Source organism: Aedes aegypti, chromosome 3, assembly GCF_002204515.2.
Source record: "Aedes aegypti strain LVP_AGWG chromosome 3, AaegL5.0 Primary Assembly, whole genome shotgun sequence".
Classification (NCBI taxonomy): Eukaryota; Metazoa; Arthropoda; class Insecta; order Diptera; family Culicidae; genus Aedes; species Aedes aegypti.
Genome location: NC_035109.1, coordinates 185,186,293 through 185,308,188, shown reverse-complemented (window position 1 = coordinate 185,308,188; position 121,896 = coordinate 185,186,293). Strand labels below are relative to the sequence as shown.

General features: G+C 37.7%; 4 protein-coding genes and 1 long non-coding RNA gene across 7 annotated transcripts; 3 read left to right on the top strand and 2 right to left on the bottom strand.

Annotated features, from left to right (window-relative positions):
* Window positions 1–7,656: 7,656 nt before the first annotated feature.
* Window positions 7,657–23,661, top strand: LOC5577389 (mediator of RNA polymerase II transcription subunit 28). The gene is made up of 4 exons (XM_021849023.1): window positions 7,657–7,868; window positions 7,941–8,333; window positions 22,396–22,621; window positions 22,713–23,661. The coding sequence occupies exons 1-4, from the start codon at window positions 7,809–7,811 to the stop codon at window positions 22,742–22,744; spliced, it is 711 nt and encodes a 236-aa protein (XP_021704715.1). The 5' UTR covers window positions 7,657–7,808; the 3' UTR covers window positions 22,745–23,661.
* Window positions 18,189–19,045, top strand: LOC110677746. The gene is made up of 2 exons (XR_002501163.1): window positions 18,189–18,371; window positions 18,425–19,045. It is a non-coding gene; the product is annotated as an uncharacterized LOC110677746 (long non-coding RNA).
* A 140-nt stretch (window positions 23,662–23,801) lies between the features above and the next one.
* On the bottom strand, window positions 23,802–99,654 carry LOC5577354 (E3 ubiquitin-protein ligase RFWD2). Of its 3 annotated transcripts, XM_001656380.2 has the most exons (6): window positions 99,508–99,654; window positions 99,096–99,214; window positions 32,583–32,966; window positions 32,143–32,519; window positions 31,936–32,086; window positions 23,802–24,465 (listed from the first exon to the last, which is right to left on the bottom strand). In XM_001656380.2, the coding sequence occupies exons 1-6, from the start codon at window positions 99,589–99,591 to the stop codon at window positions 24,048–24,050; spliced, it is 1,533 nt and encodes a 510-aa protein (XP_001656430.1). In that variant the 5' UTR covers window positions 99,592–99,654; the 3' UTR covers window positions 23,802–24,047. The 3 variants fall into 3 exon arrangements, with proteins under 3 accessions (XP_001656430.1, XP_021704712.1, XP_021704714.1); XM_021849020.1 differs by lacking the exons at window positions 23,802–24,465; window positions 31,936–32,086; window positions 32,143–32,519; window positions 32,583–32,966 and adding an exon at window positions 49,616–52,191; XM_021849022.1 differs by lacking the exons at window positions 23,802–24,465; window positions 31,936–32,086; window positions 32,143–32,519; ... (1 more) ...; window positions 99,096–99,214; window positions 99,508–99,654 and adding exons at window positions 49,616–52,191; window positions 70,444–70,641.
* Window positions 99,655–108,983: 9,329 nt separating this feature from the next.
* Window positions 108,984–113,027, top strand: LOC5577353 (THO complex subunit 7 homolog). The gene is made up of 4 exons (XM_001656379.2): window positions 108,984–109,069; window positions 109,127–109,219; window positions 109,279–109,399; window positions 112,278–113,027. Exons 2-4 carry the CDS (start codon window positions 109,210–109,212, stop codon window positions 112,807–112,809), a joined length of 663 nt encoding a protein of 220 aa, XP_001656429.1. The 5' UTR covers window positions 108,984–109,069; window positions 109,127–109,209; the 3' UTR covers window positions 112,810–113,027.
* A 6,072-nt stretch (window positions 113,028–119,099) lies between these two features.
* On the bottom strand, window positions 119,100–119,974 carry LOC5577352 (alpha-ketoglutarate-dependent dioxygenase alkB homolog 6). Its single transcript, XM_001656378.2, has 2 exons — window positions 119,823–119,974; window positions 119,100–119,765 (listed from the first exon to the last, which is right to left on the bottom strand). Exons 1-2 carry the CDS (start codon window positions 119,850–119,852, stop codon window positions 119,115–119,117), a joined length of 681 nt encoding a protein of 226 aa, XP_001656428.1. The 5' UTR covers window positions 119,853–119,974; the 3' UTR covers window positions 119,100–119,114.
* Between the last annotated feature and the right edge of the window lie 1,922 nt (window positions 119,975–121,896).

The following is a 121,896-nucleotide window of genomic DNA, read 5'->3' as shown; positions in this document are numbered from 1 at the left end:
AGCAGGCCTAGGTAAGGGAAAGGACAAAAACCAAAATCTAAGACATCCCCCAAAATCAAAAGTTGATGATCCGCAACATCCAAAGAAGGACGGCAAACGTCCGGAAAATGCGGAACGCCTCAGCAATGATTAAAATCCTCCAAGTGAATCTCCATCATGCTCAGTGCGCAACAGATGTGCTTTGCAGGAGATTCACAAAAGAACACCTTTCCGTGGCACTGATTCAAGAGCCATGGGTCAACAAAACTCGAATACAAGGTATTCAACTAAACTCGTGTAGGTTGGTATATGATGACAGCCAGCTCTCTCCCAGAGCAGCTATTCTAATACGCAATGATACTAAATGTTTTCCAATTACAGAATTCATCAAAAGGGACATCGTAGCGGTCAGGATGGAGGTTTCTACTGCTAGGGGCAGTACTGAGATCATTATGGTTTCGGCGTATTTCCCTGGCGACGCAGAAGACATTCCTCCTCCAGAGATGGCTGCTCTTGTCTCTTACAGTCAAAAACACAACATCCCCTTCGTCATCGGTTGTGACGCCAATGCTCATCACCTTGTATGGGGAAGCACAAACACAAATATCAGAGGTGAGCATCTTTTGCAGTTTCTTTCCTCCAAAAATATTGACATATGCAATGTCGGTGATAAGCCTACATTTGAAAACATCTTACGACAAGAAGTCCTTGATCTGACTTTATGCAGTCAATCCATCTCGGATAAAATAAAAAACTGGCATGTTTCTAATGAAATATCTATGTCAGACCATAAACATATAGTCTTCGAGTGGGAAGGGGGTCTAATGATTCAAAAGTCGTTTAAAGATCCCAAGAAAACTGATTGGGAAACCTACTCAGCTATTCTCCGTTCTGAAGACTATATAATAGAGCCGAATATTCAGACAATTATACAGTTAGAAGCAGCTTCGGATTCTATTAAAAACAAAATTCTAAATGCTTATCAAGAGAGCTGTCCGATCAAAACAGTTAGTTCGAACAGAGATGTTCCATGGTGGAACTTCAACCTTGATAAACTCAGGAAAACTGCTCGGAAGGAATTCAACCGAGCCAAACGCACTTCTGATTGGAGTCTATACCGAAAGGCTCTGACAGAGTATAACAAAGAAATGAGACGAGCAAAACGGAAATCATGGGTTCTCATGTGTGAAAGCATTGAGAAAACTCCCGTAGCTGCTCGACTTCATAAAACTCTTTCGAAGGATCACTCCAATGGTTTGGGAAGTCTTCAAAGGACTGACGGTTCACTCACTGTGGAACCTCGTGAAACACTGAGTGAAATGCTAAGAGTTCACTTTCCTGATTCAATCCCACAAACGAGTCTAAATGCTGAAGGTGCCAGACTTGACGTCTCAGTTCCACACGGGTTCCTATCAGGGGACTCAGGAGCAAAAAGGGACGCAATAAAGGTTGCCAAAGAAGCTTTTACTCGCGATAGGGTTGTTAGGGCAGTGAGATCTTTCGAGCCATTCAAATCTGCTGGCATGGATGGAATCTTCCCAGCGCTTATCCAAAAAGAGGAAGAGACACTGATTCCACACATGGTAGAGATTTTTAAGGCAAGTTTAGTTCTGGGACACATTCCAAATGATTGGCGTCAAGTTCGAGTTGTCTTTATTCCAAAAGCAGGAAAAAAGGACAAAACCAACCCTAAAGCATTCCGACCGATAAGCCTATCCTCGGTAATGCTTAAAATCATGGAGAAGGTATTATGCGAGTATATAGATTCTAAATTTATGAAAACTATGCCTCTTTCTAAATCCCAATTTGCTTATCAAAGCGGAAAATCAACGGTCTCAGCACTGCACACGCTAGTGAACAAGATCGAGAAAACCTTTAATGCAAAAGAAATCGCTCTTATAGCATTTCTTGATATTGAGGGCGCGTTCGATAACGCTTCTTACTCGTCTATAGGTTCGGCAATGTTGAGGAGAAACTTCGACCCATGCATTGCAACCTGGGTACATGCTATGCTAGCAAATCGACAGATCTCATCTGAGCTGAGTGATTCGCGCATTACTGTAATGGCTACAAGGGGATGCCCTCAAGGGGGAGTACTATCTCCCTTATTGTGGTCATTAGTGGTGGACGAACTGCTAGATTGCTTAGAAAGAAGGGGTTTTGAAGTTGTTGGATACGCAGATGACGTAGTCATTATTGTACGAGGCAAATTTGACAGCGTTATTTCATCAAGGATGCAAATTGCTCTCAATCACACACTCTCCTGGTGTCAAAAAGAGAAACTAGGAATAAACCCTTCAAAAACAACAATTGTACCGTTCACAAAAAGACGAAAGGTACAACTCCACCCTCTTTTCTTGAACCAAATACAATTAGTTTACTCAAATGAGGTCAAGTATCTTGGCATCACACTTGACGCAAAACTAAATTGGAACACCCATCTTCAAACAATCATAAATAAAGGTCTCAATTCACTCTGGGTTTGCTCAAAGACCTGTGGTAAAACATGGGGTCTAAAACCCAGTATGATCATGTGGATCTATAAAACAATCGTTCGGCCTAGAATAACCTATGCGTCCCTTGTTTGGTGGCCTAAGACAAAGGAAGCTACGGCTAGAGCTAAGCTGAACAAAATTCAACGTACTGCCTGTATTGCCATAACCGGTGCAGTTCGTAGTACCCCCTCGTTTGCCCTAGATGCTATACTCAATCTGCCCCGGCTGGATCAATTCATAAAGCTGGATTCTGAGAAAAGTGCTCTTCGGCTAAAACGATCAACAGTCCTACTGTCAGGGGACTTAACAGGTCACCTCAGTATATTAAACGAATTTTCGATAAATCCTATTGTTGAAAAATGTAGTGACTGGATGGAAAAAGTGGTAAACTATGACTCGCCATTCACGGTGGTCTTTCCTTCTCGTGAGGAATGGGAAGGAGGTGGACCCACCATTTCACCGGGATCTATTAAATTCTACACAGATGGTTCAAAAATGAATAATTTGACAGGGTCTGGAGTATACGGACCGAAAACCAAAATCTCTGTCTCTCTTGGACAGTGGCCTACAGTATTTCAAGCAGAAGTCTATGCAATCAAGGAATGTGCGCAGCTGTGTCTGAAAAGAAATTACAGACATGCCACCATATGTATTTTCTCTGATAGTCAAGCAGCGCTTCAATCTTTGAAGGCTTTCACTTGCAACTCAAAACTTGTGTGGGAATGCATTCTTGCACTGAAATCCCTAGCTGAACGCAATCGAGTTAAACTATATTGGATCCCAGGACATACGGGTCTAGAGGGTAACGAAATTGCCGATCAGCTAGCAAGGAATGGATCAACCAATATGTTCATTGGTCCAGAGCCATTCCTTGGCATTTCAAACTCTGCACTAAACACGGAATTGAACAACTGGTTGTTCGATCAAATTCAATCAAATTGGAATACAGTTTCCAATGCGAATCAGTCCAAAAGGTTCGTAACAATAAACACGACACAAACACAAAAACTTATAGGTCTCAACAAAAGGGATCTCAGAACATACATCGGTCTAATAACTGGTCACTGCCCAAGCAGATACCACTTATACAAGATCGGTGTCGTCCAAAACACAAATTGCCGTTTCTGTGACGAGACGGACAAAACCTCACAACACCTTCTCTGCTCTTGCAGTGCACACATCCATCGTAGGTTCAAAATATTTGGCAAGCACTACTTACAGCCAGCTGATATTTGGAACGCATCCCCCAGGGAGGTGGTTAGCTTTATTAGGCTGATCACGCCAGATTGGGGGAACTACAACACTGCAACCTAGGACTTCTGCCCATCAATGGCAGATGGTTCAAAGTTCAGTCAAATGCGCAAAGTATTCCGGAGGCACATTTGCTACTGGAAAACATTGTGTACATAGAGTAATAGGGTATATCACAATAGTCCTAAAAAATGGACGCAGTGATCCCACACCCGACAGAAGAAGAAGAAGAATGGTAAGGAATTTGTTAACGGATCGTTTCAGCAGTATTTGAAGCGGGCTGGTATCAGACATCAGACAACGAACGATTATACTCCAGAACAAAATGGATTGGCTGAGCGCGCAAACCGCACCATCGTTGAAAAGGCGCTCTGTATGTTATTCGATGCCAAGTTGTCGAAATCGTTCTGGGCCGAGGCTGTAGCTACTGCGGTTTACTTAGTGAATCGATCTCCAACCCGTGGACACGATTTGACACCGGATGAGGTGTGGACTGGTAGGAAACTCGATCTTTCGCACATTCGAGTGTTTGGTACGAAGGCGATGGCGCAAGTACCGAAAATAAAGCGCAGAAAGTGGGACCCGAAGTCACGTGAGTGTGTTCTTATTGGATTTGAAGAAGCAACTAAGGGCTATCGCTTGTATGACCCTCGAACAAGATGCATATTCAAGAGTCGCGAGGTGGTTTTCATCAATGAAGTCTGTCAAGACAATATTCCACAAGCATTTCCGGTAAAGAAGCCAACCGTTATTTCGCTAGGGTATACCGATGCACCAACCGTTTTGCCTGAGGTCAACCGGTCAGAAGTTCAAGGTGGTTTGCGTGAAGTCGACCGAGCAGTTGCACAAGACGTTAGGAGCAATGAATCTGAAACGGAAGATGAATATGAAGATACCAGTGATGGCAATACTTCGACTAGTACGATAAAAGAAGTGACCGTGCTCCCTCCGCGATAAAATTCAAATCCGTCTTGGTCACGGACGTTGAGGCGCAGCGGACGGGAGCACAATCTCCCTGGCAAGTATAAAGATTTTACAATTGAATGCAAAGGTCTTCCGGCTTCAAACAATTCACAGGTTGACACAGACGGTTCCAGTATTTTTGAAGGTTTTGAGGACGACGACGCTCATATGGAATTTGGTGGTGTGGCTACCACTGATGACTTCCTTCCCAGATCCTACAATGAAGCGATGTCCTCACCCGATGCGGAAAAATGGAAGGCTGCTATGGCGGAGGAGATGAATTCAATACAATCCAATCAAACATGGACTTTGGAAGATCTACCAAAAGGACGGAAAGCCGTTGGTTGTAAATGGATATTCGTAATCAAACCTGATGCAGCCGGCCGTATAATACGTTATAAAGCTCGCTTGGTGGCCCAAGGGTTTAGTCAGCAGTATGGAACTGACTATTATGAAGTGTTCGCGCCTGTGGTTCGGCAGACTACCTTCCGTACATTGATGGCTGTGGCAGCGAAGGAACAGATGATTATCCAACAGTATGATATCAAGACCGCCTTCCTCAATGGTGATCTTCAGGAGGAGATTTATATGAAGCAACCAAGTGGATTCATCTCGAAAGGCAACGAAACAAAGGTTTGTAAACTAATGAAAAGTTTGTACGGACTTAAGCAGGCAGCTAGGTCATGGAACGCCAAGTTACACCAAGAACTCATTCGACAAGGATTTGAAAGGTGTAAATCGGATCCGTGCCTATATCGGAAATGCTCACATGGTTCTTGGTGCTACGTGTTAGTATATGTGGACGATCTTATTGTGGCAAGCAAGAGTATCCAGATGCTAGAAGAAGTTCCAATATCACTTAGAAAGTCGTTCGAGATCAGCGAAATGGGAGAAATTCATCACTACCTTGGTATGGAAGTTGAAAAGAATGAAGATGGAGATTATTTCTTAAGTCAGCGAAGATACATCAATGACATTATTATTTTGAGCGGATTGAATGAAGCTAAGGAATCCAATATTCCCTTAGACCCAGGATATGTCACCAAGGAAAATGAAGGGGAAGTATTACCAGACAACAGAAATTATCAAAAATTTATAGGAAAGCTGTTGTACGTTGCAATTAACACAAGACCGGATATTGCAACTGCAGTATCAATATTGAGCAGGAATACAAGCCGACCTAATCAAGAGGACTGGATCGAATTGAAGCGAGTTATCCGGTATTTAAAGGGCACCAACAACTATCGGTTACGGTTAAGCAAGTTGACGGAACCAGAAGGAATTGTAGGTTATTCGGATGCTGATTGGGCTGAAAATAGAAGGGATCGAAAATCAAATAGTGGATACGTCTTCAAGATAAACGGAGGAACGGTAAGCTGGGCTTGTAGAAAACAGACATGCGTATCATTATCCACAGCTGAAGCAGAATTTATAGCACTATCGGAATCTGTACAAGAAGCATTGTGGCTAAAACAGCTACTGCGATAATTGAATGGAAACCCAGAAAAGCTCGTTATCTTCGAAGACAATCAAAGCTGCTTAAAAATTGTTGAAACTGAAAAATTTAGTTCAAGAACCAAACATATTGCAACTAAGATTCATTTTGTGAGAGATCAAATCAAGAAAGGGAACATAACATGCGTCTATTGCCCGTCGGAAACCATGGCTGCCGATATACTTACGAAACCACTACCCAGAATCCGGACAGCAAAACTGGCAGAACTCATTGGCCTAACCAGTGTCGTCTAGGAGGAGTGTTGAAGTTTAGACGACAGTGATCATAGTAACCTAGCTTGATCGAAGAATCTATGACTTAATCTGAGTTTGTTCATTCGTCTTAAAGCTTTCATTAAATACAGACCTATTTTAGTTTCACTGCGTGTTACTTATTACCAAGAAAACTCGGTATTTTTCTTTCTGTGTATCACCCTAATGGCTGAGAGTCAATGAGAATATATATCAAGGTGTGGAAGAAGAAGCAATGGCTATGTATTAGTAAAGAAAAAAAAACGTAAACAAAAATAACTACGTCACTAATTTACACGGCTTCTTATGGGAGCTCACTCGCTTGTAGTTGTGAAATTTTTTGCACCGTACATGGATGTCACGCACACTACACTGTAAGACCAAAGTACTCTTTAATGGGTAAAAAAGTACCCTTTATGAGAGAAACTAGTTTAACTCATAAAAAGAGTAAAGGGCCTGTACTCTTTAAAGAGTAAACGGCTTGTACGTCAGATCAACGAGTGAATTTTACCCATTATCCAAAACATATATTTTGGCAAACAGAGTAAAATTTACTCTTTTTCGAATATGAAAATTCGATTTAATTCTATTATTTTTTTTCGTATATAAAATAATCAACTAAAGAAATTTTAATATATTAATTATTTTTATTAATTTAAACAGTTACAATAAATCATTGTTTATTTGCGAAAGCATAATTGACTGATTAATTTTGATGTTACTAGGTTGGTAAACGGGGCAGCTGCTACTGGCGATTTCATGCACCGGGACATGCAAACGGGATGCATATGAAAGCAAAAGTATCCTGTAATATTTAATTGTTTTCTTATAATCAGAATACGACAGGGAAAAAAAAATTATACCTACTATTGATTCATCCGAATTATCAAATACTTATTTCAGTTATGACGGCAACAAACTGTGTGTCAAAGTGTGTCAAACACTGCTCCATTAAGAACTATTACAAATCTGCAAGATTTTTTTCACCCATTATAGAGTAAGTTCATGGATTTTAAAAAAGGGCAAAAAATGCCCTTTATTCGAAAAAATTAAGTACCCATTATTTTGACGTTTCCATACATCAGCAAATAATGGGTATTTTTTCCACATTAAAGGGTACTGCAGAGTTTACAGTGTAAATGTCTTTTCCACACCTCGGTATATATTCTTATTGGCTGAGAGTCAACGTCTTACCATGCGATGTTTTGTCGATTCGACTAAAACTAAAGTACACCCTTTTTAACGTTTTGGACTTAAAGGAAGGAAAATAATGGAGCTGCTGTGTGTTTTCTAGCATTTACAGTGAAAATTCTACCGGAATACTTGTATTTTAGCAACATATTTCGGGTAGAAATACCTCCAGTCGTAGGAAAAATGGCATCCTCTTCCAACGTCAACGGAAACCTTGTGGATGAACTGGAGGAAGCCTTCCAGGTAAGTGCGATTAAGGAAAGTATACTCCCACGCCTACATCTTGTTTTTCGTGTCTTGTTTTCGGATCGATAGTCCTGCATTCACGCCCTCACAAAGGAAGAATCCGCCACCGGCGTCGATAAGGATGAAATCAAACTGGAAGTTGATCAAACGACGCTCAAATTCATCGATCTGGCAAGGCAAATGGAGGCATTCTTCCTCCAGAAGCGATTTTTGCTGTCTGCTCTGAAACCCGATCTGCTGCTCAAGGAGGAAAACTTCGATCTGAAGCAGGAAATTGCCCGGAAGGATGAATTGATTCGGAAGCACTACGAAAAGATTGAGTCCTGGAAGAACTTGCTGTCGGATCAGCAGAACTACAACAAACCCATCCAATCGCTGCCCCCGGATATGCGTGGGAATTTGACCGGAGGGGTTCCTGGTGGCCCTGGAATGATGCCCGGCGGAATAGGAATGCCAATGCAGGTATCTATAATCGATTTCAACGATGAGGCTGCTTTTGTTTCATTTATTGGTATCATTTCTGAGTCGAATTAATAATTGGTTTAACTTTTATGCCTGTTTGTCTTCGAAGATAGTGTTGCTTAACTATCTTCAAAGACAAACAGACATAAAAGTTAAACCACTTATCAATTCGACAAATAGTAACGCGCCCAATGCTAAAAACTCTGTAATTGGTCAATCAGGACCTAGGTAGCGACAGCGCGCAAAAATCAAACTTGAGAAAAGGGATACAAGCGCCACGAGTGAGCCGTCGGCCAACTACCGAATGTTAGAATAATAATGCATTATTCGACATTGATTTGTTATTATTATGATTCACTTTACGTAACATGTTAGTAACATGCTGTAGGAAATATAATCACTATATATTGCTTGATAAACAAGAAATACCGTCAACATTCTTTAACTTTAAGGATTTGTAACCACAGACAAACAGACGTAACACTTAGAACAATTTCCTGTCACCTATGTGTACCCAACGTCTGTTTTTGACGATTTTCAAATCTTAAATCAGCTTTTAAAAAGTCATTTTCCAACCGATATTTTTAAATCAATGACATGTAATCCTGATTTGTCTCAATTTTCAAGGTCCGCAAAACGGAGTTGGTTCCGGAGTTATTCCGGATTTTGTTCATGATTTGTCAAATAATGGGAATGGTTATTAGAAAGTTTAACGACCATTTTGGATTGACTCGGCCACACCGGACATGTTCCGAATGTCCTGGCTGACGCTGAAGTGGCCAATTCCACAATCCTATGTATAAGGCTCAGTCGTCTTAAGTAGGGAAAGGGGTGGAAAATGAACAAAGATGGTAAAATAACACGTATGTAAAACAAACATCTATGATTTTTTTTATCACGCACGGACGATTTAGTGCATAAATTACAGTGAAGATAAATTAAAGTGAAAACATCGACGAAAACTAAGAGTTTAGAAAACCACGTTCAAAAATTAGAACTGATGAAATTTGTGTTCCACAAAAAGTCAATCAAACATAAAGAAAAAAACGTTTAATATTTTTTTACTGATTTTTCCTTAATTCTATGATAGTTGAGCTAGCATATGTTCAAATTTCAACAAAAATCGGAAAGATTTAGACGATTTGACAAGCGTTTGAATTAAGAATTTTCTTAACTGCGTCAAATATGGTACGTCCACGGTATGATTTTTTTTATCACGCACGGACGATTTAGTGCATAAATTACAGTGAAGATAAATTAAAGGTGGTGGTTGGTCCCTAGTGATAAATCCTACCTCCGTTCTGGTCACGATCTTCAGATTATCGTGATTCGTCAACATTCTTATTGATAAAGTGGGGGGACAGGCTTGAAATGGGGTTTGAAAGAAAAGAATGTCAGAACAGGTATCCACCGGCGACGCCAAACGGACCAACGTAATGTGGTGTAATCTGGGATTTGTGGATTGAATACTGATATTTTTTGCCAAGCATCAATATGGGTGACTTCCGAGGATAGCGAAACGTAAGAGAGGTTATGACAAGGTTGTGGGTAAATCCATCACATTGGGGTTGTGACTCTGTGTCTTGTCAGGAATAGGGTCTGATTGGTATTGTAGTATGCAATAGAGTTCGGAATTGGTAGACAGACTTTGAGGAAAGAAGTTTTGAACGTAAGGCAGCAGCACCTTGGATCTTGGAGGGCGTTGGTCTGGAGAGTTGGGCAGCTGTTTATGCTGGGTTACATTACGTAGAAAGTGGAATCTGTTTTGCTTCGCATAAATTATGGGAAGTATTTGAAAATGGTTTCTTGTTCAGATTGTGTAACGCAAGAAAGAATCTTTAGCTCGGCGTTATATTAGGAGGTTATTATAGTGCAGGGTCGAAGAGAGGATGAATAATTGATCACTTAAACTTTACGCTGCAAGATATTCGTAGTCGTTTTTCGTTTTTTTTTTTCTGATGCACAGGTATAAACAGGTATATTTAGCCTAAATAATGAACAATCATACGCGTAGAGCCTACGGGTCATGAAGTTAGGATTGAAATCAAAATAATATTGCGCATTTCTTTCACACCACAGGATTATCGCAGAAGTTTTTACATGTGCGGAGGTGCCGGTAGAGGTGCGCGATTGCGTCGAGTCGAGTCGGTGTTTTCAGCGGACTCATATTTCGCAAATCGAAGAATGAGTGCTCTGAGGGCATCAACATGATTCGATGCGGTCTCACACTTTTATTTATGCTTTTGCACTTGTCTTATTAAATAGGAATACTTTGTGTTAGGGAAAGTGGAGGAGAATAAATTATGATTTATTAGAATTTTCTAATAGAGGCAGAGTTCACATGTTACTTAGGTATTTGAAAGCAAATGAGAACCACATTAAATAATAGATAAACACTAATGCTCTTATTTTTATATTTTTATATTTTTCATTTCATCACGGTCCTCATTGCCCGAGCGGAGTCGACAAAACTCGAGGTGGATAGAATCGACGGAACTACGATACGGAAAAGAAACAGATGAGAAACTATCGATACATTTATTCAACTATAAAAATCACGTTTTAACGTAATAACTTTATTTCTTTCTTCTCGTTCCAGCAATCCAACAGCCAAACCATTTCTACTATCTTTTCATTTCCTCTTCGTTACATTTATAGTCCCTCTGGTACTGAATCGAATGGCGCATTCCGCTTTTATTAGCGCTGTCTTTGCTGTACGTTGAGCATGGTGTCGGAGGTGGTGTGCTCTGTAGAACATCTGATGTGCTACACGGCACGCCACTTCCGACATTTTGTTTGGTGTGCGGGATGGGCAGTGCTGGTGATGAGGTGGAGGGCGCTATTCGGTTTAGTGGCAGAGGGACTATATCTATTTAATGTATCTGAAACTTGTGGGACCGCTTTAATTCCGGCGCCTGCTTGTGGAAGAACCCGGTGTGCTAAACGGTATAGGACATGTTAACGGGGGAGGCTTGGTAGGTCCTCACCCAGCCCGTGTCTAGATTGGCGGATAATTGTCTGCCAGGGTGTGGATTGAGCAATTACAAATTACAGTGAAGATAAATTAAAGTGAAAACATCGACGAAAACTAAGAGTTTAGAAAACCACGTTCAAAAATTAGAACTGATGAAATTTTAGGTTCGGAAGTGTTGAGATTTTTCGATGAGGTGAACATTGTCGTTACATTATGTCCAAGGCTGGTAGCGAGTCACTTTTTAGTGACTTGGTCACTTTTTTGAGGCCAGTCACTTTAAAGTCTCTTTTTTGAAGCTATTTCAACTATAGTCACTTTTTACGTCAAAAAGTCACTTTTTTCAACTATTTTGAGCTAAATTTTCGGGAGAAAATAATGCACCGGCCTTTTTTTAATTTAGGCTAAGTTTTAAGTTAGGTCATCACCAGAACATCTTCTTTTCGGTATCAAAATAGTGGTTCATGGTTTCCATGTGAAAAAAAATTGTAAAAAAGTTAATCTTTCATTGAGTTCCACGTAACTTGTAATGCAGGTCGGACTCGAATATCCGGAGATTCGATTATTTGGTGACTCGATTATCCGGAGTATGTTTTTTACATTCTTAGTGTTCAGTTTTTATGCACATGCATTTGAGATAATTTAGTATTACAATAAACAATATGAACAGTTTAGCTGTTTTGAACGTAGGTAAAAAAGAGGGTTTTAAGAAGGTTATTTTTAGTGTATTTTTCTATTTTCTTCTCAAGACTCCTAATATTCCTACAAATAATTTCTGGCTAAGCCATTGCATCATATAAATAAAAAAAATGATTATATTTAAGTTATTTTATCGCAGATATTAATAACATATAATAATTATTTAATGTTCTATTTGAGAGTAAAAACTTATCATGCATCCTAGGATAGACTTTATTTGCAAACCATACCTTTAAAAATGGGTGGATAGATCTAAGCTAGAGCATATCCTAAGGTTTTTTTTTACGTCGGTCGACGTCCCGCGTAAAAAAACGCGTTGTTTCAAAAAACGGCGTAAAACCGAGTTGTTTTTAAAAACGACGTAAAAAAGACTCGTGTTTTTCGACTATTAATTTATCGTCAATTTATCGTTTTCATTGAATCGTTCATGAATACTTGCATGCATTCTTCAAAGAAATGTGGGGCGTCCTCTTCTTGGTTTTTTTTTTATTCACTTCGGCAGGAGGTTTTTGAAAGCCACAGAGTTTATATTTGACAATAAAATGTGCGGTATTGAAGTATTTTTTATTCCAATTCGACCAACTATAACCTCCAATGTCAAGTGAATCATGAAAGTGTCCAAGTAATTTTGATTGAAATATTAGAAGATTAGTGCTATTAACTACTTTAAAAGAATAACTCAAAAGAACAGCCTGTTAAACCTATCGTCATTATGCTAAATGTCCATTCAGCCAAACGTACCTCCCATTAAACTTACTGATGGAAAATTCCAATGCCACTTATATCAACCATTTGTTCTTTTTAAGTCGGCGTTTGAAGGACGCGGTTTTAAGTATTTCAATCATATTCGATCTTCTATCATCATTTTTATTTGAAATATTGATTAATGCCCAAGTATAACATTTTCCGTAATCTTGATCTGGTTACATAAAATATTAACCTTATTAGGTAGGAGAGTTTGGATGGAAATGTGAAACGACAAAAATTTTATTTTTTCAAATGTTCCAAATCGTTTTGAAATTTACAAAATAAAATACTTTGGTGATACTTAGACACAACATTTTGAAAAGATTGAAAATTTGCTATAAAGGGAATATTTATGTAAAAGTAAACTTTTCTGCTTGAAAAATTGTTGGGAATATCTTAAAGTTTTGGAAGTACAATAAAAATTTCCAAATATGATACTCAACTAGACTTACTACCTGCAGAAGATCATATTGAATATTCCCAATCTATTGGATATTGATCGTAAAACATATTAGAATTGAAATACTGATTTCGGTTGGATTTTCAAGTCACTTTTAGTCACTTTTTCGAGAATGGAAAGTCACTTTTTAGTCACTTTTTTCTCAAATCTGGTCACTAAAATAACTTTTTTCGGTACCAATTTTTGCTACCAGCCCTGATTATGTCAAATCAGACACTTTTAGAACTTTTTTCGAATATGTTATAATCAGTTGTAGTTGTACTTTAAGGAATGTGATAAAATTTTCAAAATAGTTTGTTTTGCTCTCGTATTTTGTATGATGTTCATTCTTATCATATTTTGGGGACGATACTTCTTCTTCTTCTTCCTGGCGTTACGTTCCAACTAGGACAAAGCCTGCTTTCTCAGATTAGTGTTCATATGAGCACTTCCACAGTTATTAACTGAGAGCTTTCTTTGCCGATTGACCATTTTTTGCATATGTATATCGTGTGGCAGGTACGAAGATACTCTATGCCCTGGGAATCGAGAAAATTTCCTTTTTACGAAAAGATCCTCGATCAGCGGGATTCGAACGCACGACCCTCAGCATGGTCATGCTAAATAGCTGCGCGTTTACCGCTACGGCTATCTGGGGACGATACAAATATGTTAAAAAATGCTATCTTAGTCTTAAATGGGCGATCCATTAATTACGTAAGGTTTTTAGGGGGGGGAGGTGGTGGCTTTGAGATTTTATACGCGCCATACAATTTATTTTTAATTTTCATACAAAAAATCTTACCATGGGTGGAGGAAGGGCCGAAAAATTCCGAAAATTGTCTTACGTAATTGGTGGACGGCCCATAATTCATGTCGCGGCGTTAACTAACATCCCTATTTATGATGTTGTGCTTGTCCAATCACGGACACAGCTCCTTCCTTTGAAGAGAGTGCTGACAGGAACAGTAGCTGACGATAGCGCGACTCAGTGATTATCTTCTAAACAACTCAGAAGCCTGGAAAAAGGCTGTTTATGTTTCGGCTGTCCAAGTAAAAGAGAACTTTTCACTTTTCAACTTAACCGATGTTTATTCTTCGATAGCGTAATAAAAACTGACTCTCTACAATTGATTTTTATTTTTTGATTAAAATCGTATTTATTTTCCTTAAGTTTTTACATTAAAATTATTCCTTCAGCTTTGATTGCAATTGGTTTTGTTTAGACTGGTTGAAATTTTGTGGTTTTTCTTGGCATTATGGGCTCTGGTGGTTTTTTAAAATTACAATTACAATTCGATAACCTGACTACTACTATCTACACTACAAAAATTTGATAACCTAGGGGGGACGAGGTCCCGGATGACCTGCTGGTCAGATTGTTGGCAACGAGCCCTGTACCTATAGATCGAGTCACCAAAGCGGTCCTGATGTGTTTTTATCCCGGCCAGACGGTGGACCTCGGTTGTCCTCATTCTCGGAGGACTGTTGAGGATGATCCGGAGGAATTTATTCTGGGTCTTCTGGAGCCTTAGATGGTGGGTTTTGGCGCAACTCTCCCAGATTGGTACGCCATATTCGATGACCGGAAGAATGACCTGTTTGTAAACAGCAAGCTTGTTCTTCATATACAAGGTTGATCAGTGGATATAGTGCTTTACGCAAGATGTTACATTTTGTGACCGTTTTGTCAACCTGCTGTCTGAAGAGAAGCTTGCTGTCTAACGTTAATCTAAGATAGTCGGCTACATCAGACCATTCCACCGTTGATCCACCGAGGGTGATTTTACAATCCTCAGCCGGGACAAGTCTGGGGGATTTGGAATAGGGGAAGAGGATGACCTGGGTTGTTTACCGCGTCGATACAGATCTTCCAGCTGTTTAAATAATCTGACAAGACATTCAGGCCTCTCTGGAGTCGAGATGTTAACGCTCTCGTGAATATACCGCTGTTAACGACAGAGGTATCGTCAGCGAACAGTGATAAAGAGCCGCTTTCAGGGAGCTGAGGGATGTCCGAGGTGAACAGGTTGAATAGTAGGGGACCTAAAATACTTCCCTGCGGAACACCTGCGGGGATGTTGAGTAGGTCTGAGTTGACTCCATTGAGGGAAACCCTGAACGTCCTGTCAAACAGATAGTTTTTGATGATTTTCATCAAATAAGTGGGAAGATTGTATCGGTGCACTTTGTACACCAGGCCGTCATGCCAGACGTTGTCGAATGCTGTCGAAAGCAACGCCATGGCGGAGGATTTGGCGAGGGACTTGTTTCGCCTGAGAATGTTGGTTACTCGAGTCAGTTGGTTCACGGTTGAACGACCGCGTCGAAAGCCAAACTGTTCCTCGAGTAAGATGTTGTTTTGATCGGCTGCCGAAAGCAGCCGTCTGTTGATGGCTTTTTCAAAAAGCTTTGATAACCCTGAGAAAAGGCTGATGGATCGATAGCTTTTGGGGGAGGATGGATCCTTCCCAGGTTTCCTGATGGGGATGACTTTTGCTGACTTCCACTACGAGAGGAAGTAGCTAAGTCGGAGGCACTGATTGAAAATCAGTGCCAGATGTTGATAGAACTGGAGACTCAATTGCTTGAGCTCCAAGTTCAGGATGTTGTCAAAACCTGGGGCCTTCATGCTTTTAGATTCGTCAGCTGTGATCTCAAACTCCACCGAGAAGTCGTTGGGAGATCGGTGTTCGGAGACAGCAGCTTCGTGTGGGCTAGGAATGTCTAGCCCTAGATTGTGTGAGCTTGATTCCCTACAAACAAACTCGTTCCCTTATATACTGTTACCTAATTTACCACCCACCTATCAGCACAAGCCTCGTCCCAGGTAACAATTTGAAGCTGCTTAAACGCTTTTATAACTAATTCAAATCAGCCTTTGTTTGAACAAAAGCTGTTCAATGCCTCCACACACTTTTATTCAGCTTTTAAACATCTAATTCTGGCAATTTTATGCAGCCTTTAGCTTAATTGAAGCTAGATGAATGGCTGAATAAAGGTCTAGCATGCCCTTATTCAAGCTTCTTTCAATAACGATACTGCCGTGCTATTGAGCAAAAATGCAAAACCCCAAAAATCGTGTCACCACACACTTAAATTATAAAAACGTTGCGAAGAAAAAGATTACATTTTTGAAGAGCCGTGACATTTTTTTTTGCTTTGAACGGTCATGGTTTGCTTTGGATTTTGATGGTCGTGTAGAAACATGTAAATGTAGAGGTGGTAAATGTTGGCTACAGTACTTCTCCCATTCCTGCCCCGCGGTTCATACACACAAAGCTTTTACGGCGAATTTCACCGTAATCTCAACAGCTGAACAGTTCGGTGAAATAAAACACCGTAACTTCGACGCTACCCAACAGAGACAACGGCAATACATGGCTATTCAACTTGGTACCTACTAATCGTTCCCGTGATGTACCTTTCAGCATTTAAAGTTTCAACAAAAGAAGGATGGAATGTACCTAAAGCTTATAAATTTTAAGTTAAAAATAATAATTAACAATGATGGGTAGAGAAATATGTTTATACCTAGTGTTAATATATAATGTAATAGTACTGAATTCGGATTTTTCATCTATCGAAATCCGGGGTATCATTGATCAGCGGGGTAACATTGATCGGAAAAAGTACGTATTATCATTTATTGATGAAACATTTCCAAATTATGATTGGAGCTTCTCTTTCTTATATTCATGAGCTAATAAAAGTGATGATTTTTGCGAAAATTCCGTTTACCTAATATGTAAATTTGGCAACTTTTTGAAATAATGATTTTAATTGTTAAGGATGACACTACCGAAGATTCATGTCTAACACAAGTTCTGCAAACGATATAAGCAAGAAAAATGTGATTCTTACTAAAAATGGCATCTCCGAAAACGATTCCGTTGTCAAAACTTTTATAAGTATGCTCAATTAGGCAACATTACCGAATTACTGTTAAGAATGTAAAAATCCCTTGGGAAAATGCCTACCTTTAGGCGTATTCCTTGGTTCGAGGTGTTTTTAATTTTAAAATAACTCAAAAAGTAAATAACTTGTAAGCGTTTGGCCTTCATATTCGGCTTCAGGGGCCATAGTTCAAGTAAGTAACGACATTTTCAGTATTACCAAACGTTGTTTACATAGGTGATCAATGTTACCCCATATCAGCTAAATTAAAAAATCGCCTAAAACATTTTTTAGCATGCTTCAATCTTTCAAAAAATAGAATGCAGTAAATAGTCTCAAGCTATGGGTGGCAGTACTTGTTTTAAAAATATAAAATTTGCAACATTTTTGCATTTTCAAACGAAATATTAAAGAAACATTCAGAAAAATGATCAATGTTACCCCGGATTACGGTACTTATAGGTATTCTACTAAACAGCTCGAAGATTTATTACCGTAACTTCATTGGAATTGAACGGATTCCATTGATTTTTTACCGAATTATGTAAAAATTTACCGTACTCCGTTAATTCATTTTACCGAATTGTTCAGCTTTTGAGATTTCACAGGAATCCGTAAAATAATTTAAGTGTGTAAGGTTTCGATAGAACATGGGACAAGTAGGCATAGAAGGGCAGAGTTCATTTATTTAGTTAACATCTAAACAGATAGCACTGAATCAACAAGTTCACGCCAAAATACTCGTTTCGTGGCCGCATCTCTCTATTCTCGCACTTGATCCGCCCACTTACAAGGGAAGGTCACGATGGTGTTACACGGGGTTTTCAACCGGACTATTTTTGTTAGATTCTACATGTCGAAATATGAAAAACCCCAAAACCTTTCGGGTGATGAACCAGTGTTGTAGCCAAGAAGGGTTCTGAAAGGGTAAATTTTGCATGAATAAAATATTATTGAATCGATTGAAAATTTGTCAAAAAGATTTTTCTCAGTATTTAGTACGATAGTAATGAACAGAACTGACATTAATGTATGTTTATCATGTATTTTTATGCCATTGGCGTAACTAACATGGAATATGGACACCAAAACAAATTTGGTTTTATTAGAATAGTATACAAGGGGTGGATCACTTTTTCACTGCACATCAAATGTACATCAAATTGCATTAAATGCATTTTTTCGATATTCACATCAGCTTAGCACTGGTCCTTTTTATCATGCCGTGCTATAGCAACGCATTATTGTTTGTTGTGAAAGGATCAACATTGTTTTACTGTCTCAGGTTTTACTCTTCCTAATAAAATAAACAATTTACTAATATTTTATTCGTTTCAGATGCTCAAGCTGTAGCTTCAGAACGAATATGTTATACAAAGCTTTCTCGAGCCCACGGCAATCCGGTTATGGATCCTTGAAACGAACAGCGTCCGATCATCCCATATTAACAAGTTTTGTTAGTACACAGTGCAGTTCATGAGTTAGAGGATGATAACTTGAAAAAAGAAATCATCGTTCCACATCCCTGTCGGAACCATCTTCCTGAGAAACGCACATACTGTGCCTTAATAATGATGACGGTGGAACAACCAACAAAAGCCTCGAAAATTATTTGTCTAAATAGCTTGTTTTATTTCTTTCAACAATAAATTCTAGACTATATGTATAAAAGCATTATCCTTCTTATTTCTACATTGCTTCCAAAAATCTTTCCTAATACAAAAATGTTCAGGTTGCTATTGAACGTATATACGGAACATATTTTTGCTGAAATAATTTCATAATATTGGCCATGAGTAACAGCAAATGAACAGATCTTTAGGTCATAAATCAAGTACCACAGCGTGTGAAAAGCTACTTCCGGATAACTACTTCTATAACAGAGCGCAAGAGAGCTACGCTTTTGATTTGATTCTATGCATTAGCAGCTTTGACGAATAAAACAACCACTAATCATTACGGATGGGTTTTCTTTTCATTTGAGCACGTCAATGGTCCATCTCCACAATATGACGATTTCAAGCTTCCCTGAAGCTAGAGTCCACCTTGTAATCAGCTTAATTTCCACAAAAAATTAACGCTTTTTGATGAAGTTGTTACTCAAATGTCGATATCCGATACTCTAATGACAAATGAATCCCGGTCCCTCAAGGCACTACAAAACAAGATTGACAATCATTTGGGTGAGGTAGAGTAGCTCTTCTTAAGTTTGTAGAAAAATGAGTTTGACACTTCAACAAGTACAACAATGAAACGTTTGAGCAAGCCATGAATTTCAAATCTATCGAGTGTGCATTTAAATGCATTTCGATTTAACAGATGCATCAGGAGTGATTCACCCCTTGATAGTATACCAATAAGAAACCCATCCCAATTGTGCCTATGGCATGGAAAAATACATTTTAAACATACATTAATGTCAATTCTGTTGTCTACCATCACAATAAATACTAAAAAAAAATATTTTTGTCAAATTTCCTATTAGCTTAATAATATAATATACGTACAAAATTGCCTCTTTTAGAGCCCCTCCTGGCTACACCACTGGTTCATCACACGAAAGGCTTTGCTTTTTTCATATTTCGACATGTAGAATCTAACATAAATAGTCCGGTTGAAAGCGAGCTCGTGGTTCATCCTTCGCCGCCACACACCGTTTTCCTGCACACCGCCAAAGATCGTCCTAAGCACCCGACGTTCGAAGATTCCAAGTGCTTGCAAGTCCTCCTCGAGCATCGTCCACGTTTCATGTCCGTAGAGGTCTATCGGCCTTATATGCGTTTTGTATATGGTACATTTCTCGCATAACTTCTGATCTCGCCCTAAAAGCCATTGGTAACAATGTATGTAGCTCGTCGTTTCTATGAATTTGAATGGAATTACACGTTGTTCAACAACACAATGGTGAAGAAAGGATCATTCTCTACCTGCCAGTAGTGTTGGTTCGGATGTTTGTGCATTCATTTTCTCAGAAACAACGAGCTACACACGTGGTTACCAATGGCTTTTAGGGCGTTATCCCAGATTATGCGAGATTTGGTGCGGGTTTAAATCTTTTTTGATCGCAGCTTCTTGTGGAGTCCATAGTAGGCCCGACTTCCACTGATGATGCGCCTCCGTATTTCATGGCTAACGTTATTCTCAGCTCGTTGTATCCCGTCTATCGTAACACTGCTATCTAGACGAGCCCTGTCGCGCTCGGCCCAACCAGCTAGCATGTACTTTGTCTTGGACGCATTCACCATCAGTCCAACTTTTGCTGTCTCGCGTTTCAGGCGGGTATACAGGTCTAGCACCTTTTCAAATGTTCGGCCGATAATGTCCATATCATCCGCGAAGCAAACAAGTGGACTGGATCTCGTAAAAATCATACCCCGTCTGTAAAACCCGGCTCTCCGCATAACACCTTCTAGCGCAATATTGAACAACAGGCACGAAATTCCATCACATTGTCGTAGTCCCCGGCGAAGTCCAAGCGAACTGGAATGTTCGCCTGAAACCTTCACACAATTTTGCACACCTTCCATCGTTGCTCTTATCAGTCTCGTAAGCTTCCCGGGAAAGCTGTTCTCGACCATGATTTTCCATAGCTTTACGCTGTTGATACTATCATATGCCGTCTCGAAATCGATGAAAAGGGTATGCGTTGGGACCTAATATTATTATATATGCCGTACAGTAAAGATCTGGTCCGTTCTATGCTTTAAACATTCCTTAGTGCGTAGCACTTTGGAATATGCTGCCCAAGCCTGGGCACCGTATCATAATGAACAGTGTCATCGCATAGAAAGCGTCCAGAAATCGTTTCTCAGATACGCGTCACATCCTCTACCGTGGTCTAATCCAAACAAATTACCGGCCTATAAAGAACGTTGCCAACTAATTGACCTAGAAAAATAAATAAATAAATAAATAAATAATTTGTTAGGAAATATTTGTTCTCTTCGTAACCGTTCTATTTTGTGGATTCCTACTCGACGTAGTTGTAGATTATTTAATGATGTTTCCGATTAATTTGATAATATATCTCAAAATTTTTTCACTAGTAGGATGAGAAATCCAGATTAAGTCACAACCTGTACAATCGTCAGTGTTGAAGATGTAGAACCAATAAATTAATCTACAATAAATCTACTTGACAGAATGTATCGGCTCCAACATTACAAAAAAGAGTACTGCTTTTGTAATTAACATCTTTCTTCAAAGCGCGTTTGACTCCTCTCTTCTCATGCAATCTAACCCTACTATGGACATTCGAATCAATATTAGGGCATTCGACAATATCTTGAGAGGAAATATGTTCATATTTGTATTGTAGTCTTTAAATGTCAACGTCTTTTGACCCTTTCTAATATAATGAGTGTAATCAATGGAAAATTCTTAGCGAAAGTTCGTTAAAAATTCTGAGTGTGTATCCTAGAAATTTCCTTTAAAAAATACCTTCTATTTAAGCCTCTTCAAAAAAGTTTGCGAAATACCTCCGTTAATTAAAATTTGTTAAGGAATTTCTCAAGTATATTTTTTCGAACATTCCTTCTCATATTGTTCTTGTAATTACTTTGTCTGTGGAATGACTTTAGGTATAACATCCTATGGCGATTTCTGTTGAAATTAATCCAGTCATTTTTTTGGAATTCCATCAGAGACTTTTTCCATGTTCGAATTCTCACTGGAGTTCTATTGAGAGCTTCGCAAAAAGTTATATTTAATTTAATATAGTTAAGTTAATTCTTATAGAGATTACAGAAACTTTCTTTCGCAAAATTATTCAAGAATTTAATAAAATGTATCTCAAGAAATATAATTTCATTTCTTACAACAAATATATACAACACAAATCGTATTGATATGTTCAGGAATTAATCATGTTATTTGCCTAGTTGATTTTTTAAAGATTATTCAAATATTCAAGCAGAGATTCTTTCATTTTTTCATTTCATTTCATTTTTATTTTCCATAAACATAAGACATAGTCTTTTCTGTTAAGCGTAGATTAATAGTATGAGATGACGCATTAAGAAGAAAACAAAGATTCAAAGATGGTTTGGGAATTATTTCAGAGATTCTCAAGTACTTTATCTTATGCTCCGTCAGGTTTTAATATCGTTCATAAGTTTTTTTTTTATAAAATATCGGTAGAACGTGGTAGTTATGCGGGGAAAATGCGAAGTTTTCGTAACTGATTATCTGTGGCATGGTGACCAGTAGTTCCAAACTTTAGTCAGCAGAAAGAATTTGTGTACGCACAGCACGAGCATACGATGCGCACTGACGAGGCCAGTTGATGTTTCAAAGCTCATGTCTTTCAGAATTCGATGCAAGTTCAACAAATGCAAGCCCAACAGCAGCAGATGCAAATGCTCCAAGCCCAGCAAATGCAGCAACAGATGCAGTCAATGCCCATAGGAGCCAACCCACAGATGTTTCCACAGCCTGGCGGAGGTCGCGGAGTTGGAGCGGGTGGCCCCGGTTTTCAGCAGAGTCCCAATCTTCAAGGGCCGTTGGCTTATCTGGAGAAGACGGCCAGCAATATAGGTGAGCCCGCAACTGTCCGTGAATCGGTCCAGCGGGATGGGGTTTTCCTTTTAAGGGCATGTAATTAATAATTTGTTTCTTCCACTTGCAGACCTTGTAGGGATGGGGGATGGTCGAAGGTGACGCGGGCGGGGCAGGGGGCGAGGCAGAGGTCGCGGGCGAGGCCGAGGCCGCGGACGTGGAAACGCTCCCGAGTTTCATAGCGGTGCGTTATCTTGAAAGAGGATCATTATCTAGCCACGTTTAGACGGCGTCATTAGTTTATATTACAATATACAAGCAACATTTACTCTCTCACACACACATACTTAAAAAAGCAGCATACATTTTAAATCCTTTTCCTGATATCTGCTGGAAAAAGTAATTCAAAATTCCTAACTTGTTTTGGCCTATCTACAAATCCTTCAAAATTCAAAACGAAGAACACATCCAAAAGAACCAAGCATCCAAACGCAGGGACGAGAAAACACAGAACAGAATCAAATAGCATCAGAAGAAAGAAGCTTGAAGAGCGAAATCTTTTACCGAGACTAATCCACCGAATCGGTTGTGTGTGTTGTAATGTAAGTCTAGTACCTTGTCCTGATCAATTTCAAAAAAAGATAATCAAACGTAACGCTGTGAGGCGATCAGAACCCGATTGAACAAAGATATTTTCCACAATTTTTCCTAACAAATTTACCAGAAGATCCTTGATCCGAACTTAAGGAAGTAATGTTTGTGTAGACGGTCCCAATTCCACTGAAGAAGCAGAAGAAGAAGGTGGTTGTAACTTGTTTTAGAGCGAGGTGAACTTACGTAATTTGTAAGCATATTTTGGTTTTTTAATAATCGTTAGAGTGAAAGCTTTTCTTCGTTTTTCGTCTATTAGTAATGGCTTCTATCTCACAAAAGTTTTAGGCCAATTGTTCGCTTTTCCTGAAATCAATTCCTTGGACAGATATTTGCTTTGTCTATGGCCATGCTGCACGAGAGTACCATATTGTCATTCTTGAAACCATTATTGAATAAATAAAGTATATACATTATAACCAGTAGAAGAATGACGTATTATGATTGATGAGAAAATCTGTGAAAACGATTTGGAACAACTGAAGACGCTCCCAGTGCACAACCCAGAGAACTGCAAATGAGAGTTAGGATTTCTTTCATTTACTAAGAACTTCTAGACCCAGAAACGTAGCATTCCTATAATTTCCAAATTTTATTGCGTGCAAAATGTTTCAACTGAAAACAATAACAAGTTTAGTTGTAAATTAAATTAATGGCTTGCATCACGAGTTCATCACTCAACATGCATTCTGTTTCTGTTAAACTTTTTTTTGTGATCTTTGGAATAATATCTAAAACCTAACGTTCACTGGGTTCAAATGCACAGGTAATGTATTGTGACGTTTTGTAGATTTTTTATCGGTATCCGTTCTATCTACGGGTTAGCCTTCGTGATGAATTCAACCAGAGTGCGCATCGGACGGCCGGTCATTCCCTTGGCTCCGGTATAGCCCTGGTCGCTACAGTCGCCCATAACGCCAGCCATATCGACATGCATCCAAGGGATGTCCTTGGGAACGAATTCGCGCAGGAAAGCGGCTGCCGTGCATGAGCCACCTCCCTTACCCTTGCCAAGATTGTTCAAATCGTACCCGCTATGGTCGCACATTTGCTCCGAATAGTGCTTGAACAGAGGCATACGCCAAACGCGGTCGCCCGACTCGGAACCGGCAGCGTGAATCTGATTCCAGAGGGCATTGTTCGTGGAGAACACTCCGGCAACGCAATCGCCCAGCGCCACCTTAATTGCTCCAGTCAACGTAGCAATGTCCAGAATGAACTTCGGATTGAATCTGTGGAGGATTAAGGGGAAATGAGTTAATGACGAGAGATCAGGATTGTTGAATTGACAGTTCAACATGAAAATATTTTTTGTTCTATATTCTATACTATAATGTCTTAACTCTCTAATACCCAAATTTATATTTTCGATCTAAAAATCATTTTCAGTTGTCTAAAATCGTTCTAAACACGTTTTGGGCAATGATAAATCTATGAATTTTGGTTATTGATTTTTATAATTTTTATTTTTGAACATCCCTATCCTTTTTTATTTTATTTTTTTGAAGCCTCTTCTAGTTACTGATTTTTGGCAATAATAAAAAATCAAGTTTTTACGATACTTAAAAAAATATTAAATTTTTATTTTTTTTTTCTGGATTTATTTCTTTTCCGTGTAATTAACGGAAAACCAGGTTTGAAATTATTTTTATACCACCAAGCTCTTCTTTTGGAATAGGTTGATCGTAGAAAAATATAAAAGGTACGATTTTTTATATTATACGTTAAATGAGCCCCGGGCATTTGTAGGTTATACAAGAATACAAATTTTCATGGGAGTAATTCGTGGGCTTCGTGGCCATGCGGTTAGCGGCGTCAGTTGTTTAGGCGTATTGCATCACGGAGTGTGGGTTCGATTCCCGCTCCGGTCGGTGGAAACTTTTCGTCAAACTAAAAATTCATCACTGGGCTACTGGGTGTTCCGTGTTGTCCGTTGCCTAATGTTAGTGATCGTTCAGTCTGTTCAACCTTTGGCTGAAGACGGTGTAAATTGTCTTTAAATATGTTCATATCAAAGGATTAGTGCGTCAACCCCCCAAAATTTCGGCTGCGTCGCTGTCAAGACGCTCCTTGAGCTGTTCAGTGAAGATTAGGCCGTCCCTTATTTTTCGAAAATGCGAAATGTTATAAGTTCGTCATTGCAAAGTGCTCGTTTTGGTAAGAAAAAAATCAGGTAAAAATTTAAAGTCCTTACGTGGACGCTAAGTGGTCCCCCAACGACCCTAAAGTATTAAGTGTAGATGACCCCCGAACGTTAAATCGAGCACGCTGCTCTAGTGTACGCAACATGAGTACGAAAAGCCGCTAGTAACAAATTGATTATCAGCATAGAATTGTAAGTAAAATAATATTTTATACTGCACGCAAAAAAATTGTGCGGTAAAAACTACCATTTTAGGGGGTTAACTTAAGCGCTCACACCGGCAATTTTCAGCAGACCAGAAATGCGCTTGATTTTACCATGTCTGTAGTTGGAATCAGATCCCCATTAAACATTTGACAGTTCAACAGCCGACTAAATTGGTTGAAAAATCGGTCGATTGTTGCACCGATGCTTATGGTATTGATGAAATACCACTAAAATTGCTAAAACTTTACTTGCTTGTACCAATAGTTGCATGCCATAGATTACTGCGATGAAATTATTTTTCTAATGAAGTCAATGGTCGTTACTTCCTGTTACAACATTAACATGTACATTAATTGCGCATCTTGAATTTGGGCGTTTAAGGCGAAGTAGGCCGTCATTGAAATTTGTACGCGTCGTTAGTGATTGTTGCTAATTCATCTTACGATTTCGAATCAAAGAAAATCAGTTGGTTTTGCACTGACACCGCTGAAAAAGTAACAGCATACTTTATGCATGTTAGCGCGTACAGTGATTCCATAGACAAACAGACGTAACACTGACGAAATTTCCATCGACCACTCATTTAACAATCATTTCAAATTCGCTATGTTACAAATCTCACACCCAGAGGCGCGCGTAGCGTTTTTCTTCGCGCTTGACGTTTCACACTACCGCCATCTGCCGGTCTTGTTGCACTAAACACCTTTTCGTGTAGCATGCTCACCAGATGATGATGGTGTAAACTGGGCGATGGAATTTGAAGAAATTTGTTTTAACTGTTACGTCTGTTTGTCTGTGGTGATTCTTTTTCAAATCAATAAACTATCAAGACTGAGTTTTATCACTTCGAAATGCATGCTGAAAAGTCATCATTGTTGCCAAAACGAATGACGGGCTACTTAGCCTTAAATGAAGTTCAATCGTGCTTAGTACCTCCACTATTGGTACATCTACCCTAAATTGGATTTCAAACTACTTCCAATTTGAAAAGTCGAAAAAATCAATTCATCACTTTAAGGGCTGGTAGCAGTTTTTTAGACACATGGTCTCTATTTTACCGCAAATCTGTAAAAAGTCTCATTTTTGATGATATTTTTTTAGAGGCCAGTCTTTTTTTTTTTACTAAAATGGTGTCTTAAGTCTTTTTTTCGTTATATTGCTTACACTGAACTCTGATGCAAAGTTTTGCAGGCTCCAGAGAAACCTTCAGAGACTGTTACTAGACTATTCAACTAATTCTTCAAGAATTTTATCTCAGATTTCTCGAGGAAAAGCTTCAGAAATTATCCTAGTGGTTTATCCAGAGATTTTATTTGGAATACTTTCAGGGACTCCCACATTGATCTATCCAGAAATTATTTTAGGAGCCTCTACCAATTATCCCAGATATTCGTCCAGCGATTTTTCAAAACATACACTACCCACCGAAAGTATTGAATCGTTGCAATACTGAATGTTGTAGCATTTTTAAGTTTAGCATCACCCGAAACCAAGTGAAAAAAGCTTATTCAACTGAAATAAAAAAAAAACTTAGTGGCTCACATTGGTCCAGTTTTGAAAAAGCATGGCAAAAATTGCGCATTCTCCATATTTCACTATTTTTAGCCATTACAAGTGTTTTGGAACATGATTTAGAGTAGTAGATTCTATTTTGGGCAAAGTCACAATTTGTTGGTTGTCATAGGGCAAAATTCTAACAAAAATGCTGGTTTTCATAAGTTTTTTGGCTCTCAACTTTTTCTAACAACTATCATTTAGGCAAGCTTAGGCAAGAAGAGTCTTCTTCAATCGATTCCTTAGTCTTGAACGCGCGTTTGAGCAAGATATCTCCGCGGGGAGTGGCGAGGAGCGATTTGTACGGTATAAAGAAGCTCTTCTTAAAATATTTGATGTACCGTCGTTGGGGGTGACAATGGGTCAAAAAGGGATGTGTACGAATTATTTATTGAATAACTATTGCAATAAACTTCAAATTGGGTGTGTATGTACTTTGATGGTACATTAACAACTGTTCAAAACATTAAAGAAAAATATTTATTCACAGCGGCACCACAAGTGAATGAAAAATGACCTAATCTCACCCCATAGAGGGGTTGACATTGGGTCACTGTAATTGAAATAAGTTGTTTTTGATAATATGGTTGCAAAACCATTCACAGCTGAAGAATATTGATGAAATACAATGCAAACAAGATGAAAAGATATCTAAGATGTTTCACAAGTATGATAAACCCACTTAAAAAAACGATTATACCAAAAAATTGAAAAGTTATGAGAAAAAATATGTAAACACAACATTCATCGTCAAGTTTACATAAATTTTCTATTTTTTTCTCTCGAATTGTCTTCAAAGTCTCATCCCCATTGCTATGGAGCCTATTGAGTTTCCCCAAAGGTGTACTGAAACAGTGATTATTTTAATTCTTCGCAAATAGTTAAATTTCGGAGCGACATTCCACGATCAATACATTTCAGGCAGATGTTGATGTCATAATCACGATATTTCAGTGTTCCAACTCATTTGTACTTCCAGGAGATGCTTCTATAATATGGAAACACTGATAAATAATTAAATAAAAAAAAACAATCCATTTGATAAAATTTTACGATGATTCTGCGCACGAAACACAGTTGCTGGATTGAGAAGTTGTCAAAATGCGTTGCATTGTTATTCAATGTACGGAATCCTCAAGTAGACTAGTTTGATGTTTCAGATATGCTGTATTTAGAAAGAATAAACACATATTAATGAAAAAGAGAACTACCGGCACCGTAAAATGTCAAAAAAGTGGACTTGCAATTTCATTTACTGTCGTTCTTGCTTGACCCAATCTCACCCCCATTTTTGATGTTTTAGATACCGTACCAAAAAAAATAAAATTTTTGTTGAAAAATCAAATACATTCCGGAAAATACGTGTGAAGAGTAATGAAAAGACTTTAAACCTTCTACTAATATAACGGTAGAGGTTAAAGTACATGCGTGATACTTTGCACAGGAGAAATTTAATGTTGTAAATTTTATCTAATTTCAACATACAAGTTTATTGATATAGTAAACAAAAACTACTATTTCTAAAAATGTATATTGTGATGAATTATGTGTAATAATATGTTCCCTAATATATGAATTATTGATTTTAGTAATATCACCGTTATTAGCTGAAATATTTCATAAATCATATTTTTCCGTTTTGACCCAATCTCACCCCCCAGACCCATTGTCACCCCCATCGACGGTACCCTCGACAATAGGGGGACACGGGGCAGTATGGACACCCTAAGGAATTTTCCTATTTTGACTGTAAATACATGAATATTATACTGTTTTTCATGTGCAGTATGCTTTTTAGAGTTCTTAAGCATTTGTAAAACATTGTTGCAAAATTTTGAAAAAAATATTTCATTTCCCAAAAGTGGTTTAAAAAAAGCTTATATTTGGTAGTCATCATCAAGCTAGCGTGGCAAAGTGGACACCCCCATGGGGCAGTATGGACACCTTAACGTTTATAGGAAAATTGTCCCGCGATCATTCCCAGAACCTCGGAAAAATCAGTACACATTCAAGAAACCATAGTGATAGTTCACTGTGCCACTGAAAACATGATTAAAACCAATTTACGATATTTTTCGTAGAGATGCTTTCAATATTGCCTCCAGATTAGTTTCAATACAGAATTGACGATTTTCAACCGATTTGTGGTTCCGCATCGTAATCGTTGCATTAGCGTTGGGCAAAATTGTCTATAACATCGATGTTACTGAATCGATTCACATTTGAACTGCTGAATCGATTCACCGATTTAATCGAATCTCTTGAATCGATGTTTTTGAATCGATTCGAATCGAATTCAAATTTAAAATATAGTTTGAAATGAGACCAAATGTAATTACATTCAATTTTAATATACCTCAATTAAATCAGTTCTGAAACTCAATAGAACAGATTTACTATTGCAAAAGGTTTATTAAAAATTTGATTTATTTTTCATCATGCCATTAAAAAATATTCATAATTTTCAACAAAATGAATCGAATCAAAAAAACCGAATAAAGAGAATCGATTCACTCGATTTCAGATGCCCCAAACATCGATTCAAAAAATCGATTAATCGGAATGAAAACATCGATTTTCGGAACATCGATTCAAAATCGCCCATCGCTACGTTGCATTAAACGCTAAATAGTTTTGGATACTTTTGTGTATGGAGTTACATTTCTTTCTTTTTAAAGTGTCAGCTTTACTTTGTCTTCAGTGTCCATATTGCCCCAACAGTATAAGAAATTTTCATATAAATTTCTTAATGTCTTATATTAGCTGAAAAAAATCTACTATATTTTTGAATTGAGCATAAATAATTGAAGATTCAGTCATGGGCTGCATTTTCGGTCACCTTGTAGTAATAATTTTCCTCTGAAATCTTATTTGGTGAGGTGTGAATGGTATAATTTTCGAACCCAATAAAATCATGCTCAATTTATTACTATAAAATCAATGTTTAAAACATTTTTTAATTTTAGTGGACAACTTACTTTTTCGACAGGTAAACTGAAATATTGTTTGCATCTAAAGTGTAAAATTATTCGCATGTGCAAAGGTACAGGAGGTGTTCATACTGAGTTATTGACCTGAAAAAAAAATATGCTGAAACCAAAATTTGCACGGGCTTTGGTGAAAATTGATTAGTTGAGTTTTCAAGCAAAAATTTGGGTTTCTGGACATGTGCAGCTATTTAACGTTTGAACATGTAGAAAAACATGTTTATTTTTAACTTTTCGTACGTATATAACTATCAGATATAGTAGATGAATTTTGACTTGGTTTTCAACTAAAACCTAAGTTTGGAAATGGGGTTTTTGTCAGCTATTTGAAAATCTGGACCAATGTGTGGCAAAGCAAAGCCATGCTGAAGGTGTCTGAGTTCCTGGTCGGTCTAGAATCTTTTCGTAAAGGAAATAACACTAAGGACACTAAGCTGAGAAGCAGGCTCTGTCCCAGTGAGGACGTTAATGGCAAGAACAAGTAGAATTGTCGTTCAGTTTTTCCATAATTTTAACCAAGAATTTAAAGGCCTTGAAAAACATTAAACATAATCCTTGAAGAAACTCGTCGAATTTATTGAGGAATTCCTGGAAGAGTTCTTCATAAATTGCTAGTAATAATCCCTATCGCTGAAAAAAAAAATTAATTCCACTGAAGAATTAGTATAGAAACTCCTTAAGGCATTCTTGTAGGGGTTCATGGGAAAATCTTGAACGTATTTGTTCAAAATCTTTGGATTAAACTCTTGTACATTTTCTCGGAAGAACTCCTGTAGGAATTTACTAGAATTGCTAAAAAAACATCTTTCGAGGAAATTCTGGAAAAGCTTTTTGGAAAATTTTCAGATAAATCTCTGTGAAAATTCCTGGTAAGGTATTTCAAATCTTCACTTTAGAGACCATTTTGGCACAAAAACTGTAGAGACCTTTCATTAACCCTTTTTTTCCAAAGCTTTAATTGGCAGTCACAAAACGACGTTTCTTGAAAAAGTGCTTGAACAAAAGTTGTTGAAAATAATCTAACTTATTGAAAATTACTTTAAAAAACAGCTGAAAATCAATAGCTAGGGTAGGTGTACCAGTTATGGACATAGTGGTTCTCTATTTCGCCATACGTAATAACTTTAATGTCTCAAATTTTGAAAATTTTTGTTTATTGTAATAGTTAGATTTAAGATATATCTTGATGTTGAAACATTCAAAAAGATTTAAAATGTAAACGTTATCAAACTTTCACATATGGCCAAATAGGGAACCACCATAACTGGTACACTTTCCCTACTTGATTATTTATCAATAGTTTTACCATAGGGTCACTTATTTAAATGTTTAGAGACTTTTTTATATATTTATTTAGATTTGAAAGGAGACCAAGACTTTTCTCAAGACGTAACACTGAAAACAAACTGAGCTATTCTAAGCTTAAACCTTCAGAATCGATTTACTGAATTCAAATGAAGAGTTAAAACAAAACAAGTCTTCGGCAAAGTGGTTGAAACTAGTTTAATTAAAACATTTAAACCTAAATAAGGACCACCCTATCAAACTTTTTTCTAAGAAGGAAAACTCAGTTACGAACAACTTAGTGATCTATTTAACAAAGTATACGTATAAAATGAATTTACGACAAAAGGACGAAGTACAAAAAAGAAGGGCCAAAGGACGAAAATCTTTTTTCGAAGAAGGAAACATTTCCCACCAAGCAAAACATTTTTGACATTTTGTACTTTTGTCGTTCGAGCTTTAGTTCATAAACCGTTTAAAATCAACTAGAGAGAGTCGATTAGGACCATTGTGTAATGATAACTTACGTGGAAGCGTAACAAAGGGCATCAGCTAGGATGAGACGTCCTTCAGCATCGGTGTTGTCCACACAAATGCTTTTGCCATTCATGGCAAAAACGACATCCCCCGGTTTGGTGGCGGTCCCACTGGGCATGTTTTCACAAAGTGGGATAAAACCTGCAAATTAATCGTTAGATTCCGTTCAAGAATAAAAGTGTTTTCAATTAACAAACCTTTCACAAAAACGGGAGCTTTCAATTGGGCCAAAGCGAAGATGGTAGCTGCAACGTTAGCAGCCCCACCCATGTCCGCTCTCATTTGATCCATGCTGGCCGATGGCTTCAAGCTGATGCCGCCAGAGTCGAAAGTGACACCCTTTCCTACTAACGCAATGCACTTATCATCGGAACCTTCGCCTTTGTAAGTGATTTCAAGAAACTTGGCCGCTTCCTTCGTTCCATTGGTAACGGACAGGAATGAGTTCATCTTTTTCTCCTTGGCCCATGCCTCGTCGTGAACCTGAACATCTACGTTTGCACAAGCCAGTTTGCTCTTTACGTTTTCGGAGAAAATAGACGGGGTCATCAGATTGGCCGGGGTTTCCATCAATCTGTTTCAATAGAAAACCATGTTACTTATCAATTATGCTCTCACTGATTCCCATAAAACTTACATTCTAGCCCAGTTTTGAGCTTGACCCAGAATCCATCCTTGTTCCCATTGTTCGCTACCATCGGCATTCTCGGCCAACGACACGGCTGGCAGTGTGGTTTGCTTGTCCTTGGCTTTGAACTCCTGGAATTTATAGTTAGCTAGCAGGGCGCCCTCGGCCGCTGCCTTGGCGTCTTCCAGGTCCTCCACCTCGATTCGGCCGATTTTGCATGCAGTTAAGGCCTTCACGCCGGAGGACGCGGCAATGCGTACATTCTCCTTGGCACCGTTGATTTCGTCCAGCTCATCCCACTTGGACGCATCGCCGAGGCCGGCGACAGCCACGGCAGGATAGGTTCCCAGGTCCCAGTAGATGCGTGCTTGGCCACATTTTATTGGACCACAGCTGGAAATTGGAATAAGCGGAGATAGCGACCATCATTATTGAAATTGTTGAAAAACTATGGTACGTGGCAAGCCACGAGTCAAAATAATTTTAATGTGGAAACTATGTACAGTATTGGACAAAACATTTGCAACTTTTTCGATTTTCCATACAAAATGGCCCACTTTGGTAAGCTATATCTCAGCTATTTATGGATCGATTTGAATGAAATTTTGGCAGAACATCAGACATAACTTGAATTTTAACATATATTTTTGAGTGATTTTTCCAATCACAAGGTCAAAAGCAGTAACGGTTTGACTAAACTGAATTTTTTGTCGACTTTTCATAAATGACATAACTAAACATTTTGAAGGAATAGCTTCATGGTATCTTCAGCAAAGTTGTAGCTGTTAACGAGATGAACAAGTTTGCTGAAGACAATTTTTGTGTGAAGCTATCAAATTTTGAGATAAATTATTTTTAATTTTTCGTCGAATATTACACTTTTCATGTTATATCTGATCTGCCCATAACTGCATAACAGTCACATTCGACATTTTTGACAATTTGGAGTTAATACCGGGGAGAGTCATCAAATGACAAATACTTTCGATCAACTTACTGAAATCTGTGAGATTGTTCTAGAAAATTCGAAAAAAATACCAAGTTGTTTTGTCACATTGGCAATTATAACCGCATAACAGTCACATTGAGATTATACATGCGCTTAGTAATGTAGTAGCAATGAAATTTCCATCAGAAATATTTTTCGGCTATTCACCTAATATGCAATATTAGCTGTATACAATTTCAGCCTCAAATAAGCATTTTTGAGTTCTTAGGAATTTTTATGAATTTTAGTTTCTTCCCATACTGCCACAAAACGCACACTTGTTGCTCTATTTACTCAATGCCTACTTTTGTCGAATGTTACAAATATGCAGTTATGGGCAGTGATGTTCTGTGAAAATTTCATTCAAATCGGTCCATAAATAACTGAGATCTAGCTCACCAAAGCTGGTCATTTTGTATGGAAAATCGAATTTTTGTCCAATACTGTAGGTACTTGCTGGCAGGATCAAAGGCTAGCTCCTCAACTTCAGCATAACTCTGAAAGCATTAACCCTTTCTTTCCCACGAGGTTTTTTCGTAGTTCAAAAATAGAAAATGTGATATCCGGATAAATCACCAAAAGATGTAAAGTTTTACTCGAAAATATAAATAGGGTGCCGGTACCAATAGTTGTAATGTACCAGTAGATTGGACTATGGAATAAAACGTACCGTGGACGTACCATATTTGACGCGGTTAAGAAAATTCTAAATTCAAACACTTGCCAAATCGTCTAAATCTGTCCGATTTAGTTGAAATTTGAACCTATGCTAGCTCAACTATTATAGAACTAGGGAAAAATCAGTTTTTCTTCATGTTTGATTGATTTTTTGTGGAACACATTAGGTTCCTTAATTGACGCATCAATTCTTCAATGTGCCTAATTTGACGCACTATGTTCCTTATTTGACGCAGTTACAAATAATTGCTAAAGTTTAAAATATACAAGAGTTTCAGTATTCAATAGTTCAATTAATTGGAAAAAGCGCTTTAAAGTGTACATAAAAGTTAGAACCTTTGGAAAAAAATTTGAATGACGTCATCCGGTAGTACTTTTGCTTTGCGTTTAGTTAGTGTAGAAAATAAAACCGGCGATTGAGTATTTTCGTCGCGATATCAAACAAGGGAAAGGTTTAAAAACTACGTTGCGCTGGAGCGGGGAAGGTAGTTGCTAAAATAAGGACAAATTAGTCAAAAACTAGAACGAAAACAATCGGTTCCAAAAATGGTTGTTTGAAAATCTTCGTTACTTATAACACGTGAACTACGCCTACTTGTCCCATATTCTATGTCACCCTTATAGACAGCGGGAAAAATATGCGTAGAACCAACGGCAGTATGGGTCTCGAAACAGATCGAGAACCATATATGGGGTCATACATTAAGTACGTCATGTTATTAGGGGGAAGGAAGTGTTTTGCATGATGTTACGAATCATACAAGTTGTTTGAAGGCTCCATATAAAAAGTGTGACGTGGGGCGGATGGGCGGGGTTTTTGTCGAAAATGGTATGTTTTTGTGAAACGTATCTCATGGACACCCCCTATTGTATCAATTATACAAAACAAACCCTTGAACCTACACCTCACCTCCTGACGCATTTATTGAAGCTTCCTTGAAACATTAAGGGACGTCCATAAACCGCGATAAATTGTACAATTTTCCACCCCCTCTCAACCTTGGCCACATTTATTTTATGAAAAGCGCGAATATTTTGTATGAATCGTTGCGTTTCCCTGAATCTCCTCCTCTTCCTAAAAACGTGACGTAATCTATGGATGACCTTTACATGTGATAACATGAAGCATTGGGTTGTTCTGTCGATGGATTTTTTGAATGCAAGCGCCATAAATATTTTTTTTTCCTATTTTCGATTCAACAAAACATGCTGAACAACATAGCAAATAACTAGGAACAGTGCTGGGAATGGTAATAGTAGTAGGCTTGAATTTCGCGAAAATCACGTGGCTCTCTCACTACAGTAGTTTAAAATCGTGAATCTCATCGAGTAGCCTATATTGGGTACATGAATTTCTCTAAATCAGTAGTGTCATTGAAGGCTCTAAATGCGGGAAATGCAGCGGGAAATAGAACATTTTTCTACAGTAATTTTGGGTTGCCCTTAGCAACGGGTGTTTTGCAATTTTCAAGGCTTTTTGCCTACAGCAGCGTTGGGCGTGAGTTTCACTGGCTTCGCTGACTGTGATTGGCTATGTTTAACTACTGCAGAGTGAATTTCAGATTTTTTCCCAACCCTGACTAGGAACATTGTGTGTCTAACTTGACGCACAAGATTTTCATACAAAAATAGAAAAATTTCGTCGTCAATTTATGAATAGAAGAATATTACTGACTGTTGTTGATGATATTGCTGTAAAACAGTACAATATTTTCATGAAAATTGATCAACAATATTTAGCACATTCACTAAGGAATGAAAAAATTGACGGACTTGTCGGATGCATTTTCAAATAATTTTTATTTTTTGCCTATTATAAATCAAAAATAAACTTTTTTTTTGATTGAAATCTTTCAATAACATGTAAATGAAGATTAAGGAATAAATTTTCGAATGCTATTCTGAACTAGAATTAATTTATAATAACATAAATTAGAAAATGCGTCAAGTTTGGACCCGCGTCAAATATGGTACGTTCACGGTACATTTTTCGATAAAAACAACATGTGCTATTTTTAGTGGTTAGATTGTCTCTATTGTAGTCGATTTGCCAAATTTCAGCTTTTTATTTTATCAAAAAGTCATATAAATAATTAGGTTTATGCAAAAAAATTGCTCCCTTGCACCAGTAGTAGCCGTCGTGTTCCAGTAGTGGATCAACGGGTGGAAGCACTTTTAAAAATGAATGTATAAAAAGGAAGAAAAGCTCCAGAGATGATCTTTATGCTTCATTCGAAAGATATAAGTTGCCGTTCTAAGGGAAAAATGTTAAACCTGTGTAAAAATTTACCATTTTGTTTAAAATTCCTTGTATCATTCCCGAACGTCTACTACTGGAGCACTAGCGCAACTACTGGAACACGTGTACCAATAGTGGCTCAAGCGGTTTTATGTTAAAAAATAAGTTTTATCACTTTTTTTATATTTTTCCCATATAGTAGAGGTTGAAATTTTTCCGTTGATGCCAAAAGATCTCTGTTAAGGCTTCTCGTTCTTTTGTTATGATTTTTTATAGCTAAGGTAGTCCACTAGTGGCACCGGCACCCTATGTTTTATAGAACTGGAAAAAATATTTTTTTTTGTGATAGATCACCTGTGATCCATTGGGTATTGGGAAGATGACTGCAACTAGGGTAAGAAAGAGGTATCAATATTTTTCCATTTCATTGTTTTTACTCATACATTTTATTTGAACAGTGTGTTCTGCGCACCTCTCGTCAATTCTGGAGGAAAATAAAAAGCTGGGAAGAGATTTTTGTCTTTTTTGAGACACAAGCAAACATCACACTTAGTGCATTTAAATGAATTGAATGATCATTGATCTTTGTACAGAACGGTATCCAACGGGCCAATGTTCTACTCCGTCATGCCGTGCTTATAGCTACTGCTGAGTATGTTGGTTTGAAATTCAGGGCCGCGACACAAACTTGATACTGACAACTATCCCGTGATAGTAAAAGGGCACCCAAAACTATATCCATCATTACGGTAGAACAGAAGCATCAAAAATTAAAAGCGCACGTACCTTGAAAATCTCATCGTGCCATCAGCAGAAAGCTGGGAATGGTACATTCTACGGTGTCTCGTGTTTTAAATCGGTATCACGAACGTTTGACCATCGACCGAAAAGAAAATAGTGGCAGAAATGGATCTCCGTATAGTGTTAAAGATCACAAACGGGTAGTTCATGCTTTCAAGAGGAATCCCAACAGTTCAGTTCGAGATGTTGGTAAGAAACCGAATCTATCCAAACCTTTCGTATAAGATGCGAAAAACGTGAAGGATAACATACGTACAAAGTCCAAAAGGCGCCCAATCACGATGAACACGATGAATGCGGTAGATAAAACACGTGCTACACCCAGATGTCGACGAAACCACATTGCCTCGTTATAGATTGTGAAACATATGTAAAAGCAGACTTCAGGCAGTTTCCGGGGCTCCAGTTTTTCACTGCTCATCATAAATTCGATGACCCTGAGGACGTTAGAAAGCAGAAGATGTCAAAGTTGTGTCCAATTTCCAAGGTGAAGAAACATTTCGCAAAATGTTGTTTTCCGCCGTCGTAATTGTGTGACCCTCTGAAAAGACGTGTTCTGCTACCTTCGATTTTTAATCGTGAGTCTATCGTCTTCTGAGCTTTTACTATTTCCATTATGTGTTTCTTGAGAGACATGATTTGGCATTTCGTTCCAACAAATCTAAAGGCTATTGTACTGGCCTTGCTACTCTGGTCACAGAAAAAGCAATCATTTGGCATGAAGGCTTGATTGTAAAATTAAAAAAAAACTTTATTTTTTTCAACATACATGGTTAGAATTAGTTATTTTTTCAACATACATGGTTAGTTATCTGTCAAATCGTACGCTTCAGGGTTATTATTAGAACTCCAAGTCTGAAAGACTTCCTGTAAAAACTGGTAGATTGCAAAAGAGTTTGGATATTTTTTCTTCATAATTACAAAAATGGAAGATTTCTCCTAATGCTTCTAAAACTCAACTTATAATATTATAATATTCCCACATAAACCAAAAGAGAGGGTTTCCAAAAGATAAGAGGGTTTCCAATAAATTGTTCAGATGAATTCACGTATCTAGGGCTCATGTTAGATAAAAATTTAACTTGAAAATCACATTAAAGGCATTCAAGCCAAATGTAATAAATATGTAAAATGTCTGTATCCACTTATAAATAGAAAATCAAAACTTTGTCTTAAGAACAAGCTTTTGATATTCAAACAAATTTTCAAGCTAGCCATGATGTATGCTGTACCAATATGAACTAGCTGTTGTAATACTAGGAAGAATGCTTTGCAGAGGATTCAAAATAAAATTTTGAAAATGATCCTGAAGCTCCCTCCCTGGTATAGTACCGATGAGTCACATATAATATCCAATTTTGAAACATTGAAACAAATCTCGAAAACTTATTCAAATAGTCTCAAGTCAGAAAAGTGGAAAAAAACTTACTTTATCGATCCTACGTGTTTCGCAGACGAAATTCCACACGTCCCGCTCTTACCCAACTTGATTGTTCACTTTTTGAACGTTTAATTCCGAAATTACAAAACGGCGAAAGTAAGAATTTCAACTTTCGCAACCCAACCGCTACTTTCACCGCTTCGTTGCATGGCGATACAAAGTGACTTAACCACGAATCAAAACAAAACACTACTTGAGCCGATTTTGCACTGGTACAAAAACGTCGAAAGTAATTGAATGAAACGGCTTATCATTTTGTTATATTTTTTTGTGGGAAATATAGAAACTACCTTTTTTACGAACGCAAACTCATTGTATGCAAAATTTAGGCGATGTACACCGTAAAAAAAATGTAAAAAAGTGATTAATTTTAAAATAGTTTTAGAAGACAGGCTGTGATTCTTCCTGATAAATTTTCTCAAAACCGTATGAAAGTTACTTACGTCGATTTGAAAAAGTAATCGAGAGCAAAACAAACCAAAAACCGAACCTTAGTGCACTCAAAATAATCCAAACGTCATTGTTACGTGAAAACATACGTGTTTTTTTCCATCGCACTTTTCACGTAGCTCTTACGTTAATCATAGGTAGCCCAGAATGAACGCATGAACTTTTGAACTTCGTCCATTCCACCGGCGCTACAAGTAAGAGCTACGTGGATTTTCCGGTAGCCTTTACGAAGCGTTTTAATAGGACCTAGATGGTTTTGCATTAAATTAACTAGAATATAGACCAACCTTATCTCTAATAGGCTTTGGAAGAAAACCTAATTACCAATTGGAAAATGTAAAATCTAAAAGATTGTGATATCTTTATATTCAATCTGAGCAGAGGTTATAAATCAGAGGGAAAATATGAAGTTATGCAGGGATTCTTCGGTATTCAAAGCAGATTTACCTTAAAATCAATCTAACACAAGGTTTAAAGTTCAGCAGCTTCTGAAGTTCTGCAAAAATCAAGCGGGCGCCATCTTAGAATTTGTGCTCAACACCGAATGTACGTACAATATGCAGATGTCAAAATGAACTTAGGCACCTACGTGAATTTCACGTAAGTGCGATAGGTAACCTCAGTAACAATTACCGATTCACTATTTGATGGTTATGAATGGCTTAGTGATCTTTATCTTAGTCAGGTGAAGTGAAGGCAAAATGAATTTGGAATGATCTAAGTGATTTTTTTTTGGATTTTTTTGAGTGTGCGTTACCTCAAATTTGAGTAAGTGGCACAGTTATGAGAGTTGAGTTATTTGATCTACTTGTGAGTGAATAGAACTTAGCTAGTAGGTATTTCTGAAAATGAAAACAGCTTCTACTCCGTCAACTCAAAATTACGTTAACGCACGAACCCTCCGAATTGAGAGGAATGAACTCACTTTTGAGTACTTCATTTTCTCCGTGCAGAGAATTTCGACAGGGCGATGGACTTTTCTAGGCCTATTAATTAACCTTCTTTTGAATGCTTATCGTTCTTTCTAGTACACCACGTTGCCACTGGAGACTATTCTTGGCATTTTTTGAACTGCATCACTTTTCGGGGAAACGGGTCATCCGGGGAAAAGGGTCATTCGGGGAACTGGCTTTAGGGGAAAAGTAGCACAATCGGATTTTGTGATTACATTGGTGGGCTTACGTAGCCGTGCGCTTAGTGTCACCAAGGCATTTAGGCGCATTGTGCTAAGGATTGTGGGTTCGATTCCCGCCACATGCCGAAAAATTTGCTAGTTCGTTGTATAGTGTGGTGCTTCCTTCAAAGGGCGAACAGCCAGAATAAATCAGAGAAGAGCAGGTGACTGTATTCCAGGAAGCTTGAACTGCTTTCAAATGAGAGATAAAGCTGAGCAAGTCTAACTGGTAACTGGTACAAGGAACTGACGCAACTTCCTAAGGATCAAACGTTATGATAGCGGAACGGCAACGGAAGCGGAACCGGTTCGGCTAGAATGAATCACATCACTCCATCCAGTTCGTTTGAATCCCGCCGGGGACTAAGTACGACAGTGTAATGGACTTTCGTACCTGAAGATGTCATGTGGAATTTAGTCGAGGTACGACTATCCGGACAATTTGTCTGCTTCACGAATGACTACTATATAGACATAGTATTGGTAAAAAATTTGGAACGATGACAGGTTTGTTCACCTTCATGAAACGCAAAGCAACAAGAAACTGATGGTGAATACTTTAAAAACAAAGTAAATGGTGGTAGGCGGAATTGAGCGCCTAGGAAGCAGTGTTACAATAGGCGGGGATACTTTCAAGGTGAGAGATGAATTCGTTTACCTCGAATCCTTGCTGACGGCTGACAACAACGTTAGTCGAGAAATACGAAGGCGCATCATCTGTGGAAGTCGTACATACTAAAGGCTCCAGAAGAAACTGCGGTCAAAAAAAAAACTCACCACCGCACCAAATGCACGATGTACAAAATGCTAATAAGACCGGTAGTCCTCCACGGGCATGAAATGTGGACTATACTCTAGGCTAAGAGGACCTGCAAGCATTTGGGGTTTCGAAACGTCGGTGATAAGGACGATTTTGGCGGCGAAGGATGAATCACGAGCTTGTCCAACTCTACGGCAAACCCTGAAGGTGGCTATAGCTGAAAGGATACGCTGGGCAGTAGGCCGTCCCTTATTTTTCGAAAATGCGAAATATTATAAGTTCGTCATTGCAAAGTGCTCATTTTGGTAAGAAAAAAATCAGTTAAAAATTAGAAATCCGTACGTGTACGCTAAGTGGTCCCTAAACGGCCCTGAAGGTATTAGGTGTAGATGACCCCCGTGCGCTGCATGAGTACGAAAAGCCATCAGTAGCAAATTGTCTTGCGCGCGTTGATGATCAGCATAGAAGTTTGTTTTCTTTGGGATGATTCAAATATCGTTCAAATAACGTAAAATTTGTCAATTTTAGACCCCCTCCCTCCCTCATGTAACAGCTTTTGTATGAAAAAATTATTTTTTTGTGTGCACCGTAACACTACGGAAGACCCGCTCCCTCCCCCTGTTGCGTTACGTAATATTTAAACGATCCCTTTGTAGTTATGAATTTTATGTCAGCGTGCAGAGTTATGAAGATATTCACAGTATAAAATATTATTTTACTTACAATTCTATGCTGATTATCATTTTTTTTTACTAGTAGCTTTTTGTACTCATGTTGCGTACACTAGAGCAGCGAGCTCGATTTGGCGCACGGGGGTCATCTACACCTAATACCTTTAGGATCGTTGGGGGACCACTTAGCGCCCACGTACGGACTTTAAATTTTTACCTGATTTTTTTACCAAAACGAGCACTTTACAATGACGAACTTATAGCATTTCGCATTTTTGAAAAATAAGGGACGACCTACTGGGTAGGGCATGTTGCAAGCATGCCGAACAACACCTCTGTAAAGATGGTGTTCGCTTCGAATCCAGTCGAAACAAAAAGGTAGATTGACCAGGTGCACCAGAACCAGAGAGCATAGGAAGCAGTCGAGGGGCAATAAATCAAGTGAATTATTGTTATAATATTGTTGGCGAGGTTTTATCAATTTGATTGATCTTCTTCTTCCTATTGGCATTACGTCCTCACTATTTTAATGAGCACTTCCACAGTTATTAACTGAGAGCTTTCTTTGCCCAAGTTGCCATTTTCGCATTCGTATATCGTGTGACAGGTACGATGATACTCCATGCTCAGGGAAGTCAAGAAAATTTCCATTACGAAAAGATCCTGGACCGGCCGGGAATCGAACCCAGACACCTTCAGCACGGCTTTGCTTTATAGTCGCGGACTCTAACAAATCGGCTAAGGAAGGCCCCCAACTTAATTGATATATAATAATAATCCAATTGTGGGTAGGAACGGATAACGGAAAAGGTTGACTGTGAATGCAATTCGGGCGGCGCTGAAGAGGGCTGTTCAACAGCGCCAGCTAGGAGGTCATTGTCACAAAATACATATTCCGGAATTGGGTGTTGAAACGACACCGGTCGGAAGAAGTAAAGACTAATTATAGGAGTTCCACACGGCTTCATACTGGGTCTAACATTGATATATCGTTGTACATACGACAGAATCCTATCACTGGATCTACCCAGTTATCCTAAAAGTAATACATAGGACGAAGTAGAAATGCAACGCAGGCAATTTGCACTGCAGATTCAAGATTTGGATCAAGAGAGTCAAGGTGAAGGTTCAAAGAACTGAGGTGCTACTAGTTTGCAATTGCAAAGGCGATACAAGTACAGGGACATTGCACATTTACATCGACAAAAAACACAGTTTTTTCAAGGATAAGATACTTTAATAAAGAATAAAAATTAACGAGGTGCAGTAGGATCTCCGGTTTTTTTATACACATGTATAAACTACAATTGGTTTCACAATAGTTTGTCTCTCAGTGCAGTCGGTTTATGTTAATGATATCGACATTGAAGTAGTATGTTAGAAAAATAGGGATAGTATATAGATTTCAATTTCTGTTGCTTTCTCACTCCTTCTAGCTTCCGGCGCGTGTTGCCTGTTCTACTTAGGTTGGCTACTAGGGGGATGGTATCCCCCAATCAGGATTGTAAATAAATTCACACCTTTTTGAGGCTTTTTCTACGTCCGTCTCAATGTTAACTCTAGGGTTTATTTATACAGTGTTCTCTTCTACTCTGTAGGTATCTTTTCAACTTGGCTTCACGTTGTGGTTCTTTAATTGACTCCCCCTTTCATCGCGTTTGTGGTGACAATTCTCATCTATATACCATCGATCTACTCTTCTTACACGTTGCATTTGCTTATTGAAGACTTGTTTATTTTTTTTCGATATTACTTTAAGTTAGCTTACTAGTTTTGTTTCAGTTCAACCTCGTCAATGAGGGAATTTTGTCACACTTAGCGCGCTAGAACATGGTTAATGTCTACGTCTTATGTTTGAAAAATCCATAACAAAATAAAGCGCTTTAATCTATCGTTTTTATTTTATTTTACCTAAGTCTATCACTTTATTAACATCGTTTAAAACGTTTGGGATTCACTCGAGCGGTTGTGTGTGTTTTGTGTGCATTGTGTTATTACGGTTCTGTGTGTTTAGTGTGGAACTAGGATGTGTCACCTGTAGAGGCCATGACTTCCCGGCGCTTATATCAGTTTTGTGATTAGATTTTGTGTGACATTCAATTCTTGTAGATGCTAATTCACACCCCGACACTGTTGTGCACTGACCAAGGACTAATGAAGAACTCCTAATGTGACCCCTTGCAAGTTGTTTTGATGTGCTTCATAACACTGACCCAAAATTTATGAAATCATAAACAGAAAGCGTGCAAATAAGGGACTGCTATTTTTACTTGGGCCTTAAGTACGTCACTCTATAAGGGGAATGAGGGGTTCAGCAAAACGTAACGATCCGTACAATGTTTTTGAAAATTGTCAAATTAAATATTATATGTTAGCGCCAAGTATGCATTCAATGAACAAATACAGTTTTAGCCTTGTAGCCCTTATGGATGGTATAATTTGTGCTCTGGAAAATGAACGTAGAAGGCAAGGCAAGCAAGGTTCTAGTACCAATGTCTTCATGGTTTGATTTATAGACTTCTTCACTTTTTACTAAATAAGGCAATCTTCAAAATTGCATAATCGTACTCTGCATTGTTGCTAGGGCAAATGTACCATTAGTGGTGCACCTAAGGGAAAACTGCTAAAACAAGGTGATAAAATCATAAAATATATGATTTTAACGTATCAGTCGATTGATTTCAAATCCTACTATCATCCAAATGTGTAGAAATCACGATTCATTTGAAATTTCCCTGCAAAAAGCCTTGCAGCAATAATAGGAACACTGGAGCGTTTGCCCTATCAAATGTATTCTGACGATTTACAACTGAACAACTGAAAATCGAACAGTAACTTAAAAGAGACCAAACAGGAATTAAGGGTTCTTCAGAGTGATAATAAGTCTTGAAAGAATAACCCACGAATAAAATAAGATTCTCTAAAAAAATCATAATCATACTTCACGAAGAATAAACTATGGCATTTGGGCAAATGGCCTTCTGGCTAGTGTAATTCGTGCCATTGAGTTGAATCGAGCACACATCTCTCACAGTTTATTTCTAAGAATTTTCATTAAGGATTCCTCGTGACGCCAAGTATTTATCTATGTATTCTTCAGGTTTGTTTTTTTTTCGCAATTTTCATAGGAATGCAAGTCAGGTATTTCCTTTTGCTTTTCTTTAGGTAATACTCTGATGATTTCTTCAAAAGATGACACAATGATTTTTCCACGGATTTTCCAAGATTTTCGTTCAGGATACCTCTTTATGAATTTATAAAATGTTTCCAAAAATTAATTCAGAAATTATTCTATAAATTCTTTATTTTAGGTTTTTATAAAAAAAAGCTTTGGTTTTTCTTCAAGATATTAGCAAGTGATTTATCTAATGATATCTTCATAAATTATTCCAAAGATTTCTCGAGCATTTCATTTAAAATTTTCGTTGAGACTTTCTACACACACTCAATTACAATTTCTTTGATAACTTTAGGAACTACTCAAGAGATTCCTATAGAAATTCTTCTAGGAATGAGTACGGGGAATTGTCAAAGAAATTGTTCATACTTTATTGAAGGTTCAGGAAGTTTTTTTTTCAAATGCAGGGCTGGTAGCAACTGAGTGCCTTGAAAATAGGAATTTTAGAGACCTCTGGCCTGAAAATAGCGACCGAATACGAATCAAAAAGAGATCAATATGAGAAAAAAAAAGAGTTTGATTCCTACACGGGAAAAAAATCTGTGGTAAAAATAACTATTTTAGCTGACTACGCCCATTCTTAAAACTACCATGGAAATTCAGACCAATATACTATGTTTACGGTACACCCCACCGCAATACTGGTACATTTGACAGAAATAATTTACAACAATCTGATTTCAACTACAGACATGGTAAAATCAAGCGCATTTCTGGTCTGCTGAAAATTGCCGGTGCGAGCGCTTAAGTTAATCCCCTAGAATGGTAGGTTTTACCGCACAATTTTTTTGCGTGTAATAGAAACAGAGCAGACATTTCTTCAACACCCCTATTTTCGTTTACGTTCGAATCCTATCGATCGCAAAACCGTTTCCCATCTACGCCAGCAATCAACTTTCAAGACCAATTTCTTAAATCCTCGAGGCATTATTACAAGTAATACTGTTTGTATTACTATATGCATTTTTTCAAGACGTTCTCTGCAAATTTAATGAAAAAATCATACAGGTATATGCCCAAAGATTCAGATATTACTCCGAAGATTTCTTCAGGAGTTCATTTCGTGTTTTGTTTTGAATATCTAAAGATTGCAACCTGAAATTATTCAAGGATAATTACCGAAATTACCCCTGATTCCATTAGAAAATTCCCTAAAGGTTTTTTTTTTTCGGGTAAGTTCTAAGTAGTTCAGGATTTTATCTTCGATTTTTCCATGGATATTCCTAGGACATACTCCAAGCCTCCCGTTTAAAAACTGTAATTTTCTTCTTCTCTCTAATGTTTTTTTCAAACTCGAATGCGAAGAGACTAATATTTTTTTTCCGGTGTCCCCAGTAACATTTTCAGGTGAATAACAGTTTATTCAGCTAGAATATACTCATCTCAGCTGACTAAGCTGTCACTCAACTACTAATGTTACTTGGGATCAGGGATGCCAGGGGATTTTTTTGAATATCTTCCAATATCACGAAAAAATGTCTTCCAATGTCTTCCACTTGTAAATTTTCAATTACAGTCAACTCTCCATAACTCGATTTTGAAGGGACCATCAAGCAAGGGAAGTTTCGAGTTACAGAACACAATCAGTACACATGCTTTTCAAGGGACCATCGATATAGCCATGAAAACCAACTTTTACTATGATTTTCTAACTCGATATCGAGATACGAAATATCGAGTAAGGGACAGTTGACCGCATTAAAACAATTTCACTCAGTCTTCCAAATAGAATCCAATTTTTATTTGACATTATTATTGAGTTAAAAATTCCGGTGTGAAGCTGGTGATCTCAGAAAAAAAAGACAGGAAAGAAGAGAATTCTGGTGAATATTACAATTTGGGTTTATTAAGAATGTTTTCAACAAGAACTAAGATTTTTTGGGAAGTGAAATTTGAGGAAAAATGATTCTGGAAAAGGATAAAGATGTTGGGAAAAGAACCGTATATTGTTAAAAGTTCTTTTTTTAGAATTGCTTCAAAATTATTCAGGCAGTCTAACACTTCAGTCGTCGCGCTGTTGTATTTTGTACAACAGTGGTGAAAAAAACTCGCTTATCGTGCACAGCATCAGCGTGGTGGTTCTGACGGTTGCAAACCGCGCGACGACTGAAGGGTTAAAGGAAGTTTCTCCCAGGATTCCTGAAAAAATGTCACAAGTGTCCCTTCGAAATTTTTTCAGGAATCTTTAAAGAATTTTAAAAAACTCGTCGAGAAACCCTCTAGGAATTATTCCAAGTTTTTTTTTCAAATCCTAACGCAATTCATCGAAAACAATTCTAGGTGTTATTCCTTTAGAAATTTCTTGCGAGATTATTTCAAGAATTACTCCCGGAACACCTCTAGAAGATTTTCTAGAATTTCCATTGAACATTTTTCAAATTCCTTCAGGAATTCCAAATCAAACTTATTTGAAAATTCTAGCAAAGTTTTATCATAGAATTGTTCCTCAGTTTTCTTGAGATTTTAATTATATTCTGCTCGACTTGACCCAGCAAATCTCCAGTGAAAGCTGTTCATGAAGTTCTCTAGGATTCCTTCTAGTAATTTCTTAAGGAAATTAATACTATTTTTCGACTAATATTTTCGAAACTTCCAGCAAGCTTTTAGCATTAAAAACCCATGTGATAATTTTTCACATATCATACAAAAAATACTCCAGTACATACAATAGTTACTTCTAGCATTGATAAAAATGCTCCAGAAAGCATTAAAGGTAATTTTTCAAATTAGAATAATATACATTTCTCCAGAAAAATACCGTAGATTACTACAGAAAGTTCATTAATAATTAATTTAGAAGATCCGTCAGATATTGGCCATGGTTTTCGCCAAAATTAATTAAAATATTTCGGTCAAAAAATTCTTTCCAAAGTAGTTTTTTAAGTTTTGCCAGAATCTTCTCCAAACCTTTTCCCAGAATTTTTTTATATTTTCCGTTGGGAAAGTCTACGGAACATTCATTTGTACTCCAGGAAATTAGCCGGAAGTCTCTATTTTCCTTGAGTTAAGAATCTGGACACTTCGATTTCAAAATCACACTATAGTTGTCTTAATGATAATACATATGTATTTCTTACTGTTTGTATTTGAAAAGCTAACCTACCCTGAAATTTCATTATCATCAGATTGCACAAAAAATTTTTATGAAAAAAAGATACTTTAGTGACTTTTTAGTGACCAGCTCGAAAAAAGTGACCAAGTCTCTAAAAAGTGACTTGCTACCAGCCCTGATATAAGCAGTAATATAATGGTCGTTGGTTACTTGGGTATTGATTAAAAAGTTACAGGTTGAATTTTGACAAAAAAGCACCAAGATAAAAAGTGATCTAGCAGAAAAACTATGCATCGAATTATCTTTTTGTCTTTGGCGCATTTGCTCTTTATTACTTAAGGTGATAAAATCAAAAGTTGGCCGACTTGTGTCCACGTTTTCTTACGTTTTCAAAGGCAAACGCTTCTGATCTCCTAATTTTAAGCTTTCTGCTAGTGCACAAAGCCAAAATAAAAAGCGCACTATTGTAAGATGTTTCCTTCGCGAGATTAGTGCCTTTGAAGTTTTAGTGCAATCTTGGAAGTTGGATTCAAAACTGTTTCACCTTAATGAACAAATTTGCTGAAGACACCAAGTTGATTTGCTTTTTGTCAAAATTTAACCTATCTGTAACTTTTGAATCAATATTATTATTGTCTTTATTAGGGAGATTTTCAGCCTACGGCTGGTTCATATTTGTTTGAATCAATAGTCAACACAACTTTATCAATAGTTATCCAAAATTGAGGTAATTTGTGATTCGTCACAGAAAAAAAAACAAAAAAAAAAAGAATCAGATGAGAAACAACGGAGATAAGCCTATTTGAAGTTGACCATTTTGTATGGGAAAATGGTATTGGTGCTTTTTATATGTCCGATACTGCTGTGGAATGGTTTACTTTACTCCAACAATTAGGGTAAATGTTCCAATAGTGAAGGTACTAAGCACTTTATTCAACCCCTCGAAATTCAATATTAATGTTGTAACGTGAAGTAACGACCATTCACTTAAAGAGAAAATTGATTTCATCGCAGTAACCATCGGGATGTCAGTGAAAAATAATACCTCCACTCACGGTATACTCAACAAGGTAGGCTATTCCCACGTGTAAACAACAGTTTACAATCAAAACATGTGTCGTAAATTCGCCAAGCATGAGGCTTACAGGATAGTAAAAGAGAGCAAGCCTTGCTTTCTTTTGCACTCGTTTGAGTTTGCGATAGGAATGACGTCACTGCCAAATGTCATTTTTCGGAGTATAATACCTTGCTTCTTTTTACCGTGACCTCCACTATTGGTACACTGTTCCTTTAGTTGAGGTAAATTTTTAATTTGTGTTCCTATAGTTGCGGTATCCGTGGTTTTCTTATGAGATCCTCCACTATAGGAACATTTTACCGCAACTATTGGTACAAGTAAGACAAGTTTTAGCAATTTTAGTGATATTTCATCAGTTTCAAAGCTATTTGTACGCTCTTTTCAACTATTCCGTGTATCAACAAGCCAATACGTCGATTGGCAGTGTCGGCTCTAATGGATCACTTACCCTACATGTAAAGAGAAAACTTTGCAGACATTGAAGTCTTACACATGAAGTACTAGTAGTAAAGGTTATTATAAACAAAAATTGTTATGAAAAGACGACAAATCAAATTGTATTAGGCAAATAAAAATGTTAATATTGTACACCAATAGAAGTTTTTACTAGCATTGTTAACATCCTATTTCGTCAAACGATTGTTTAATAGTCATTTACCAATTTATACAAAACTATATAACCGCTGGCCCCTTATGGACTTATTTTATAGAAAGCCAACGCAGATGTGACACACCCTAGTGATGTGTGTGCTTAAAAGAAAAGAACAACAAATTAACGCGTGTTGTAAACTTGAACAATAGGGTCGGCAATGTGCTTCCTGTTCTATGTGCTACACCTATTTTACACAATCTCCAGAATCTTGATAATTCCTTCGCTGTTGCCCGCGATGATGATATTGCTTTGTTTGCGCCAGCAGACAGCCGACACGAATTCATTGCCTTCGGTGTTCCGTTCGGTGTCTGAGATGGATCGGGTTGCGCTGTTGCTGGATGAGAACTTCAGATTGAACAACTGCTTGGACAGCCCCTTGTAGTACACGCAAAGCGAATTGTCCTCACTGCCGCACGCCAGGTAGTCATTGTTGGTCGCCAACCCGGCAAAGTTTTTCTCGTTTATGTGACCGGTGAAGGACCGCAAGCAGTAGGGAGGCGAGTTGATGTTCCACAGCTTCAACTGACCGTCAGTTCCCGCCGAGACGATTTCCGTCGTGTTGAGGAATTTCACATATGATACGGCCTTTTTGTGCCCCTTAAACACGCACAACGGTTCCTTGATGTTCCGCAGGTCGTAATAGTGCACGCAGTGGTCCGCTGAACCGAACGCCAAGTGGCACGAACTTTTCGGATTGAACTTGACACAGCACACGTTCGCTCGGGCTTCGATGGTGGCCACGGAGTGATCCACATTGAGAGACCACAGTTTAACCCGCGCATCGTCCGATCCTGAGGCAAGTAATCGGGTGTCCACTTCGTTGAAATCAACACACCAAACGCGTTTGTCATGCTCTTCGTAAGCTTTGGTCCTCGTCTTGGTGCTGACATCCCAAACGGACACCAGTCCTTCGTAGTCGCTGGATGCCAGGACCTCTTTGAAGTAGTTGTTCCATATCACACAGGAGATTTTACTGCTACACACCATCTCGTTGATGGGATAGTTGATGTCCACCGCAGCGTCTCGAATAGCGGAGTAATAGTCGAAGATTTTTATCCGCTTCGTTACGCCGGCAATCGCGAAGTACTCGCTGTCTTTGTCGAACTCTATGCTGGAAACAATCGTAGATGCGTAACTCGTTTCACAGGAATAGTTCAGTGTGGCCAACGGCCGTAACGCGCTGTACTTTGAGAATTTGATGAGATTTTCCCGAAACGTGTCCAATGATCGAGTAGATCTGGTCGTATCGATTGATCGTGTAGGCGTGGATGTGCCTAGCGATCCTGAGCTGAACGATCGATCCTTTCCAAAATACAGCTCTTCACTGCGCGCCGCAAAGTAACATTGCACAAAGTCGTCGAAATGTTGATACATTCGTTGCTTCCGGGCCATAAACGATGATGAGCTTGGGTCATTTTTGTACAAATTGAAACCTTCTGCGGAAGACTCGCTCCGATTGGATGGGACGGTTATTGTGTCGATTTTGTCGATAATTTGGATGATTTCTTTCTTGATGGCCACCACGTGTTCATCTTTCTCATCCTTCACGCTGTTTTCAACCTCTTCCACCGTCGGACAACTGCTTTGAACCTCTTTCAGGATCTTCTCCACATCCGTGAGGTCATTTTTGATCAGGGCAATCTCATTTGCCACCTGCAGCTGTTGCTGTTCTTTCTGTTGCAGCAAATGCTTTAGAAACTCGTGCAGAAGTCGATTTTGAGCAGCACATGATTCCGCTTCCAGCAGTATTTTCCGTTGATTTAAAATCTCCAGCATTACGTTGACGTCCGACAGGGACAGCTTTTTCGATTCGGATGCTAGGAAGTTCTTCAGGGTATCCGCAGAATCACCCGACTGAGTATTGCTGGAATCGGTTCGCTTTCCTTTCAACTTAAACTTAGTGATCAAATCGTTGAGCAAATAATTCGGCACAATGGATTCATGGGAGGGAAGGGTGAAGTTGCATTTAGGACACTTTTTGGTCATCTCTATCGACTTGACTATGCACTGGTGGCAAAACGTGTGACCACATTTGGTGATATGTGCCTCGGTGATGATATCGAAACAAATCGGACACAGAAAGTCGTTGCTCTTATCATCGATGCTGGAGGGAATCCCATTCATGGCAGTCATTCGTTTCTTGCCAGAGGAGGATATCATCGAGTCGCTCAGACATCCTCCGCCTCCACCTCCTGTCCCACCAGACATTGTTCCGCCTCCACCGCCACTGGAAGACGAGGACTGCACATCCGACAGCTGCCTACGGGTTGTCATTTCGATGCCAATTTTCGCTCCTTTTTTTGCTGCTTCCTGCTTCCGAAATAGTTTTCCTCTCAATTGCGGGTATTTTTATCCCGAGTATGTCTTTTTCTTATATCTTCCTCCTTTTCTCTTCTCATACAGTACTCTTTTGTGTTAGTTTGCTATTTGCTCTTTTTTACAACATAACAGTCGAGCTGAAACGAAAACAATGCCAAAAGTGAGCAAACTTTGTGAATCACATACTAAACTAAGTTGATAGAATAGGAAAAATAGTTTCTAAAGAAGGAACTCAAACTATAAGAAAACGAGACCGTTTCAAAGTCCCACGGGAAAATAGATCGAAATCAGAACCGAAAAAGAAATCATTGACAAATGGAACGCGCCAATTCTAACTGTTTGAACGCTTTTTGGTCACTGTTATTTCCACTAACGCGGGTCATCGGTTCGACGACGAGCGTAGTTTCAGTGCCAGAAGGAAGCTCAAATAGGCAAATAATTTTCGTCTCAGGTCTACTGTTATGGAGCTGGTTCGCAAAATAACACATCATGTGTACTGGACCATATACCTAACATATACAAATGAAGCAAATGGAAATTATAATGGTTCTACTCTTTTTACAATGATGAAACGAAACACAAACATAGGGAAACAAACTTAATGAACATATAGGAAATATAAGTGCATGTTAGTTAAATCTTTAAACCGAAAGCAAAAATAAGGTAAATGTACATATGTATGTAATTGATTATATGTCTTGTCCGCAATCTAAATATTTGTTTTTTTTATCTTTTTTTTTATTAAAATTCAGATAGATAAAAGTGAAAAAATATACACTCCCATGCAAAAGTTTGGGTTCACCCCCTTAAAAACATTAAAAAGTGTTTTGTCCATATCTCTGTGCTTACACACCTAATTGAAACTCTCTATGGCGCATTAGAAAGGCGAAGAGTTATTCTTACTTTGTATGTACTTTTCCAAAAACATTTTTTTAATTCTGTATACTAAATTTTTACTTAAAGTTGTGACATTTTTTTAACACACTGAAAAAACTCGGTTAATTTTCTTAGCATTGGATTGAACAAAATTTTAAATAAAAGTGTCATTAGATGCGTAATCTTACATTCTTTGAAGAACACTTAAGAAAAATTCTGAAAAGTATTCTAAATCAACGAAACAGTCATTCAAGTCATCGTGCAAAAGTTTGGGTTCACCTGAGCCGCACACAAAACTGCCATTTTTTAACCCTTTCTTTCCCACAGCTTTGTTCGACAATTTAGCTAACAAAATGGCGTTTCTAAAAAAAGTGCTTGAACAAAAGTTGTTCTAAATAAAGCTATATTATTCAAAACCACAATAAAAAAATTGATTGTTTTTCAATAGTTAGTTGATTGTTTTTCAATAGTTTGACCCTTAGGTCACTTATTTCGATGTTTGATAAGACAAATGAGCGTATAAATTTATTTCACTTATTATTGAGCTACTCGTACCAATTCGGTTTAGCTAGCGTTCGTTGAAAATCGGTGGATCACCTGTGCTACCATGGGCAAGAGAGGGTTAAACCGATTTCTAGCGCTACTAGATATACAGATTTCTCTGTATTACACAGATATTTTTATGATTAATTCCAGCTAGTGTTGTAAAAAGGGCCTCATACTTAGAATGGGCGGTGAATGGCGCCCTACACATGTATCTTTGGCATACACGTTATTCGGTACCATTTAACGTTATCCACATTTCTACTTTTTTCCCACAAAAACAATTGTTTTATTCTACGCTTGATTCATCTTAGATATCTTTTACAAAAGTGTCTGAGTCTGCATGATATTTTTATCACTGAATAAACTATTCTTCCGAATCAAAAGGCTGTAGTAAGTCACTCGCTATGGCAACTAGAGGCGTCATGGTAATCAAAAAGAAGCGACCAAATACTGAGTGGGCTAGGGCAGCATCCGTTTATTGCGTAACGCTAAAATTTGAAATTTTCAATTCCCTCCGTAACGCTTTTGACGTAGAAGTACGTCTTTCTTCTCTATACAGGAGTGAAATTGGAATTTCAAAACCGAGAGCGTTACGCTGGCATGAAATATTTTAAACGTTTATAACTTTTCGCTGGCTTAACGAAATTTCTTGATTAGCACCTCAATCGAAAGATAAGACATCAAAGCTTCATGTCGTTTACTTACTGAATCCCACAAACCTGTCCAAATAGTTTAATAACTGTTTTAAAATAGAACGTTGATTTCAAGCAAATCTATAAATAGGGGTGGCTAGAGAAAATTTGACGTCATTTGCTTTTCACTCTCCGATTGGCTCGCATCTCAGCAGGCGACACACAGTGGGACGAAACTGAAAATTGACGGTCAAAACCTCTTAGAGGCGTTTTAGGCCCTAGGTGTCTTCGGGACATTGTTTTGAATTAGCATCCCGAGTAATAATAAAAAATCATTTTTATTTTATACTGAATAGGGCACCCGAGAAAAAATAATTTTTTGAAAAAATATTTTTAGGTCGTTCATCACTTTAGAAGTCTTAGATCTATTTATTTTCAACAACTTTGCTGAACATACTTGATATTTTTGACTTCGTTTTCACAGTTAAATGTTTAAATTTAACCTATTTTATAATAAATATCAGTTTTTTGACCATTTCTATGCTTAATGTGCAATTTATGAACATAACATGTTCAACAACATTTTATATATTATAAAAATACACAACTTTGCCGAATATACCAAAGCTTTAAAATCGTTACATCGAAAGATATATTGAATTTATGTTAAATTTTTTATAATTTTTGATCATTTTTCTAGGCAAGTTTCTCCTGAATCGGCACTTTTCGGCAGCCATATTTAGTATACTTTGATGCCTTATTATATTAGTTAAAGCCCCATGGCAATAGAATGATCGGGTCTCACAGGGCACATTGATTTCAACCATTTTTTGACCAGCTTGGAATTTCGATTTTAAATAATTTTTTGACCTCTTTCTGCTCACAGTGCAATCAATAAACGTCTTCGGTACATTGTTTTGAATTAGCATCTCGAGTAATAATAAAAAATAATGTTTAAATAAACTAAATAGAGCAACCGAGAAAAAAAATTGAAAAAAAATATATTAAGGGCGATTATTATTTCAGCAAAATTTTAGATCTATTTATTTTCAACATTTTTGTTGAACATGCTTGATATTTTTGACTTCGTTTTCACGGTTATTTTTTTTAATTTAACCTATTTTACCATAGATATCAGTTTTTTGACCATTTCTATGCTCAATGTGCAATTTATGAACAAGACATGTTGTACAACATTTTATATATCACAAAAATACATGAAATTGACGAACATACCGAAGCTGTGAAATCATCACATCGGAAGATATAATAAAATTATGGTAAAATTTATATAGTTTTTCCATTTTTTGAAACAAGTTTATATTGAATCGGCACTTTTCGGCAGCCATAATTAGTATACTTTGATGCCTCATTATATCGGGTCTCACAGGGCAAATTGATTTCAACCATTTTTTGACAAGCATGGCATAATATTTAGACATCAAATAGTTTTTTAATCTTTTGTGTACTCACAGTGCAATCAATAAACTTGGGATATTCTGTTATTATTTAAATCATGAAACATAGTTGAAGACATCTGTGTAAGCTGATAAGCTGTAAAAGGATTGCATCGAAAAACATTTTTTTTTGTTGTAATAAATACTATTTTTGAGAATTTACTAGGTAGGTTTCTCATGTAACATGAGTTCGGGCATAAGTTCACTTTTGCTGGCACAACAACCTAATGGTTCAAAAAATTAGAGGAATTGGACTTAACAGGCGAAATTATGCTTTACTCTCTATTATTATTTGCTTTTTATCATAAAAAAAACATATTATTATTATTTGTTCTTAAATTTTTCACGCATTGTGACCTGAGAAAGAGAGGAGACAGCTCACTGACAACTTGCTTGTTTTCTTGGCTTCTTTGATTTCTTCGTCTCATGTTTGGGTTGTGCATTATGGTTCGGAGAGCACAAGATGGGTCAAAACTATTTTTACATCCCATTTGTTATCAAAAAGATCACAAAATTAAAAAAAATTCGAAAGTAATTTTAGTCTAATCGACAATAATTTAATAATCAACGATTTTATATGCGACAGCACAGGAAAACATTATGAATTTTCATCCAGTTTTAGTTTGGCCAACTTTTGACGTTTTTCACGTTCTGCCTTTCAAATGTGCGGTTTTCCAGTGACAGTTGATGACAGGTTCCCTTGACTTTTGTGAGCTCGCAATCTAAGTCAGCTGTCTTCTCTCTCTCAGATTGTGACCGAAGCCGAATTATCGTCGGCTACTACGATTTGTTGCTGAAATTGAGCAGATTCAGCGTGACAAAGATGTTGTTTGAATATGTTATTTTGTTATATAATAAATGAAGAGTATTACAAGTTTAGTGATTGCACTGTGAGCATGCAAAGGTCAAAAAATTATTTAAAATCGAAATTCCAAGCTGGTTAAAAAATGGTTGAAATCAATGTGCCCTGCGAGACCCGATCATTCTATTGCCATGGGGCTTTAACTAATATAATAAGGCATCAAAGTGTACTAAATATGGCTGCCGAAAAGTGCCGATTCAGGAGAAACTTGCCTAGAAAAATGGTCAAAAATTATAAAAAATTTAACATAAATTCAATATATCTTTCGATGTAACGATTTTAGAGCTTTGGTATATTCGGCAAAGTTGTGTATTTTTATAATATATAAAATGTTGTTGAACATGTTATGTTCATAAATTGCACATTAAGCATAGAAATGGTCAAAAAACTGATATTTATTATAAAATAGGTTAAATTTAAACATTTAACTGTGAAAACGAAGTCAAAAATATCAAGTATGTTCAGCAAAGTTGTTGAAAATAAATAGATCTAAGACTTTTCTAAAGTGATGAACGCCCTAAAATATTTTTTCAAAAAAATATTTTTTCTCGGGTGCCCTATTCAGTATAAAATAAAAATGATTTTTTATTATTACTCGGGATGCTAATTCAAAACAATGTCCCGAAGATACCTAGGGCCTAAAACGCCTCTAAGAGGTTTTGACCGTCAATTTTCAGTTTCGTCCCACTGTGCGACAGATCGGCTTGCTCTGACCGGGCGTGCTTCTCAGGCACAGACATCGATAGCGAAGGACGCCCCCGTTTGTCTTGCTTCGCTCAAATCAAACTGTCGAGCGAGCGAGAGAAGATGCCGTCCGAAGCTAAAGCCATTACCGCTGCCGCCGCCTAGAAGAAGAAGAGGAAGCAGTCCACAGGTGAATTTGCGGTCGAACTGTGAACACGGTCGGGCGAGTCATTCTCGCCTTGTGGTTCATCGCTTGTTTGCGTTCACCCAGCCATCGTCATCGCCGCCGCAAATTTCATCGGCCGAGGAGCTGTTGACCCGCGCTTCAAAATTTCGACTCGTGATGAAATCATCATTGGTGGTCAAGAAGCAATCCCGTTAGGGGCAAATACCAGAAGCCCCCTGAGTTTTGCTGGTCCGAGCAGTGTTATTTATCCGTAACAACATCGAAGCTTATAAAGCCATCGGTTCTTTTCAGAGCCAAAAAAAAAAGAGTTAAAAGAGAAATATTTCCGATTTTATTTATAACTTATAATATTCCTAAATCAATTTCACACGGCTTCATACAAAATTTCATTTGTCATGAATAATTTATGACTCAACCATTTGAGATTGTACTCGCGGACGCTGCTGCAGTGCCGTCGGGGTGAGTGCTCAACGATTGTAAAATAGAGTGGCTTTTCCAACAGCGCCTTTTATGTTCCATATTTTATGGGAACACTTTGATTAGGAAAATTATCCCATGTAACAAAATTGCGACATATTTAGAATGCTTTTGAAAAGACATTCTCATTGAACAATTGTAATAATTTTGGCACCCATGAATCAGAAATTTACAGTCATAATAAAGAAAACTATTGATTATCAATAGCTCGTATTGAATATTTAGGGAATGCCAATCATTCCAACAATTCATGTTCGACCAATTTCTCACGTATTAGTATTCTCCACAATTTTCAAGTAATTCCAAGCCCAACACATTATTGACACATACCCATTTCCTAGACTGGTCGATCAGAAAGCGAAGAGCACAAAAGGGAGGAGCATCATCTGCTATTCCAAGGTTATAAAACATGCTGCCTTCGTTGGATTCAGTTTCATTCCATTTTCGCTTTCAAGCTGGTAAGAGCTGCTCCGAACTTGCTTAGCAAGAAGTACCTCGCTGCTAGAAGCCTGCTGAGCTGTTAATCCAGAATCTGGTTTGTGAAATCGCTCACTATTGAGCTACGTTTCCAGATTTCAACTAAATCCCTGTGATCCGCTACCCTGTTGCTGTTGTGCACCCATGAAATATTTAGCTGGTTTGTCGAATAAACTGAGAACTTATTCACATCTTCTTATTCTTCTTCTTCTTTTTCTTCTTGGCATTAACGTCCTCACTGGGACAGAGCCTGCTTTTCAGCTTAGTGTTCTTATGACACTTCCACAGTTATTAACTGAGAGCTTTCTTTGCCAAGGTTTCCATTTTGACGTAGAAGTACCGTACTTCTACGTCTACTTCAAGTACGTCTTTCTTCTCTATACAGGAGTGAAATTGGAATTTCAAAACCAAGAGCGTTACGTTGGCATGAAATATTTAAACGTTTATAACTTTGCGCTGGCTTAACGAAATTTCTTGATTAGCAGCTCAATCGAAAGCCAAGACATCAAAGCTTCATGTCGTTTACTTACTGAATCCCACATACCTGTCCAAATAGTTTAATAACTGTTTTAAAAGAGAACGTTGATTTCAAGCAAATCTATAAATAGGGGTGGCTAGAGAAAATTTGACGTCATTTGCTTTTCACTCTCCGATTGGCTCGCATCTCAGCAGGCGATAGATCGGCTTGCTCTGACCGGACGTGCTTCTCAGGCACAGACATCGATAGCGAAGGACGCCCCCGTTTGTCTTGCTTCGCTCAAATCAAACTGTCGAGCGAGCGAGAGAAGATGCCGTCCGAAGCTAAAGCCATCACCGCTGCCGCCGCCTAGAAGAAGAAGAGGAAGCAGTCCACAGGAGAAATTGCAGTCGAACTGTGAACATGGTCGGGTGAGTCATTCTCTCTCTGTGGTTCACCGCTTGTTTGCGTTCACCCAGCCATCGTCATCGCCGCCGCAAATTTCATCGGCCGAGGAGCTGTTGACCCGCGCTTCAAAACTTCGACTCGTGATGAAACCATTATTGGTGGTCAAGAAGCAATCCCGTTAGGAGCAAATACCAGAAGCCCCCTGAGTTTTGCTGGTCCGAGCAGTGTTATTTATCCGTAACAACATCGAAGCTAACAAAGCCATCGGTTCTTTTCAGAGCCATCAAATTTGTGGAAAAGAATTAAAAGAGAAATATTTCCGATTTTATTTATAACTTATAATATTCCTAAATCAATTTCACGGCTTCATACAAAATTTCATTTGTCATGAATAATTTATGACCAACCATTTGAGATTGTACTCGCGGACGCTGCTGCAGTGCCGTCGGGGTGAGTGCTCAATGTTTCACAACGATTGCAAAATAGAGTGGCTTTTCCAACAGCGCCTTTTATGTTCCATATTTTATGGGAACACTTTGATTAGGAAAATTATCCCATGTGACAAAATTGCGACATATTTAGAATGCTTTTGAATAGACATTCTCATTGAACAATTGTTATAATTTTGGCACTCATGGATCAGAAATTTACCTTAATAATAAAGAAAACTATTGATTATCAATAGCTCGTATTGAACATTTAGTTAATGTCAACCCTTTCAGCAATTCATGTTCGACCAATTTCTCACGCATTAGTATTCTCCGCAATTTTCAAGTAATTCTAAGCCCAACACATTATTGGCACATACCCATTTCCCAGATTGGTCGATCAGAAAGCGAAGAGCACAAAAGGGAGGAGCATCATCTGCTATTCCAAGGTTATAAAACATGCTGCCTTCGTTGGATTCAGTTTCATTCCATTTCCGCTTTCGAGCTCCTCCGGACTTGCTTAGCGAGAAGTACCTCGCTGCTAGAAGCCTGCTGAGCTGTTAATCCAGAATCTGGTTTGTGAAATCGCTCAAGATTTCAAGATTGAGCTACGTTTCCAGGTTTCAACTAAATCCCTGTGATCCGCTACCCTGTTGCTGTTGTGCACCCATGAAATATTCAGCTGGTTTGTCGAATAAACAGAGAACTTATTCTCATCTTCTTCTTCTTGGCATAACGTCATCACTGGGAAAGAGCCTGCTTTTCAGCTTAGTGTTCTTATGACACTTCCACAGTTATTAACTGAGAGCTTTTTTTGCCAAAGTTTCCATTTTTGCATTCGTATATCGTGTGACAAGTACGATTATACTCTATGCCAAGGGAAGTCAAGAAAATTTCCATTACGAAAAGATCCTGGACCGACCGGGAATCGAACCAAGACACCTTCAGCATGGCTTTGCTTTGTAGCCGCGGACACTAACCACTCGGCTAAGGAAGGCCTCAACTTATTCGCATGCATTTGCAACTTTTTCGATTTTCCATACAAAATGACCAACTTTGGTAAGTTAGATCTCAGTTATTTATGGAAATATTTTCGAATGAAACTTTCACAGAACATCAGATGTAACCTGAATTTTTACATATATTTTTGAATATTTTTTCCAATCACAAGTTTGTAAGTAATAACGGTTTGACTAAACTGTAGTTTTCGACAAAAAATTCAAAACTTTTTATCTTACAATCTGATAGCCTTACACAAAAACTGTCTTCAGCAAACTTATTCATCTCGTCAAAATCTACAACTTTGCTGAAGATACCATGAAGCTATACCTTCAATATGTTTAATATGTTTAGTTATGTCAATCATAAAAAATCGTCAAAAATTTTCACTTTAGTCAAACCGTAACTGCTTCTCAACGTAAGATTGGAAAAATCACTCAAAAACATATGTTAAAATTTAAGTTATGTCTGATATTCTGTGAAAATTTCATTCAAATCGGTCCATAAATAACTGAGATATAGTTTATCAAAGTTGGTCATTTTGCATGAAAAATCAAAAGAGTTGCAGTTTTTTTTCTCAGCGAAGAATAGAACGAAAATAGCGCGAAAGCAATAACCAATCGCGTGCGAGAAGCGAACGGAGTGACGAAGCAACCAAGTGAGAACCCCACCACTCGCCATCGGTGAACGGAGCTCGAGCAAATAAAACCACTGGTTGTTCTGCTCCCAGCTCATTCACAAATCGAACGGCATAATGAACGGATCAAGCAGCGGAGCAGCAAAGAAGAGCGCGTGAAAGCCACAGCAGTGTGCGAGTAGCGAACGGAACCAGAGATCAACGAAGCGAAAGCAACAACTGAAAATCATTCAGTGGACGGATTAGTAGTCAGCGCTAACCGGCGACCCGTTGGAAAGTAATGCCAGCGAAATATACACCATCTGCCTCTCCTTACCATTCATATTCTTGTACTTGATGAATTCAATGAAATGGTTTGGTTTTGGTTTGGCGATGGAGCAAAGAGTTATTTAGGATGATTTTACTTAACAAAGAGTTGTTGATAAATATTCCAATCAATAAGAGTTGTTTTGAAAAAGTTCACTTTTATCAGAATTTTCCTCGGAAAATTTCTGCTTTACCAAAGAGTTGTTAATGAAATTCCTGAAGCAAAGGGTCGAGTTTCTCCCCACGAATATTTCCAGCCAGGACCAGTCATGGAGGACAATCCATCCAGAGCATCACGGCCCCGCTTCCAAAATTCTCGAGTACGGAAATTGGAAAATGTATTAAAATTGCGACATTAAAATCAATAAATTGTTTCTTGGCCAATTGTAATGAGCAACTATTGATCTGAATTGATTTTTCTACATGTTGTCTATTGCGTTAATCTGAGAAATAGGCTATATGAAATTGGTGTCTTGGCAAGGGATGTACAAGATGAGCATTATGCTGTTATTGCATCCCGACGGCACTGCAGCAGCGTTGTCGGAACATCCTCAAATTGTCGTATTGTCGATTATTCGTGATAAATCAGATATTGTATGATGCTACGAGATGAATAAAGAGATTATAGCAAGTTTGTGGTAAGCACATTAAGAAATATTACTAGCTTTACTGTGTTTATCACGAGAAGTTTTTACTAGCTCGAAAGTGTAAATGAAATGAACCGAATCCTGTTGTTGTTACAGAGGGATTTTAATCCGAAGGTCGTTCGTCCCTTAAATGAACCAAATCTGTCGAAGATAGTATGTTTTACATAATTTGGATTGCAGACGATGCTCCTCCCTTTCGTATTCTTCGCCTTCATATGGTTGACCAATCTAGGATAAGGTACATGAAGTTGATGTCTTGGTTAGGGATTTACATATCTTGGAAAATTCACATGCGCGTTCGTATGGACAGTAAAAATATCAACATTATTTTAATAGCTTACAATAAATTAAGATCACGCATGTTTTGCTTTTGTGCAAATTTTAAATATTTCTGATCAATGTTCAATGTGTTCTGATTTATATACTATGACATTTGCAATAGACTAACATGTAGAAAAATTTCAGATCAATAGTTGCTCATTACAATTGGTCAGGAAACAGTTTATTGAACAGTATTTAAAATCTGTCGCAATTTTAATACATTTTCCAATTTCCATATTTGAGAATTTAGGAAGTGTTCCCCATTATATGATAAATCAACGATGCTGTTAGAAATACCATACAATGCTGAGTAGTATGATGTTATTACGGTCCGACGGCGCTGCAGTGGTAAATTCTCAAATTCATGTAATTATGTGAACCAAATTGTAGTATACCGCGATATTTAGATTATTATAGATAAATCAGTAAATATCATCAAATAAACCCTTTTATGAACGTATGTTGGTACTGAAAAGGGCCGATTGAGCTTGGATGCTGTGACCACGAGTTTACCACGAGTCGAAATCTAGAAGCGCGGATCGGTCAACCTAGAAATCTTGAGCGATTTCACAAACCAGATGGATTGGCAGCTTGAAGATTAACAGCTCAGCAGATTTCTAGCAGCGAGGTACTTCTCGCTGAGCAAGTTCGGAGGAGCTCTTACCAGCTCGAAAGCGGAATTGGAATGAAACTGATGCCGACGAAAGAAGCATGTTTTATAACCTCAGAATAGCAGATGATGCTCCTCCCTTTTGTGCTCATCGCTTTCTGATCGACCAATCTGGGAAATGGGTATGTGCCAATAATGTGTTGGGCTTAGAATTACTTGAAAATTGCGGAGAATGCTAATGCGTGAGCAATTGGTCGAATATGAATTGCTGGAAGGGATGACATTAACTAAATATTCAGTACGAGTCATTGATAATCAATAGTTTTCTTTATTATGACGGTAAATTTCTGATCCATGGGTGCCAAAATTATTACAATTGTTCAATGAGAATGTCTATTCAAAAGCATTCTTAAAATGTCGCAATTTTGTTACATGTGATAATTTTGCTAATCAAAGTGTTCCCACAAAATATGGAACATCAAAGACGCTGTTGGAAATGCCATTCTATTTTACAATTGTTGTGGAAAGTTGAGCACTCACCCCGACGGCACTGCAGCAGCGTCCGCGATTACAGTCTCAAAATGTTTAGTCATAAATTATTCATGACAAATGAAATTTTGTATGAAGCTGTGAAATTGATTTAGGAATATAAGAAGTCATATATAAAGTTGGAAATATTTCTCTTTTAACTCTTTTCCACTAATTTGATGGCCCTGAAAAGGGCCGATGGCTTTGCTAGCTTTGATGCTCTTACAGATAAATAACACTGCGGGATGTTATCAGTTGATTGCCATGGTCAAACGGGGAATCCTCAACTCAAATGTATAAATTTGAGCAAGTTATTTGCTTATACGACGAACCGAAAGATTCGTGGCGTGGATGACGCACAACAGTAACAGGTAGTGGATCACCGGGCTTAAGTCGAAATCTGATGATGGCGGCGATGACGATGGCTGGGTGAACGCAAACAAGCGGTGAAGCACAAAGCCAGAATGACTTGCCCGACCGTGTTCACAGTTCAACCGCAAATTTTCCTGTGGACTGCTTCCTCTTCTTCTTCTTCTTCTTCTTCTTCTTCTTCTTCTTGGCGGCGGCAGTGATGATGACTTTGGCTTCGGACGGCATCTTCTCTCGCTCGCTCGACAGTTTGATTTGAGCGAAGCAAGACAAACGGGGAGGTCCTTCGCTATCGATGTCTGTGCCTGAGAAGCACGCCCGGTCAGAGCAAGACGATCTGTTGCCTGTTGAGATGCGATCCAAGCGGAGAATGGAAAGCAAATGACGTCAAATTTTCTCTAGCTTGCTTGAAATCAACGTTCTCTTTTAAAACAGTTATTACACTATTTGGACAGTTATGTGGGATTCAGTAAGTATGACCCTTTGATGTCTTGTCTATCAATAATTGATGCTACAACTAGATAACTCGAAATTTGAAATTTTTGACTTCAATATGCCAAAACATTTTTCTTAATTAGATCTGTAAAATACCAATAGCTCATAAGCGTGTGATTCAAAATACACAAGTTAAAGTTTATTTTTGAACCATATCCTCTGCGATTAACCGTCACCTTGTAAAACGGTCTTATTTTCAAAGTTGCACATCCCAAAATTTTGATTTTCGAGTTATCTAGTTGTAGCATTAAGGGGACGGAATGAGGTGCCATTCAAGGAATTTCGTTAAACCAGCAAACAGTTATAAGAGTTCAAAATATTTCATGCCAACGTAAGGCTCTTGGTTTTGGAACTCCAATTTCACTCCTTATAATTTTTATTTTACTTTCAAACTGTGCGGCATAATCAAATGCAAACGCATTCAGTTCCCGATGGTTAGTGCCTGTGCTTTTACTGTTCATAAGTCGCAAGGTGGAACTTTCCCCGAGGTCGTGTACGACTATGACAAAAGCCAGGATCAGCAATTGGTATATGTTGGTTTGTCGCGGGTTACTTCACTGCAAGGGCTATTTTTGACAAACTCTTCCAATTTTTTGACGTTGGATAACGTCTTACGGCAACATACTGGGGTACAATTTCGAAAAACGAAAAATCGCTCGCGTCACGAAAAGAGGTTAGATTTTGACTGTTAATAACTTACTAACACCCGGATAGATTTTCAAGATTCTTGCACCAATCGATTGGAAATCTTTCGAATCTACTCCAACAATGAAAACTATTGATTATCATGACTAAACTATTGAAAAATTAAGAAATATCGAAGCATGTCTTATTTTTCATAGAAAAGCACATTTTTCTTGTGTATTCCTGACACAGACATCATTGCGCGATATCTTAGCCACTTTCGTAATTCAAAGGGAAACGCCCCTTTCGGTCTTCTTCTTACTTCTCTTTATTATCTCGTGTTCAGTCGAAGTCAACCAAACTCGACTTCACGCGCGCATCATTCAATCGTTGACCAGCAACCGGAGAAGGACTCATATCGGAATAAAATTTACACGTTCGTCGCTGCTGCTGCTGTTTATTCCCAAGCTAAAAGCTGCGGGTTCCGTGTAATCGCTCATTATGACCCTTAGCATCCAGAAACCTTGATAATTACCGTCGGAGGAGTGAGCAAACCATCGAATACAAGGATGGACAAGAAAGCACAAAATTACCGACCGCATTTTAATTTAATCGTTTTCGGTGATCTTTTGGTGTGTTTCTGTCTAACAATGGAATGAAAACCCAGTTTGGTCGACGGTGACTACCACCAACCGTCCTTTTCAGGACGACAATTTCATTTTAAAAGAGTTGTGAGAATTTTCCACCGTGAAGAGCGACATTACTGATGATTGGATGTGATTGATTCAGATTTTGGTCAGTCATTTGCACGCAACCATAAATAAACGTTCGCCACGGATACGACGAGTATCGAAAGGCCTCGGAACCCATTTAAGCAATCAATCTTAGTGGATCATGCGTGGACCTTCAAGCGGAATATTTGTTTGTTGAGCAAAAGTTATCGCTCATGCTTCTTCTTCCATCGACCGGTTGAAGAGTTAATCGAACCAATCGAATAATAACACAAAATGTTCATAATAGGTCAAAAATGGCATGCAACAAATAGTGTGAAAATGGATTAGAAGAGCACTTATTTTCGACCTACAAGAATTCTGTGCCAATTTTCGGATTTTCATACAAAGTAGGCCAAAACCGTATCGAAAATCGGTCGAAAGTTAGTGTTGGGTCGAAAATTGGTGCTGTTCTCTCAGAAATCTTTCATAAGTTCGTGACGGTCTCAAGCCAGGAAATAGAAGATGCTAATGTTATCCAACGTCACTTTGGCGGTCGTATCTCGGAAACAACCTCTTACTTTTTAAGTTCTATCACGCCAAAGGCAGCAATTCTCCCAAGAGGGTTGACTTGAGGAATGAGCTGCAGCGCTTAGGCAATCATCGATTAGTGACGCTTTGAGACGAACTGCGTGAAATACTGGATCATAGCGACCAAGCCTGCATATTGATGAGTATCAATGTACAGAGCCTAAATGCTCATGCAATGGATATTGCTACAGACCAAAGCACTGGACCGATTCTATCGATTATCACGATCGAAGCAACCGAGATATCAAACATCTAATCTACTGGAGGAGTTTGGCGAACTACAGCTGGAGCCAGAAACCGATCACCCAACTAAGCAACACAAGGAAGCAACGACCAAACAAACAAATTCAATCATCTGGCATTATTCCTGCAACACCAAACACTGGTTCTCGGAACCACAGAACGACAAATGGTTCTTTTCAGGACTACCAAAATAAATCCAAAAAGAGTTAACTTCTGAAAACTTCATCCGATCAATAACAACACAAAACTAGTACACTTACAAATTCATACACTTGACAAATCAAATTATTAATCATCGTAGTTCTACGTCAACCCCGCGGTAATGTAATAGACATTACCCACCCCAAATTTTTTTATGAAAAATTTCAAAATTCTGTATGAGCCGTAACGCTTGAACCTCTCTTCTCGAGCGTAACGTAATTTGTGGACGGAGTCTAACGAGACTATACCTATTATAATTATATAATATACAGGCTTCCTAATTCTCACTCACTTTCACGATAATGGATTTATCCCTCACAGCAATTTTCAGTGATTAGCTGCCTTGCGATTTTATCCGTCCACAAAACAAAGCGAAAATAGATAATTGCACATTTCCGCAGCTGTGAGAAGTTTGTTTTCTTTTTCTCCGATCCATGGAGAACTTTTCCTGTATCCATCGCCACAAGCAGCAGTTGCTTTTATGCACCAATTTAACCACTCTTTTCGTCAAGTTGGTGTGGTAGCATGGTTAGCGTGCACGCATCGCGGTTGTTTTTAGCAATGTTCTAGGTTCGAATCCCGTCGCCGGCAGTAGTTTTTGTTCATCCACATAGTGATAATTCTCGGGAGCAGTTGGTGAGCGAAAATATGATGGAGTGATAAATAAATTATCCCCAGAGTGGAGTGATTTTCGGTTATCCACCATCGTAGCTCCAGTGAAAATTAGTGTGAGCGATAAAAGATGTTTACGTGAGAAAGTGAAAAAAGCATTCTCCTTACGTGCGAAAAATCGTAGATTTCGCATCATTGATACGAAAATTCAGAACCCTGAAACATATAATTCGGTGACCTGCTTTCTAGACTGCTACTTGAAGCTTGAACAAGCCAGTTCGTTTTTCTAGTCGCCGGATTAAAAGTTTATTTACGTTCCACGTATTTTGCTGGGTAGTGTTTCTTAGAAGCTCAAACGGCTGTCCATTAAACGTATGTCATTTTTTGCCCCCCAACCTCCCACATGCACACTCAATCTGTTCGGTAAAAATAACTGGGTTTTAGGACTACCGAAAAAGTCAGTAAACTAAAAAAATGTCAGAAATCGAAAAACAGAGATTTTTTACTGAAATTTTGCAGAGAGCTTTCTTTTTATATCATATATCGATAAAAATAAAACAAGGCGAAATTTGCATTTCAATTACGCGTGGCGACAGTTTTCATTTTACTGACTTTTTCGGTAGTTCCAAAACCCAGTAAAATTTTACCGATCCCAGTAATCTAATCTAAGTGTGTGGTAAGATTTTTTGTATGAAAATTCAAAATAAATTCAATGATGCGTGAGAAACACAGCAGAAACATAACAGAGATTTTTTACTGAAATTTTGCAGAGAGCTTTCTTTTTATATCATATATCGATAAAAATAAAACAAGGCGAAATTTGCTTTTCAATTACGCGTGGCGACAGTTTTCATTTTACTGACTTTTTCGGTAGTTCCAAAACCCAGTAAAATTTTACCGATCCCAGTAATCTAATCTAAGTGTGTGGTAAGATTTTTTGTATGAAAATTCAAAATAAATTCAATGATGCGTGAGAAACATAGCACAAAGAAACGACATAGAAAGCTCTCAGTTAATAACTGTGGAAGTGCTTATAAGAACACTAAGTTGAGAAGCAGGCTTTGTCCCAGTGGGGACGTTAATGCCAAGAAAATGAAGCGTAAGACTAACTATTTTGTTTGGAATTCCGTGCATCATCAGCTACTCATGGAGCACTAGCGCAACTACTGGAACACGTGTGTCAAAGTGTCTCAAACAATTTTATGATCATTTTTCTTATTTTTCCCCTATAGTAGAGGTTGAAATGTTTCGATTGACGCTAAGATGTCTTTTAGGACTTCTCGTTATTATGTTATGTTTAGTTTTGCTTAGGTAGTTCACTAGTGGTACCGACACCCTAGTTGTACAAAAATTTCTCAGGTCTTTTGTTTGCGTTCCAACTTTGATAACTTTTGTAGATACGTATGAATGTTTTACAACTAAATAAACAATTCTTCCAGATCAAAAGGCTGTAATAAGTTTCTCGCGCAATGGCAGCTAGAGGCGGCACTAGGTAATATAGGGTGTCGGTGCCACCTAAGCTATAAAAAATCATAACAAAATAACGAAAAGTCTTAACAGAGATCTTTTGGCGTCAACAGAAAGATTTCAACCTTTACCATATGGGAAAAATATAAAAAGAATGATAAAACTTGTTTTTTAACATAAAATCGCTTGAGCCACTATTGGTACACGTGTTCCAGTAGTTGCGCTAGTGCTCCAGTAGTAGACGTTCGAGAATGATACAAGGAATTTTAAACAAAATGGTAAATTTTTACATAGGTTTAACATTTTTCCCTAGGAACTGCAATTAATATCTTTGGAATGAATCAAAAAGATCATCTCTAGGGCTTTTCTTCATTTTTATACATCCATTTTAGAAACTACTCCCATCCGTTGATCCACTACTGGAACACGACGGCAACTACTGGTGCAAGGGAGCAAATTTTTTGCATAAACTTAATTATTCATATGACTTTTTGATAAAATAAAAAGCTGAAATTTGGCAAATCGACTAAACTAGAGACGATCTATCCACCAAAAATAGCACACGCCGTTTTTATCGAAAAATGTTTGTTTTATTCCATAGTCCAATCTACTGGTACATTACAACCATTGGTACCGGTACCCTATTAACTGCACTGAATTACGGCGCTTTACGACATGTACTTTATACTCTTAAGGCTCAAGAAGCCGTCATTCAATCAACAGCAACCATTTTGTTCGTTCAAATTCAATAAATCCTCTTGAAAATCTATCATCTCATTGCAGATAGCAAGTGCAGTGCAATGATAGATTATCTTGAACAGTGCATCAATTTTGAGCAAAAAGAACTGGCATTCAAAATTTGTAAAATGATGATGGTTATTTTCCTCCTAAAAGTCGCGAAAACTTCTAACGTGAGAACACCCTAGGACAATGGGATTCCAACCCATGAGTCTCAGTATGACCTTGCTAAATAGCTGTACGTTCACCACTACCGTTCTGTTACTTCCTCCAGTTACTAAAGTCACTATTTCTTTTTGCTCTCTGGTCACTAACAATTCTGAACACTAGATGAAGCAATTCCATTTTGGCGGGTAGGGTATGTATGAAATAATCGTATATATTTGCAAGGTCTACTTCTCAATGCTGAATTCCAAAAAAATCTGGTGTTTCACATTTTAACATTCAAACTTTTGAGCACTTAAGGTGAAGATGAATCGAAGCAAAACTTCAAATTTTCAAGAGCACGGATCTGGAGAACAAAACATCCGTTAAAGCTGAAAATTTAATCGATTGGTCACCACCAGCGACTGACCAATCGATTAAGTTTTCAGCTTAAACAGATGTTTGGTTCTCCAGATCCGTGCTCTTGAAAATTTGAAGTTTGGCTTCGATTTATCTTCACCTTAACGAAACGCGTAGCAAGAAAACTAAGATTTTTCCCATAAACCGGATAGCAAGAGTTATTATATTTCTAAAGAAAAAAGCAACGCGATATTTCCTTTCATGTTTTCAATTCTTTGCCAAATAAGAATGCTTACTTGAACAATGGAACAATGTCGTTTCCGGCGATGTCAAATGCAATCAACGATGTAACGAATGTAACGACAGCAAATCCAAACACAAGTCAGACACACACGCGCTCCTTTCAATGGGAGTACGAACCGCACGAAGATGTCGATTGAACGTGATAGAGGAACTGCAAAAACGGATCTATCCAGGGAAAGCACGAATGCACTAGTGAACTTGAACTTGGTTTGTTGTTTGTTGGCCTGATAGGCGCAAAGCGAGGGAACATGGTGCTGCTCTACGGCCTCTACGTGACTCTGTTTGTGCCAGGAATTTTAAATGAGAGAACTCGAATATCGTTCTTTCTATTTTCAGTTCTTTTCCACCTCAAAACGAAATCACAGTGTGACGTTGCATGTTTGTGGCTGCAGCGAATTGAAAGGGGGCCTTTTTCGCAATTCTTACCGCTTACCGACCGACATCCTTACCGCTCTCCAAAAACCGAGCCACGTTTATTCGCCGATTTGTCGGATCAGCCCTTTTATTATACTAGTATAAAAGAACTGGGGCACAAATATATGCAGATGAACTTAATTTGGCATAAATTGACGACCTTCTCTGGAGCCGCCCTCGGGCTTCGTCTAGGAGGCAGTGTAATATAGCTGCAAGCTCGCAAACAGACACAGGCGTGAGAAAAACAACCCGTGCAGTTATGCCCTATCTACGGAAAGGATTAAAACGCTTCATGCAGTGCTTTCGTTTTGCTAATCCAAGGTAGTTTACTTCACTCATTGGCTGATGCCAAAAGTTAACTTCTTTTCACAGGACGCCATTCAGATATACACTACCCTCCATAAGTATGGAATCGCGTATTGCAATACTCATACTGAATATTGCAGCACCTTGAAAAGTTTAGCATCACCTAAAATGAATATTACCTCGTGATTCTGAAGTGCTAGATCAATGTGTTTTTGAGGTCATCCTAAAAAATACGTCTTTGATCCCCTGCGATTTTTAATTTGTGTTGAAAAAACTTTTATCACTAGATTTTGGGTGATGCTAAACTTAAAAGTGCTGCAATACTCAGTATTGCAACGATTCCATACTTATGGTGGGTAGTGTATGTAACCCAACTTTGAGAATTGAGTTTAGTTATCTTTAATGAAAGTATAACGACGATCTTCGGGTCGGGCTGAACATATTCTCGAGCAATAGAGTATTTTCGTACTTGCCACATGACATACATATACAACAATGGTAATTTGCTTTGCTCCTTCATAGGATGCATTCATATTCTTAAAAATAGGAATCTCTAAGCATAAGCATTGATGGCCGTACAATTCGTAGAAATGTAGCTTGGGAGTAGCTTTCCATCTTCAATGTACACTTTCGAGAACTCCAGACATTAAAAAGTCAATAACCGCGCCGGCCACGTCCTTACGGTCATCTGAAGGAAAGGAATGTTAGGGTGACATCCATTGTTACTAGAGACCGAGATGGCCGCGTGGTTGTCATGGGAAGGAGTTTTGTTAGACAACGTGGTCATACGATAAGTCGACTCTTTTATTGTCGAACCATTCAAAAGTTATTTTTTGAAATGATAAAAATTAGGTAAAATTGATTTATTACGAATCTATAATATAAATATTGTTTCATTTCACAGATACTGATGATCTTGATTTGCTTGCATTGACCTTTGAGGGAGACGTATCTGAAGTTGAAGGAATCGATGTATCGGACGATGAAGATGAAATTGAGGCTTTCCATGCAAACACGGAATCGCCAAAGTGTGTGAAACCACAAGCACAAGAGGATATACCAGTCAAGTCCGAAACAAAAGTTCGTCGTAGCCAAAATAAAACATCAGCAAAGCAAGCTGCATCCAAGCAGCAAGGAAACAAGAAGGGTGTTTCTACTAGATCGAAATCTAAAAACAAGGGTACTCCAAATAAGTGGCATGAGGATGAAAGTGTTTGTTTCGAATGCATTGAACCGGTTGTGAAATCCTCTAAACCACCAATGACTCCTTACCAGTACTTCGGGTTGTTAATAGATTCTGAAATTATTTCTGATATCTGTGAACAAACAAATCTTTATTCAAGTCAGCAGGATGAAACGTATGCATTAGTAAAAGAGATGAAATCTCGTGGACTGGAGTACACAGAAACCGTAAGACAAAACAGGATTCCAGGATTCGAAATGAAAAAGAATTTAAAAGCTGAAGGCAGAGGCTCATTTGCATGCAATGTGTCCAATGACAACATTATCGTTGTAACGTGGATGGACAATAAGCCGATTAATCTTATATCATCCTGCTTCGGAGTGCACCCGATAGATGAAGTAAAGCGTTGGTCTGTATCGGATAAGACTAATAAAAGTATCCCACGACCTCTAGTTGTTCGAGAATACAACTGCTACATGGGAGGCATCGATCTGAATGATTTCTTGGTTGCTCTATGCAGAACACAACCAGGCACCAAGAAATACTACATGAGAATTTTTTATCATTTACTGGATGTATTTGTTGTGAATGCCTGGTTGTTGTATAGGCGCCACATGAAACAAACGGGACAGCAAAATATGACTCTTCTCAATTTACGAATAGATGTTGCCAACAGTCTGATTCAATATGGAAAGAAAATTGTAAGACGCCGAGGACGACCAACAAACCAACCTATACAAAAACGTCAGCGAGTAATAGCATCTGTTAGGCCGTCTCTAGAAGCACGGTATGATGAACTAGAGCATTGGCCCGTTGAAGACCGTCGAGAACGTTGCGTTCTGTGCAAAGATCGAGGATCATTCAGTTCTTCTAAATGCACTAAGTGTGATGTTTGCTTTTGATGCAGGCAAAAACTGCTTCACAGCCTTTCATTTGCCACCAGATTAAATCGGCGAGAGGCGTGAAGAGCACAACTTACATATAAAATGTATGATTTTGCGTAAAAATGAAAATATAAACAGAAAAAAAAATGATTTCTCTTTTTACTTGCAGTTATCTTCCCAATGGATCACAGGTGATCCACCATAAACATTATTTATTTTAGTTTCATTTGAATATTTGAGTAAAGCTTTACATCTTTTGTTCTGGTGATTTATCCAGATATCAAATTTTCTATTTTTCAACTACAAAAAACCTCGTGGGAAAGAAAGGGTTAATGTACAAGAGTCTATGTTGACACTTACAGTGACGAACAATTCATATTTTGTTAAGTTAATTCATTTAAGTAACATTCCCACCGTTGTCATAATGAAAAGATATTCCATAATATATTTTTCATTTAAAATAAGCATGAAACGAGCTCACCAAGCTACCAGCTGTAGCTACTTTAATCAGCATACTCCTTTCACAATACGAAAATATCACTACGGCGACGCGAGAACCTAAACTCGATTGCACCTAGAACGCGTACAAACTAAAACGAGAAAAAAAAACTCCGGTGATGCGACGACGCAAAAAAAAACGATTTTTCTAGTGAAGATGAAACGAAGCCAAACCCAAACCCTCAAGACACGAATCTAGAGATCCAGACAGCACCAGCGAACTAGCATTCGATCAAGCGCTTCGACCTCAAGCTTTAATTCACCTTCTGCTTGGGCTTTAACGAAACACTCCCCAGCAGAACGCGTGCAAAATAACCGTTTCATTTTCGTTATAGACACTTTTTTCACAAACTGCACCAGCCGTTTCACTGGTTTCACCAGCCGAATCTGCGGATTTGCGGAGACAATAATAACATGACAGATAAATTTTCCGTTCGCGCGCGCTGCCTACTGCGATCTTTTTCTTAAAAATAGGAGTCTCTAAGATGCTAAAAAGAACAAAAATAAAGCGAGCAAAAATCAAAAAGAGAACCAACAGGAACCAACAAAAAACCATACAGAAACTGAAAAAAATAACAAAATAATCATAATAGGAGCTAGGAGACAAAAGTTTCCAGAGCATTTTGTAGATAAGCCCGCGTAAATTTCTGTTTAATTTTGAATTACGCTGATACAAATATTTTTTTTTTTTCAAATATAATGCATTTTCATGATTTTTTCGATGAATTTCATCGCAAACTAATTCCAATTTTCATAAGCGTAGCCAGAAAGGGGCGACGAAAAAATATAGGGTAACGGTCGTATTTTGGTCCCTTAGGGGTGATTTTAGTTTTGTGTCCCAATTAATTAATTGAACAGCGTAACCAAGTCAAAGAATATGTCAAAATGTAGAGAACAACTTCCTCTATAAGATAAAAATGCCCAAACGGTCATGTCGAAAATAATTGAATTGTGAAGCACTGTTTTTCATTATTTTGGACACACCAATACATTTTGGACCCTCAAAGTATATATTTTGGACCCCCGGCAGTTTTTTACCGTTTGGCGACAAAGTCCATGACACTGGATGTATTATATGCTTGCCCATAGCCTAATCAATCGATCGACAATGGAGAACCGAAGAAATTCTTCGCTAATGCCACCGGCTTTATTTTTCGATTGTATACGAAATTTTGTTCTTAGCTGTACTGATATTGGTACACCGACCCTACCTAATGCCACACATGCTTGCAATCTCTTGGATTCATTTATACGGATTTGAACGGTACAGCCACATTCTGCAATCGATATCCACCGATCGACTAAATGCCAACATTGTCATAATAGGCAAATCCGCATTTTTTTTAATTGTCGTCAAAAGCCGTTTTCAAACAGCTGATACCGGCAAATGGCATGCACTTGTGAACGGAAATATTCGATATGAGAACGGAGCACGATAAGACACACGATATGTGATGCAGCTTTTATAGACCGAGCCACTTTTTTCCCTCATTTGCGCTCCAGCCCAAACCGATGGGACGATGGGAATGTTTTCTACGATTTTGGGCCTATTTTTAGGCAAGAAAAACCCTTCTCATTCTATCGTCAGAGTGTGTCGATCGATAAAACCGACAAATAGGCTTCGGAAGCAATATGTGATACTCTATGCTGATTACCATAACAATTAGTTTGTTATTTGCGTCGGCTGCAATGTCGTCTGAAAACGCCACGAGCCGATGCTTCATCTGGCGCAGAAGGAGTTTGTCTTTTTGTCTAGTCTAATTTTATTACATTTACGGATTTCAAGTGTCACATTCACTAAGCGCAGAAGAGCCGATAAGGGAGGACTATGAGATAAGATAACGTCACTAATTTTTCCATAATTCTCCCGGTCTATTAGGGGGTAATAAACTGCATCAATCATATATCTTGCAAAGCACTCATCGTGTTATTCCTGCGCTGAGTGGCGGGTAATTCTCTATGATATGAACAACTTTTAAATAAAAAATAAGGCTAATCCACCTGAAATGCATTTTCACCATACGATTTGCAGTTTTGTTAGAATTTTTTTATCTGAACGATGAATTTTCCTGCGTTATTGCTTCAATAAAAGTCAATTCCACATGTGTGGACTGTAGGATAAGCAGGGCTAGTTAACCCTTTGTTTCCCACGAGTTTTTTCGTAGTTAAGAAATAGAAAATTTGATATCTGGATAAATCACCAGAAGAAAAGATGTAAAGTTTTACTCAAATATTCGAATGAAATTAAAATAAATAACTTATATGATGGATCACCTATGATCCATTGGAAAGATAACTGCAACTACAGTAAAAAAGAGAAATCAATTTTGTTTCTGTTTATATTTTCACTTTTACGCAAAATCATACTTTTTAAATGTAAGTTGTGCTCTCCACGCCTCTCGTCGATTTAATCGGATGGCAAATGAAAGGCTGTGAAGCAGTTTTTGCCTTTCTTGATGCCCAAGCAAACATCACATTTAGTGCATTTAAATGAACTGATCCTCGATCTTTGCACAGAACACAACGTTCTCGACGGTCTTCAACGGGCCAATGCTCTAGTCCAGTGCTTCCCAAACTTTTTTAGCTTTCGCCCCCTTGAGGCCAATATTTATCTAGAATCGCCCCCCTGATATGTGATGCAAACATTTTTTTTAAGCGCTGTGCGCCAAAATTGAATTCGAATCGCATATCCGTATAATCATAATACAATAACTATTATGTACGTTTAAAAATATTTTCTTGAATATCGATAACCCACAATGATAAAGAATGGTTTACTGGACTGTTATTTATAATAGCAATTTGAACTATTTCTTGCGTGCATTACAGGCTAATGAATCAGTTTTTGATACAAGTTCGGACTAGTTTCAACCTGGGAGGGAGGCACCGATACTACACACGAAAAATGAAACAAAACTTTTCCAAACTGCAAGATAACTCCAGCTCCCTAACGACAATCAAGGCAGGCTTGGAGAAAATCGCTAGTTTTCATTTGTTGTGCACCTTCGATCTTTCTGGACAAACATGGGAAAGGGGCCATAGTTTTCTGTGTTTTTAATTTTCATTTTTATTTGTAAAGAGTGAAAAGATGCGTGTTTCAATACTAACACTCTATCAAAATAAAAGATGCTATCGTGACATTGCTATTGTACTTGCAGGAATTGAATTTCAACCGATTGTTGTCAACTTGGATAAAATGCAATAATATGTTTTGATAAATTACGCGCTTTTCCATATTTGTCCACTCTTTAAGATCCGGGCTCAAAGTGACTGTTCGTGACAGCAGAAATCTCGGCTCACCTTGACGTACAGAAATTGTGTATCGGTTTCTCCCTCCCAGGTTTCAACTATTTCAATGTAGGCGCCAACTTGTGACGAAGTTGGGGGGATGCACTCCAGAACAAATATTTCTTCAAATATGTTTATAAATATAGTGTTTTTCGTCTACGTCATTAAACGGTTTCATTGTTGGTATCCGTTGTTTTTTTTTCTAAATTTGTTTCTTATATGATTTGTACCGTAAGAAATGATAAGAATAAGTGCAACTGAAACATAAAAATAGGTACTGTAGATTTTTTCTTTTATTTTGTTAAAAAACTGAATGCCAATTAAAGAAATATTTGTTTCCTAACCTTAAAGTTTTCATACAAAAAAAAGTTCCTTATATAAAATTGTACGCATAAGTTTCAAACATTTCTTAAAATTCTCAGATACATGTTTTGTACATCCAAATTATGTTGTGTGTTTTAATTGCTATCTGTGACTTATCACTCCGACCTACTTTGTGAAAATCTCAAATACGGACCATTCTTAAAACTCACATAATATTAAAAAGCCGAATGCATAAAACTACAATTTGTGTCAGACAATCATCAAATGTTGTCTATCATAACTTTAAAATAGCCATAATAAGAGACGATCTTATGCAAATCCTGGAATTCAAGAACTTATATTCGTGGAACAGGTAGATTTGAGGTTAGGGAATCGCCACTGCAACAGATACATCCAGTAAATGATAAAAAATTCTCATGTAGTATTTCTTAGTGCCTGGTTGTGTTCTGCATAGAGCAACCAAGAAATCATTCAGATCAATGCCTCCCATGTAGCAGTTGTATTCTCGGGTTATTGTCCATCCACGTTACAACGACAATGTTGTCATTGGACACATTGCATGCAAATGAGCCTCTGCCTTCAGCTTTCAAATTCTTTTTCATTTTGAATCTTGGAATCCTGTTTTGTCTTACGGTTCGTGTGTACTCCAGTCCACGAGATTTCATCTCTTTTACTAATGCATACGACGAAAACCAGTTATCCGCAAAAAATCGATACGGGACGTTCTGTCGTAGTGTGTCAATCAGTTTGATTACAACATCGCGACTCATACCCCAGGCGCCTGAGGGTTCCTTGTTTGTTTTGCCGCCGTAAATAGAAAAATCGTACAAAATTCCATCGGAACCTGCTCGTCCTTCTACTTTTATACCGAATCGGTGAGGTTTGTTTTTATTATATTGTCGTAGAGGAGATGCTGCTTTTGAAGGTATCATGATCTCGTCTATCGATGTATTAGGTGTAGGTTCAATTTTAAAAATATTACGCCGGAGAGCATCGTTAAACGGGCGTACCTTGAACAACTAATCGTATCCTTCTTTATCTCGCTGCTGGATTTTTGTGTTGTCGTTGAAATGCAAGCACCGTTTGATGGTCTCAAACTTGTTCCGTGGCATTACATCAGCAATCGGGGCATATCTGGTAGTAGAACCCCAATGCAATCAATACACCCAAAAGCAGTAGCTGTCCAATATGCTGCTCGATATCTGCTGAAGTTAGTTCGATTGGGGTTTCATCCTGCTGACTTGAATAAAGATTTGTTTGTTCACAGATATCAGAAATAATTTCAGAATCTATTAACAACCCGAAGTACTGGTATGGAGTCATTGGCTAGGTCGGTGGTTTAGAGGATTTTACAAACGGTTCAATACATTCGAAACAAATACTTTCATCCTCATGCCACTTAGGTGGAGTACCCTTCTTTTTTGATTTTGATCTAGTAGAAACAGGGCTGTTAAGAATCATGACCGGCTTGCGACACTGACGAAACCAGTTTTCTCACTGTCACTAGGTGAAGCTATATTTCATGTGCTCACTCCGTCATTTCGCAATGACGGGGCTTCTCATGAGAGCAATTGTAAAGTTGTTTTGCATTTAAAATTTCTATCTGAATTTGGACAATTTGGGGAAGCAAATGTGATTGATAATTAAAGTGGATATCCTTTCATGATTCTAGCGATATAAATAACAATCATATCTGATCATGAATTAAAAATGGTCTAGTTTACAATTCCGTCACAAGCCATAGCGACGGAAAAATGAAGGAGAATTTGAAGAAAGCTTCTGTCATTGTCTCGCCGTCCGATGACAGTGAGAGAAGCATCTATGTAAAAGTCGCGCGACACCCTCTATATACATTGACGCTTTCCAGCACTGAGTAGAAACACCCTGGGAGGGAGAAACCAATACAAAATTTCTCTACGTCACAGTGAGCCGAGATTTTTTTGACGGGGTTGGTGGTCTGATGGCTACCGCTTCTGCTTCATATGCAGAAGGTCATGGGTTCAATCCCAGGCCCGTCCCTTTCCTCGTACTTTGTAGTTGTATATCTCTCACTTGCTTCTATCTTCCATTCTAAACATATCTCACTCAAACTATTCGTTCATAGCAAACGCTAGAACCAGAGACGGACAAGAAACCGTTTCCCTAACGCTTCCTACTTTCCACGCGCACGCCTTTCTTACGCCTGATACATAGGCAGTCTGCTAACCACAAAAGCAAACCTCTCTGCCATGCCTTTCCCCCAATCCATACACTCCCGCATGAACTGACGTGGATGCAGTGGAATATACGGTCTACGTGGGAGTCAGTTCAATGCATCATCAATTCCTCCCCCTTCCCCTCATTGGTCTGCATTCTGACGTGGCAGGTGCCATTGTTGCCTAAAAATAGAAGATCACACGGTAAAAAATCAGCACGTTCGATTGAATAGATTGATCACTTGACTCAATTCAAAACACCAATCACCATGATTTGAAGAGTTTCAACTTTGGATTTGCTCTACTGTCTCTAGAACTAGACTCTGAAGTGAAAAGTCGTTGATTTTGAACATCATGTCTTTTGTATGGGAGCAATCATTGACAGCTCGTTGTAGAAAGTGATTGAGGTCAATTCAATTCCTTTCAACAGATGCGAGTTGGTGTCGAGGTAAGACACTAGACTTGCACTCCGAAGGTTGGTGGTTCAAATCTGGGTCAGGCGGAAATGTTTGTTTTAACTTTTTTTTATTTCAAATCAAAACATGCAACGTTGTATTCAAGTGCTGTTACCTTGATTTTGTCAAGATTCAACAGTAGTGCAAATCCAAGTGCAGAACTATTGATAGCATGGTGCTTATTTTTTACCGTGCACCAGCACTTATACACTGAGGATGCCTGTTAGTCCCAAGCAGTCATTCGGTTGGTTCCTTGTGTAAGTGCAGCTGATCTGGCGATACTGGAGTGCATCCACGGGCGGCCAATCAAGCTCAAGCTCAAGCTCAAGTCACAGTGAGCCGAGATTTTGCTGTCACGAACTGTCACAGATCTTAAACAATGGACAAACATGATAAAAGCGCGTAATTAGCCTAAGCATATTTTTGCATTTCATCAAAAGTAGCAAAAATCGAATTAGAATCAATTCATGCACATTCAAAAGTAACGTCACGAGAGCACCGTTTATTCTAATTGAATGTAACGTATTGGAATGAGGCTCTTTTTACTATTTTCTTTAAAACTGAAAATTAAACGCATAGAAAACTGTGGCCCTTTTTCAATGTTTGTCCAGAAAGATCGAAGGTACACAACAAATGAAAACTAGCGATTTTCACTAAGCCTGCCTTGATTGTCGTTGGCAAACTGGAATTATCTTGCAATTTGGAAAACAATTGTATCCAATTTCGTGTGAAGTATCGGTGCTTCCCTCCCAGGAAACACCCTTCTTCTTTCCTTGCTGCTTGGATGCAGCTTGCTTTGCTGATGTTTTATTTTGGTTTCGACAAACTTTTGTCCCGGATTTGACTGGTATATCCTCTTTGGGTCCAGATAGCCGACGCGGTAAACGCGCAGATATTCAGCATGACCATGCTGAGGGTCGTGGGTTCGAATCCCGCTGGTCGAGGATCTTTTCGTAAAGGAAATTTTCTCGATTCCCATACACGGGAAAAAATTCTGTGGTAAAAATGACTATTTTAGCTGACTACGCCCATTCTTGAAACTACCATGCAATTTCAGACCAATTTACTTTGTTTACAGTACATCCCACCACATTAATTACTGGTACATTTGACAGCAATAATTTACAACAATCTGATTTCGACTACAGACATGGCAAAATCAAGCGCATTTCTGGTCTGCTGAAAATTGCCGGTGCGAGCGCTTAAGTTAACCCCCTAATATAATAGTTTTTACTGCACATTTTTTTTTGCGTGTAGAGTATCTTCGTACCTGCCACACGATATACACATGCAAAAATGGTCAATCGGCAAAGAAAGCTCTCAGCTAATAACTGTAGAAGTGCTCATAAGAACACTAATCCGAGAAGCAGGCTTTGTCCCAGTTGGGACGTAACGCCAGAAAGAAGAAGAATCCTCTTGTGCTTGTGGTTTCACATACTTTGGCGATTCCTTGTTTGCATGGAAAGCCTCAATTTCATCTTCATCGTCCGATACATCGATTCCTTCAACTTCAGATACGTCTCCCTCAAAGGTTAATGCAAGCAAATCAAGATCATCAGTATCTGTGAAATGGAACAATATTCATATTATAGACTAGTGGCCCCGGCAAACTTCGTCTTGCCATCAAGTAGGCTGTTGAAAAACACTATTGATTGTCCCATACAAAATGACAGTTTCGTTCGCGCTCGTTTATCCAACATTCCCGGTGAATATCTTGGGATTTTTATACACACAAACACGTCGGAACCCTTAACGAACAAAACGGAGAAAGAATCATTCATTTCGTGACATACAAACACAATTCCATTTTTATTTATATAGATAGATAGATTCGTAATAAATCAATTTTTGTTATACTACCATCCCACTCATCCAGCTCTGTTGTAGTTTTCGGTTAATTTAGAAAAATCATATGTTTCATCACGATCTTCGAACAAATCTTCAGAACTACTTTCGTCATCGAAGTTATCGGTTTCAATCCCCAAGTAACCAATTAGTACGCTAATTCGCCCTCCGTGCCAATATAGGGCAATTATACAGCTGACATGCCCTTTATTAGCCGGATAATAGCCCTATAAGGCCAAAAAGGCGAATTAGCGGGCTAGTGGTTACTTGGGTCGTTGATTGCTCAGTGGTACTTTTGTGTCCATCGGCAGTTTCAAGACTTGTGCGAAGACGGCTCGTTCCAGTTTCAATAATTTTCTCCGGTTCGCAAAGTTCTTCAAGCACGGAAGTATCTCCCTCGAATGTTATTGGCTTATTGTTGCAATCTACAAATACAGTCACCCCACGCAGTTGAATCATCCACAATTTATGAATCAGCTGACTTCAAAAGACAAAATTATTATCAAACTAGTCACAAAACATAACAGAATTGTTTTTACTGATAAGAAACTATGTGTAAAAATAATTCTATGATGTTTTGTAACAAGTTTGATAATAATTTTGTCTTTTGAAGTCAGCTGATTCATAAATTGTGGGTGATTCAACTGCGTGGGATCACTGTACCTGTATTATTGGCGATTGATAAAAATTTCAAAAACTCAAATACTACCATCGCTCCCAGCAATCAGCGGAATCGGATCATCACTGGGTACTTGTTCGTGTTCGTACGAAGTATCTTCGAACGGGACATTCTTTCTTTCTTCACTCTATTGGTATCTACAGTGAATAGTTCCACAGGGCATCTTTGGTCCATTTTGTAGGAAGATTGGTATCGGAAGATAATTTACTCTTGCGGCGGCGTTTCAATTTCAGTCCAGAAGCATACTCCTCGTCTGTGATACCCGGAAATATTTCATCATCTGCTTCAAATCCGAAGAAATCCTCTTCATCCGTGAGTGTAGCCTTTTCTGGTTCTTTCGTTTCCATTTTAGCATCCATACACAATTATTGTTTCTTTAAAAATAACTTTTCACTTAAAACACGTTCGAAACGAGGAACTTAGAACAACTATCTGAGACGTATAAACAAATGTGATGGCAGTTTCATTTTCAGAAAGATAGGTTAGAATAGAATCGAAGAAAATCTCGTTTTGTTCCCAATGGATCATCAGTGATCCACATCATTTTCCTCAAAATCAATCGTTTTGTGTAAAGAATATTATTAAAACTTGATTGAATCTTGGAAAAAAAAACATACTAAATCGAGCTTGTTCTTATTTTTGTTTGGTGAAAATAATGTTCATATTACTGAATATGGATGTTTGAAAATCCACTTTATTTAAATCTGAAAAAATGCCGACTTTACTTCAGTCGTTATGCTTTGAATTGAAATGCAAGTATCTATTTCTAGTGAAACTTTGTACATTAGTTCATGTGTACATGTGGTGAAAAAATGGATACGTTCTAACTTATCCAGTTTGTATACGACCTATGCAAAGTGGTGGATCACCTGTGCTACCATGGGAATGAAAGGGTTAACAAGTCGCCTTTAGGGAGTTGGTTACTATTTTAATGCCATCTGTATTTTTCTTGGTATTCCTGCATTCAGGCAAATTTGTATCATTGAGTTTGTCATTCAGGGGTTACTCATGTAGCTCTCCCAAACATGTCTCGGATTCTTCGAAAGCACAGAAATTTTTACTAACAAATTTCTTCAGGGATTCCGTTCTGATTTTAATGAATATTTCAAAAAATCGTTTAGTATATTATCCAGTGATTTAATTTTATTTTCTGTAACGATCTTACTAATTTATCGTTAAAGTCCTCTTAGACATCATCAAGAGTTTAAGAGTTTTATTTAGAGATCTTTGCAGGAGTTCATCAAACATTCATACTTGACTGACGACACTTCTGTTCTCGTTTAATTGCATTGGGATATCCTTTATAAATATCTCCCAGGTGTTTACAGTATTATTTTTTCCCAATATTTCAAGTAATTCCCTTAACCATTCTCTCAAGACAATTTTAAAAGAATTCCTGGTTAAATTTCTCGATTTTTTTTAATACGAAGTTATCCTTACAATGTTTAGAGTATCATAAAAAAAACCCTGCAGGCATATCTGAATAAATAACAGGTAAAACTATGCCGGTGTAAAAACATCTGCTTCTAAAAGTTCATATAGAATTATAAACCATAGTATTTACTTTTTATTGAACTTTGACGAATCATGCAGGTTGATGTGCCAATGCTCATAAAAACATTATTCTGGCAAAATACACTACCCGTCATAAATACGGACTCACTAAAATAAGTATTGCAACACTCAGCTGAATAATGAATCACCCCCAAAAAGTATAGCATCACCTCAAAACAGGTGATTTCACATTGCTATATCTCGAAATCCTTACGACTTACAAAGAAGCGATCTTCAGCAAAGTTGTTCAGAGGATCAAAGACATCCGGAAAGCAAACAGTTTGGTTCGCGATTTTGCCGCTAAGTAGCGCTAGTGAGCATGTAAAATTGAGCATTTTGAACTAGTTCTAGCTTGTGATCCATAAGAGATAGGAAGTTCGGGCCTTCAGCAAAGTTGCTCAGGGGTTCAAGGACATCCGGAGAGCGATCAGTTTAGTTCGCGATTTTGCCGCTAGGTGGCGCTAGTGAGTATGTTAAATTGAGCATTTTGAACTAGTTCTAGTTTGTGATCCATCAGAGATAGAAAGTTCGGGTCTGATTGATTTCATATTCAAGAGATGTAGGATTTATTTCCAGTGATTTATGTTTGATTCGCTTCATATCCAAGTTATTCATGTCAGAATCGGTCCATATTCAAGTGTATCAGGTTTGATTCGCTTTATATTCAAGTGCTGCAGGTCTGAGTATTTCAGGTCTGATTCACTTAATGTTGAACTAGTTTGAAAAGCCCACTAGCGCCAAACCAAACTGTTTGTCTTCCGGATGTCCTTGACCTTCTGAACAACTTTGCCGAATACTCAAACTTTCTATCTCTTATGAATCACAAGCTAAAACTAGTTCAAAATGCTCAATTTTACATGCTCACTAGCGCCACCTAGCGACAAAATCGCGAACTAAACTATGCTTTCCGGATATCCTTGAACCCCTGAGCAACTTTGCCGAAGACCCGAACTTTCTATCTCTTATGGATCACATGCTAGAACTAGTTTGAAATGCTCAATGTTGCATGCTCACTAGCGCCAGCTAGCGGCAAAATCGTGAACGAAACTGTTCACTTTCCGGATGTCCTTGATCCCCTGAACAACTTTGCTGAAGATCGCTTCTTTGCAAGTCGTAAGGATCTCGAGATATAGCAATGTGAAATTACCTGTTTTGAGGTGATGCTAAACTTTTCAGGGTGATTCAATATTCAGCTGAGTGTTGCAATACTTATTTTAGTGAGTCCGTATTTATGACGGGTAGTGTATGTGATTATGACCGTGAAAAACCGTTCTCTAAAACATCCTTTATCCTCTGAGACAGAGCAAACTTATATTTACAACAAATAAGTGCGGTTTTTGAAGGATGAATGTTTATCACTAGATAATGCAACGATGAAATGCTTTTTCTGACCTTTAGACAACAAAATCTATGAACTTGTTTGGTTTAGTACAATATTTAGGATACCCAAATATGGCATAATCTGTTCTATATAGAGAAGGCATGTCAGAATATACTACAATAATCAGAAATTGAATTCCCCTACAAGAACAATAAAAATAATACCGTAATCCGGGGTATCATTGATCAGCGGGGTAACATTGATCGGAATGACTCATCTCGTAAAAAGTTCGTATCATCATTTATTGATGGAACATTTCGAAATCACAAATGGTGCTTCTCTTTTTTATATTCATAAGCTTATATAAGTGAGTATTTTTACGAAAATTGCGTTTGCATTATGCGTAAATTTGTCATCTTTTCGAAACAATGATTTCAATGGGCAAGGGTGACACTACCGAAGATTTATGTCTTACATAAGTCCTGCAAACGATATGAGCAAGGAAAATGCGGTTCTTACTAAAAATGGCATCGACGAAAATGATTCCGTTGTCAAAACTTTCATAAGTATGCTCAATTTGGCAACATTAGTTTATTTATTGATTTAGTCAACAGGTAAGAAATCACCCCAATGACAAAACTTAAGCTAAACGTTCAACATTAACGAATTACTGTAAAGAATATACAAATCCCTTAGGAAATTGCCTACCTTTAGGCGTATTCCGTGATTCGAGATATTTTTAATTTTAAAATAACTCAAAAAGTAAATGACTTGTAAGCGTTCGGCCTTCATATTCGGCTTCAGGGATCATGATTTAAGTAAGTAACGATATTTTCAATATTACCGAACGTTGTTTCCATAGGTGATCAATGTTACCCCATATCAGCCATATTAAAAAATCACCTAAAACATTTTTTTAAACATGCTTAAATCTGTCAAAAAACAAAATGCAGTATATAATCACGAGCTGTGGGTGGCAGTACTTGTTTTAAAAATATAAAATTTGCAACATTTGCATTTTCAAACGAAATATTTAAGAAATATTCAAAAAAATGATCAATGTTACCCCGGATTACGGTACTCCTTTGTGCTAGATTCTTTTACAAAAATGCCTGATCGGATTATTTGATGAATGCTTACAAAAACCTTTATTTACTAGCCTCATCTGGTTTCTTTCTGCTCTCATGGTTTATGATGATCTTTTGTTGGTACCTTTCATTCTTTTTTTTTTTGGTCTTTTTCGATTCCTAATTGGTCCCTGTTTTAGGTGTCGCGCCTCTTAAGTTCCTATTTGTAAATCACTTGACCGCTACCAGCCCTGGATAAGATATCCTTTCGCTAATAAATTTTAAACATTTGGTTGAGGATTTGCTAGAATAGTTTTCAATAATAATCAATTGGGTCCTAAAATATTTAATGAATTCTTGTTTTTATTCAACAATACGAAAGAGCATGTTCTTGCAACTACTTTAGCAATTTTTCCAGCTCAAATAACGGTTATAACATATTTCAAATTTAGTTTTAAAAATTGTTCCAAATATGAACCTTGACACTTTTGATCATGTTTGACGTTCACTTTGTCCACACAAATGCCACAGGGTTTTTAGTTTTAACACTGGGGTTGTTCCTATCTGATCTGGTTTGGAAGGGACACTGAAAACAAAATATACCCAAATATATGAGTTTAAATCAAAGTGTGTGACAAAATCTCAAAAACAATAAAAAAATATATTGACTTTAACCAATGAAAATCATTTATAAATTGAGTAAACATGTGTTTTTAGCCTAAACATAAGCGTTTGGTATCCAAATTGGGACAGGGCTTTAGGGCCCTATTATTGATAACTAGTGGTACCGGCTTCTTCCGTACTAAGTGTACCATGTACAAGACGCTGATAAGACCGGTAGTCCTCTACGGGCATGAGACGGGCATGCTGACGTGGACGTAGAGCCAGCAAAAGTAAGGTAAGTGGTTCCGGCAAACTTCGTCTTGCCATCAAGTAGGCTGCTGAAAAACGTCATGGCCGTCCCATACAAAACAGGCAGTTCCGTTTGCTCCCGTTTTTTTCTAACTTTCCTGTGAACATCTTAAGTTTTTTATACACACAAACACGTCGGAATACTTCAGGATCATATTTATATGATAAATTTCAAAATCCGATAGCCCGTTCTCAAGCCATTTCGTGACATGCAAACACCACTCCATTTTTATTTACATAGATAGATAGATTTGTCTTGTTGGGATACAAATAGTCCAAAATCTTGACCAACAAAAACTCACGAGAATGTCTAACTCTAATCCTCTTTTCTATCTATCCAAAAAGCAAGAACAATAAAAAGAACATTTCTCTTATTCCATTCAAACTGGCTAAGTAGATAGTCCGCTCGGAGACATTTCGCCCAACGTCCCCGTCGTCGTACCCCGTCCCTCACACACATAATGAGACAATCACGATGAGTTCAATGATGTGAACAGCTTTTGAAACGCTGCTCCCTCCCGGTTTAATGCGGTGGAACAAGTGAACGAGACACTTTTCATTAACCCACTTTCGGCGAATAGACAGGCAATCGTGAACCGTGTGAGCTCCTGTGTGTATGTCGTTGTCGATAGGAATAAGAGGGCACCACACTACAGAGAGACTTGTCAGCATTGGACGTCTCCAAGGTCTTCGATTTTGCACTAGATGCAACATGCACACGACGGCCATAAGGTACGAACATCACGATATCGCTATATCATAATAATTATGTTGTTATAGCAGTTTGCTTCGTTCCCCTTTATGAAGTGATTGTTCTTCTCCTTGGCATAAAGGAGTGCGAGGATATGAGCATTGAAACATTTGCAAAATGTATGCTATAGCTGTTATAACAATTCGCTGAAGCTTTGAAGACATTAATAAATTTGGAGTTTCATCAATGTTCACAGTCTGATAGCACTCAATTACACTTTGGGCCACCTGTTTTGGTGGTCAAAGTCCTGCGGAGTAGCAGGGCGCCATTCACAGTAAGATGGGTCGATGGGGGCAGTATGAAAAACAACACGAATTCTTTTTTTTTCTCTATAACACTTCAACCTTACTGGGAAAAAGCCTGCATCTGAGCATAGTGTTCAATAAGCACTTCCAAAATTATTTACTGAGAGTTGACTTTTCCAATTGACCATATTTGTAGGTGTATCGTGTGGCAGACTAAAAATTACCATTCCGTCCAAAGCCGTTGCGACGGAAACATATTTTTTTAAGGCACTCTGTGCTCGTGGCCACTACTGTGCCGGAACCAGTTGATCTGTAGCTTCTTAACCAGGGCTGGTAGCAGTCAAACGGCAAAATAATAGTGACTTTAGTGACTAAAATGAATAAAAAAGTGATCAAATAGTGACTAAAAAGTGACTTCTAAACTTTGAGCATTTGGCAGAAAAATTATGACTAATAATGAAAATACGTTCTGCATGTAAATTAACCAATCTACATATTGTATGAAATTGAGATTGTAGTGGACTGTAGATATTTGGGATATTTCTTAACAGCTCTTTGTCCGGGATAAGACTTGATTGCGAGTGGTCAAAAAACGTGGTGCATTGAGGATTTCACACCTTTTTTCACGAGACGAATGCACTTGACTGGGACTTCTATTTCGAATATCTGATTTTAGTCGGTAGACAACTCGTAGTTTATCAAATCCACAATCAAGCTTTATCCACTGTTCATGAAGAACATACTACCATCAGTGCACTAGTATCCGCTCATACCCCTATTTCCGCTCACTAGTGTAAACATTGATTTTTCGTTTCAAAATTTTGAACGGATGTATTCTAGCAATATTAATAACTTTCAAATAAAGCCGTCTGGCATTATTTACATTTGATATAATAATTCTTTATATTGAAAACACAAGACCTCGTGAGCGGTTAATGGGTTATTAGGTATTTTTGTGTGTTCATGCAAAAAATAAACAAAATTTTAAAGAAATTTCGATTTAAGTATACGGCCTTCTTCATTACAGCAGTAGGTAGCTATGGTTTGACCATAAAAATATCAGGATAAAAAACGAAATTCGAAATAATACATTTTATAGTAGGTTTGTCACGAAACCTGTTTACCGTGAGCGGAAATATGAACACTTCTGCATCTAACAAATGCAATTAAATGTTTTTTTTAATGAAAGTTTTTCAAATTCTTTTTATTTTGCCTCGATTACTTATACTTAGAGCTACATTGTGACATAAAAAAATAATTAATCGACACAATAGTTATTTTATAATAAACATTATGTGTTCAAAAACTTCCTTTAAATGAGCGGAATCTGGTGCACTGGTAGTTCAAATTTGTTGAAGATTTTTCAAATGTCTTAGACACGGTGCTCCCCTGACCGTCATTATCAGAAAAAAATCTCCATCAAATCTGTGCTCACCAGTCGATTTCAATAGCTAAGCTGCATGTCTGGGCAAAATTAAAAAAAATCCACTAATTTAAAGGAAATCTGAGATATTTTAACGAGTTTTCATTGGCCGTGATTATCAGAATAGATATAATATTAAAATGTGAATCAAAATTGGTTTATATTGCAATGTGATGCAAGGTAATTATATATTCGGAACAATAGCATTCAGTGTAATACTGCGTTCGGGTGAAGACACTCGGGTCAATGAAATTCGGAGTTATAATTCGGTTAAAATTCGGGAGGTATAGAACCTTCTCAAGAGAGTTTGATTTTCAAGGGAGACATGTAACACTCTGAAAGTGTTATGATTTTAAATTCAATGAAACCAAATAATAACGCATGTTTCTTACTTTTCTCAAGCATATTAATTCAAGTACTGAGGCTTTCTCTTCGCGAGTTAGCATGAGAATGGATTGATTGATTTATACAATTCTTTCTCTATTGTATTTATACAATAGCCACAAATACAAATGATCACAAAAGTATTGACATAGGTCTAGAGTTGTACAGTTTGGCCAATTGTGCATTACTCAGCAATTGAAGTTTATGTTCTGAAGCAGTACAAAATTAGCCGCAATAGCCAGTAGCCACCAGTAGTAGCCTGTGTGCACTGGGACAGAGCCTGTTTATCTACTTAGTGTTCTTTGAGCACTTCCACAATTATTAACTGAGAGCTCTCTTTGCCAACGGAATGCCTGCTTAAAAGAATGCCTAATTAATCTATTGGAAATTAGTGTTTTCAATGGTTACACTTGAAAAAGGACGTAACTCCAAATTTCGTCTATCTTCTCATTCAAAACTCCTCCCAGAAGTTACAAATTAGTATATAAACCAATTTTGATTCAAATTTTAATATTATATCTATTCTGATAATCACGGCCAATGAAAACTCGTTAAAATATCTCAGATTTCCTTTGAATTAGTGGACTTACACATTCAAAAGGGCGTAACTTCAAAACGGGCCCTACGATTTTTTTTTAAATTTTGCCCAGATATGCAGCTTAGCTATAGAAATCGACTTGTGAGCACAGATTTGATGCAAATTTTTTTTTCTGATAATAACGGTCAGGGGAGCACCGTGTTAGAAATACAAAACAAATCACTTGAAGCATATTTTGACAAATTTGTGCAATAATTCGAGGAAAAAAACCATAAAAGACTTTGAAAAATGGAAAATTTTGAGAAGATTATGTAGAAATTTCTGGTAGAACTCAAAATTTAAAACAAAAAATTAAATCTCAGGATAAATCTTTGGCAGAATTTTTGAGAAATTAAACCTTTCCTCTCCCCTAAAAATTAAATCTTGAACGCCATTGATTTTTTACGAGCTAGAAGTAATCTTAATTAGTTGAGTTTTGTGCATTAGTTAATGGAAAATGATACCTTGCGTACTTAAAATATTCTTAATTTTCAACTGAACGTTTCAAAAAATCTCGATTGTTGATAATAATTATTAGTGTGTCAGAGATTGAACCTGGCTTTCGTCAAAATTTATTCGAATATCTGGACAGATTTTGGCCTAAAATCGTTTCCTATTTTTGTCAAACTCTTCTTCAAAATTTACCAAGGAATATTTTACATTTTCCGTTGGAATCTTTCTTGGCACTTTGATTTCCAAATCACATTGCGCTTGTCTGTAGACTAATATGTGTTTCTTGCTGTTTGACTTTGAAAAGTTTATCCAGCTCTTAGTTTCTTTATCGTCAGATCACGAAAATAGTGACTTTAGTGACCATTTTCATGAAAAAAAGTGACTTCAGTGACCTTTTGTTGCAAATAGTGACTTTTTAGTGACCAGGTCGAAAAAAGTGACCAAGTCACTAAAAAGTGACTCACTACCAGCCCTGCTTAACCGATATAGATCTATTTTCAACTTATCTATATTTACATCTACACTCTTTCCTACTCTTTTACTCTCACACCGAGCATGTAGGAGAAAGATCTTCTGTTAGTGAGGCTAGCTGCCTGCGAAGAGGGTCAGTTTGTCTCAGTCACCATCTGATACTGACGGAGGATGGATGTGCCCCCCAAAGCACGGTCCTTCGTGAGGCGTCTTCTGGTGGCTGGACGTTTTTTTTTTGTGGAGGGTCTGGGAATCGAATCCATGACCTTCCGCTTATGAAGCGAAAGCGTAACATCAAGGCTACAGACCCCCCTTAAAAATAAAAGATAATTTGAAAAAAAATCTCTGTCATTGTCTCGCCGTCCGATGACAGTGAGAGAAGCATCATCGCTTTCCAGCTCTAGTGAGGGGTAATCGGACCAATCTAAGGAATGTCTCGTGGGATGCATAGAGCAACATAAAAAAATATTATTTGCAAGTGTACATACAGTCAACTCTCCCTTACTCGATATTGAAGGGACGAGTTAGGGAGGTATCGAGTTACAGAACACAAAGCCAGTGCAACTGCGATCCAAGGACCATCGAGTTAGCCATGAAAACCAACTTTTACTATGGTTCTCTAACTCGATATCGAGATACGGAATATCGAGTAAGGGAGAGTTAACTGTATATAGAATATTAGACAATATTATATGTCTATCAGTGGTGGAAAGAATCATGCCGTTTACGCAAAATGAACCAATATTAAGCAGGATCCACGCTCACACGCTCACGAACCAACAGCGACCGATTTGGTCACAGATTCTTGCATCGGAGAACCAGAACAAAACAAATGTAAAAAGAGCGTGATTGCTGGATGAGCAGAGTCTGCTCACAGCCGTTCTTTTTTCCTTTCATAGCTTTTTTTTTGTGAATAATTGGATGGATTATGATTATAATAGATAGATTACAAACTAATGTACGACAGTATTGAGAAAATTGACCGATATGTGGTGTTATTGTAGAAATATCACAGGGAATCGGACGCGTGATTGCATGTCAAAATAAAATGATGCGATGCCCTTTACAGTATATGTGTTCGGGCGATCGTGAGCAAAGAAAGCAAGAACGCAATCGCACAAAATGAACCACCGATGCGGTGGCATTTTTCTGGTGTGCATGAACAGACTCTGTTCACCGTTTTACAGCACTGATGTCTATACAATATTTTCTTTCATATGTTGATAAATAATGTCAATATCTTGTATGTGATTTTCAGCTCACCTGTCCTATTATTGCGGTATTGTGGGCATTTCTTATGGAGCAGCACACCGCAAAAATGCGGTGAAGACAAAGAATCAAGAAAATGTGTCACATTCTATCAATTTTCATGAAATTTCATAATTTGAGTGACTTTCACATGATTCAACGTACATTCCATAACAATTGGAACTCACCAAAGTAACAGCCCGAAAAACTTGAAACTATTGAGAACCAGAGCTACAGGTCCAAAGCCCTGATAAACAATGGCTGAGATAAATATAACCGTGGTCATCATTTACAAATTTAACGGTCAATGCTGTATTGTCAGGAGCAGGCATTGCAGACTGTGCTATGAAGCACGATCAAAGCAAGCAAAGAAAAACATCCCATCTGTTGCGGTCCACGATCGTCAATGTATCGCAAGTTGTAACAAGTCTGATAAATGGAAGCAGCGAACGAGAGCCCCAAAGAGAGAGCAATGATAAAATCCATTTTTCTCGCTTGTTTACCGTTGGGGGTAGATGTTTTTCTTTACTGGCACGATAAACAATCCACGAGCTTTCAGTAGAAATAGTGTCCCCCAGGTTTGGAGCATGTTTAGAGGGGTTTTATCATGCACAAGTATCCCCCCAATCTGATCAAAGTTATAGCAGCATACGATATGTATGTAAAGCATACGATATACAATGTGCAGCATATTATGATTGTTACAGAGAGCGATACGTGAGAGATTCTCTCAATTTTTTCAGGATTCAATCCCTGGTCAGGAGACAGTTAATCTAGCCATTTCGTGACATACAAACACCATTCCATTTTTATTTATATAGATAGATAGAAGATAGGGGAAATGTACCAGTTATGGCCATCGTGGTTCCCTATTTGGACATAGGGGAAATTTTGATATTTTTCACATTTTAAATCTTTTTGAATGTTTTAACATCAAGATTTTTTTTTGTCAGTAGCGATAGGGGTAGTATTGGCACTCTTAATCTGCCCTATGCTCTTTCCCAGCATTTGCTTTTATAAGCCTCTATTGCGTTCATCACACAGACGTTCCTAAGCAATGTTGCTCAAATGGTCACTGTGTACGCTAGTAGCAATCAGCCCTTGCCGTAGTTTTGCAGTCTAGTAGTTCAGACTACTATCAAACTATGATAAGGCCTGAAATGCTACTAGAGTGGTTAAAGTGAAGAACGAAATAGTTTTATTAAAAGGTCCTCATTTCCCATTTCATTTAATCACTCACTATCATCACTTTTATTTTCGACACTATCACGTATATCACCGATTATCACTCATCAACTTTCGTAATACACTTCCGATATACTTTCCATTATATCACTTTTCACATCACACCATTTTCATATAAATTCATTGTTATCACCATTTACCATCTGTTAGCATTACTAAATAAATAAAAAAATATTCAATTTAAATGTATCATTATTTTTGTTGCTGTAGAGTCATTACTTTTCAAACTAAGATTTAGCACTATGATCAAGAAAGTTACAGTAAAAAAAATCACTTTGATCCATTCTTCTGCACTCGCTGTCATTATTAACACTTTTATCATGCACGTTTGAAGAACTAGGCAATAAAGTTTATATTCAGAGAAATGATTGCACAATGTATTATTAAATTAGTAGAGTTCACATCATTATTATTATATTTCTAACGAAACTATCAGAATCACTTACACTTTCATTTTCAAATTTTCATCACCATAAATTTTTTTTTTTTTTTTTTTTTTATGGTATTCAGTTGGAGCTGCCTGACAGCTTAACTTGTCAAGGCTGAACCCTCGGTCTGGCTTTTGCCAAGTTTCCCCTCTACCAGGACCAATACTCAGACGGACTAGGCAATGGCGCCCACATGAACACTGTTTTTTATTAGTACTGTGACGTGGTAGTTTTTGAAAAGAACCCATATTCCCTTGCTTCTGAGAAAAGGAAGCATTATGAAAATCAGCAGCTCCATTAGAATTTGTATGAAACAGTAGTGTAGAATTTGTTTGAAATAGTAGTGCATTACTAATACTGTCTAGTCGAAATGGTTTTGAATAATTTGTCATTCAAGTGCTATTCTGATTACTATTGTCTTTTACGTAAGATTAGAGTCTTAAATGTCAAGTGTCGTCAAGTTTTAACAAAATTAGGCTGTTTAGTAGTAGTTCTAGTTAATTTTATTTTTTGTTGTTAAAAGTGTTTATTGGTCATTAGGTTCATATATCCTTAAAGAAAAAAGTCGCTTTTCTTGTCTGTTCAACAATTTTTCGAAACTAGCAAGTGTACCCTAATGATCGATCTCAGCGTCTTACTTTCCATAGTCATTTTATAGTGAATATTGAAGAGTAAAGTTACCTTAGGCTTCTATTACAGTCTCCTACATGGTTCACTTTTCGGTGGCAAATGCAATGCTTCACAACGCCTACTTTCTACTTGTAAATTTTGCGAAAATGAAGCTGGAATTAGATTATTTATACCGCTATTACAAAAGAGGTATTTCTTATTATGGCAATGTAAAAACCATATTAAAATAAGATTGTCGCCACTTATTTCTACTCAGTGAATCTACTAGTCATTTTCCTAAGAGTTCCTAAGTATTCCCTACGTCGTATATGATAACGATGTATCTAACTAGCTAATAGTAAGAGTGGCTACGGATCATTCTGGTTAGCAAAATGCAAACTGAACGTCACCAATAGTATTAATGTCCACTTCGAATAGATTAATTATTTGAAATGGGCATCAATTCTATCAATGACGCAGAATGTCCGTTGGATCACATCCGAGATATTATTGCGTCTATGCCATATGAATTATGACGCGGCTTTAAGCAAAAAATGCCAAAATGTGATACCACCACTACAGGTTACGCCTTTGGTTTCCATCATATGGGCTAATGGATTATGCCCTCCCATCGCGGCAAGGTCGCATAACCAAGGGGAGGGAAATTTTCATCACCATAAATTTTATTATAAAATCACTATTAGCACCCTCACAATCACTAAATCTATTAACGACGAGTAACGCACAGTTCCACCAAACCCCCATTCTTTTGTTGCATTATAAAACGATTGATCACACGTTGGCTTCGAAACTTACCCACCATTGCTGATTAGTACAAAGGATGCTACAGCTCGTGTAAACGAACTGAAACATCAACAACCAGCACTGGTTTATAAGTAACTAATGAGCCCTGGCGGTCCCTCCGTTCGAAGAGGACCTGATAATATGCCGAAACATATTAACAGATCCTCCGCCTGAATGCAGCCGTTTCATGATAAATCATGAACCGTTGGAGGTGTGCCAAAGTATTGGGAAGGTGATATGTTTCACAGACGGGTATTATTATGGTGCACCTTCTACTTTGGCGCCGTCAAACCCTGTGATCGTGGCCAGGGCTGTTTTAACATCAAGATATATTTAAAATTTAACTACTACAATACACACAAATTTTCAGTATTAGAAGACATTAAGGTAATCACGTATGGCGAAATAAGGAACCACTATGTCCATAACTGGAACACCTACCCTAGATAGATAGATAGATTGAAGGGGGCAGCCAGTGCAACTGTGATCCAAGGGACTATCAAGGTAGCCATGAAAACCAACTCTTACTATAGGCCAGGAGAAGTGGATGAACTTGTCATTCATTTTTCTGTCAAATCTCATACAAAATCTACTTTTTCTTTGACAGAAATTCACTCTAGGTGAACCACTTCCCCTGGCCTATGGACCAATGGACCGATGCACGAGTTCACTATTTGACGTTTGAGCGGTGCCGTGTTATTTACGTGACTATGGACCAATGCACGAGTTCACTATTTGACGTTTTAGCGGTGCCGTGTTATTTATGTGACCATAGCAACCAGTGAATTCGGCACCGCTCAAACGTCAAATTAGTGAACTCGTGCTTTGATCCATGGCAACGAGTGAATTCGGCACCGCTCAAACGTCAAATTAGTGAACTCGTGCATTGGTCCATGGACCAGTGCACGAGTTCATTATTTGACGTTTGAGCGGTGCCGTGTTATTTACGTGCCGAATTCACTAGTTTCCATGGTCACGTAAATAACACGGCACCGCTCAAACGTCAACGGGTGAACCCGTGAATTGGTCCATTGAAAAGCGATGTTTTTTAACTGCTTGAAGAATTCAATTCATCTGTAAAAAATCTGAACTGCTACGGCAAATGAAATGTAATGTTTTTAACAAAATGATAATACAGGTCGGACTCGATTATCCGGAGTATCGATTTTTTTTCAATCCGGATAATCGCATCACTAAGAAAAAAATTGAAATCTTCGATAAAAAAAAACTTAAATATTATCTTTTTTGTTGTTTTATTTATATGATGCGGTGGTGTAGCCAGAAATTTCTAGGAGCAGTAGGGGTCTTTACAAGAAAACAAAAAAATTGACCAGCATGCAAAAAAAAAACACTTTTTCAAACCCCCCTTTTCTTAAATACGTTCAAAACTGCAAAACCATTCATATTGTATATTGCAATACCAAATTATCTAAGATATTTGCATAAAAATTGAAAAACAAGAACATCAAAAAACAAATTCTGGATAATCGAGTCTCCGGATAATCGAGTCCGACCTGTAGTAGCATAATTTAGTATTACAAAATTAGGATGATAGGAAGAAAGTTAAGGAATTCTTCTGAATTTTTCCTATAATTTTGTTTACTAACAAATCTAATTTTGCGCACTAATTGTTCAGTAATATCGGAAATTTCAAAAGGTTAAAATATAATTATGTTCACAGCTTACTTAAAACTGACAAAAACATAAAATTTTTACAACAATGGACCAATTTGTGCATTTTTTTAGTTAAAATGAATATTATTACAAATGTTATTACGGTGGCTGTTGTATGCATTTTCTACAGAATGTCATTCCGCGTGGTTTTAAACTCAAGACTAACAATTCAAAAGGCCTCATCTCCAAAAAGTAAACAATGAGAAAAATGCAATCTTGTTTTGTCAAACAATAAATCAAATTTAAATTATGAATTTAAGCATTTTATGTTATTTTATCGTCCAGAAAGTCGATGGATAAACTGATTTATAGCTATGAATATTCATTACTATCATTTTAGCAAAAAATCCTGCTAAAAAAAACGAGTCAAAGGAAATGAGGCTTTTATTTCACCAAAAGCTGTGCAGCCCTTTTCATTTGTGCCCATAGACGCCGGCCGACGCTGATGAGGCCTGTGAGTTGACGCCTTTGTTTACTCTAAAATGTGTTGAGGCCTTCTAGTTGTGGCTTGTTTTTTCATCATCTTCTGATGTGGCCTTTTGAAAATCATTCAAAATTGATGATGAAATAAGAAATTTGAAGTGTAGAAGAGTGTTAAGTGGTGAAGTAAAGTACATGGAGATCCCTACAGCAAGAGAAGATTCGTGCGGTCGATTAAATATGTGATTGATTGAACCCTTCGTCAACCATAAACATTATGTATGTGCTACGCGAGTTTGTCGTCGAGAAAATGTATGGAAATATTGGTTCAATTGAAATAATATTGCAATTGAACGTTATTTTTCATGCAATTGAAACCAAATCGTGTTTTTGTTGATTGTCTGTGAAGTACAGCCAGGCTGACACAGGTATTATTAGGCAGTATGATACAACATACATCACTCCACAGAAACCCGACGGGAAACTTGATAATGTTCGCCGTTGAGACAATCGCTGGGTAAAATAATATAAAGAGCGGAGCGGCTGTAGTATAACTTGCATCTGCCTAGTGAATTTGGAACGTTTTTCGCGATCTTAATTGCTATTTTGATGTTTGTTTAAAAGGCCTCAACTCGTTTCCAGTTGAATATAGAAATGAGGCCTTCTTATGAAAAGGCCGCATTTGCGATGAATATCCCAATTAGTGGGAAATGAGATGGGGCCTTTTAGAAAAATGTATTTTTTTCAATTTTGATGCATATTTTTGAATGGCTAATGTATGATTCAGTAAGAATAGACTGTTTTACACTAAAATCAGCAGAAACCCGATTTGTTTACATTTTGGACTTGAGGCCTTTTCAATTGTTGGTCTTGAACTGTCTCGTTGACCAAAATAAGTAAAACAAATCGAAAAAAGTTGACTTGGGAACCCCTGCCGAACATATTGTTATCGCCCTTTTGATTGCAGTAAATTATCATGGCTACTCACATTTTGATCTGCTCCAGGAGTTTCCCAGCCGTCGATTCGTTGTACTTTTGGGCGAACTTAGTGAACTTTACATCGTCCTTACCGTCGTCGGTGGAATACACGCCAAGCACGAGACCTCTCTGCGGATTCCGGTCCCGGAGGTCAGATTAAACAACGATGGCACGATCCGATTGTGATGTGATGTTGCAGGGCAGCAGGCGCAGGAGAGAATAACAACAAAAGTAAGACAACGACCACAGCAGGCGATGATGACGGCGAAGCAAGCCACGAAAATGTTGCACAAGCCGCAGCAGAACGTGAAAAGAAGGGGGTGTCGGGAAAAGAAAAATATTTTACGCGATTAATCACCAATCTTCACCACCAACGATCAACTTTCAACCATTTTCTAATGGCAAATTGTATGGACACGTACTTTATCGGACATTGATGAGGAGAACCTTTGCGTTAGCACGGAATTTTTGAATCTAACCAGCAGATAAGAACGAACGAATGCCATTATATTACCACGACATGACAGGCGAGGAAAATGAAGTTCGCGAATGGCCGCAGATATCGGCAGGGTTGCCGTGCTGCAAAATTGTAAATTTCAATGATTTTTATATTTTTAGTTCATATTTTAACTTAACATAATTTAAATGCATCACAGCTATGACCTAAATTATTTTAACCTTTTGAAGAGAATAATGCAGTTAAAACAGCTACTAGCTATAATATATCGTCAGTGAGAGCATGAAAAAGTGTCCGAATCGTATTTATTATAGATTCAAACTAATTCAAACCAACTGGCTACACTTCTCACTTCATTAGGGAGTTCATTAAATGAACTTTTTATGCAACCGGCGAAATCGAGGGGTGATTTGCATCTACTGCTCGAACTCACGTACAGTGCATGTTTGATTTTAGCACATCGTGTACGAGTGCCGAAACAGTTCATCTCACGGCAAAATCTTCTCTCTTTGGGCCCATTCACAAATTTCATAACGTTGAAGGGGGTGGGTGGGTGTCATTGATTTGCTACAGCTCATACAAAATTTGAAAAAAATATCCATACAAAATGCGTTACGAGGGTGTGGGTGGGTATCCAAAATGGTCATTTTTTGGCGTTATGAAATATATGAATGACCCCTTTCACTCTTTTACAAAACTTGAAAGCAACGGTACCATGTTATTTAAAGTTAACCCTTCTGTTTTCTTATAAACATTTTTTTCCTAGATAAACCGGCCTATGGCCCAAAATCTCGTTAAAAAAGAAGAAAATCTCGCGCTTAAGCGTATTTGCAGTGATTGATTTCTCTTTATCGACCTTCTCTTTGGATCAATACTGAAAATTCAATCCATTTACGGAACATTTTACGATGCAGTATGATGAAGGACGATGAGCTAAAAATCTCGTTTACTTTTTTTTTCAAATCGACGTAAGTAACTTTCATACGGTTTTGAGAAAATTAATTAAAAAGAATTACAACCTGCCTTCTAAAACTGTATTAAAATGAATCACCTTTTTAACATTTTTTCGCCGTTTACCGTCATATCTGCTCTAGTCTGAACGTAGCATATGATGATGTTAGTGAAGACTCTGATCAAAACAAAATGTCATTTTTCAAACAGTTTCTGTTATTCATTATGTGCTGTAAGAGATTCGGAAACATTAGATTAGTTTGTGTTTTGGATAGTTTGTTAACAGTGTTTATTAGCACTGACTGAAAACATTAATATGCCGTGGACGAAAATAAATGTAAATAAATCTGTTTTTCCTGTGAACTGATGCCATGATATATATATATATATATATATATATATATATATATATATATATATATATATATATATATATATATATATATATATATATATATATATATATATATATATATATATATATATATATATATATATATATTTCCTAATTCAATATAAAATATTCAAAATTTTCATATTTCAATACTGTAAGGACTTATTTTACTTCATCGATCTCCTCTGACTAATAATACCGCCAAAACTCATATTTCCGCAATGTTTCTATCTCACGATGAAAAATCCAACTAACAATTTTAGCGCTATAAGCCAAGATTATTTGCTTTGTGCTGTATAACAGTTGAACAGTTGAATTGAAGCAGCGAACGCAGCAAAAAATGAAAGCTGTCAAAAATAGAACGATTAGCGTTAATACAGCTGTAACGCAAACGTTTTGCAGCTACAAATCTTAGCTGAATAAATTTCGTCAGTTATTGCTTTTGCTGCTTTCACTAAGCTGTAACTCAACACCGTAAAATATAGCAACCTAATGATGTGGAATTAAACTCGCCATCATCAATCCGGCTGCTTCCATACAATATGATTTGTTATGCTGCTCAATATATATTTAAGAAGCGCTTTGTCGTTAGTTATACAGCGAGCATACAGCAGTATGCTGTAAAACAACAAATTGTGGCGCATCTACTCAGCTTGTTGAATGTAAACATTGCGTTTGACGTTTCGCACCCTTTTACAGCCTGATGAAGTGGTGTAAGCGCGGCTATGGCATCTTTCACGATCATTATAAAATATTGTGTGAACCGTTTTCGATGTAGAACAAAACAGTGTGTTTTCTTTGCCTTTCGATATAGACTGTGGTGGCAACAAGGACAGCGCCGAGACTTGTGGATGCAGAGATCGTGAGTTCGATTCCAAGCGGTGGCAGGTAACGTTGGGAACATTAAATTCAGATACTTATGATATGAATTCCGGAAGCTGTGAAACAGCTTGAAAATAATATTTAATCGATAATATAGTGCAGCTGTATAATAATTATTCAACAGTTGCGAAATGGTTGAGAAAGCGCCTTCCGAAGATGTCAGCTACTTGTCGTATAACTGTCGAGATAAAGCAATTATCGGTATGAATAAGAGCTGCCAACACAGCTGAAAAGTAGCTGAGTAGATTCGCTAGATTTGTTGGTAAAAGGATCGCATAGAAGCTTTCGTTCGTATATACAGCGCCTTTACTCAGCATAAAACCGTATAAAGAGGGCCTAGAGAATGTTTACATTTGCACTAAATGTTAGTTGGGAAGGTGAATCAGGGCCCATTCACAAATTTCATAACGCTTTAGGGGGTGGGTGGGTGTCCTAACGTTGTTACGGCTCGTACAAAAATTGTACAATATCAGTACGAAAAGCGTCACGAGGGGGTGGGTGGGTGTCCAAAATGGCCAATTTTTGCGTTATGAAATGTATGAACAAGCCCTCAGTTTTTTAATGAATGCAAAGAGAGCAACGAAAATCAATCATTGCATTAGAATCCAAAAAAAAAATCAATGTCGATTTCTCGTCAATTTTTTTTGAAAAATATAACCAGAGATTCTGTAATCCGAGTTTAATATATAGGAACATACAGCTCCAGCCACTGCTGTTTCTATTTTATTGGCACCTCTAAGCAAATTTCGGAAAATTTTTCAGTCGTTTTTTTATTATGGTGCTTACTGCTTGGATTACATGCAAACATCTGAACGAAGAATTCCCTACTCTGACATAAGCCGTAAAAGTTCCTATTGATAAAATATATTCACATAATAGTACCCCTTATTCTTCTTCTTCTTCTTCTTCTTCTTCTTGGCATTAACGTCCTCATTGGGACAGAACCTGCTTCTCAGCTTATTTATTGTATTATGGATCCGACAGAAATGAGGACAAACATTTTTCTTTAAATATTGTTTTTCTTAATCTACAAGCGTCGTGACTAATATTTGAATAGTGCACTGTGTTCAAAAACATCGTAAGAATGCAGCGCCACACAAGTCATTTTGACAGTCATGTCGGGAAAGAGTCACACGTCGTGTGTCCCACACGCGCGATCCGATTTAGTGAGCGCGTGACAATAGTTTTTGTAGCATTTATAAATGCCAAGAATATTTATTTGAATAACTGAATAAGACGAGTAAAAAGGTTCAATTATGAAATAAATCTATTTCATAAAAAGAATGCATTACCTGCTACACCCAGTTCGATCAGGGTGTAGGATTTTCTGCACCGGTGGCGATCGAATGTAAAAACGGTGTGCTACCTGAGGAATAAAAGAACCGTTTGGGTTCAACTTTTGCTACACAGGTGGGAAAACGGTGCAGGCGGTGCAAATAAAGAAAAACGACATAACATTTTTGATGGGAAAATAAGTATCGAAATGTCAAATTTTAACTTAAAGGTAAACAAATCGGTATAACGGTTCTCATCCTGAGAAAGAAACGCACTTGAAAAAGTGTTAATGATTAGTCATCAAAGGGGTAGTAAATTTTCAGGTCAGGTATGGACCACTGCACAAGGTTTACTAATTTGACGTTTGAGCGATGCCATGGACACATAAATAACACGGCTCCGCTCAAACGTCAAATAGTGAACTCGTGCTTTGGTCCATTGCGATTTTTTTACCACTTGGACTTCAGTGATCTGAATATAGCTGTACTTTTATGAGGCAAGCTTACTATGGGAACCAACCAGAATATATCCTGCCACAGCTACAACGTGGACAGTAAGAACGAACTCGTTGTTTCATCATACCAAGGCACACATAGGCGAGTGGTAAAAGCCTGCTGGTGTTCGGAGCCACCTGCTGGAACGGATTGCCAGTTGAAATAAAACAAATACCAACACTATCGTCACAGACAAACAGACGTAACACTCTAACGGGTCATGCACAAATTACGTCACGCTCCAAGGGGGGGTGGGGGTGGAGGTGGTCAAACCAAGCGCGAAAAGCCTTACAAAATTTTCGGAGGACTCATACAAAAAACGTGACAAAGGTGGGGTGGGAGGTGGTCAAAAAAGTTGAAATTTAGCGTGACATAATTTGTGTGCCATCCCTAATTATTTTCATCGCACAGCAGAATAGCGCCTAATTGGGTCCTAAAATTTTTAATGAAATCTTGTTTTTATTCAATAACACGAAACAGCATCTTACTGCAACTACTTTAGCAATATTTCCCGCTCAAATAACGGCTTTATCATGTTTGAACTTTAATTTAAAAATTGGGTCCATAAATGAACCTTGACACAAGGGTTGTTCCTATCTAACATTTCGGAAGGGACACGGAAAACAAAATACACCCAAAATTTTAATTTAAGCCGAGGAGTGTGACAAAATCTAAAATAAATGTTTTTTGGACTCAAACCAACGGAAAACATTAGAAAATTGAGTAAACATGTGTTATTGGCCTAAACTTAAGCGTTTGACACTAAAATTGGGACAGGGCTTTAGGACCCGTTGGCCGACGGGCCACTCGTAGCGCTCGCATCACTTTTGTTCGAGTTTGACGTTTGCTCACTACCGTCACCTAGTTCGCGGTTGGCCAAATGAAGTATTTTTAGCATTGGGCGTAAATGTTCATGTGACTATGTTTTAAATTGATAATTATTCTAGCTATTATTCTGTTTGTCTGTGCAATCGTCTTTTAAGAGTGCGATGAAAAATTTAATTTAACTTCAAACTTTCTTTGTTCCTTTTTTGCAATTACAGTTAAACCTCCATGAGTCGATATTGAAGGGACCATCGACTTATGGAAATATCGAGTCATGGAACAGCAATCTTTTGGAAAGCTGCTTCTAGGGACCATCATAGTAATCATGAAATTTTGTTTTTAGTATGGTTCCATCAGGTCCGTCACACTCGGGCTCAGATTGGGTACCACTTCTAGTACTGCATTTCGTCCCTCGGTAGTACAAAAGGTACCCAAGTTTGACAGATCGCAGTACACTTTTCACGGCATTCTAGATTACCTTATGAGCCATAAAATTTTGAACAACTTCAAGGGACATGGAGGTCTTTAATTTGTCTTTGGTTCCATGAGTCGATATCGAGTCATGGAACATTGACTCATGGAGGTATCACTGTATCTTATTTTTTGTTTCCTTTAGTCATTTTGTTTTGCATTATTAAGTAATTTTGTTAGTTTCGACTTCAATATGTATTTTCCTCAAAGTTTCCTTGACTTTATAAAAAGTGTACACTAACAAGTTATCGTAAGAATAAATAAAGAAATTACAAACAAAACCAGCTGGTCCTCCGATGTTTACAGTCATCGTCATTGTTCACACGCCCCAGCAGGTCGTGTTATCATGTCGAAACCAGCTGGAAGTGACTGGAATCAAGGATTAAAGGTAAATGGTTTTCGAAAATGTACGATCAGTACATTATTGGCAGCTTCTCAATTTCGCCATGAAAGTTTAATCATTGGTGAAAATCACAATAATCGTGTATGGTGGATTTTTCTTGCTGAGCAGAAAAGTGGTGTAGAAGTTGGTTCTTTTGTAATAGGCTAGGAGAAGTGGATGAACAAGGATGAATCTGTCATTCAAATACTTGTCAAATTTCATACAAAATCTACTTTTTCTCAGCGATAAGTTCATCACTCATTCAAGCTAGGTAAACCACTTCCCCTAGCCTACACGCAAACAAATTTTGTTGTATAATCTACCGAATCCATGGTACAATTAAGAGCTGCACCAACGACTTTCAACCGCCCGGATAAAAAATACAATACAAAAACAATATAACGTATTGAAACAGTACCATTCAATATATTGGAAATACAATACAGTATATTCACAGACAAACAGACGTAACACTTAGAACAAATCCCGATCAAAATCATAGTCACGATGACATGTACGCCCAATGCTAAAATCGGTGTGTTTGGCCGATGGACCAACAGATGGCGGTAGTGTGTAAACGTCAAACGCGAACAAAAACGATGCGAGCGCTGCGGGTGGTGGATTGGCCACCTACCATACATTTGAATCGGCCGTTAAAAAGGTGGTCGATGGACATCGGTGAGAGTGCGACGTCTGTTTGTCTGTGGTATATTGTAAAATGACAATACAATTACAGTACAACATATTGTTTTGAACAGTTCACTGTATGGTATATGAGATTTTTGCAATATAATGTATGGGTGGTTAAGTATCGTAACAATACAAATATAGATTTTTTCTCATACAAACATTTTGAAAATACAATACGATATATTGTTCATGTATTGTCTTGATAAGCAATTCGTGTGTTGTTGTACAATACAAAAACAATTCAACAAACTGTATCATGATTGCATTCGTCGTTACAGCTAATGTCAAGTGACTTCTAAAAAACTACTTATTTTTACTTTTTGAATATTTTCCACCCATCATTTTTTGCTTTTTGAACTTGTTTTGTTTATTTCTTTCAGCAAAGCAACATAGAAAAAAGCAACAGTTCTCGAAAACTTATTCATACAGACTCAAGTCAAAAAAGTATACAAACTTACTTTATCGATCCTACGTGTTAAGCAGGCGGAATTCTACACGTACCGCTCTGTACCAACTCAACTTTTCACTTTTAGAACGTTTAATTTCCGGATTTACAAAACGACGAAAGTAAGATTTTCAACTTTCGCAACCTAACCACTACTTTCGCCGCCCCACTGTATGGAGAGACAAAGTGACTTAACCACGAATCAAAACAAAACACTACTTGAGCCGATTTTACACTGGTAGAAAAACGTCGAAAGTAACTGAATGAAACGGCTTATCATTTTCTTATAATTATTTTTGTGGGAAATAATAGAATCTACCTAGTTTTTGAACGTGAGCTGAGTGTATGCAAAATTTAAGCGAAGATCACGGCAAAAAAATGCTAAAAAAGTGATTCATTTTAAAACAGTTTTAGAAGATAGATTGTGATTTTTCCTAATTAATTTTCTCAAAACCGTATAAAAGTTACTTACGTCGATTTGAAAAAGTAATCGAGAGTTGTTTTACGCAAAAATAGGAATTTGACCAAAATTGTAAGGTATAAAACCAATTAAAAACAATACAATGTTCTGTTTCAATATATTATATTGTTTTTGAATTGTATATCCAAACATGAATAATATTGCTTCGACATTCAATTACAATACGCTGTATTGTATCCAATACGTTATATTGTACATTAATGGTTTATTCCATTCACTGAATGATACGTTTTTATCCGGGCGACTACATTAATCTGTTAACTCTACCAAAACATAGTCAACATCACTAATAAGGGATGGGAGTTTCCGCTTACTCTCGAAGTGCAATTTTAGCAGATCTAATATTATTGATCAATAACGGCGCCGGCCAAGTCCTTACAGTCAGTTGGGATGGGGAAGGAATGTTAGGGTGTAATGATTGTTGCTTCTAGAGACCGAGAATACCTCTGCATCTCCACAATCACCACGGGAAGGGTGTTTATTAGTGAGGGAGGAAAAGATCTGGGAGTCACCTTTGGTCGGTGATGCGATCCATGGACAAGGGGGAACTTGTATTTAAAGCTAGTTTTGTATTTTTGTCTCGAGAAGTTTTTGGAAAAAATACGTAAACATCTATAATGTCGAACAATTCAAAAGAAGTTTTTATTAATGACGAAAACTGAAAATTACATGTATATATTTTAACTTATATGAAACAGGAATAATGCCGACACTTGTAGTGACGAACCATACATAGTTTGTTTGAAAATTACATATGAGTATTACTGTGCATTTTGTCTCGATATGGAAGAAGTTTTAGAAAATACGTCAACATTCACAATGTCGAACAATTCAAAAGATAATTTTTAATAATGTCAAAAAGAGAAAACTATATGTATATTCAAATTGTATAAGAAAAAAGCATAATGCCGACACCTATAGTGACAAACCATACAAAGTTTGTTTTAATATTACGTAAAAGTTACGCTTTCAAGAAAATATGTGCTATCATAAGCATGAAACGAACTCACCAGTTGGTAATCCATTCTCGACTGAACACAAAACTGACACTGACAGCAAAACTTCTTGGCGTCCCGAAAACAAACCGTCTTGCTTGGGCCTTCCCAAATACGTACCCAGCAATACGCTCCAAAACAGGGGGGAAAAAAATTCTCCGGCAACGAAAACGCGCGAATCCGTCAGCAAAATCAATCGGACGACGCAAAACCGAACTGTCCTGCTTGGGCTTCACGAAGCACTACCCAGCAAGACGCTCCAAAACAGGGGGAAAAACATTTCGGCGGCAACGAAAACGCGCGAATCCGTCAGCAAAATCAATCCGACGACGCAAAACCGAACTCTTTAACCAGAGTTGTAGTATTTTTGACTAAAAACATTCTAGATTTGAGAAGTTTAGCATCATACTTTTGACCACACTGTGTTATACGGTGGGTGTCACGGATTGAAATACAATGCTTTGTAGTGGATGCTACTATGGACATTGTCAAATTTACTGCAACGCTCAGTGATTTTCACCAGATTATAGTAAACTTAACAGATTTTTGTAGTCGGTTGAAAATCGTTGGTGCAGTTCTTAATTGGGCCCTAAAATTTTTAATGAAATCTTGTTATTATTTAATAACACGAAAAAGCATGTTACTGTAACTACTTTAGCAATTTTTCCCGCTCAAATAATGGCTATATCATGTTTAAACTTTAATTTAAACATTTGGTCCATAAATCAACCTTGACACTTTTGATCATGTTTGACGTTCGCTTAGTCGACAAAAACACCACAGGGGTTTTAGTTCGACCACTGGGGTTGTTCCTATCTGACATTTCGTAAGGGACACGCAAAACAAAATACACCCAAAATTTGAGTTTAAGACAAAGGATGTGACAAAATCTAATAAAATGTTTTTGGACTTAAACCAACGGAAAACATTAGAAAATTGAGTAAACATGTGTTTTTGGCCTAAACTTAAGCGTTTGGCACTAAACTTGGGACAGGGCTTTAGGACCCTATTCTACCATGGATTTGGTAGATTATACAACAAAATTTGTTTGCGTGTATGTATCGCGAGGCTGATATTTATCTGCTCGATTACTGACGCGCGCGGGTGCGTGAATCAGTGAACCCGGTTTTCGCTCGATAAGTTTTCGATCTGATCCGATTTCGCCTGACGTTTGGAAAATTTGTTTACATTTAATCGCCGACTGGTGTTTACTCCGCGACACGCCACAGAAACGGAACGAAGGTCTTAGCCGTCTGACACAGACACCGCAAAGAAAAAAAAAAAAGAAACGGAACGAAGCCAACGAATCACAGATTATCTTCTATTGATTAAACTGTAGTCAATCTGTTGATCTTTCCTTTGAATAAGCTCTCCCATTCGTAATGTCGGACGGTAAGTTAATTCGACAGGAAATTAAGTGCTCAACATTCATTTCTTTTTCACCTTTCCAGAGGAAGTGATTCGACGCCGCTTGCAAATCGATGGCGATGGCACAGGAGACGACCGCCGTTTGAATGATCTGCTGAAAACCTTCGTCAAGTGGTGCAATTCTTCGGACAGTCCAGAAAACAGGTGCGTATAAAGTAAATCGTTTGCTAGGAAATTCTCTTTATCACATACAGTTATTCAATTTTACATTCGTACAAGTATTTGGAATAGAGTTTGTATCTTTTGACAGATGCGTGTATTTCGACCTCAACTGTAAGGCCGTCTTCAGTGTCGTGTACTAGACTCGACTTCGATCACTCGAGTCTAGTATTTTGTAATTTGTAATTTATTTAGTAACAACGATACCCTGGCGGTTTTACCATTTTTCAGGTCAAGGAAAAAATAACAGTGTTTTTAAGAAAATTACAGGTAGAAAACTAGAAATCACAAAAGTAGTTACAAATAGGTAACGAAAGTTAATTAAATTTGAAGTTGAAATGAGTTTCAACGTGCGTTAAGCGCATTCTTGAATGAATAATAAGTTGGTTGCTGTTTTATTGCTAGAGAAAGCGCATTCCAGGCAACAGTTCCGGCTATTAGCACACTTTTCCGTTCTGAGGTAGTGTGTCGTGGGACGATGAAGCATCGGGAACGATCCTGTTGTCCTCTTTGAAGGTGGCGCAGAAGATACTCGGGAAGATTTCCATAGTACCCTTGTCGCAGGAAGCAGAGTATACGATTTTGGTAGTTAACGCTGAGTTCATGTCCAAGGATTGAACCCCGTACCGCAGCAGTCGATTCTCGCCTTCGAAGATTGTACACGAAACGCATCGCCGCCTTGAAGCCGCGGTTGAGCTGCTCCTTCTGTGCTGCAGACAAACCGGTATAATACACAACATCGCAGTAGGTTAGAAATGGAACTACAACTGCTTGTACTAGCTTTTTTCTTGTGGCTCTAGGTAGAACTGGACTGAACTTCCTGAAGGTGTGCAGTGTTCCAAAATTTTTTGCTGTGTCTAGTACACGACACTGAAGATGGCCTTACAGTTGAGGTCTAAATACGCGTATCTGTCAAATGATACAAACTCTAGTGGAATTAAATGGTATGACTTGCAATAAATCTTTTTTTTTTTTGTCATTGGTTTGATGCTAAACATCGATCATGGAATAATTCGCAAAGCAATTCCAAAGGCAGAAATTTATTTGATGCGTGCTCTTCAGGATATTTCTCAATACAATACCCTAATAGCCCTACATGTTTTTCCTCTTATAGAAGAAACCCTTCTACGATTAATTTGGTCTTAACCGACTCTAGTCACCTTTGTAGTCAACTGGTTACTAATACTGATTTTGATTCTGACCATGTCCCTGTTACACTAAAATATCACATGAATCAATTCTCAATCTTATCAGCTCCACTTTCAATTATTTTCATATTTATATCGATAGTAATCTTGATGTAAACATTTCGCTACAACAACACTTGATATTGACAATGCTCTTGAAACTTTTACAAATTCCATTGTTGAAGCCAGGAGGATTGCAATACCAAAATGTGAAGTAAAATTCGAATCCGTGATTATAGACGATAATCTTGAACTCTTGATCCGTCTTAAAACGTGAGGAGAAGGCAATTTCAACGCACTCGTGATCCTGCTATGAACAGTTAGACCTTGGCTGCAACCACTTTCGAAAATTATCTAAAATATATAAAAAAACAAGCGAATTCCGGCATTGAAAAAGGAAAACAATAACTAGCTGCGAAGAAGCTCAAAAATTTGCTATGCAGTTTGAAAGCGCGCGCAATTTAAATTTAGGGCCTACACAGTTAGAAAAAATCACCGACGTCGGTAGTTCGTTTACCGAAATCTCAACAGCTGAACGGTCGGTAATCCGTTCGGTAAACGAAAAAAATACCGAAAGGACTGTAATTTGATCCCGACGGATCATCTGTCAAAATTACCGGTAGATCGGTAGTGGTTACCGAAGTTCCGCTTCTACCCTGTAATGGTATTTACCGAATCATCGGTTATTTTGGATTGAGGAAGCGAAATTGCAGATATTTTTGAAATGTAACAAATCAATGCATACGCTTATTTTAAAAACAAACATTTATTTACATGGCACACATAATCTCCTTTATGGCACAAATCTTCCAATTGGTGGGGCAAGTTCCCTCTCTCGACATTTTCTGTACCATCACGAAATGCTGCTGACTCCAGGTGCATCATTGAAGGGTTCATATAAGTCGTGCTCCTTTACATCCTATAACAACAAGTATATATGTACAGATCCTTTACAGATCATGCTCAGATGTGAGCCTAAAAACTAATAAATAACTAACCTGTAAAGTCACCTCCGAATCACTTCTTCCAAGCAGAGATTGAAGAACACTTCCCAAAAACAAACGGAATGGAACGGGTCTACATATTATATCGCAGTTTATGTACAAGAGTGGATTGAAAATACCATTATGGCGGATTTGACGTTTCTTGTTCCAAGTTACCGACTACGGTATTCATTACCGACAGTTCAGCAAAATATTTCACCGAAGTCAGCACTTGAGCTTGTTTAACGATTTATCGGTAAATATTTTCACCGATATCGTTGATCTTGAATCAATTCACCGAAATTCCGTAATTTTTTTCGCAGATTTCAGTAAACAAGCCGGAATGTACCGAAACGTCTGTAATTTTTTTGATCACCGATCTTTTTCGGTAATTTCATTTACCGAACTCATAGAGTCTGTTTAAGTGTGTAGTAGGCCTACTAGTCCAATAGAAAATCAAGTATTTAGGATTTCGGGAACATTCTCAATCAAGACACCATTTTCTAAAATTCCTGGGAGACTGATTTGGAAGAAGTGAGAACTATTATTTAAAAAAATCAAAATAATGAAAGCCCCTGGGCGATGATGGAATTTTTCACATCCTCATCAAGAAACTTCCAGAAAGTAGCTTATCATTCTTAGTTAATATATTTGACGATTGTTTTTTCATTTATGATTAATTGTCCTTTCCAGTCAAGCCATCCACGATCGATTGCTCGCCCAGTTGGCTCAATGCGAATTTGCAATGAAAAAGTCGGATTTCTCTGCCCGGGTAATGGAGCAGGAGCTGAAGAACTATGCCACAATCTCCGACACCATCGAATCGGGAATCGAAACAGCTAAAACACAAATCGTCCAGAGCAAACAGAACCTGGTGTTGGCCAAGAAAATCCGCAAAAACCGTATGGAGTACGATGTGTTGGCCAAAATCATCAGCCAGCAGCCTGACCGGAAGAACACAATCAAGGAGCTGGAAACGCTGAAGCAGGAAATGGATCAACTGCAGGAGAAGAAGGCAGTTCTCGAGCGCAAGCTGGAAACAAAGAAGAAGGACTTTACCGTTCTGATGCGATCGATCGTCGAGCTGCAGAACAAGCTGGACGCGATCGAGGAGGATTGCCAAGATATCGTCGAGGACAAAATGTCGTGCGACGATGAACCGATTATTGTAAGTGATACGGTTATGATCGACGATACTGAAAACGAATCGCCGAGGAAGAGTTGAGTTCAGCTGGTATTATAGGAATAGTCGTTAGGGTAAAACGTCCTCATCAAAAATAAACGAATCTAAAACAATTTTATTTTCATCTGAGACGTTTTTGGAAGACGCCGAAAAGTGAACGAAATGCGAGTTGTTCGTTCAAGAATATCGTCGAGTCAAACTAGGTAACCCACTTAAAAAAAAGCTATATTGCAGTAGAATATACATTTTCATCTATCAAATTCTGCCTTTTTTTAATTAAAAAAAAAAAAAAATAAAAAGAATTTTAAGCTTTTTTTTCTGGATAAACGCATAGAGCTTGAGATTTCTGTAGCTAACTTTTGAGAAATGTATTGAAACGTTTCTGTAAAAATCCTTAAAAGGAATACACGAAGAAACTCTAAAAGAAATACCAATGTTAGTTCTTTCAGGCATCTACTACAAAGCTCATGAACATTTCTAGTGCATCGGAATCAGTTTTGACCAACTTTATTAATGGGATCTCTGGAAAAGTTGCTGCTAAATCCTTGTAAACAATTATGTATGTGGATTTTTTTTGAGATTTTACGATAAAAATCCATAGCAAATTATTTATATTTGCCATGTCTACCTATGTATATCAAGTAATAGTCATTATACTACCCTATGACTCTGGTACCTTTTACTTGTTCGTACCTACTGGATTCCTGAGCTATAAATACTGGCTGCTGTATGGGCAGTGGGATAGACTTCCCGGACTGTGGACTGATTGACATATTATTTTATTCTTTATTGGCAGGATATAAAAGTGGCGACGAAGATCATGGAAACGTGTGTTGACAATTATCGTTTTTCTTTGAGGTGACGAGTTTGCAAATTTTATTTATTTGAGTATGGTGAAATTGCCAATTTTATTTATTTGAGTATGGTGAAATTGCCAATTTGAGTTGAACTAAATTGTTCTTTGGAGCTGACGAAATTGTCGTATATTGTGAACAGTTGTTCTTTTGCGTAGCGAGATATTGTATTGAGATGAACGGAATTGTTCTTTAGTGTTGACGAATTTGTCAAATGTTATGTTTAGCAGTGTGAATCCAATGGTTTGAATGCTTTGTTGTAGTCATGAGTAAATGTGTGATTTGAAGATGAAATTGTGGAATTTTCTGGGCATATTTTCGATTGTTCATCGTATGAGTTATTGTAACGTGTAGGTGTCCTTTTAAAGAGTTATTAGAAAGTTTCTAAAGGGGAAAGGACTGCCATGTCTACCTATGTATATCAAGTAATAGTCATTATACTACCCTATGACTCTGGTACCTTTTACTTGTTCGTACCTACTGGATTCCTGAGCTATAAATACTGGCTGCTGTATGGGCAGTGGGTTAGACTTCCCGGACTGTGGACTGATTGACATATTATTTTATTCTTTATTGGCAGGATATAAAAATATTGTAAATATTATTATAAAATAGTTTGAAATTTTCTGAATACCTGAATGTCCGGAGGTATTCTTAAAATATGTATGAAAGTATTTTTGGAGAAACCATTAGAGAACTACATTGAATAAAATAGAAATATCCCATATATAGAATAGAAAATCCTGAACGAATACTTTGCTGTACTCTAGAAGCAATCTTTAAACGAATATATAGTGAGCCCTTGCCAGTAGCAGGTTTGGTTCTAGTGGGAACGTAAAGAAGAATGATGCTTTTCATACAAATGTACAGCTATGAAAACAAATTGATGTCAATATGAGCGGTTGCTCATGCAGAAATTGACCAACATTAAAAATATGTCGATTTTAGAATACAGCCTTTGTCATTGTTTTTACAGATATGGTTCAATCATAAAAAATATTAGGATAATAAGAAAATTCAAAATAATGCATACTGTAATCTGTTTATCGTGAAATCATTTACGACCTTTTACCAGAAGGGTGCATTCGTGTCGAAACGGAAATAGGTGATGCAGTAACAAATCTATAATAAGATATATTTTTAAGAAAGTCTTATTTCATTTATTTGATTTTGCCGTTGATTACCTATACTTTGAGCTACATCGTGGCATAAAAAAAGTAAGAGGTTGTTTCCGAGATACGACCGCCAAGTTGACGTTGGATAACGTTAGCTTCTTCTATTTCCTGATTTAGGACTTTCACGAGCTTATGAAAGATTTCTAGGTACTGACAAAAAATCTAATCAATTTTCAAACTATTTGTTGCATGTCAATTCTGATCTATTATGGACATTGAGTGTTATTATTTGGTTGGTTCGGTTAACACTTCAACACCGATAGAACCGGTCGATGGAAGATGAAGCATGAGCGGTAACTTTTGCTCTCCAAACAAATATTGTGCTCTGCAAGATAAATCCACGTAATGCGATTATCTGAAAATGTCGATATACCGTCGCAGTGATAATGAAAATCACCAAATGTTTCAGATTTAGCAAATTTGAAACATTTGCGTCCTTGAATAACGAAAAAATCCAAGCCTACTTGAATTTTGACGTTGCGTTTGAATTGCGCGCATATCTTCTGCGCGTTACCGCCGCCGCTGGATGTGGATTTAAAATGAGCGCCGCAATATACCGGTTGAACGTTAGGTCCATTCATGATCCACTAAGATTGGTTGTTTTAGTGGATTCCGAAGCCAGTTTGAGGTAGAGGTTCTTGTCCATGAAGTCCACTAACTCTGTGTACTCCTCTTTGCTCAAATCGATGTTGAAGTTACTTGTCACGATGATTGGCACGGTCTCCTTTTGATACTCGAAGAAGTTCCGCGCCATGAAGAACTTCTTCTGCTTCATTGTGGTATCCGGAGAAATATACAGGGCTGGTAGCAGTTAAACAGCAAAACAATAGTGACTTTAGTGACCAAAATGATCAAAATAGTGACCAAATAGTGACCAAAAAGTGACCTAGAAGTGACTTCAAAATTACAAGTATTAGTCATAAAAATGACTAAAAATGAAACGTTGTATGTGAAATGAAAATTCGTTACATGTGTAACCAATCTACATATTGGGTGAATCTAGAATGTAAAGAATGCAGTAATTTCAAATCTTAAGCAATAAGCTATCCGGAATGACACAAAAAGATGACGCATTGGAAATTTCACATATCATTTTTTTTACGAGACGATCATTAACTTGATATGGGTTAACAACTACCGAAAAGCTAAACATTACATATAATTTGCAATTGGATTAGATAGACAAATTGATGTGAAGATTTGCGAAAAAGTTACACGTCTTCTCAGTGAGAATCGAACTCACGACTCCCCGATCTCTAGTTGGGGCGCGTTACCACTACGCCATGAGAGGACTCATGAACGCAGAAGTTAACCTGAATTCGATTTCAGCTCAATAATCACGTGGTCCTAGAGATCGGGGAGTCGTGAGTTCGATTCTCACTGAGAAGACGTGTAATTTTTTCACAAATCTTCACATCTATTTGTCCATCTAATCCAATTGCAAATTATATGTAATGTTTAGCTTTTCGGTAGTTGTTAAACTTCCACTCGGCTGGTTAGCCATAAAACCACGATTCATAATTAAAAACAAGTATTGATATGAATTACTATTTTATATTTCTGATTTCAGTCGAAAAAAAAAAGTCAAATACATGAACTACGGTACTCGTAATATAATGTTTAGAATAATTCCTGTTCATGATGAACTTACTGGCAAAAATTCATCAAAGATTTTGAAGTAGAGATGCAAAACGAATTACTAGAAGCATTTCTCATCAAATCTGGAAAAATGTTGGTTGAAGACAAAACTGTGGTGAAAATCGTGAATGTATTTCAAAGTATTCTGAAAAAAAAATCCTTACAGAATTACAAGTTTCAAATCGAACGAAAAATTAAAACTCAAGCTAAATTTTCGACAGAATTTCTGTAAAATTAAACCAGAGTAAGTGTACCAGTTATGGACATAATGGTTCCCTATTTCGCCATACCTGTTAAATTTATAGATTTCAAATTTTTGACTATTTTATGTGTTTTAGTAGTAAGATATTAATTATGTGTTCACGTTGAACTATTCAAAAAGATCCTAAATGTGAATATTTTCGAAATTTCACCTATGGCCAAATATAGAACCACTATGGCCATAACCGGTACACTTTCCCCATTACTTCCAAATAAACAACGGTAACTCTAGAACACAACTGATTATTGGCGAACTCGAGACAAACCCAATTCGATGAATGTGTAGGGAATAGTTACTGATATCATCATAAATTAATTATTATAGTCCAATAATGTTCAAGCATTCACTATAGTATCGTGTTTTTTATATAGAAAGAGTTGACCATAGTCGTGTATAAAACTGCCAATGGGTAATCAATGAAAACATGTATAGTTTATATGTTGTATCTAATGTAATATCTGCAATGGTTCCTAGCAAAACTAGCTCTCGCTATTGAAGCCTGGAGTTTATGACAAACTCTGAATTGTTGTTATTTCTAACCGTCTCTGGCTTATTCTCCGGTGGAGTTTTGATGCTGTTCTTTCAGGAGGCAGATTTAGAATTCCTTCTATGACCGTAGATTACTGCTGAAAGTTCACTGGTAATTTATTCAGCACGTCTGTTAGATATTCGTGCTTATTCTGCGCGGCGTGTGAATCGAGACGAGTCGCTCTCACTTCGAGTGAGGTGAGATAACTAATGTTAATCATATGGGAGCGAGTCGACAATTGTCGCCGCGCAGAATAAGCACGATTAGTCCTGCTTTGTGTCAAAATTTTCCAAAATAATTCGTACAAAAATTTCTTCCCGAAGTCGCTTCCTAAGTTTTGCCACAATCTTCTCCAAAACTTGTCCCAGGAAATTTTTACATTTTCCGTTGGAAATGTCTATGGAATATTCACCTGAATTCTTCCAGAAAGTTAGTCGGGAGTCTCTATTTTACTTGAGTCAAGAATTTTAACACTTTGATTTCAAAACCACATTATAGGCCTATTCACATGACGTCTCAAATCAGCTGATCGGAAGCACTTTGACAGTTGTTCTATGAAAATGACAGGCCCGTGTTAGCACCGGTCCTCCACCGATGTAAACAAATGCATAGACGGATCTGTCACATGAAAAGGCCTATAGTTGGCTTGATAATGATAAATATCTGTTTTTTTTTTTATTATGTTTGAAGAGCTATCCCTGCCTCAAATTTCATTATCATCAGATCACGAAAAAAGTGACTTTAGTGACCATTTTCCTTAAAAAAGTGACTTTAGTGACTTTTTGTCGAAAATAGTGACTTTTTAGTGACCAGGTCGAAAAAAGTGACCAAGTCACTAACAAATGACTTACTACCAGCCCTGAATGTAGAGGCAAACCAGTAGTGCCCGACAATTCATTATAGTGATCTCGGCAGCGCAAATATCACCATAATCATCTGACAAACCCAGCTCTACATCATAATAGGTGCAGAGTCTTGTGCGCCACAGCAATCGTTGTTGCTGGCGGTGAAATCGATCAGGAGTTCTTGATTAAGGCCGCACGGGACGGTGTTTAATCACCCTCTCCATTTGAATTGTTAATCTCAATTACCACTCTATGCGAAAAATGTATCACTAGCATTATATATATGTAGTGCACAACCCATTAAATTTTCAGTTTAATCGGTTCACTAAAACTAGAGATTTGCTTCTGCAAAGTTTTAATGATAATTGTTAGAGTGAGACAAAAGATAGGGAAAATAACACGGTCTCCCGTGTCACCTTAAGACCGATCTGCGATTCCAGAGCACGACCGTCATGGCCCTGCAGGAAGCGAACGTGGCCTTACTGGTCGGTTTGCTTGAGGATACCAGCTGGCTCGTCGTATCCGTGGCGAATGCGCTTAAATTGCATTGCAATACAATTTCTAACAACAACCCTTTACAGGGCCACAATTGATTAACTGCCTCAAAATACTTGCTCTGATTGTGATCGATATTCCCTGATAATTCCAGATTTTTTTTAGGTAGGGTGTGGTACACAAATTATGTCACGATAAATTTCGACTTTTTTGACCCCCCCCCTTTGTCACGTTTTTTTATTAGTCGTTCGAAAACTTTGTAAGGCTTGTCACGCTTGGCTTGACCCCCTCCCCCCTTGGAGCGTGACGTAATTTGTGCATGACCCCTAGGTAGTAGACACCCTGTAATACAAACATTCCCAAGACGTGATAAGATTGATTTAAAAAAAAAAACGAAAAATGATACATATTTAGATAGAAAATACAATCAGTGTATTAGGGAAAAAAATCAACCTAGGAGCGAGTCGTCTTTTGTTACCTCAATTCGACTCGCAGAATAAGGGACAGAATAGTCGGTTAGGGAAAACATCCTCATTAAATAAACGAACCTTAGAACAATTTTATTTTCATCTTGGACGTTTTTGGAACATGCCGAATGGTGAAAGAAATGCGAGTTGTTCTTTCGAGGACATCGCTGAGTTGAACCTTACTTACTTTAGAGATATTTGAAACATTCTCATCTATCACGTCCTGTCGGATTTCGGCGATATAGTGTAGATATTTGTGGTACATGTCGTCCTTGAGGATCAGCAAACTCCGGGGCTCAATTAGCAATTTGGTCACCGGAACCCTTTGCATCGTCGTTGTTGTTCCGTCCTCGGTTTCCTGTGGCTCGTAGAACTCTAGAACGGCGTGTGATCCACAGGAAATGGTTGTGATTGTAGGATGAAACAGAGGCCCATCAGAATGGGGCATGATTCCCTGTCCGGCGAGGTATTCGTTCACAAGGACATGATTGGCCTTCTTGTCGTCCCCGAATACCCCGGTCAATTGATTGATTTTGTCCACGTAGTTTTGCAACCACGGTGGCATCGCTTCGGCAATCATTCCCCGAGGATGTGGAACCCCTCCGTAGTTGATGAGGCGTCTGTGGGACAATTGAGTCCATCGGGGTTTGGGCGTTTTGGCCACCTGAGACAGAAGGAACGTTTCCTCTTGTGCGGTGATGAAGTCCGGAATGTAGAAAGCACTAGCCGGGCACTGAAATATAGGCGATAATGTTATAGAATAAAAATAAATGATATTTGAATGACTTACTTGTTGGATTACGTAGTTTTCCCATTCCATGATGAAAAGCAATTAAACATTACGTTAAAACAAATTAATCCATTGAATTTTGATGCAGAAAATGCGATGAAATTGAACAGTGTTGAGTCTCGGCGGCGGGCGGCAGTTTTTTTGTGATTGTTTACTCTACTTTATCGAACAAATAAATAGCTTTATTTGCTCAAAAGCTCTCACAGTCAACGAGCTTGGTATAAGACGCTAATAAATTTCCATGCAGAGTATGTCATTGCCATGCACTGAAAATTCGATTTACTCATTCGGTCGATTTGGTCAGATTGGACCAAGTGCTTTCAAATGAAAACGTAGGGGTAAGCGGGGCATATCAAGCATTTGGTCTTGCATGGTATGTATTCAACTATTTCGTACTATCAAATGAAATTGTAAGAAATGTTGTTTGACATTGTAAAATCTCACATTTTCCGAAACATGTCTTATCCCTAACCAAAGATTGTATACCTTTTTCTTTATCTTGGCTTACGTCCCTAATGGGACATACCTGTTTCTCAGCTGATATATACGATGTCTATTACGAAAGTTAATGAGTCATACTCGATGATATAAGTGATAGTGTTAGTAACAAAAGTGTCGACGGCAAAAGCGTGGTAATTATGTGACAGTGAATAATTAAATAAAATGGGGAATGAGGATAATAAACCTATTTCGTTCTTCACTTCAACCACTTTAGCAGCATTTCACTGCCCTTAACTGCATATTTGTCACATTCGATATTTTTGACAATTACGAGTTAATACCGGGGAGAGTTATCAATTGATAAATACTTTCGATTAACTTACTGAAATCTGTGAGATTATTCTAGAAAAATCGAAAAAAATACCAAGTTGTTTTGTCACATTGGTAATTGTAACCGTATAACAGTCACATTGAGATTTTGCATGAGCCGCGTTATTTAGTAGCAGTGAAATTTCTATCAGATTTTTTTTTCTGACTATTCACCCAGTAGGTATTCGTGATCAAACGTCAACATCCCACCGCAAAATCGCTAGTGTTTGGAGGTGATTTTAACCTCCAAATTGCCAAATAACCTCCAAAACATCACCTCCAAGTTAATTCTAATAACCTCCGTTATATGAAATATGGTGGCGCGTCGATCGTCGCATGTTAATCGTTAAACAGTCAATACGATATGAGTTCTCGCATAACTTCTGATCTCGCCCTAAAAGCCATTGGTAACCATGTGTGAAGCTCGTTGTTACTGAGCATCTCAATGGATTTTCATGTTATTTAATAACGCTGTGGGGAAGAAAGGATCAATATCTACCTGCCCGTGATGTTGGTTTGGATGCTTATTCCTTCATTTGCTCAGAAACAACGAGCTACGCTCGTGGTTACCAATGGCTTTTAGGGCGTTATCTCAGAGTATGCGAGAGTTGTACACAATTCGCTCCCAATACGACAATTCGTCCGATGGGGTGTGCTGCTGTCGTCATGATGATGGTTGACGAGAGCAATGTCAAACTCATTCATGGTTTCAAAACATTCGGAACAAAATATTTATTTTCACCGCTCAAGTGAAGTTATGCATGAAATTGAATGAAATCCAATGGTAGAGAATTCATTTATCTACCCAATGTTATTTTTAGGGGCAGCGGAGAATGTCCCGAAACGTGTTTTGTTCAAGCGCAAAAATCGCTCAGGCGAAAGTTCCAATGAAACTAACCTCACATATCCTGGTTTTTCTCAAACTAGTGCTCCTACCAGCCGGATCTCAATTTTTATGAAAGTAGTGTAATAATACAAGAAACAAACGTATGTAGAACATAGAGAATGGATATTCCTACCTTTTCCGCCTAACTATTTCACTGTTAACCGTATTTTATCTGGAAAATAAAACATTTTTCTCCACAGCGGCATGTGATGCGTGAAAAATCAAATCTCTCATCATCTGACTAGTTGCGCTACCAAAGTATAGATGCCTAACAGTATGTTGTGTTTCGCGCTTGGTGGCGCTCCTCCAGCACTAGTTTGAGGTTGGAAAACCAGGATATGTGAGGTTAGTTTCATGGGCTGCAAAACGGTGAGTCGA

Bases quoted from the DNA above. Each gene is read 5' to 3' on its own strand.
- LOC5577389 (XM_021849023.1), top strand. From the start codon at position 7,809: ATGGCATCCTCTTCCAACGTCAACGGAAACCTTGTGGATGAACTGGAG. The intron at 7,869-7,940 runs GTAAGTGCGATT...TCGGATCGATAG, and splicing joins AACTGGAGGAAGCCTTCCAG to TCCTGCATTCACGCCCTCAC. The intron at 8,334-22,395 runs GTATCTATAATC...CATGTCTTTCAG, and splicing joins GAATAGGAATGCCAATGCAG to AATTCGATGCAAGTTCAACA.
- LOC5577354 (XM_021849020.1), bottom strand. From the start codon at position 52,009: ATGACAACCCGTAGGCAGCTGTCGGATGTGCAGTCCTCGTCTTCCAGT.
- LOC5577353 (XM_001656379.2), top strand. The intron at 109,400-112,277 runs GTGCGTATAAAG...TGTCCTTTCCAG, and splicing joins TCGGACAGTCCAGAAAACAG to TCAAGCCATCCACGATCGAT.
- LOC5577352 (XM_001656378.2), bottom strand. From the start codon at position 119,852: ATGGAATGGGAAAACTACGTAATCCAACAA. The intron at 119,766-119,822 runs GTAAGTCATTCA...CCTATATTTCAG, and splicing joins AAAACTACGTAATCCAACAA to TGCCCGGCTAGTGCTTTCTA.